The 144,179-nt window shown below is 41.2% G+C and overlaps 2 protein-coding genes across 2 annotated transcripts; one reads left to right on the top strand and one right to left on the bottom strand.

Moving 5' to 3' along the window:
- Positions 1-31,028: 31,028 nt before the first annotated feature.
- LOC126282523 (apoptosis-inducing factor 1, mitochondrial) lies at positions 31,029-126,479 on the bottom strand. Its single transcript, XM_049982190.1, has 12 exons — positions 125,846-126,479; positions 125,357-125,577; positions 125,203-125,266; positions 124,991-125,127; positions 86,531-86,837; positions 86,254-86,442; positions 85,985-86,181; positions 71,975-72,115; positions 71,717-71,828; positions 41,657-41,835; positions 41,380-41,532; positions 31,029-31,613 (listed from the first exon to the last, which is right to left on the bottom strand). The coding sequence occupies exons 1-12, from the start codon at positions 125,919-125,921 to the stop codon at positions 31,542-31,544; spliced, it is 1,848 nt and encodes a 615-aa protein (XP_049838147.1). The 5' UTR covers positions 125,922-126,479; the 3' UTR covers positions 31,029-31,541.
- LOC126282524 (uncharacterized) lies at positions 126,320-141,073 on the top strand. Its single transcript, XM_049982191.1, has 2 exons — positions 126,320-126,497; positions 138,776-141,073. Exons 1-2 carry the CDS (start codon positions 126,453-126,455, stop codon positions 139,295-139,297), a joined length of 567 nt encoding a protein of 188 aa, XP_049838148.1. The 5' UTR covers positions 126,320-126,452; the 3' UTR covers positions 139,298-141,073.
- The last annotated feature ends 3,106 nt before the right edge of the window (positions 141,074-144,179 follow it).

Genomic DNA, 144,179 nt, shown 5'->3' with positions numbered 1-144,179 from the left:
AGGTGAACTTTAACTGGTACTAATATCAACAGACCTTCAACATCGTAACATATAAGATCAGTGTTCATCATCTAAGAGTTATGTACTTCTTCACATTAATTCCACTGTGCATAGCACTGCTTATGACGATGCTACTGCTATAGAAACAAACAGGTGAGGATACAGAAATTAATCAACTATAGGGCGTATCTCTCCGTTTTTATTGTATAAAAACATTATCTCTGGCACAAAATAACTTTTACTTTACTGTCGGATAACATGTGTAAAAAGAAAAGAACAAAGAAAGAAATAATAATATGATCCATTATTGAACCCTTCACTGCCTGACATTCTTGTATATGCTGGCACTAAAGCAGTTGATGTGGGAATGGGCAAGTACTAATGGAGTCTCTGTCACAGTGTCAGGTGCTGAAATTATGACCACCTCATGGAAGGTAGGCACTACTCCTTCCTCTGTCAAAACTATTTCTCGATGTGCTGCCAAGAAATTGTAAATTTCCTTTCTAACTCACTTATAATAGTATTTTACTACCCACCCAATCTGTACAATATCCATGGCTGTCCCTATGCCACTATTAATCCTAAACTCTGAAATACAGGAGCATCCTTGTGTACAAAACCCAGACTCGGCATCTGCCCAGCACTTCCACATTCCATCTCTCTCTTAAAAATAACTAGTGTATTTCACTTAAACTATTTCATAGCGCTCTGGTGGGTCTTACTATGAATCACCAATGCAGCAATGCAAATGGCCATTGCCAAGATATGGCGAAGAAACAGTTGGAATGTCCAGCTAGGGAGCATGCTGCTCAAGTTAAATATCCTTGACTTACACAGTTGTCTATCAATTCAACTTATCTGGATCCTCCAGTACACACAATATTTTCTGAATTGCATAGGAGAGGACTCATTTTCCAGCATCTATTTCCCTCTTGCTGTCTCCTTTACCTCAACTCTTGCCTAGTGTTTAGAGTGATGCTGTCGAAACCATGTTCTATGTTTTTTTGTTTGGGGTTTAAAGGCGCTCAACTACTGAGGTCATTAGCGCCCAGTCACAATTGTAGGAGCACATAGAATCTAGTAAGACTCAAGGGGGGGGGGGGGGGGGGGACACCAGAAAGTTCTTACAAAGATGCAGATAAAATAAGTGAAAGAGATGTCTTTGGACAAGCCAGTCAAAGTAATAAGACGAAGAACACGAGGAGCTGCTCGAGCATCATCAGCTAAAATATCCTGTAAAGTAGATGGCAGGGCCAGGACAACATGCGATTGACTAAAACGGGGACATGACAATAAAACATAGTGCACTGTCAATGCATGACCACAAGGGCACTGCTGGGCTGGGTCACGGGAGAGCAGGTAGTGGTTGCTAAACCAGCAATGGCCAATCCGCAACCTGGTCAGAAGGACCTCTTCTCGCCGAGATGCTCGGGAGGAGGTTGTCCAAGCAGTTGGGAACAGTTTTACGGCCCTTGAAGTGATGACCAAGTATCCCACCACAATGACACAAGCCTCTTACAAACAACCCCACTAATGTCAGATGACGGGATAGAATGGGAGGCTGGCCGAGGCAAGAGGACTACAGCCTTGGCTGCCGCATCAGCAGCCTTATTCCCAGGCACTCCTGCATGCCCGGGAACCCACAGAAAGCTGACAGGAGAGCCATTATCAGCAAAAGAATGGAGGGACTGCTGGCCGTTGCACCAAGTGATGGACCAGATATGGAGCTCCAAGGCTCTGAAGAGCACCGAGTACATACGATGAATGGAGGTGGCAGCGGGCATACTGAACGGCCTGATGGAGAGCAAAAAGCTCGGCCATAAAGCTGGAACACTGGTCGCGGAGCCGGTATTTAAAGGTAACGGCCCCAACGACAAAGGCACAGCTGACACCATCGTCAGTTTTGGAGCCATCAGTGTAAATAAAGGTGTGACTGGCAAGTCGCGCACAAAGTTTGACAAACAGTGAGCAATACACTGCAGCCGGAGTACCCTCCTTCGGGAGCGAGCTGAGGTTGAGATGAATATGAACCGGAGCCTGGAGCCAAGGTGGTGTCGGGCTCTCACCCTCTCTGTAGGTGGTAGGCAGGGCAAAATCCAATTGTCGAAGCAGGCGACGAAAGCGGAGTCCAGGGGGCGGCAGGGCAGACACGTACAACCCATACTGACAGTCGAGAGAATTGGCGAAGGACTGATAAGAGGGGTGGTCGGGCAATGACAACAGCCGGCAGGCATACCGACAAAGCAGTACACCGCGCCGGTAGGTCAATGGTAATTCGGCAGCTTCAGCATGAAGACTCTCGACGGGACTAGTGTAGAATGCTCCGGTCGCAAGACGTAAACCCCGATGGTGGATGGAGTTGAGGCGGCGTAAGAGGGATGGCTGAGCAGACGAGGCTCCCATAATTCAGCTTTGATCAGACTATGAACCGATACAAGTGAAGCAGGACAGTGCGATCCGCTCTCCAAGATGAACCACTAAGAACTCTGAGGACATTAAGGGAAAGTGTACAAAGGGCAGCCAAATAAGAGACGTGCGGGGACCAACAAAGTTTCCTGTCCAGTGTGAACCCTAGAAACTTAGTTGTTTCCATGAATGGGAGAACAACGGGACCGAGATGTAAGGATGGCGGAAGGAACGCCTTATATCGCCAAAAGTTGATGCAAACCGTCTTCTCTTCAGAGAACCAGAAGCCATTAGCCACACTCCATGAGTATAGGCTGTCAAGACAACACTGAAGGCAGCACTCCAGGAGGCATGTTCTCTGGGCACGGCAGTAGATCGCGAAGTCATCGACAAAAAGAGAGCCTGAGACATTAGGTGGAATGCAATCCATAATTGGACTGATTGCTATGGCAAAAAGGGCTACGCTCAAGACGGAGCCCTGAGGCACTCCGCTCTCCCGGAGGAAGACATCTGACAATACGGAACCCACACGTACCCTAAACTTTCGATCTGTTAAAAAGGAACCAATAAAAAGGGGCAGGCAACTGCGTAGACCCCACCTGTGCATAGTGCAGAGGATACCTCCCCTCCAACAGGTATCATAAGCCTTCTCCAAATCGAAGAACACGGCTTCCGTTTGGCGCTTTCGCAAAAAGTTGGTCATGATGAATGTCGACAAGGTGACAAGGCGGTCAACAGCGAAGTGGCAGCGACGAAAGCCGCATTGAACACTGGTAAGTAGCCGTCGAGATTCAACAATCCAAACTAACCGAGCATTAACCATGCACTCCATCACCTTACAGACACAGCTTGTAAGAGAAATGGGGCGGTAACTAGACGGAAGGTGTCTATCCTTCCCGGGTTTGGGTATAGGAACAACGATGGCGTCACACCAATGCATGAGGACTTGACCTTCGGTCCAGCCACGATTGTAGGTACGAAGAAGAAAGCTTTTGCCTGCCGGAGAAAGATGTGTCAGCATCTGAACGTGAATGGCATCTGGCCCCAGAGCAGAGGACCGGGACAGTGCAAGTGCATGTTCGAGTTCCTGCATAGTAAAGGGGACATTATAATTTTCCAGATTCAGTGAGTGGAAGGAAGGTCGCCGAGCCTCTTCTGCCTCTTTCCTGGGAAGGAAGGCAGGGTGGTAATGGGCGGAGCTTGAAACCTCCGCGAAAAAGCGGCCGAAGGCATTGGAGACGTCCACAGGATCAACAAGTATCTCATTACCTGAAGTCAGGCCAGGTACCGAGGAGTGGGCCTTAATGCCCGACAGCCAGCGCAGGCCACCCCAAACGACAGAAGAGGGAGTAAAACTGTTAAAGGAGCTGGTGAAAGAGGCCCAAAAAGCTTTTTTGCTGTCTTTGATGACTGTACGGCATTGTGCTCGGAGTCATTTGTATCCAATACAATTCGCCAACGTATGATGGCAGCAAAAGGTGCGTAAAGCACATCGTCAAGCATGGATAGCGTCTCTACAAGCCTCATACCACCAGGAGACGGAAATGTGATGTGAAGAAGAGGTAGTATGAGGAATGGAACGTTCGGCAGCATTGATGATAACAGCCGCGAGGTATTCGACCTGACCGTCACAACTGAGAAAATCGTGGTCCGGAAAGGTCGCCAGGGAGGAGTGAAGTCCCCTGTCAGCTTTCGGTATGTTCCAGCTCGAAGAACGTGGGAATGGAGTGTGGTGCAGGAGACGAACGACACAGGGGAAATGGTCGCTCGAATATGTATCAGAAAGGACATATAACTCGAACTGACGGGCAAGAGTGGTAGAACAGATCGAGAGGTCCAATTGGGAGTAGGTATGAGTAGAGTCCGAGAGGAAAGTTAAGGCGCCAGTATTGAGGCAGACAAGATTGAGATGGTTGAAGACATCCGCCAAGAGGGAGCCTCTCTGACAGGATGCAGGAGAGCCCCAAAGGGGCTGATGGGCATTGAAGTCGCCAAACAATAAAAACGGCGGAGGAAGCTGAACATCAGGTGCATCATGTCAGCCCGACTAACTGCGGACGACGATGGAATGTAGACAGTACAAACAGAAAAAGTAAAGGCAGAAAGAGTAATACAGACAGCTATTGCTTGGAGTGGGGTGGTCAATGAGATGAGATGGTAATAGACATCGTCCGGAACTAGCTACATGACCCCACCATAAGCTGGAATACCGTCCACAGCAGTGAGGTCAGAACGTTCCGAAGTATAGTGTGTAAAAGCAATACGGTCAGTTGGGCGCAACTTGGTTTCCTGGAGACCAAGGGCGAGCAGACAGTGCAGGCGGAGGAGCAGTTGTATTTCCTCCCGATTAGATTGAATACCTCTTATGTTCCAATGTAACAAAGCCATCGCTAGTCAGAAAAAAGGGGGGAACGAAACGGGTGAATATCTGGTCACCTCGACGGCTGCTACAACCGGCAGGAGACAGATCCTGTTCCATCGAGTCGTCGCCAGCTACGGCCGCATTCCTGGGTTGCGTAGGAGGGGCAGCATCATTCGCCGACGACAGGCCAGCTGAGCGCCTGACAGCAGAGTGTCCCGGCGAAACTGAGGACGGCCGGGAGCAGCGACTCACGAATGGAGCGTCAGACGAAACGCGCCAGGGTGGAGAGGGGGATAAAGACTTCTTCTTGGAGGCCTTCTTGGAAGTCCGATGAGGCACGGGGATTGTGGGCTGGACCCGATGAAGGTCCGCACGCGCAGGGTCCGTTTTGGAATGACGGACCGCGGAAGCCTTGGTCCGGAATGTTTCCCTGATGACGCCTGAGAAGAGGATCACTTCTCAGGCAGCGGAGGGGGACGAGGAGGAAGGTTGGGCCCTGGGGCAGGGGCCATGAGGGAGGATGATTTGGAAGGGAGGGATTTGGGAGGCGGAGACATAGCCCCGGATGGGGTGAGGAGGTGGAGGGGGGACAGGATAGGGGTGAGGATACTGTGGAAGGAGTGGACACGACTGAGGCAAACAAAGTTGTCAACGTCATGGGATGGAGGCGGTCATACTTCTTCCTGGCCTCAGAATAAGAGAGACGGTCCAAGGTTTTTAATTCTTGAATCATCTCCTTCTGATATGCGGGGCAGTCTAAAGATCTAGATGACTGGATGCCAGGACAATTGACTCACCGAGGTGGTGGGGTGCCTGTATGTTCCTCACGATGAGGATGTCCACAATCGCCACGAAGGGGCTCAGCCTCACACCGTGATGACATGTGCCCGAAGTGCAAACACCGAAAGCAGCGCATAGGAGGCAGGATGTAAGGTCCCACTTCGCACATCACATTTACCTTCTCCGGGAGAACGTCCCCCTCGAAGGCGAGGATAAAGGCCCCGGTGTCGATGCGACAGTCTTTGGGGCCGCGCTGGACGAAATGCACGCCTTGGCACTCCAGGTTGGCCCTGAGCTCCTCATCAGATTGCAGCAGAAGGTCCCGATGAAAAATAACCCTCTGCGTCCTATTCAGTGCCAGATGCAGGACAATGGACACTAGGATGTCCCCTAGTCGCACTCCTGGTGCACCGCCAACTGTGTGGTGGAGGTGGTCTTTATAAGAACGGACCCCAAACGCATTTTACTGAGAGCCTCGATTTCCCCGAAGATGTCCTCAATGTGCTGGACAAAGAACATTGGCTTGGAGGTGGCAAACGTCCCCCCCCCCCCCCAGTCGGTCCGAGAACAGACTAAATAGCAGGGGAAGTACTTTGCTCCAAGCCGGTGGGCCTGTCCTTCCTCCCAGAGACTGGCCAAGGGGGAAAGGACAGGAGAAATAGAACCAGAGACAGTATCTTTCTTTTTAAAAGACTCGGCCGCAGATCGACCTGATACATGTTGACGTTTCATCTGTGAAACGTCCCCACGGGCGCCACCCACCCTCAGCAAGGGCCACCTGGCAGGATGACCGTTGCCCGGAGTCCTGATGCCCCAAGGAGACGGGCATCTACTCCTTGGCCAATGTGGGGAGGGTGCAGCTCAGGTATCGGCAGTACGATCCTTGTGTTGTCAGGGGGCTACAACCTAGAGGGTACATGACGACCCGACGCACAACGGGCTGGCTACCGTGCTGGATTTCGGGTGCCATGGGAAGTCCATCATGATCGTAGGTGCAGATGGGGATGCACTATGGGCATAACTTGTGCAACCCATCAGGCGTTTAGGCCCAATTTGTGGAATAGTGGGTGCGGTTACAACGCCGTTACAATGCTGAATGCCAAGGTCTTAGTGCACTGAGGACCAGTGATACACCACGTAAGGCGTCCTTCCCCAAAAGGCTCTTACTTCTGTAGAATTTTGAAAAATGGAGGTCAAACCCCAAGGGGGACCATCACATAGAAGGCCGAAACGGTTGAAACTCCTTTTTGTCGCCTCTTACGACAGGCAGGAATACCTCAGGCCTATTCTTACCCCGGACCCGCAGGGCGTCCATTACTAAATTGGTGATCCCTTGATGCCTCAGAATATGTCCTACCAATCGAACCCTTCTTCTAGTCAAGTTGTGCCACAAATTTCTCTTTCCCCAATTCTATACAATACCTCCTCATTAGTTATGTGATCTACCTATCTAATCTTCAGCATCCTTCTGTAGCACCTCATTTTGAACTATTTATCGTCCACATTTCACTTTCATACATGGCTATACGCCATACAAATACTTTCAGAAAAGACTTCCTGACACTTAAATGTATACTCGGTGTTAACAAATTTCTCTTCTTCAGAAACGCTTTCCCTGCCATTGCCAGTCTACATTTTATATCCTCTCTACTTCAACCATCATCGCTCCCCAAATAGCAAAACTCATTTACTACTTTAAGCATCTCATTTCCTCATCTAATACACTCAGCATTACCCGATTTAATTCAACTATATTCCATTATCCTCATTTTGCTTTTGTTGATGTTCATCTTACATCCTCCTTTCAAGACACTGTCCATTTCGTTCAGCTGCAGTTCCAAATCCTTTGCTGTCTCTGACAGAACAACGTCATTGGCAAACCTCAAAGTTTTAATTTCTTCTCCATGGATTTTAATTCCTACTCCAATTTTTTCTTTTGTTTCTTTTACTGCTTGCTCACTATACAGATTGAATAGCATCAGAGAGAGGCTACAACCCTGTCTCACTCCCTTCCCAACCACTGCCTCCCTTTCATGTCCCTCGACTCTTATAACTGCCATCTGGTTTCTGTACCAATTGTAAATAGCCTTTCGCTCCCTGTATTTTACCCCTGCCACCTTCAGAATTTGAAAGAGAGTATTCCAGTCAACATTGTCAAAAGCTTTCTGTAAGTCTACAAATGCTAGAAAAGTAGGTTTGCCTTTCCTTAACCTATTTTCTAAGGTAAGTCATAGGGTCAGTATTGCCTCATGCGTTCCAACATTTCTACGGAATCCAAACTGATCTTCCCAGAGGTCCGCTTCTACCAGTTTTTCCATTCATCTGCAAAAGAATTCGTATTAGTATTACGCAGCTGTGGCTTGCTGACGGTTCGGTGATTTTCACATCTGATTGTAATTATTATATTCGTCTTGAAGTCTGAGGGTATTTCGCCTGTCTCATACATCTTACTCACCATATGGTACAGTTTTGTCAGGGCTGGCTCTCCCAAGGCTATCATTTCTATATGCAACACATATACGATGCTTATAACAAAATTCTAAATTCTTTTCCAAATTGTGTTTTTCTGAACCTAATTGTTCAGTGTATACATCAAATGCTACTGATGCTAAAAGTTTACGGAGTTTGCGCAGAACCATTTTATATTTCTGATTTTCATAAATCACATGCACTTGACCCCACTAATAATTCTTCGATTTATTATTGAATACCCTGTTTGTAAGCCTTTATTTCATAGTAGTAGTAGTAGTAGTAGTAGTAGTAGAAGTTTTGTTCATTCGTCGATCTATTTTTAGAAGGATATAGGACATGTCAAATTATTTACAAGTTTGGAACAATTACAAATATGCTAATTCATATACAAATACATTTACACACTCCTAGTTAGAGTCAATTATTACATTTACTCCTGGTATACCTCTTTTACATATAACTTATTAAATAATGTAATGCCACACTATTCACTCAGGTCTCTATCAGTCACTGTGCACACTATACACATATTTTTCTGTACTGCACCTTCCCATTTGCTATCCTGAAAAACTGAGTCAGTATCCCCCTATGATGAGTGAGATGTTGAGCTCAGAAAGAGAGAGGTGTTGTATTGTGCTATGCATAGCTTGGGCTAAGTTTTTAGAAATGGAAAAAATAGTGTGAAGGTGCTATGCAGAATGTTGGGATGTTTTATAATCACTATTATTATGTATTTGCATATCTTTTTTTTTACCTCTACTCTGTTTTATCCAAGTAATCCTGCAATGTTTAAAATGTGTTGCATAAAACATACTTTTTAACTGCCTTTTCAAGTAAGTATATTTTTGCAATTTCTTTAGTCACTTTTGGTAATTTATTGTAGTTTTATTACTTGGTAGAAAATGCTGTTTTGAGTTTTCTGTTTATTTTTTCTTGGTAAATGTAAGTTGTATAGCTCTTGTTCCATGGCTATGGTCAGAGCTGTTTGTGCAGTAATTACCAATGTTATTTTTTTGTGTGTGCAAGTGACTGATAAATTTATTCACACGGAGTAGTTAAAATCCCCAGCATTTTAAACACACCTTTACAATGAGCTTGACTACTATTTTTGTTTATTATTCTTATGGCTCTTTTTGAAGATTGAAAACTGTGTTCGTATTTTGTGCACTTGTTCCCAAATAAAAAGAATGCAGTAGCTAAGAATTAAGTGTACATATGAATAGCATATAAATAAAAGACACTGCCTACTTTTAAAGAACATTAGTTTTTTCTTAAAATTATGTAATTTAAGAAATGTAGCCTAATTATTCAAAATTTTTATGATCGTAAGAATTCTACAATGTTTGAATCTTGAAAGTACAATGTGTAGTGTTACAGAACATATTTTTTATTTCCAGAAAGTATACTTTTACTAGAATACCTCATTAGCCAATAAAATATTTTAAGTGGAAAATTTGAGCTTCAGAAAATTTTTGGCAGGCTTTGCTGAATTGTGACATATTTTGTCAAAGTCTGGGAAGATCAGCATTTGTGAAGTTAGTCACCCACATGACCATGAACAGCCCTAGTTGAATTTTGTTTTTATGTAGTTCATTGAACTGTTGCATTACAAATATGAAATTCTGGTGTGTTATAAAATAACTAATCACTATCAGTTAGGACAGTTTCAAAAAATATGCATCAAATGAAAGATCTAGTTTCACAGGGTTATGTGAAGTTAGTTAAAATCTACTCAAAATGCATCATGATCATCAAATAAATACTGCAACAAGAATACTCTTGAGACAGTCATCCATCTGACAGGTGAGTGAACTTACAAGCCCGTGACTTACCCATCTATTCTACCTTCTCCTATTCAAAGGTACCTTCAGTTACATTACAGGAAGCAGTCTGCGAAGTGTTGAATGAACACTTTTTGTAGTATGACTAATTTTTCGCTTAGTGTCCTATTCTCAGTAATCTTGCTGTTGTTCGTGTGCTCTCTCAAAAGTCGCTCTTTTCATTGTCTACTTGCTGCTGATGAACTGTTGCTATTTGTATTTCTTGTGAACTTTACTATTGCAAACAGGTAAGCACAGGATACCAACAACTACATACATCCAAAGTCTGCAAAACCTGGCAGAAAATCAACATTAAAGTCTGCCCAACTAATGGCATTCCTATTACATCTGCTTAGCCTCCTATCTCTCAATGCAACTGTTATCGTATAAACTTTACAGACTAGTATTATGTAATACTCAGTTTTAAATAAGTACTGTAGTGACTCAGCATTCAAAGCACTTTGAAAACAATATATTTATTATGGCCTTTTATATTGATGTGTTTTACACATAATGAAATAAACAGAAGTTATTTCAGATTTCTGATATTTGAAATTATTTGGCACCTAATTATGGAAAACACAAATGTACTGGATTTGCATGGCATTTCAGTAAAAAGGTGCCAAACAAACCTCAATTACCAGTTGTTGTACTGAGCATTTTGCTAAGTATGAAACATCTGGCCTGCAGAGAAGAGTATAACAGTTATGAAACTTCCTGGCAGTCTTGCTTGGGTAGCTCAGTCAGTAGAGCACTTGCACACTGAAGGCAAAGGTCCTGAGTTTGAGTCTTTGGCTGTCACACAGTTTCAATCTGCCAGGAAGTTTCATGTCAGCACACACTCCACTGAAGAGTGAAATTCTCATTCTGGAAGTATAGCAGCTATTTACTGATCAAATACATACTCTGTTAGAGGTAGCACTGTTCAAAATACTATGCTTTTAATGAACCCCTATTATGTTTATGTACTGGCATTATCTCATGATATTATGGGCAATGTAATGGACTTGTGTACCATTTAGTATTCTTCTCACTGGCTACAGTCAGCTAAGTCTTTGTTCAATTATCATCATGCTTGTCATTTCTGAGTTTGAAGTAATGGGTTGGGTTGGGGTCACCCAGTCCATATACAACATAAATGCTGAGTCCCTGAAGGCATTAATCTGCTCCTGCAGACCATGAGCGAGTACAGGTAGAGGGCACTCTCTTGTTCTTGTGATGGGAAACTGTCCCTAAAGATGGATAAGCCACTACAAGGCCAACAGCATAAGATGGAGAAAGCGATGGGAAACCACTCCATTAAAGATCCATCTGGGTATCCTATGTACCAGCAGTTCATGATGCTAAATGCTTCAGAAAAATTATCTGCAGGTAACACAATCGCCCACTTGTATCTCCGAATGGAGGCAGCTTGAGAAGATACATCAGGAAAATAAGAAAATAAAACGAGAGAAGAAGTGATACTTGGAATTCGAGAACCTTACTCCAGACTTGGAAATTATGGGACTTCATAATTGAGATACGAGGATGAATTTAGATGTATTTGGTTTAGCAGAAGTGAGGTGACCACAGCCTGTAGTGGAAAGTATTGAGTAATCAATTCTGATACAGTAAACAAACCAGGATATTGTGGAGTGGCTATAATCTTACATGATAAATATGAAACAGAATCACAGGGCTTGTGCAATACAATGAATGAATGACTATAGTAAGAACTGAAGCTAAACCTGAGGAAACTGTGATAGTTCAAGCCTGTATGCCAACAACGGATGAGGAAGAAGTCATGGAAAACTGTTACAAGGAGCTAAGGGACTTGACAGAGAAAATAAAGGCTGAAAAATATCTGATGTTACTTTAAGATGAAATCCAACTGTAGGAGAAGCAACCAAAAGGAAATACAGTTGGTACATACAAATTGGAAGAAAGAAAAAAAGTTGATAAATCTGTAGTGATCTGCATAAAACGTAAGTTAGTCATAGCAAATACTATATCCCAGCACCATCCATGAAGGACATGTATGTGGAAAGCCCCAAGACACATACGAATGGCACAAACAGTCTACATACAGGCAAGACAAAGATTCAAGAATCAGGCAGACAGCAAAAGCTACTCAAACTGATATCAGCTGCTACTATAATCTAGTCATGATATGCCGTGAACTAAAGTTCAAAAGATTAAAGGTTAAAGAGAGGAAACAGTGGGAGGCATTTAAGCTTGAAGATGTGTCTACCCAAAATCAGTACGTGGCACAAACAAAGAACACCACTGAAGATACCAGAGAATGTATCAGCGAACACCAGAAATGCAGTAAAATAAAGAAGGGCATTTTAAACTCACCAGAAGTAGTGTTACAGAAAAATAAATAGGTAAATATGAAAGAATGAATGTGTCGGGAATCAAGAATATGATAAAGGAAAGAAGACAATGTAAAAACTCAGAAGATGAAGGAATGTAGAAATACAAGAGCTTAAGGAACAAGATTACCAAGGGGACAAAGCAAGATAAAGAACAGCATTTAAAGGAAATTTGTGAACACACAGACAATAGCATGAAGGCAGGAAAATTAACATGGCATAACAGGAATGTAAAGAAGTTCATCAAATCAAGAACGGCAAAAACACTGGAAATTATGGACAAACATGGATAATAATGATGAAATTACAGTGAACGATGGAAGGAATACTTACAACAGTTATACAGAGTCAACAACAATCTGACTATCGAAAAGGAAGAAGAAGTAGAGCTGTATAATGTAGGGGCTCATATCATGAAAGAAGAGTATGAGAAAGCACTATTGGACCTTAGAGAACTGAAGGCTCGATGAGCTGATGGCATACAAGGAGTGAAGATGGCACTTTATGACTTGGTATACGATATTTTCTCTCTCTCTCTCTCTCTCTCTCTCTCTCTCTTTCTCTCTCTCAAGAGTTCCCAGAAGACTTTCTCAAATGCATAATGCAAGACATGAGAACAACATCAAACATTGAGTCTGGTGTGTCGTGCATCAGAAACAGGCACCAAAATTATTCTCAAAAGAATGGAAAACAAATAGAGGGACAACTATTTGAAGACAAGTTTGGTTTAAAAAGAGTGTGGGAACAAGAAAGCAATTTGGCACTGAGGCAAGTGACACGAGTAGCTGAAAAAGGGCAAGAGTACATTCATAGCATTTGTAGATCTTGAGAAAGCATTCCCAGTGCCAACTGGAAAGCATTACACAGTATCCTTCGCCAACCAGGCATCAGCTTCAGAGTATATGCAAAGTCAGTAGTTCACTGTGGTAGTGAAGAGTAATCATCTAGTAGTCCAGTAAAGGTTACTTTTTGCTTCCAAAAAAGTGAGGTGTTTTATTTTTTTATCTTGGGCATATGTTGAATCCAAATTTTCAACCTGTAAAAGACTCGTTACAACTTTTGGGCCTTTTTTCCAGGTTTTTGGCTATTATTCAGAAACTATGAAACCCTACTGAAACTTTTACTATCCAAAATGCAAGATCATAAAATTTTGTGCCAAATGATCTATTTAAATGTCAAAATCAGTGCAGCCATTTGGTAGTCTAAGTTTGTTTATTTTAACCAAAGGGTTAAAAAGTCTCCTCCAATGTTTGTTGCTTAAAAACAGCTACACAAATGAAAAATGTCAAGTTACTGAAGTTGTAGAGCATGAAATTTAATGTTATAAAAGCATATAATTTTTCAGTTTTAAGCACTATTAAGTGTTCATACACTTTAAAGCCAAAAGTATTTTTCCTTGTCTTTTCTTTTTTCCTAGAAAGACAGCTCTGTAACTAGCATATATTCTGTATATATGTTATTAATTTTCTTCATACATGTGAATTTTTACTCATTTATATGCGTGCCTTAATTGGTAAGAGTGGTTACTTAAATGAAAACAAAGTATATGGTAATGGCCAAAATGTATTTACACACGAGTAATACTTCGGATACAAACTTGTACAAATGAACAAATAAAAGGGCATTAAGAAACACACTTTAAATATCAGATTCACATTTAAGTTCTATAGAGGTTGTCTGGTAGACTGCAGCAGGTCCCAGTCCAACATCTGATCTTCAGGCTCCATTGCAGCACCTTCACCAACTTCCTCATCCTGGAATACATATTCCAACTCTTCCTCATCCTTGACAAACTCAATTTCTGTGGCGTTCTCAGAAGATAAGCCACAATAGTGTTTGCAACATCCACATACTGTTGTGCATCCTGTTTTGCTTGCGCAGGAAACCATCTCCATCAGTCTGTGTGGTGCCGTGTCTTTCGTCATCATCACGTGAACCAGGCCTGATAATTTTTTTTTCCACCTCCACTTCAATGGATCAATTTCCTTCCACATGAACGGTTGCACTTGACAGTAGGATTGCAATGAGTGCTACCCTGCTGTGTCTGATATTGGCAGTAGTTTTTCAAGTTTGAAAGATTTTCTCAGGGTAGAATTTACAAAAAGCTCATACCTGAGCTCGTCCAAAGTCATGTAGTTGGAATTCCCATACAGTGCTACCATCAGCTGATCTCCTGCCTGTGCTATTAAAGCTTGAAAGCCAAAGTTTTTAACAATTTCAGCAGCTTGCACTTTTATGTATAGCTGTTGCTCCATAAGGTTTAGTAACTTCCCTTTTTCCTCGGCCATAAAAAAAGATGATGTGGTACCACATCCTGTGAATGCTTGGTTAAAAAGGGCAAATTTACAATGAAAATTGAAAGAATTACTGGAGTAACACACTCCTGCTGATTTGCCTGTTCCCAATTTATGGAAGCACAAGTAGTTGTTGCTTCCTCGAGCCATTAGGAGAAAATGTGCGTAAATGTCCTTGCTCATAACCACCACAGTCAGACCCAGCAACTTAGGAAATAGCTGTTTTCACAGTTAATGAACACACTTCTTCTGCTTGTACCACTTTAGTACCTCAGTCCACAAGTTTCCATATGAGCATCAAAATCGAGATGTTTTTCCTGCTGATGATGAACCTGATGTGTTTACACAATGAGGTATTTCAGAAGACGTGTTCCCTTTGCAGACCACCACTTGAGTAGAGATCAAATGTAACTGTCATTTTGGATCCGCAGTGCTTTCTCAAACAGGTTTCATGTTTCGTACAGATGGCTCCGAGCTTTTCTTTGATGTGCCAAACAATCTTATAGAGCAGGTGATCACCATCCACCACAAAGCTTTTTATTTTGGGTACTTCATTCTGTTGGAGAAGTGTGAATGCATCATACAGTGATGATTCTGTACCCTTAACAACATGGATTATGGGGAACTCAAATGAGAAACAAAGTCCTTTATCAGTCTGCTTGATAACACAGTCTGTGAAACAATGTTAATGGGTTTATGGTAGGAATCCTCCTCTACCCTATATTGAGAGCTGTAGTGCAGGAAGAAAATATGACCTTGAGGTTGCATTGAAATTAGACATTTTTAAAGTTCTGTAAGTCTGGTGATACCCTTAATTTCTTCTACTAATGCCTCATGGCAATTCACCAATTCATCGTCAATTACTCGACTGCTTATTGACAGTCACATTATCTTTCGGGAAAGGTGGATGTTTTAACAGCCCACCATCCAGACTGTCACTAACTGCTGCATACTTTGCTCTATTGTTACATCAGACCATAAACAACACCAAAATTTATCACTTCGCCTAATGATGAAGTAACCTACAGCTGCAAATTTACTGAATTCAGCAGTATCCATTCAGTCTTCCAGTGTGAGCACCTCTTGTTAAGGAAAGGTGAGTGCTTTCAGTGTATTGGAAATGACCAGCACCATAAAACTACAGAACCTTTCCTTAATGGTGTTTAAATGCAAATTCCACTACACTCAGCCTCAATGAACTGTTCAGCAAGTATAATCACAAGACAATATTGCACATATAATTTAGATTTTTTTCCGCTTGGTTCAATGTGGCAAATTGCCTTTCGAAATCTTTGTTTTCTGAGCATTTGAATACTGATGGTCTGTTATGGAGTAGCAACAATTTCTCAATTATTTTCATTTCATCTTTTTTGAATGCAGTCTCCTGAAAAATGTAATATTACAATACCACATGACCAGTGTATGAGCTCTACTCTTACTGCTCTATCAGATGCATGCTCACTCAAAACTTTATCCAAACTGTTTTTGGCAAATATTGTGGGCAGTAAGTCTCTCAAGGCATTTCCTTGCCATTATTACACTTAGGGGCATTAGAAGGTGCAACCCACCTAAATGTACAATGATATGTTCTAAATAACTGCCTTCTCTTCTTACAATACCCAAAGTCTTCAGATAAACTGGCTGATCAAAAGTGACAGACCACTACCTTTGACCATGTTTTATGCATTTTTTCCAATGCCGTTATATGAGATGTATATATTGTGTCGTACTAAGTTGGAGGATAATGAATCCATCCCACTCTGGCACATTGGTGACTTCTGACCACTTTCCATAAAGCCACAGAATTCCAGATCCGGAGAGTGGTACCTTCAAGCATTCAGGGTCTTTGAAATTTAGATCCTGTATAAAAATACTGTTTAAGCCAACCCCATCACTGAGCAAGGAATGACAGCCATCATTCTTCCAATGGAATGGAAATTGTGCAGATGTTAAAACTGGCATTATCAAAGATGAACTGAATGAATCCTTCACTGGTTATGTTATGATACTCAGGTCATGCAATCGAGGACGTTTCAAAAAGGGGAGCTTCCATATGTGGAGCTGCAAAGCCAGTTGAACTAAGAATGGCAACAATAAGTCTTGATCCAAATCTTTCTTACATGAATGTACTGGGCCCAGTCAATAGCAAAAATAAAAGTGACCATGGCCCTACTGCCAAAATCTACTTGTGGCAAAGCAACACTTTTTTTTCATTTACCTGGAGCTCGTTTATTTTTCAAAATCAGTTCCTCAAAGAAATGGAGCAATGATTCAGGAATCACTGATTGGACATCTAACAGGAAATCATAAGGTAGGGGTATTGTGATGTAACATAGACCTGTGTACTGATGTCCACACTAAGTTTATCTGTAGCCGCGCATACAATTCTCAGATGCTCCTCATGGATCTGATAGCTTGCTGTGACAGAAATTACCATAGTTTCTTATAGCATGTAATTTTGAAACACACTACTCTGTCAACAACCATTTCTTCACCATATTTCCAGAGGAGTTGGGTTTCTATGGTCCTTGTATCTGCCTTGGTCCTTTAAACCCTGCAAAGTAAACTGGACTCTTCCAATTGTTCAATGCAGGAAGATAACATTTCCATTGCTTCATGTATCTGTATGGATCCAGTACTTCCTTGTTTTCCTCCAACCCTGATTGGCTGGTAAAAATCCCTTTGACGAGACCTATAATACTGAGCATCTTTAGCACAAAGGTCATCACAGATATGTTCTAATACTTCACACCCCCACTCATCACCTCGTCTTTCAATCACCCCGATAATAGTATCTCTTTATTCAAGTTTCATTACTTTATGAACAAAATTCAGCCAGACCAGCTAATAACTTAGAATTTGCTGCAATTTTCCTAATGTATGTAAAACACACCTGCTTACGATCTGGAGTGCTATTTTTCGATGCACTGCCCACACAACAAAAGTAAACTCAAATGAGAAATTTGTAAGATACAAGGAGTTATGAACATGTCCCTCACACAACACAGGAAGACTGGTTGCAGCTAACAATGGCGACAATAACAAAGGAACGGAGGGGCTGGCAGCCTCGGCTGTTTATGACATGTCATTCGAAGAAGATCTAGAGATACCTCAAAACCAGCAGTTGGACACATTTATGTCTTCCTAGACGATATTTCTTTTCTTTGGCTTTAAAGCGTATGAATGATTAATAGTATTTAAAACTGAAAAATTTAGGCAAGTTGGTAAAAGCTAATGAACTTCGGCAACTGATTGCAACCAAATAGCTCCACCGATTCTGAGATTTAAGTAGGTCAGTCGATGCAAAATGCAATGCTCTTTCATTTTGCTAATAGTAAAATTTTCAGTAGTATACATAGTTTCTCAGCAGTCAAAAATCTGAAGAAAGTGCTAAAATGTCAGGTTTTCCCTCCTCACAAAAAGTTAGTGTTCTGAAGGTAAAAAACTTTGATTCCACATGGTCTCAACTAAATACAAGAGAGGAAAAAAAATTTTTCTACCTCATTTTTTGCAAGCAAAGGGCAGTTTCTGTGATGCCATTACTGGACTCCAACAACCTTAAGGTGGTACAGCAGGTTTGCTCCCTATCTTCATACTTATTTAATCTGTACATACAGGAAACTATCGACAGGGTGAAAGAAGTAGAGATACAAGTAACAATTCATGGAGATTAGGTAGACATGCTGAGAGTTGCCAATGACATACCTCTAATTGCAGAAAGTGAAGGAGACCTGCAAAAAATCCTGAACACAAGCTAGAAGGAGTGATATACAGAATTGTCCAGACCGAGAATGCTTTTATGAGAAGAAAAACATTCACCACAAAGAATATAAGCTTTGAAGTGGTGAAACACATGTTGAAGACCTACATGTGGAGCATTACAACATACCTCAGCAAGGCTTGGACAACAGGAGTGAGAGAGATGAGAGGAGACTCGCGGTGCTGCACCTTATCACTTGCCTCACCCACTGCTCTGCCACTTCAGTTATGAAGTGTGAAATCATTACTATGAACTGTGCACTTAAGTGGACTTGTATATTTAAAGAGAAAATATTGAAAAAAAACACTTTATTCAATAATATTCTTCATGTAGTAATCACAGCTAGACCTAATGAAATGGACTTACTTTATATGATAAGACTTATTTAACTGTTGCTTGACAGAACGTCATGCTGAGGAAACCTGCAAGGCAAATAATTTTAGTATTAGGAGTTAGACAATGCACCATTGCACCAGGAGGCATGCCACAGGTCCAAAGAAAAAAAAAATGGGACTCCAAAAATGACAATGTGACCAGAATGAGATTTTCACTCTGATGCAGAGTGTGCGCTGATATTAAACTTCCTGGCAGATTAAAACTGTGTGTCCGACCGAGACTCGAACTCGGGACCTTTGCCTTTTGCGGGCAAGTGCTCTACCATCTGAGCTACTGAAGCACGACTCACGCCCGGTACTCACAGCTTTACTTCTGCCAGTATCCGTCTCCTACCTTGCAAACTTTACAGAAGCTCTCCTGCGAACCTTGCAGAACTAGCACTCCTGAAAGAAAGGATATTGCGGAGACATGGCTTAGCCACAGCCTGGAGGATGTTTCCAGAATGAGATTTTCACTCTGCAGCGGAGTGTGCCCTGATATGAAACTTCCTGGCAGATTAAAACTGCGTGCCCGACCGAGACTCGAACTCAGGACCTTTGCCTTTCGCGGGCAAGTGCTCTACCAACTAATCTACCCAAGCACGAGTCAGACCCCGTTCTCCGCCAGTACCTTTACTTCCGCCAGTACCTCGTCTCCTACCTTCCAAACTTTACAGAAACTCTCCAGGAAGTTTCATATCAGCGCACACTCTGCTGCAGAGTGAAAATCTCATTCTGGAAACATCCTCCAGGCTGTGGCTAAGCCATGTCTCCGAAGTATCCTTTCTTTCAGGAATGCTAGTTCTGCAAGGTCCGCAGGAAAGCTTCTGTAAAGTTTGGAAGATAGGAGACGAGATACTGGCAGAAGCAAGGCTGTGAGTACCGGGCGTGAGTCGTGCTTCGGTGGCTCAAATGGTAGAGCACTTGTCCGGAAAGGCAAAGGTCCCGAGTTCGAGTCTCGGTCGGGCACACAGTTTTAATCTGCCAGGAAGTTTCAACGACAATGTGTATTGTAAGATAATTCGAATCACACCTTTATCTGATTGAAAGAATATACTGTGTTCATTTCTCAGTATGTACAAACAGTGATTTGTTTCATTTCAATGCTTTAATTAGACATTTTTTTCATATTAACATAAATATACAGGCAAAGCATGTGTTTCACATGTGTTGCAGGAGATCAATTGATAATGAGTACTGTTGCTCCTCGAGAAAACACCGACAGCAAACTGTGATGCATATATGTGCCGAGAGAGAGAGAGAGAGAGAGAGAGAGAGAGAGAGAGAGAGAGAGAGAGAGAGAGAGAGAGAGAGAGCAACAGGTGTAACAGAGATATTGAGTAAGACAGGAGAGGAAATGTATTTATCTTTTAATCCACAAAGAGTGAACAACAGTGTACTCCATCTGAATACAATAACGTGTGAATACTGAAAATATTAATTTTCAATCTACATAATTAGAAAGGCGCTACTCTAAAACATGACAGCTATGTTATCATCTTGACAACAGTCTATTCTGTTAAGGTCACATAAATTTTAAATTTATATTTTCTCCTGAACTACTATGTTAATTTTGTTCTTGTAGGAAAGACAGTTATTAAAATTTACTAAAACCTCATTAGAATTGCCATCAATAATGCATCAATATAGAAATTAAAGAATATACATACCTATGTGGCTAAATATTTGAGAAGAAAAAAAAAAAATCTGTAATATTTTCAGATGGTTTGCGAGTCTCTAAACCTTTGAAAAGGGAGACTACAGCATACCTATTTCATCATTAATGGCAATGTGATTCTCAGATTGAAAACTTAACCTTCATGTACACGAAGTGTACTCAGATTTGCTGATCATCACAGAATCACACACTATCATGACTCAATTACAAATTATGTTACAACTGAACTGTTCTCAGGCAGTCTTACGTATTTTTTTTTTTTTTAAGTATCAGGAAATTCAAATCAACAGAAATGTTTGAAGCACCAAATTGTTAGTAAAAGCATTCAAGTAGACAATAGACTGAAAGTGGTGACATTCAGCTATCTCTAGAACCTTCTGTACTTCAAAACATAAAACCATATATTAACTTTGTCATCCAGCATTCAACATCATCTTCCTCTCTCTCTCAGCCCAGAAATATTTCCTTCTAGATCTACGTTTATACTCCACAAACTTCTGTGGAATTCAACATGATACATCCCCTATTGTATCAATTGTTAAGGCTTTTTCTTTTACCATTCACATGTGGAGCACAGGAAGAATGGCTGCCTCATAGCCACTGTATGTGCTGTAATTAGTTTATTCCTGACTGTTATTCCTGAGGCCGATATGTAGAAGGTTGTAAATATTTCGAGGTTTAACACCTAATGCTGTTTCTGAAAACTTTCTAAGCAGATTTTCACAAGGTAGTTTGCATTTTTCTCTAAGTGTCCAGCAGTTCAGTTCCATCAGCATCTTCATAACAGTATCCCATGGGTCAAACAAATCACTATTTGTCACAGGCAATTTCTTCACACACATCATGGCCAAGATGTTTTCCTCATTATTGTTATTTCTGCTAGTTTTACATCCTTTCCTATTCTTACTTCTTCGTTTCCCGTATGTCAGTCAATCACTTTAAGCAAAATGTTTTCTCTGTAACACTGATTTACTGCCAAAACACACACCGACGAAACACCTGACCAAGCTCACTCTTCATTTTGTCCGAATTGTTTTTGCAGTCTAAAAATCTTTCACATTTTCAAAAGCTCTTTTAGCCATAAAACTATACTTCTTATTTCCTCGGCACAGCCTCCATTTTGCGATCAACTTCCTAAGTGGCTTAAACATTTTACTGGTTCTAAAGACCATCCTTCCAGTTTTTGTCAGTGTCTTAATGTTTCGCAATCCTGATTACTTTTGTCTATCCTAACATTTACCCTCATTCCATATTTACAATAATTTGCCATAAAACTATAGTTAAAATTTAGCTTATTAGAGAAATATCTGAAAAACGATATATAAACATGTAAAATTGGTATGGAATGCTTCTTCGTAAATCTTTCACCGTTATTGTTACTGACACAGACGCGTGCGCGCACACACCTGCAGTACAACAGCACCACCACATAACCAGAGGACCAATGTCAGGAGTCCTCGATAGTGAATCTTATCAATGGATAACATAACATATACACTATACCTTCCCCTCCCTCTGGAGAGTTAATGGTATGTCATCCATTGATAATATTCACTATCGAGGACTCCTGACACTGGTCATCTGGTTATATATTTTCCAAGTAGAATTTCAGCAAAAACCTTCACCTTTACTGATAAGATCACTTTTGCTAATTTGATCGCCAGCTCAGGAATACTTCCTTAATAACATGATCCAAACAGCTGAAAGTGAACACGAGAATCTCCGTGCTGTTATATTTCATAGGTTGGCCAGTACCAAAGCAATTTTCTGAAGTAGCCAGTTTACTCAGTTGTTTTAAGTGTGTAACAAACCTGCCCTCCACTGTTCTGATGCGATGACCAATGTATGACATGCCACAACTGCAAGGGACACAGTAGACACCTGCCTTATGTAACATAATATCATCCTTTTCTGAATATAGAAGGACCCTAGTCTCAGATGGTCATTGAAAAACAGAATATGACCAATCTTGTAGGAAATGCTGCCTGCATACGGCAAAAAGGCCGTAGACTTTGGTGTCGCCCCCTTTTTTTTATCATTCACATTGTGTGTGCGATTTGTTTTCCACTATAACCACTGTGATACAAGGTTGCTTCGAACTGGGCTAATTCAGATGAGAAACTTTCTGAGATGACACAGGCCCTATGGAAGAAGTTTCGAAGTACCCATTCACAAGAAGCTGGATGGTGAAAACTATCAGCATGAGACATATGAATCAGTATGAGGTGGCTTCCTATGAATGTCATCTCTCAATACACCACCAATCTTCCGCCTGACCAATACATTTTTTATGTCCATTGTGAAGCAAATATTCAAGTGGACTAAGTTCAGATGTTCCCACCAAAATAAATACAAGCTGTCAGTTGCACAAAATTTTTTTGATTACATTTTACCGATTTCAAGAGATTAATTTGTTATTATCTTAAGTTTGATACAAGCTCGAATCATAAGAAAGCAGGGATTAAATATGGATTTGATGATAACGACATCCTGTAATAATCAAGTAAAAAATATAGAAAGTTTGTGAAAAAGGTGGAGTAACTGAACATAAATAAAGTAAGTACAAAACGTTTGTTAAAAACTAATATACAACAGTGGAGCTCACGAATACTGAACTGTTATAAATCGCAGTAAGTGCACAGTATATGCAGTGAATCGCAACAATCAGCTCTTAATAAAACAGAATTCTTTTTCCATCTCCTAGTTAGCGCTGTTTCAATGTAATTTTGCCTTTATACTTTATTGGCTGTTTGATCTGAAGTACAACTGTCTAGCTTCTGTAAAACACTTCATATGGTTCCATAAGGGTGTGCATTGCCTCTATGGCTACACTGTGCCAGCTGGAAAGACCATGTCGTAATTACAGTTCGACCAGGATGAGGGGTTGTCTCAGGAGGAGTGGGTGCCAGGAGAAAAATGGCAGGGAACTGGTGGGAGGATTGGGGAAAGGTGTCTAGTGTCTGGGAGGGAGAGGCCGCAGATGCAAGGGATAATAATGTGATTCTGACATAGGCTCAGGTTATGCAGTGCATACTGAAGATTACATGGAGACATGGGGGAATGGGCTAAGAGGAGGAACAGAACCGAGAAAATGGAGGTTTGGGGGTGGGGGGGGGGGGGGGGGGGGAGATGAGGGTGGATGTAGGATGGGTTAAGGTAGGTTCCATAGCAAAGAATGGACATGGATGTAGAACAGGGGCCCAGCAAAGATTGAGACCAGGATCTAAGGATATGTTGTGACATTGTCAATGTTAATGAGTATGTTATCTCAGTGGTGTGTTCTACCAGTGAAGTAAGACATACCGTTTGGCTGTATCCAACAGATCTAGCACATGTGTATGACCCGTGTGGCAAGGAAATAAGAGGTGGTGTGGTCTAATGATGGACTAGCATACTGCACAGATTGGGTGGGTGATGGAACACCACACTGGGAGAGGTGAGAATTGTAGGAAGGATGCTCGTCATTTTCGAGCATGATAATAAATAGTCACAGTCCTGGTGAAGGATATGGTTCAGTGGTTTCAGTTTGGGATGGCACTGGGTGATGAGACGAATGCTCCTTTGGTGTTTGTTCCAGGGGACAGTCAGAGGATTAGGAGCTTGCAAGAGGATATAGTGCAAGAACCCTGTCTCTTGACTACATTAGGGGGATAGTGGCTGTCTGTGAAAGTCTTAGTAAGATCTTTAGCATATGGGGCAAGGGACTTCTCGTCACTGCAGATGCGGCGTCCACAGGTGTGCGGACCCAGGGGAGTGATTTTACCAAAAAATATAGACTGGCTAACTGTTGACTGTAAAGATGAGCATTAACTTGCTCGATTTGCTGAGTCTTAGTAATGTTCCACCAGGGCTTTCCATTATATGTTTATGAAATGTGTAACAGTTACATACCTCTGATAGAATGTGGTGAGGTAGCTGAGACTACAATGTTACAATTGAAATTTTACCATTATTACAAAGCAAGTACAGTATTTAGGTGAAATAGTTCTTGCCACCAATCTCTGAGATGGCTGCAAGCAGTGGCAGCAGCAGATAACTTTTAAATTATCACTGAAATACTACTAAAATTCTTTGAAAACAATTGATCACAAATGATCAAAGTACTCATATTTAATCTGAACTCATTAACTGGAATAACATGCTTCCTCAAATCTGTTTCGAAACATTTTTTGGCAATGGCAATTCATACAAAGTTGGGGAAAGTATAGAAGTACTTTGTTCCATTTTGAACATTTAACATGTTTTATTCACACTTTTCTTCCTTTCTCAATCTTAAATTGTTTGATCTTCTTCTTCTTCTTCTTCTTAATATGTGCCACACAGGCATTCTGAAACTTCAGATAGAGATGACAATGACAAAGAAAACAATACAGTATTGGAAGGACAGCAGTTTAAGGTAGGTGCAACAACTGGCATTATGAACTACTAAAAAAAAAGTATGGCAAATTTCACTTGAGAAATTGGAGGGAAATATCCCAGAGTGAACTAACTGTGTTTAAAAACATTAAATGAATTTGCAATTGGCAAGAAGGACTACCATCAGCTGTAGAATAGAATGACAATGACAATTTGTGCCGGACAGGGACTCGAACCCAGATTTCCCACTTATTGCAAGCGGTTGCCTTACCATTTGGCTATCCTTGCATGACTCACTGCCAGACCCAAACTTCCGTATGTTGTCAACCATGTGTCTACGACCTGTACTCTTACATCCATTATGTATATTCTCATAGACTCACACTTACTGTACGGGATGAGAAAGCATGTCTTTGCTTGTCTTCCTGATCTGTAAGTCTCCCCAACCCACGGCTGGGGTGACTTTTCTCTCACCATTTCCTAAACCTCACCACACCTTTCCCTTCACTCATCATCTTTCCCCTTCAACCCTTCTGCCAGGAACAGCAGCCATGGCTCTGAAAGCTTGCAAATTTAAATGTCTTTGTACGTTCTCTCCAGCCCTGGTTTTTTGAGTATTTTTTATCTACCTAATTAAATCAAATTTTCAAAAATTGATTATGTGCCTCGATATAATATTTTCATGAAAGCAACAGTTAGTCCAAATTTTTTTCCTGTTTGTTTGATGCTACACCATCAGAGCTGAAGAAGTCATCACTTTTTATTTCCATAACACTAGCCTTCTGTTTCTTGACTCTACATGTTTTGATTATGTTCTGAATCTCATGTATTGGTTAAATGATTTGGTTGCATCTCATCTAGCTCTCAATGTGTCACTAAGCATATAACTGTGGTCAGGAATTAAACATTTTTGGGTGATCTCTTTGATGCACTGGACAGACATTTTGCATTAAAATGATTACACATATGATATTTATATTTTGGCTACCACATGAGCCTGACCAAAGCACAACAATTTCTTTTGTAGGATCAGCATTCGAGTGTTTAATAAGACATGATCTTCTCTCATAAGATCCTTGACATTCTACCCCCTCATGCCAAAGATGCATAGTTGCTTTGGACATACCTTTGTCACGAATGCCCAAATTGAAGCAAGAAAGTTGATGTACATAATTGGTAGTACGCAACACCTGTGGGAACTTATGGGCCGAAATCATCTTTTGTACATCAAAAGAAAGTAATATCCATTTACTATTTTTTGCATTCTCTTTGTCTTTTCACATTATCCTTGCAATGTCAATCTGTTGGTGATCTAGCAGTCTTTCCAAGTTTACTTTTGCAAGAGCTTTACTAGCACACTTAGAGAGTAGGTTTTTATTTGAAGATATCATAGCTTTGCAGGTGTTTTTTTGTGGGTATTAAGGGCAAGATTGAACTGTTTCTAAAACTTTTTCACACAAATTGTGATACAATTTCTGATTCTGATTTTCTGCTGTCCATTGCTGTTATACAGCCTATATATCAAGCTTAAGTTGAGACTGCAAGACAGATACTTTCTACTGTGACTATTCTTTCAACACTAGTGGCCCCTGTAGCAAGGAAATTAAGTAACATGATTTCTGATGCACTGAATTCTTTCTTCTGTATATTTATTATGTGGCTCTTTTCCTCTTTTGTTTTGTAATCCAACAGACTTCATTTTCAGAAGATCCCCGAGAATCTTCCCAATGTTAATGTGTGTTTACAAGCACATCTTCACAAACCTTCACATCACCTCGTGTCTTAAGAGTGAAATAATGTCAGGTAAATGTTCTTGGGGAATCTTCAGCATTTGATCTTTTATACTTCACACAAAAAGCCTTTACAGCCCCTCCAATCAAAGCTGTTAGTGATTCATATTGCCCAGTGTTAAAACACACATCAAAAATTGATTGTCAGTCCTGCAGTGATACTTTTTCACAACAGCTCTATCAACATTTACTGCTGTACTCCTTCAATGTTTCCCCTTACTTTTCACCCTGTCCTGTCAAGGATGTGAATGCATTTCCACTATTTTGCAAGTCTCCTGAACATTCTTTTTCCATTTGGATGGATTGCTTGTCTTGCACTTCACCTCAATAGTTTCACTGGGTTCTGCCAAAGATAAAAATGTTCTTAATGCAAAGCTCCCCACTTACATTTTAATGAATCCAACTTAGCATGCAAAGAAAATAAATAAAACTTGACATCTCAAGTACAGTCAAAATTATTGTACGCATATATCGTGTGCCAAAGTGAACCAACAACAGTCCCTAAGTTGACAATGTTCTTGATGTGCAACAGTTTTAACAACTGATCAATAACATATCCCTACTGATGGTTGCAAGTGTTTCATTACATAGCTTACACTTAAGTTAATTCACTTTCGCATATGATTTTGGGCTTAAATAATTGCACACAGTAAGGGAACATTCCACACAATTTTTAATCAGTTTTATTTACTTTAAAGTATAAAACGTACCTTCACTACTTGACTAACCTGAGGACGGCACACATTTGTTGCTGTAACTACAATCAACATCTACATTGCTGTCATCTGACTCAACTGAACCCACTATCATGTCACTGGATTTTGTTCACTTTTTCACCAGAGAGAATTGTACATTTGAGATACTCCATAAGTGCCAACATGGCAAATATCACTCAGTCTCCCTCAAAAAGCTTGGTTTACTTTGCCCCATGATATTTACGATATTCTACATCATCTCCCATGCCAAACCCAAAAACTGTAGTTGATTCACTCTGGTATAGGACTACACCTCCCCCCCCTCAATTAAATACTTTGTTTTATTAAGGTGGTTCACTGCTGACCAACAACAAACTCGAAAAACTGGACACATGTTTAGAGTGTACCTACCATATGTATATTTCGAAATTTCCACAAAAAGAAATAGACCGGGGAGATTTCTCATGTTACAAGGGCCTCACCGATCTTGCACCTGGATTAACCCTACTGAGAAGTTTAAATCCGTATGAATAGCATATTTGGCAATAACAAATCTGCAGAGTGCTTTTTTTCGCAAGCGTGCATGCAGTCATACAACACACTGAACACGTATTCCCATTTTTCCAGAACACTTACTTTATATTACACTTTATATTGTAAATAAAATAGAAAGAAACTTCCACATGGGAAAAATATATTAAAAACAAAGATTCCAAGACTTACCAAGTGGGAAAGCGCCTGTGTACCGGCGCTTTCCCGCTTGGTAAGTCCTGGAATCTTTGTTTTTCATTTACTTTATATTGTGTTAGACAAACTGAAGGTATCAAACTGAAGGTATCAAAAAATGGCAAAACAGAGGAAGTATTTGACCTCCGGAATGAATTTTCACTCTGCAAGACAGTGTGCACTGATTTAAAACTTCTTTGAAGATTATCAGTGAGTTTGGATCAGAAAAGTAATCGAGAACCTTTGCCTTTTGCAGACAACTACCCTACTAACGTATCTAGCTGCATCTCTTGAACTGGCATCATAGCTCTACTTCTGCTAGTACCCTCTCACACTTTTCAAGCTTCACAGAAAATCTCTGCCATACATCACAGGACTAGACCTCGGGGAAAATAGGGTACTGACAATGAATTCCCCAGGGTATTGTATCCGTAATAAATTTTAATGTTGCAGCAGTCTGTGCACTAAATGGAAACTTCCTGGCAGATAAAAACTATTTGTTAGATTGGAAAACTAGAAGAAAACTACCAGCAGAAGTAAAGTTCCAAGGAAGGGTTGTGTGTCATGCCCGGATTGCTCTGTCAGTAGAGCAGTTGTGTACAGAAGACAGAGGTTTTGGGTTTGTGTCCTAGTCCAGCATCCTGTTTTGACATGCCAAGAAGTTTCAAATATTTAGCTTTTTTTACTGTGAACTCTGCCTAGCTGTGTTGTCATTATGCACAAAAACATAGGTACCATCACCTGTCGAAACCGAACCTGAAATTTTACATACAAGAAGAACACAGCAAAAGAATGCACTATCAAAATATTAGCTGCTAAGGCACTCTGCAAGTATTTTTTTAAAAAGATGCTAAAGTTATGCATTTTGACAAACAAATAACCACATATAAACAGCGGTTTGTACAGTTCTTCCTGCCTGGTGCACGAGTCAGTGAATACGCAGACACTACCATGTAGCTCGAAGTCCAACGTGCGAGCACATGAATTTTTAGCCATTCAATCATACCAAGAATGTCTCAAAGCATCACTTTCATGATGAAATTGCAGTTCATATTATTAGCTAAATTGTTGCAGATGTACTTCAGGGTGGCTGCTCAAATCTGGGACCGAGGGGATAAATAAATACATTCCCTGAGAATTCTAGGTGTGAGGAGTGTTAAGAAGCTCCTGGTAAATGAATGGTAAGTGGGTCAGATGAGTGGGGCCTGCGCAGAATATCACAATAATGACTTTTCTTTCCTCTCAGCATTTCAGCTGAACTATATACCAGCCATTATCAGCTGCTTGGACTCAGTTTTTAAACATAGATAACTTGTATGGAATAATATTCATATCATTAACACACATCAAGATCTTAGGTATTTATAACTTATGATTTATAAAACTCAAAAAATTCCCTAAGATTCAATTAAGTTCCCAAAAACTTTCCCGATTTTTCCAGGCAAAATTTAATTCCCAGGCTTACTCCTATTTCCTTTCTTGAATATTGGTGGAACCTGTGCTACTTTCCAGTCTTTAGGAACAGATCTTTTGTCAACTGAGCAGTTGTGTATGATTGCTAAGAAAGGCGCCATTGTGTCTCCAAACTCTGAAAGGAACCCGATTGGCCTACCACCTGGCGCGGAAGACTTGCCTTTCGTAAGTGTTTTGTTTTGCAACACCTGAGACATCTACTTTTATGTCACTCACAGTAACAGCTGTTCTGGTTCCGAATTCTGGAATATTTATTTCATCTTCTTTCGCGAAGGAATTATGGAAAACTGCATTTAGTAACTCCACTTTGGTGGCACCATCATTGGTAACATTTCCATCGCTATCGTGCAATGACGGTATTGACTGTCAAGCGAGGCAATGCATCCACTGTGTTTTGCAAGCACTGTTTGCTGCAGCTATAGCTGGGGTGTACATTCCTCCAGTCACCTGGCATGCTATGAATATTTGTGAATTTTGAGTATTTTTTTTAAATACTTGCACAGGGAGTCTCATCTGCCCAAATGTGTTTCTTTCAGTGTATTCTTCCTACATAAAAAATTTCAGGGTAGGTTTTGACATGTCGGGTTGGACAATCCACTTGTTAAGAGTCTTAGAAACTATTTTACGGAGGTGTATGTTACAATTTACAAATGCAGCTAGTTTATTTGTAATAGTGAATATAGATGAATACTGTTGAGCATTTCACAACAGTAATTTTGGACAACCTCTGCAAGAAAAACACTATCACAATCAATTCCACGAAAGATGAGATGTTCTCCATTTATGCAAAGATAAGAAACCCATTTCCAAAGAATCAGGTTGCAAACAGTGAAGGTAATGAAAAACAGTGAACTGTAAATTCAGCATTGTATAAGAACCCATTCAAATGTGATGTAGTCATCCATGGTTGTGTGTGTGTGTATTACATAAGGTTATCCGCATACATGAAGAAATGTACCCAGTAACACCACACACCAATACCTTAAAGGGAAATCAAACAAACACTGAATTAAAATGATAACAGACAGCTCCACAGCCTCTTAAAAATATCTTTGCACACACTTCATAAAATGCTCTTCATTTTATTTCATGGTGGATAACTGCATTCACTGATTACTCGTAATCACTTTGATTGGCAATTGTGATGCGCAAAATTTTATTTGCACCGTGTTCCAAGATGACTATTTAGTTACTGGTGCTAAGCTTATGAACAGTGCTGAAACAAACTGATCCTGATAGTAATGTAGTCCATTACAAAAAAAATTCTTTTATGCATTTCATTACGTCTGATACTCACACAGGTGGTAGCTATTACCATGCTCAGTTTTGTAGCACCGAATGTGTGGTGCTGCAGTTGGCACACGATGGAAAACAGCAGTGTGTCACTTTACATCACTTGAGAGCATCACTTGTGTCTACGGACACTGGTGGCATAGACGAGGAATAGGAGATTATGCTGCCACACCACCTCTGCATGCATTGCTTTATTTGGTAACAGGGTGGGTGACTTGATACAGCATAAGGTCAACACCTCAATCCAGCCAGAGTGCCTTATGCCTAACACACCCCTCCTCTTATACAATAATTTGTGAAAAATTATTATGTATAATTTTAGCTGTGGTATTTACAAAGAAGTTAACTGCTAAGTTTAATGGATAGGTTATCTTACAAACTTGTGGTGAAACAGATTTCTAACAATTTACAAATATTTTATTTGTTTACTTTCTATGAACTTTTGTTTTAACAAATACCTGATTTATAATACTGACACACTGAAAAACACATGATTAGAGAAGAGTGTGTACTTTTAAGCACTAAAAGCCATATCAAATAAATGCGTGGTTGCACCCATACTACCCAATACGTATACCAGTAGTAAAAATGTGCTACAATCTAATAGCACAGAAATGTGAGGCAACACAAGCCTGTACTTGATGATGTACAAATTGTTCTTTTAATTTTTTCAGTTCTGAGTATATTTATACAAAATACACTGCTTATTGGCTTACATTCTTCAGCAACACAACACAGGGGTTTAATGCTTCAATCATTCACACACAAATTATTTGTTTCTACATCCCACATACTATGAACTACTTCACTGCATTTTATCTGACGTTGGACAGTCACAAACACATACACATAAGTACGAACACAGTGTTTGTTGTTTGCCATGTATACTCAGTCTTACTAAATCAGTTCTAGTCTTCATGTATATTGAACAGTTTAGCAACTTCATTTAGATCATCATACTTGCTCTCATCCTTTAAAACCTGAAAAAGAACAAAGTTATGACTTCTTTCACTGCTTAAAAGCAAGCTAAATAATACAGTACATCTTCTACAAGATTTGTTGAGGTGGGGAAAAAAAAAGGTCGATAACACAATTGTTGCATTTTACTCTCTCTCCCCTTCAATAGTGAATGTTAACACTAAGTTGCAACAAGTGTGTACATTGTTGGGAAGATTGGGGACGGTGAAACATTAAAGTGAAGAAAGTAATAGTGCAAGGGAGAAAGCTCAGAAATAGGCTGACAGATGCTGAATATGGAGACTTGATGGTGCGAGTTGAAGGATGACTAGTGCTGAGAGGAGATCACAAGTGTACAGAGATCTGAGACAAAATTAACTTTATGGAGGGGGAATGCACAGATTCGAATCGTGGAAACTATGGGAGAGAGGCAGAAAGGGGTGGGAGTAAAATGATGGAAGATGTGAGGAAAATACCACTAAAGTTGACAAAACTAATCTTACACCAGTGATTGTTTCAAATGGCATGAGATATTTCATCCACTACTTTAGAAACTGTTCAGTCAGTGTGTCATGAATGATGTTCCCCAATTTAGAACTGTGGGCTTTTCTAGCTGCAGTCCACTTCAGTAAAACTCTAGGAAGTATGACTTCATGATGTGACTGAACTATCAACACTTCTCATCCTATTGCAAGCAGCCTTCATCAGGGTGACTCCCTTAGATTTTTAACATTACTCAATATTGATGCTCTATCCTTCAAGCTGAAAATTACTGGACATTCTGGCTACTGTGTGTTGAACGAATGGCCATCTAAAGAGAAGGATATCAAATACTTCACAGTAACTTTCACAGTTACAGTAAATGAATCCAGTTTTGTTTTGCTTTAAGGCAAAAAAAACAACTACGGTCATAGCCCATATCAAAACTGTAGAACACCAAGACAAAGAGAGGAGTGAAAAATGACTACACATCAATCCTAATCAACAGAAGAGAAGACAGCTAGAAACAGTGAGATGGAGAAAGGTCTATAAACCCTCAGTGAAGGCAGAGAGGCTTATGTGTTCGCGTAAAGCTGAGGGGTATGATTGCTGTGGGAAGCTACAGTCAGTAAGGTCTTGGCTGATGGAGCAGACTAAGTGTGTCCCACAATGACCTGTCATCCTACTTCCATTCCTTGTCCCTTCCCAATTCCTCAATACCCAACCCAAGGTGTGATGCCATCCATGCCAATGGGGGAGTGGCACATGGTAAGATGTGTCATGAATGGAGCCTCAGGGATACCGGGCGACCTCTCTAAGTAATTAGCCTTGCACCGCGTGGGGTTTCTGTGGTACGGACCAAGTGCATCCCCAAATCGCATGGGACCAAAATGGACAAGAAAGAAAATAGCAATACTGAGGGGCAAGTTGAGACAGACCCCCCCCCCCCCCCCCCCCCCCACACACACACACAGGCTGGAACTGATGGAAAACATCTCCTCAGCCGACCGGGAGAGGGGGGGGGGGCGGCGGCGGCGAGAGACCTGTTCAAGAAGTGGTATCGGTTACTAAGAAGTTGGACCAGATTAAGATCAAAGACTTGTCTGGGGCTCAGAGGAGATGCCATGATGATGAATAGTATTCAGATGGCATAATAGGGAGGAATATGCAGATGCATAAACAAAGCACCCATAGTCTAGTTTCTAAAGGACAATGGAAGGTACAAACAGAGGAGGGTGGTTCGATCTGTTCACCAGGAAGTGCCATTGAGGCCACACACGACATTGTGACACCACATACAGTGGGCTGCCAGGTAAGACACGTGAGAGGACCAAGAAAGATTCCCATTGAGCAGGAGCCCCAGGAATTTTATAGTTTCGACGAACAGATGAGCAACAGGCCCAAGATGTAAAGACAGTGGAAGAAACAAACTGTGCTGCCAGGAATTCATACAAAGGTTTTGCCTGTAGGGAAATAAAAGTCATTGTCAATGTTCCATAAGCCAAGACTATCGAGACATCGCTCTTAGACGCCCCTCAATGAGACAAATCCATGGAGAACTGCAACAGATGGCGAAATAGTCAATGAAAAGGGAGCCGAAGATTCCCAGCAAGAGACAGGTCATTAAGGGTTCATGGTGACAGTAAAGAGAACGAAGCTCAGGACGGAACATTGAGGCACACCTTTCTCCTGGATAAAGGTGTCTGATAAGGTAGAACCTACACATACCTTGAAAACTCTGCCTTTTAAAAATCCCTGTAGGAAACAGGGCACTCAGCCTCTGCAGCTGCACGAGTATGGAGGATACCAGTCCAATAGCAGGTGTCGTAGGCTTTTTCCAAATCTATAAACACGGCCACAGTCTGGGATTTCCACTGAAAACTATTCACGATATGGGTGGACAAAGTGATGAGATAGTCAACTCCAGAACAGCAGGTTCAAAATCCACACTGCGCATTGATTAGTAATTTGTGAGACTTGAGCCATCATACCAGCTGGACATGAATAATACACCCCAACACCTTGCAAATGCACAAGGTGAGAGCACTTCTCCACAAGGTGGGAGAAACGAGGCGGTAGCTGAAAGGAAGGTGTTTGTCCTTACCGGGCTTTGGTATGGATATGACAGTGGCTTCACACCTGCATTGGGAAACAAGCCCTCTGCCCAGATGCGGTTGCACGTACGAAGCAGAAAAGCTTGTCACCCAAGAGAAAAGTGCTGCAACATTTGAATGTGAACATCATCTGGCCCTGGGACAGAGGATCCAGATTAAGTGAGAGAATGATCTAGATCCCTCATAGTAAAGGCGGCATTGTAGCACTCACAATTCTGAGGAGGGAAGGTATGTCCAAGCCTCCTATACTCTTTTCCGATGGAGGGAGACAGGGTGATAGTGGGAACAGCTCGAAATCCCTGCAAAATGGCGGCCCAAGATATTGTGGATAGCAAGAAGTTCACAATGACTTCATGTGCTACTGTCAGGCCAGAAATTGGGAAATGGATCTTGGTCCCAGAGTGTCGTCAGAGGTTGGCCCACACGATGGAGTGGAACTATTAAAACATTTAGTGAATGAAATCCAGCTAGCTTTTTTGCTATCCCAAAGAAGCGATGACATTGTGAATGCAACTGTTTATAATGAATGCAGTTTGCCATTGTAGGATGATGATTAAAAGTGCAGAGAGCACTTCCCCATGTGCGAATTGCATCACGGCACACCTCAGTCTACCAAGGGACTGGGACACAGCATGGTAAGGAGGAAATGAGAGGAATGACACATTCTGGGCGCTAAGGATAGCGTTTGAAAGATGATATACCTGGTCATCAGAACTGGGGAAACAATGTTTGTCGAAGGTCACCAGGGAGGAGTAAAGCCTCCAATCGGCCTTAGTAAGCTACCATTTGGGTGTGCACATGGGTGGGGTAGGTGTCAGCAAACCGATAGCACACGGGAAATGGTCGCGCGAGTGTGTCAGAGAGAACGGACCACTCAGGACGATGGGTAAGCTGGACAGAGCAGAAGGATAGGTCCAAATGGAAATAGGTGAGCGTGGAGTCTGAAATGAATGTGGATGCTCCTGTCTTAAGACAGAACATGTTAAGTTGACTGAGTTCAGCTAAGAGGGCACCTCTCCCACAGGTTCTGGGAGAACCCTAAAGGGGATGGCGCACATTAAAGTCACCGAGCAGCAGAAAGTATTGAAGTAGCTGTGCAATAAGCAGAAGGAAGTCTGTCCTGGTAACTTTGAATGACGGAGGGATGTAAACGGTACAATGGGGAAAGGTCAAGTGAGGAAGGGAAAAGTGAACTGCAACAGCTTGAAGGCAATTAGTCACAGAGATGGGTTGACTATGAACATCATACTGTATGAGCAGCATGACTCCCCCACAAGAAGGGATGCCGTCCTCGGGGGAAGGTCAAAACGGACTGGTAAGAAATGTGAGAGCCCAAAGTGGTCATGAGGATGTAATTTTGTTTCCTAAACACAGAACAAGTGGATGCCGAAATTCTAAAAGCAGCCGTAAATCCTCTTTGCTGTATCGAAGGCTGCGAATGTTGCATTGGAGAAGAGTCATGACAAGGAAAAAATGTAGGACCAAGTGGCAACCTTCGAAGACACACTGTTACAGGGCAAAGAGGCAGGAGGACCCTGCTCCATGAGGTTTACAGAAGTGTCGGCATTCTTCTGTTGCTCTGCAGAGTCTAGGCTAGAACAATGGTTGGTGGTGTGCACATGTGACACAGACGTTGGCAGGGCGGGGGTCTCGTGTGGCGAGTTGGCGAAGAAGACCATCTGCTTTTGTTTGACTTCTTGGAGCCTTTCCAGTTGGCAGAGGAAGACCCTGATGCTGGTTAAGAGTCGTAAGAAGTCTTTGGGAGTATTCCTTCCGTCGTCCTTGGCCTGCCAATTGTGTAGCTGGTGACTTTGCCCCATGAGGGCAAAGTTTGATAGCGTGTTGCACAGCTGGAGGAGGAGATGAGGACACTACCATGATCCTGGGCAATTTCACAACCACACTGCTGCATTTGAGGTCATGTGTCTGCTAGGCCATGTCCTTTGTGGAGTGAGAGGTAGCAAGAACAGTAATATAGTTCCCAGATGGTAGGACACAGGGTTTCTGACTAGCCAACAACTTGCAAGCACTTTTTCCTTCATCCGAATGTCCTGGACAGCCAGCTCATCAAGATACATGGGACAATCACAGTAGGCGGCGGCACGGACACCATTGCAGTTGATGCAGCGAAGAGGAGGCGAACAGTTGCACTCATAAGCATACCTACCATAGGTTATCCATTTGGCTGGGTGTTCAAAATGGCTCTGAGCACAATCGGACTCAACTGCTGTGGTCATCAGTCCCCTAGAACTTAGAACTACTTAAACCTAACTAACCTAAGGACATCACACACATCCATGCCCGAGGCAGGATTCGAACCTGCGACCGTAGCGGTCGCACAGTTCCGGACTGCACACCTAGAACCGCGAGACCACCACGGCCGGCGGCTGGGTGTTGACAGGACTCGAGTGTGGTTGTAACGATGACACCGGTAGCAGTGCATCAGGTTCCAATTAAATGGTCTGACTGTGGTAACTTCATAACCTGCTTTGATCTTTGACAGAAGAATCACTATCAGAAGTGAGAAAGAGAGTGCATATGGTCACTAAGGAGGCATCTACTTTTTTCATCACCTGATGGACTGTAATGACATCCTGATCAGAGAGGTACGTTTTGATTTCTGCCTTGGTCGCACCATCGAGCAGCTTAGTGTAAATAACACCATGTGAAGAATTCAGCATTTGATACACCTCAATATGAACAGGATAGACAGGGAGGAGCAAAGCTGCAAGCAGTAGTTCTTGAGAATCAGAAGTAGTCTCCAAAAGCAAAGTGCCATTGTATAAACAAGAGTAGGATTTCACAGGGCCAGCAATGGCATCGACACCTTTCTGAATAAATGAATTTACCATAGCGAAGGACTCACTGTCCTTAGTACGTCAAACCACAACAAACTGTGGTGCAGCTGGGAGGGTCTTTGAATCATTAGCCTCACTCCACTGAAGTTTCATAGCCCTTGACTGCTGCTAAGATGATTGGCTCTCTGCGAGAAAATCCCCCACGATTTCCAGCATCGCCAATGGTGCGCTTCTTCCAACTGCAAACCCCCTTCAGAATGGGGCACACCCGCCTTACATGATTGTTCACACCTCAAGGTCACACTACCCAGACACCTGACAAGAGGGATCAATCGGCAATTTAGGAAGGCTGCAGCTTATTCATCATCCCTCCATGAGCCTGGCCTCTACCAGGGGGTTAGTGTGAACTGTGTGTGTCGATCCAGAGCTGGAAACTAGGCATTACCCAGTCACCTATTATGCGTCAGACGGGTGGGCCGGCCTTCAGGAGCACCAGGGAGGGAGAAGAAAAAGAGGAAATTCCAATGCCAAAACAGACGAAGGATAGGAGAAGGTGAATGAAGAAAGGAATGAAAAACAGTGGAAAGAACAGCAAGAGGATAGACATGCAGCATGGAAAGGGAAAAGACGCTGCAAAGGCTGGGATCCATCAAAGAGTGGAGAGGCCCTGCGGAAAAGGGGGGGGGGGGGGGTAGAATCTAGTGGAAACTGCTATGACACAGTGCTGTTTACATATTATATGATGGGACCTGGTATCTGTCAATACTTCATGTCACCTTCATATATGGTGTTTCGAGGACTCAACAGGGTATCTCTACAAGTAATGTAACTGGCAACCGTTCACAACCAAGATGACAGGAGCCCAGCATCCTGCTCTTAGTTTATGTTAGTTGGTCACTTTATTATTTCAATGGTCTCTATTATTTTTCTCTTACACGTTAAGTGGCTGCTTGGCTAAAACATGAGCCTGCTTAAATTTTATCACCCCACCACAAAAATTTTTTTCTTCATATTATGCCATTGCCTATGGATTGAGTTAAGGACAGTAGTGGAGGGGGGATTACAGTCGTTGAAAGAGTGTCAGCGGATAGTGGAGTGTGGTGAAGATGACAGAGGGAAGGATGGAGAGAAGGAAGGAGGATGTAAGAAAGTTAGATGGAGGGTCTTAGAAGGTGCTGGCTGTGAGAGAGACAATACGCAGTACAGCAGAGGGGGAAGGGGGGGGGGGGTTGGGGGGGGAGTAGAGAGGGACTGGTGGCAGAGAGGCTTAACAAGAGTTTGCTGTGGATTTAAGTATGACCCACTGACCTACGAGGCAGAAACTTCTAAATGGTCTAACTGACAGACTGCAGTGATCCGTCACATAGGTGACCAATCGCTTCTCGTATCACACATGTTTGGAGGGGGGGAAGCAAATTGCAGCGGTCTTCACTCATGCCTGGGACCCATAAGCATACATGTGCTAAGAGCCAAAATCTTGGTCTAGAACAATTTTGCAGTGTTTGTCGTGTACTTTAAGTACTGACAGCTAATTCAGCACATCAGTCATAGTTGGATCATGTCATAATCTTGGAAATATTACAAGAATTATTTCAAACAATCTCAATAGTTCCAATTAATGACGATGTAAATAAAACAGAAAGAAACTTCCACATGGGAAAAATATATTAAAAACAAAGATTCCAAGACTTACCAAGCGGGAAAGCGCCGGCAGACAGGCACATGAACAAAACACACAAACACACACACAGAATTACGAGCTTTCGCAACTGGCAGTTGCTTCGTCAGGAAAGAGGGAAGGAGAGGGAAAAATGAAAGGATGTGGGTTTTAAGGGAGAGGGTAAGGAGTCATTCCAATCCCGGGAGCGGAAAGACTTCCCTTAGGGGAAAAAAAGGACAGGTGTACACTCGCACACACACACACACACACACACACACACACACACACACACATATCCATCCGCACCATGTGCGGATGGATATGTGTGTGTGTGTGTGTGTGTGTGTGTGTGTGTGTGTGTGTGTGTGTGTGTGTGTGCGCGCGCGCGCGCGAGCGAGTGTACACCTGTCCTTTTTTTCCCCTAAGGGAAGTCTTTCCGCTCCCGGGATTGGAATGACTCCTTACCCTCTCCCTTAAAACCCACATCCTTTCATTTTTCCCTCTCCTTACCTCTTTCCTGACGAAGCAACTGCCAGTTGTGAAAGCTCGTAATTCTGTGTGTGTGTTTGTGTGTTTTGTTCATGTGCCTGTCTGCCGGCGCTTTCCCGCTTGGTAAGTCTTGGAATCTTTGTTTTTAATATAAATCTCAATAGTTCCTATGATTTACTGACAATGAAAAGAAACAATTCAAACATGAGAAAAATGCAAATCTTTGAAAAAAGGTAATGAGAACATCTTTTTGGAAATACTGAAAATATTCATTGTTAAACAAAATGGTGACTAAACATGTGTTATCACGCGAGTTAAGACAGTATCAAGGAATCACCGGACAGTCTCTTAAACTCATATGGTGTGTCTTACACTTGCCCTGTTCAACACACACGAGTATTTGTTGTAAAGGTAATCTGAATCGGAATGCAGCAAATCAGTGAAGTGGAGTAACAGTTTACTGGGCCAGTGGAGAGTCTTCCCTTTATATAAATCATACAACACTGATCCTGCCTTTCAGTCTCAGACACAGTCACATTGTGTTTGAGGACTGCTGCTGTGAATTCATCATCTACACCACTGTGTTCTGAACTTCTTTTTCCATTCATCACGCCTTCGAAATAGTAAGCAACTGTGTTTCCTTCAATCAGTTTTGCAGACAGTACTTCTTTAGGAGTGTTCCTCCAATTTACTCTCAGTGTCCCAGTGCAATGCATTTTCAGATTCAATAAGGTAAGGTTTTAGCTATCACTAAAATACTGAGTAATTGTTCATGTAATATGATGGTCAACATGCAGCTTCTCTTTCAACACATGCGACATGACCTTCTCCGCATAAGATTTTGCACCCTTATCAGCAAGCAACCCAATGTACACAAAGCACTTTTTTTTTCAAGACCATCCAGGTTGTTTAGCATGTATGTTTTGACACTATATTTATGCCTTTTATTTCATATATGTTGTCTGACGACCAATCTCCCCCTCAAAGAATCATTGTTTCATCTAAAGATAGGTCTCTTCCTGAATAATAAACTCCACACATTCTATTGTTGAAGTAATTTAGAATAGGTCATATTGTATATAATCGATCATCTACTATTGGGTGTTCTGGCTGTGAATTTTTAGCAAAAGTAATGAGTTTAAATCACGTATCTGCCCCTGCTCATGGTCATCATTATTTCTCTTTTTTGAAACAGATTTTCTTTTTTCCGATACTCTCGTGATGAAGGGTTTTCATATTGCCCATATGTAATGAAATACCAAAGAAAGACAAATATTTGGTATTTACTAAAAATCTTGTACCTGTCCTTTGTATTATTGCTCACATGTAGTCACAGCATTATTTGTTTCATGAACTAGATGCTGGAGAATAGCTTCTGTAAGTTGTAGCCTAAAGAAATTCATAGGAAAAATGCTGGTGGGATGAATGAGTACACATTCCTGTTTTGTAAATGGATGACAATGCCTGTCATGTGGTTCATCATGGCTTGTTTCACCTTATTAATGTGTGCCAGTGCACGTTCTTCATCATCTATGATTTCATCACAATTATTGATTCCACATATCCTTTATTCCACAGTATCATCATTAAGACATGTTTCCGTATTTTCAAGATTCTAGCCATCCTCCTCCAACTCATCTTCAAACTCAAAATCACTATCTTGTAATACATTCAGTACTTAATCAGCAGAGACTTTTTTAATTTTCCTATACTTTTTAGAGTTAGTAGGTTTGGGGGTCTGTTGACTAGTTGTCATTTCGAACAATCTACCCCACAGACAACTAAGCCCAAAGAAAAAAATTATATACATATGAAACGGTAGGCACAAAATTGTTCCCGGACACACTGCTGTTTGTACAAAAATGTATGGGCTAGTGGCTCATGTTTATTTTTACAAGCATCAGCAGCAGCAAATGTGTTAGGGTGGCAAGGTGAAGTGTATTTGGACACTAGAAGGAAAAATGGGGAAAGGAGAGGAGGAGACAAAAATATTTGGAAGGCGGGAAAGGAAAGTAATCTGTGGAAATGCAGGGCAACAATGTGGGTTACAGAGGAAAAGTATTAAGTGGGCACAGCAACAAAAATAAGAAAAGGGTGGTGCGAGGTGATGTGTAGTGTGAAGACAATAAGGTCATGTGGGGGGGGATGCAAATCAACACAACGGCTTAACTATATATAAACCAAAACAATTACAAGGTTTTGTAATTAATGATAAATAATGAGCCAGTATTCATCACAATGATATTACCTGTCGTGCTGTGGACATTCGGTTGAATACGTTCCATAAGACTATTCCCACAACTGTTTCATCTCTTAGGTAGAAGATGACACCTTTCTCATAATTTTCACCTTTCTTTGGTGCAGAAGGAGCAGACACAGTTGCTGGTACTGGCATCTTGTCCTATTCCGAAGAACAAACGGAAGGAATACTATTATTTATTAGATAAATTTTAACGTAACTAGATACCATAACTTATTTAAAAGGAGTCAAAAGTCAGTACACATTCTACGTAATCGCAACATACCTCTCCACCTTTATTTTTTGCATCTATGGCTGATATTTTGGCTTCAGAAGTACTATCATCACACGGCTTGGCATAGACTCCAACAGTTGGCAATTGTGAATCAACAATGCCTATAGCCTCAAAGCCAACATCAGGTCCCAGATCAGACCAAAACATAGACTGATGCCAGTAATGCTTTCCTGTGCATAATGGAAGAACTATTTAATTCTACGCATGGAAAATATTTAGACACCACTAATTACTAAATAACAAAAGAGGAAATTCATCTACCATCATGTTAGTAACATGAATGATCATTACACAATTTTGTAGTCACATCACATGGTAACACTAATTTCTTAGTAAAAACATCACGACAATGAATGTAATTTCTTAATAACTTTGTTTATGTTTGTATCCAAATGATGACAAAACTGCATGACCACCTCTTACAAAACTGAGTTATCTTTGTGATTCATCACTAAACAAAATCTCATACAGAACAAGTTCAGAGGAGTTCAGCCTGAAAGATAACTGAAGCAGACGAATGTGTATTACAAGAGAATCCATCATGATCACATTATCATTGATTCATACAAACTAAGGACTTTCCAAGGTCGCAAAGTTTCTCGAACAACCTAAATCATACAAGGTTTTAGATTATTTTCTGAACACAAGGGACTATACTTCGATCATACAATAATTATTTGTTCGAATGATACCACTGGAAAGTTAATCTATTAGCTCTGAGAAAACATGAAATGGTGTTAAAACTAACAGATATTGCAGAAAGTTACTCGCCGATATGGTGGCAGTAGACAATGGCGCGGCACGGTAGAAATAGTGAATACCGAACGAAGTCACTACCTTGCCGCTGAGTGTCACCAGCACGACACCAAATTTTATGAACATGAGCCATGGAATAAGAAAGTCTTGCAGCGTATACACCAATTTACAAACCAGGCTGCTTAGCATATGTAGAGATGGCGTAGTACGGGTGGATAATAAGCCTCTCACCACGAAGTGCTTCACCAGGCAGCAGGTCCGTTGCAGTGGGGGACAAACATGATGATGATGTGAGCAGAATACTAAGACAGACAGAGTGAGCACTAAGTTGGCGGGAGCCCACTAGAAACTGAGTTATTGTCCTGTACCAGTTGCCAATGGCTGTAGTAGGCATATATCCAGCTGCATGGCGGACTTGACAGCTTGGGGCGGAATTCAACATGTAAAGGAAGAAACTCGCTGCCTTAGCAGATGGCTGTAGAGAACTAGAAATTTATGACGCTGCTAAGAGACGTGCAGCAGAAGGCCACCACATGGTCATGCAATTCTCTCCTTCATATGTTCAAAAAATGTGTGCGAAATCTTATGGGACTTAACTGATAAGGTCATCAGTCCATAAGCTTACACACTACTTAACCTAAATTAACCTAAGGACAAACACACACACACACACACACACACACACACACACACACACACACGAGGGGGGACTCTAACCTCCGCCAGGACCAGCCGCACAGTCCATGACTGTAGCGCCTTAGACCACTCGTCTAATCCCGCGCGGCTCTCCTTCATAGGTCGCCAAAATGAAGAGTGAGAAGGCAATTCCCATTCTTTTTACTGCACTAGCTCACACAAAGCATCTACAGTGTGTTTCACAAAGCTACAACGACCCTTCCACAGCTCACCTTCTGAACCATTGGAGATGCAGTGATCAGACAAACCGGGGGTGTTTATTTCCCAAGAAAGTGTGATAATACTACATGAAATAATACATGAATCACAAAATTACTAAACATTAATGCAAGAAATGCATACGATCAAAATTTACGTAAACATTTGCACACTAATCTACAAGGCTACCAGACCAGGAAAATTGTCCAGATAAAGGACGCGCTGGCCAGCACATACAAACAGGAAATAATCAATGTTAGGCACCCCTAATAAGAATTAAGTAAGGTTGTGGCAGTTTCTGGTTTGTGCTAAATGTTTGAGGCGAAAAACTGGCATTTTTGGACTTCTTACAGTTGTCTGCTTATAATTCGAGAAGATACATCCTACATTCCCAAAAAACACCAAAATGAACATTCCCAAAAAACACCAAAATGAACATTCCCAAAAAACACCAAAATGAACATTCCCAAAAAACACCAAAATGAACATTCCCAAAAAACACCAAAATGAACATTACTGAATATTTCCAAAACACCAAAACAAAATTTATTCTGCCATTTAGCCACATGTATCACCAAAGATCTTCAATTTTTACCAATTTGATGGGAGAGTGAGTTAGGCTCATGTTCCAACGCCTGTAACTGGAAAACAGCTACTTTAAATGAAAAACTGTCATACAGAAAATTGTTGAGCACCGAATTCAGTGCAAAAGAGCTCTTAAATTTTAAAATTCATAAAACTACAGATGTAGAAGTATTTGCTGCTAAAACTTTATTGTGAAGTCTAATTAATTCTAAATGTCCAAATATCAAATATAAAGGCAATTTAGTTATGTACCTGCCTACCTATACAGGTAACTCCATTTATTAATTTAATTGTTCAAGTAGGTAATTTACAGTGATCTGTGTTACCTACTTGGGTTTATGATAATCACTGAAAGAGCATCCAACAGAGAGGGGGGAACATGGAAATTATTCAAGGGAAGAAACTTTAAGTAAGTGCAATTCCTGAGGAGGAGCCAAGCAGTGCCCCTGCAAGCCACGAAGTTGACGTCAAGTACCTGTCAGTCGAAGTGCTTTCCATGAGAAGTCAGCCCAATAGCTCTTGTCATACTTCGTCTTTCAGTTAGCCTCATATTCATTATCTCTGTTTGATGACAATGGAATAATGCACAAGACAAGAAAATCAGGCCTCTTTAAACTGTTCAACCAAGTCAATGTTAAGATCACAAGCATGAAAGACCTCCCCCTTGACAGTGGGTTCCTCTTACACTGGGTTGTGTAGGGTATTCATGAAGTGTTTTCCTCCAGCCTTGAAAAATACATGAACTATGTCAGGAAAGACTTTAGATCCAACTGCACTTAGTATCCAATGGATACCCTGAGGAGGAAACGAAGGAAAACGTAAAATCTGTTGAAAGTGCCTGAACAACCTGCACATCATCAGCTTCTGGGTATTTGATGAGACAATGTCACCAACTATGCCAAAAGAATGTTTCTTACTAAACAAACTTAATAGGGAATGTGCCCCTCAGTACTGACAGAAAAATTATATGATTAAGGGTACTAGGTCAAGTGGGCCACTGAAGATACAGACCCCTTGAAACATCACAACTTCTGTGACTGACACCGCCTATACATTTTTTTTTTGACATGACAAAATCAAATTTATAAACACATTTAAAAGGGACACAAACCTCCAACACATCATCTCAGATATCATAGATCCCAAAATCACTCGTGATAAGGTCGCTGGGGCAGGAGTTAAGTTCATTATGTGTTTGTACACAGGTGCCAGCTCCAAACCTTTGAACGAAATTTGTCAGCAACTATTCCAAAGGCCTTTATTGAAAAATAGTAATTTCAGTTTGGGTTCTCTGCCTACTACTGATGCTCACCAGCATTCCCTTGGGGTCTACTTGCATGTACAGATATGGAGAAACCATCAGATGGATCCACTGAAATGAGGATGGATGACTACAAAAAAAGGCCTGATCCCCACTGCAACCACCCAACCACCAACAGCCAGGAATCCTGCAGAAGAAAGAAGGAATGCCAAGCAGCTAATTCCTGCAGGAAAGTATCTATACAGTGCTTGGCTATATGCAGCAATTGCCAGGGGCTTTCATGTCTTAATACTAGCAGAAGAGAACATCTTCCTTGATTACATGCAAATGGACAATGTGATTGACACCACTGAGGAGAAAATCTATTTAGATCCCATGACAGAAGAGGATGAAGAATTATGAGACCATGTTTCCTACCCCAGACCACTTCCCCGAAATATAAAAAAACATCAAAAAATAAATTGTAAATGAATATAAATGTAGATTAATGATTGCTGAAAGAATGTCTGTAAAAAAAATCTCTGATCATTTTTATATTTTAATTTAAATACATTTCCATTAACAAAATCTTTCATTTGATTTTTTTAAAATTTTAAACCTGTTTATCATCATTTTGGATTGGCATGGTAATTAATTAATTTAATACTTACACATAGAACTAACTACCTAAGTAGGTAGGTGGCTCACTAAATTGCCCTTAGATCTGAGTATTTGGATGAATGTGGATGATTTGACATTCAAAAGTAACATGACTTCACAAAATAAATCTTAGTAAGAGTTTGATGCTGCAAATTCTTTCACATTTTTTATTTGTATTTTGCACAGGTGCGAGAGAAATTTAAATTTTAGGGGATTCTTGTGCAGAATTTGATGTTCTGCAACTTTAATGTAGTTCTGTTGGGTTCATATTGTAATGGTACAGTAGCAAATGTAAAAATGCATCATTTGTATGATGTGCTCGATGCTGTGAAAATGATTGATTTTTCATGTTTCTACCTCTGTGGTATAAAACGATGGACGTAGTCCAAATAAAGAGGATTTGGTTGTTCATTTTTGTCTTAAAAAATTAAATTATGTTCTCTCAAACAACTTTTATGAACAGTCTTTCATAAGACATCGATAATTAAGAACTTGTGTTTTAATTGGAAACAGGAATTTAGCGTCCAATATGTTACTAGAAAGACTACTTGCATTATTCACAAAAAAAGTCGTAATTTTTATAACTACGAGATGTAGGTATTTGAAACTGAATGAGGAACAAAAATTGATACTGGTAAGATTTGAACCTACGGACGAAACACTGTGTTATTCAAGCTACTATTACACTACTGACTGTGCTACCAATTTGATTCAAATCTACTAATCAACTGTGGTACATACAACTTCAAATCAGATTATTTCCGTAAATTTATGAGAAACATTAAGGACAGCCCATTTCTCGGCACTTTTTAACCACGTTACACATGCCTGTTTCACTACAACAGAAAGCAGCCTCTGCCATTTCCATATCATGCATTAACAGCACAACAAACCGAGCACAACACTGCAGAGGCTGTGGCTGTACACGATTTTTGAAATAAAAACTATGTAGCTGAAGCATGATTAAGAAAAACATTGATGGTTGTTAATACATTTGAATATCTTAAAGTTTCATTTAAAGTAACTTAGTAATAAGATTATGTAATACAGAAGTAGGACCTACTTCGAAGAGCATAACACCACCAGTGCATGAGCGGTACGGCTGCTGACCAATCATCGCATTTGCGTATGTTTACATCAGGTTTAGCATTAAGACGAACAGATTTATAGAGCTGTGAACTATCTACCAGATGGAAGAGCCCACCCTTCGTTTAACATGCTGTCAATATAATTTTGGCAATAACCATTTTATTGTTGGCTGGTTGGCTGATTTAAAGGCGGGAGAAGGGACCAAACTATGACATCGGTCCCTTGTTCCTAATAAAACAATGCCACAAGTGTGAGAAAAAAACAGATGAAACATATAACACAAAACGGAAAGAAAGGAAAAGCCACAAGACTGAAGGGAAGGCAACGAACACTAAAAGGAACAAAAGAGGACAAGAAAATAACAGAGAGACACTAGAAACAGAAGAGAGTAAAACATGAAAGCAGATTACAGTGGTTGGCCAACCACGAGAATAAAAGGGAAAGCCAGCCACTCTGCAACACATTAAAACCTCCACCCAAAAAGAACTACGGTGGAGGACACAGAGTGACGAAGGACATGCACTAAAACCTACATAGAAGTATAAAACCCACTCTCATGGATAAAACATAAAGCTAAAGCTGCTGTGGAGGCACTGTTGCCCAGCACCGAAGGCAGGGTGCTGGGAAAGTTAAAAGTATGCCGCAGAGCGGCTAAAAGTGGGCAGACCAGCAAGAGGTGAACGACTGTCATTTGGGAGCCACAGTGACACTGAGGTGGGTCCTCGCAACGGAGTAGGTAACCATGTGTTAGCCATGTATGGCCGATGTGGAGCCGGCAGAGGACAACTGATTCCCTGCAAGACGCCTGCATTGAAGACTTCCACACATTCATAGTCTCCTTAATGACACACAGTTTAATGTGTGTGCTGTTATGCCATTCCGTCTCTCAAAGCCGGAAAACCCTGCGGTGTAACACGGAATGCAGGTCAGCTTCAGTGATGCCTATCTCCAGAAGCAGTTTCCGCATCACCTGTTTGACCAGCCTGTCGGCAACTTCGTTGCTAGGGATTTCGATCTGTCCTGGGGTCCACACAAACACCACGGAACGGCAGGACTTTTCGAAGGCATATATGGACTCCTGATTGGACGCTACCAGAGGGTGGCGAGGGTAGCACTGGTTGATAGCTTCTAGGCTGCTCAACGAGTCGGTACACAGGAGAAATGACTCACTAGGGCTTGAGCAGATGTACTGAAGAGCACAAGATATGGCCACCAGTTCTGCAGTGAAAACACTGCAGCCAACTGGCAAGGAGGGCTGCTCAAAATGTCCTCCATGAACATATGCGAAGAATACGTGACCATCAGCCATTGAGCCGTCGGTGTAAACCACTTTAGAGAACCAGAACACGTCAAGAATCGAGAGGAAGTGACAGCGGAGAGCAGCGGGGTTAACGGAGTCCTTAGGGCCATGCAAAAGGTCCAGACAATGCTGCGGCTGAGAGGTACACCATGGAGGTGTACGTGAAAAGACCACAAGTAGAAGGGGTACAGGGAAGGACTCCAGTTCGGAGAGAATGGGTTCCATGCGAACTGCAATCATTAGCCCCGATCTGAATTCGGATGCTCGGGGGAACTATGAGTGTGTGATGCGTAATTGACGAGTAGTTGCGCACGTCTGATCTGCAGTGGAGGGACACCAGCCTCCACCAGTACGCTGGTCACCGGACTCGTCCTAAAAGATCCTGTTGCTAATCAAACCCCACAGTGGTGCACAGGGTCGAGTAAATGCAATGCTGAAGGCACTGCCGAACCATAAACCACACTCCCATAGTCAATTCGATATTGGACAAGGGCTCTGTAGAGCAGCAGCAGCAGCAGCAGCAGCGTAGAGCGATCTACACCCCAATTGGTGTCGCAACAGAGGGCATTGAGGTGCTCCCACCACTTCTGCTTAAGCTGACGAAGATGACAGAGCGAAGTCAATTGAGCATCGAGAACCAGTCCAAGGAATTGGTATTTCTCCACAGAAGTGAGTGGATCATCATTAAGGTAAAGTGCAGGTTCCAGATGAATGGCACGATGCCGACAGAAGTGCACGACACATGACTTTGCGACTGAAAACTAGAAGCCATGGGCTAGAGCCCATGACTGCACCTTGTGGACGGCTCTCTAGAGGCGCCGATCAGCAAAAACAGTACTAGAGCAGCAGTACAAAATGCAGAAGTCGTCTGCATACAGATAAGGTGAGACAGAAGGCCCGACAGCTGCTGCTAGACGGTTAATGGGCCCTAAAAATAGACACACACTCAATACAGAGCCCTGTGGGACTCAATTCTCCTGTATATGGATGGGACTATGGGAGCCAGCAACTTGGACATCAAGTACGTAGCGACAGGAAGTTTTGGATAAAAATCAGGAATGGTCCCTGGAGACCACACATACAATGTGGCAAGGATATGACGTTGCCAAGTATGCTTTACGTAAGTCAAAAAAGATGGCAATCAGTTGTTGCCATCTGGAAAAGGCTGTTCGGATGGCAGGCTCAATGGACACAAGATTATCAGTGGTAAAGCAACCCTGGCGGATACTACTCTGATATGGATCTAACAAGCCATGTGACTCCAGGACCAAACCGAACCGCCGGCATACCATACATTCCAGCAGCTTACAGTGTAGGTGAAACTGACGGGCTGATAGCAATCCGCATCAAGCGGGTTTCTGCCGGGTTTGAGCAGGAGCTGTGTTGGGAAAATGTGCAAGGGCACTGAGGAGCTCCCACTCTGTAAATGGAGCATTATAGGATTCACTGCAGCATGTAGTGGATGAGAGGATGTTCCTTCCAGCCACCGTTTGAATGTGCAAAAGGCTTGGGGGGGGGGGGGGGGGGGGGGGGTGTAATTCTCCGATGCAGAGGCTAGAGCGAAGTGCTTGGCAATCACATTTGCGTCAGTACATTACTCGCCATTTATGATAACACCAGCGACAGCTGTTAGGGCTTGGTACCCGAAAAGATGTTTGATCTATGCCCAGACTTGGGAAGGTGACGTGTGGCACCCAATGGTGGAGCTGTATCTTTCCCAACACTCCTCCTTCCATTGTTTGATAAGGTAGCGAACATGGGCACAGAGCCATTTAAAGGCTATGAGGTGCTCTAGGGAAGGGTGCTGCCACTTATGCCGCTATAGAGCTCACCGACGTTCCTTAACTGCTTCAGCGACTTCTGGCGACTACCAATGGACTGCCTTATGGCTCGGGCACCCTAAAGAGCGAGGGATCACATTTTCTGCTGCAGAAACAATTGTGCTAGTCTCCTGCACAACCATCGTTTCAGCGTTACCGTGTGGGGGACATTCAGGGGAGAGAGCAGAGGTGAAAGTTCCCCAAGTCCGCCTTGTTCAAAGCCCATCTGGGCAGGCGTCCGTGTGCCTGATGCTGAGGCAGTGAGAGGAAGATGGGGAAGTGGTCACTACCATACAGGTCGTCATGTGCTCTCCAGTGAACTCCCATGAGCCACACTGAAATGTGTGGCGGTCCCAGTATTTAAGAGGCAGAGGTCCAATTGCGACAGTAAAGTTTTGACATCTCTGCCTCAACCAGTAAGCATAGGAACACCCCACAAGGGGTTATGGGCATTAAAATCTCCCAGAAGCAGGAATGGTTTAGGGAGTTGATGAATCAGTTCAGCTAATACATTCAGGGGTACTGCACCATCTGGAGGAAGATATATACTGCAGACAGTAATTTCCTGCATCATCGTTATTCTGACATCCACAGCTTTAAGAGGGTTTGAAGGGGCACATATTCACTACAGACCGAGTTTAGGACATAAACGCAAAGTCAACCTGACACTCGATTATAGTCACTAAGGTTCCTGTAATATCCCTTACAGTCAGGGAGGGCAGGGGTCCGCATTGCTAGGAACCAGGTTTCCTGGAGGGCAATGCAGACAGCAGGTGTAAAGCTTAACAGTTGCGGTAGCTCAGCCAGGCAGCGGAAAAAACCACTGAAATTGTACTGGAGGATGACATCATGAGACTGAGAAGGCATGGAACATTCAATGAGGCAGTTTATGCCTCAGAGTCACCTGCTGCCACCAATTTAATGCCCGAGCAGTCTATATCCAGTGTGTCTGAGGACCTGGCAAGATCTAGGTCCTCAGCAGAAACCAAAATCTCCACCCCATCCTCAGCCGCAGCGCTTGTAGGTAGTGGTGGTGTGGGTGCCACCACAATTTTCTTGGTCTTAGAGGTTTTCTTTTTGGATTTCTCTCGCTGCTCCTTGGGTTTCCCTGGCTGGGAGGACTCCACTGGCTCAGTCTCCGGGACTGAGGATGAGTGTGAAGCCCTACAATGACCAGCTGATTTTCGGCTCTACAGCCACTGGTGGGTGTCTTCTTTCCCACTAGAAGAAATCTGGGAACAGAGTGACCAAAGTGACCCCCTCCTAGTGAGAGACGCCAAAGAACACTTCCGCTTCTCCAGCTTAGAAGTGGGGAATGTACTTCCCCGATGGTTGGAGAGCTGTTGCTCCTGAAGTGGGTGGTGCAGGAGCAACAGGGAGGGAAATGCCCCCAAACCATCAAGGGAGGCAGGTGTAGTCTTCCAGCTCTGAGAGGTGACCTGAGTTGGCAGAGCTGATGGTGCCAGAACTGTTGTAGCTGCAGCATAATACGATGTCATATGCAAAGGATGCAGGAGTTAAAATTTTCTCTTAGTCTCCGTGTAGGTCAGTCTGTCCAGGGTCTTTTACTCCATTATTTTCCTTTCTTTCTGGAGAATCAAGCAGTCAGGCGAGCAAGGCGAATTGTACTCTACACAGTTGACACAGATGGAAGGCGGGGCACATGGAGTATTGGGATGTGATGGGCGTTCGCTATCTCAGCATGTGACACTGGAAGTACAGCAGGAAGACATATGGCCAAACTTCCAGCACTTTAAGCACCGCATTGGGGGAGGGATATAGAGCTTTACATAACCCCAGTAGACTATCACCTTGACCTTCTCGGGCAATGAATCATCCTCAAAGATTAAGATGAAGGCACCGGTGGCAACCTGATTATCCTTCGGACCCCAATGGAAAAGCCGGACGAGATGTACACCTCACCGCTCTAAATTGACCGCGCAGCTCATCGTCGGACTGCAAAAGAAGGTCTCTGTGAAATATGATACCCTGGACCATATTTAAGCTATTATGAGGTGTGATGGTTACACAAACATCCTCCAGCTTGTCACTCCTGTGACTGGGCAGAGGATGCTATTTTGATGAAGACTGACCCAGATCTCATTTTGGACAAGCCCTCCACCTCCCCAAACTTGTCCTCTAAATGCTCAACAAAAAAAAACTGAGGCTTCATCGTCGTGAAATATTCCACATCAGCTCTCGAACATACAAGGTACCGGGGCGAATAAAATCTGCTGCCACCCTTAGTCTGATGTTCCTCCGATGGTGTGGCCAGGGAGGGGGGACAATTTGGGGTCGTACTTCTATGCTTTAAATTGAGCTTGTGATCGCTTTGAGACTGCTGGTGTTTCACTACCATGCTGGATATCTGGTGCAAAGAAGTTCACTGTCATCGTCAAACCAGAAATCGACACTGCATACCGCATGGTGGGAAATGCAACCAGGAAGGTGTCCTCGTCCAAGAGATGACTGCAATGCAACAACGAGAAAGTGGGCTAAGGATCTCAATGCACGATGGACACAATGCACCTTTTAAGGTGCCCTTCCCCAATTGGGAAAATTTTGAAGAATGGAGGTCAAACCCTAAAGGGGACCATCACATAAAGGCTGAAACATGTGAAACTCCTTTTAGTCGCCTCGTACGACAGGCAGAAATACCTTGGGCCTATCCTAACCCACCGGACCCGCAGGGGGACATTTTATTGTCTGCACTGTTAAGGGCGGAATACTTTTTGCAGCTTGATGGTATCCAATGCACAACACCAAACTCTGCTCTCTTAACATCTCAAGAGGCCCAAAGGCTTAAATTGACTCTCTCTGTAACAGAAGTACATTACTTAGGTGCCATGGACAGATGGCAAGCAATGCATTACATGATATGACTGTTCTAGATTTAAACATGATTAGTTCTGAAACTTCCTGGAAGATTAAAACTGTGTGCCGGACCGAGGCTCTAATTCGGGACCAACAGGGTCCTGAGTTCGATTCTCGATCCAGCACACAGTTTTAATCTTCCAGGAAGTTTCATATCAGCGCACACTCTGCTGTAGAGTGAAAATTTCATTCATGATTAATGCTATTCCGCAAGACATATCGACTACCACCTTGCAGATGTGTAGTAAGTGGCCCCACTCCGTGCAGATCACTCTACAAACACCAGTAATTTCTGAATGGAAGACATTTATGTAGTCTAGCAGGAACACAATTAATAGTGAGAGAAATGCTACAACTTTATGGTTATTCATTAATTCACCACCAAATGACTACAACATGGTTTCACAACTTTACATTATGCTGTGAACGAAAGTAGCAAGGTGCCACATTTGCCAATCCAATCCCTTTCTCATCAACACTGTATGGATCACTGACATCAGATTTATGAATTACCTTATTTAGCTGAATACAAGATGATCATGCCTATAAGATGACCACCTTTTTTTAAGAGGCTCCTTGAAGAAAATTTAGTTTTCAACATTTTCTGACTAACAAAAAACAAAACTTTTTATTTATGTAAGGTATCTGTCTAAAAAGTTACCAATGCATCTATTCTTAACTTACACCATTTATTCGCTGTCTACATTTTGGCAATACAAGTAGAAATACAATGGACAAAAGGGAAGGGTTTAGATATCTTCATTGCCCTTTTTGTTTACTATTGTCTGTGGTTTCACCATTTTTAATCACCATCGACATGATAGCAACAGGACTTCTGTAAAACTGTATCTTCATCGTCACAAATATTTGGCTCTTTCTTCCGAATATGTTGCAGTTTCTGAGGATATGATTACAGTGAGACCTGAGAACAGAGCTTTTTTCTTAACACACCGTGAATTCCATTTTTATACTGACATGAGAAAGTCACAATGTCCCTTACAGCCTGCTGCTGTCTCATTAGCTGTGTAGAACCAGTAGCTGACACACCCTCTATTGCTCCCGTCATACCTCACACTGAGCACTGACAGCATTGCTGCATGAAGTATGTAAGTATGCCACTGGACCCAAGCTACACTTTTATCATCTCCTGCAGAAATGTACGCTGTTGTTGACTACCAGTTGAATTTCGAAGTTAATGTAATTCTGAGTACAAACAGATTCAGGCAAACTGAAGTTTAAACATGGTAGATGTCCATAAAAAGCCAAACTATGCAGTATGCGAAGTATGCAGTATACATTCCCATGGTTGCCAGCACGACAAACTTTGCTGCCCACTCACCACTCTCCTTCCCCCACTGATCTTAGACCTCAGCAAAGCTATTGTCTTTGTTCCCCTCCAACCCTTACGCAGTGCTGTGGTTGTGCAACAGTGAACCACAGATGGCAACAACTTCTAGGATGCAGGTCATATGCAAAAATAGCAACTAGTACATGAATAAAAGATCACAATCACAATTCAGTCCAATTCTTGAACTTCTGCCATCCTGGGAGCTAATGACAGCTGTTGGTATTGCAGGTCTTCCCGCTGCAATTTATTCTTGCGATAACAATTTCTGTCAGTTTAATGTGATGCATTTCATTTATTGGACATTCAGTTCTGGATTAATTGTCTTTCTCGTTTCATCTGGATGTCACCATCTTGTTCTAAGGCTGATTAAAAGCTGGTGCCATTTTTCCCTGGTGTCATAATATGTGAATAGGGATGGAATTATTTATTTGATACCCATCTGATGAATCAATTGTGTCTCATAACCAAATAAAATGTTGATTTGGGTTCAGCATTAAGTAATGGTCTTATAAGAACAAGATTTTCTTCTCTGAATGTTAACTTTGCTTAAAAAACCAAACTTTTATTGCAAACCTGTTCAAATACAACAAAAGTTTGTACGTCGGTAGAATTTAATGCTGCTTCATCCTGTGCTTCACAAAATTGTCAATTTTTTAAGCAGAGCATTAGGTTGTTGTGGTTAGTTCATGGTTTCTCAAGTATCCCTTGCCCTAGTGGAATGAGTCAAATGTAATGTGACTAAGTTTAGATGCAAGCACTTTGGCGTATCTGAAAATCTCGAGCCTATTCGAATGAAAGCACCGTTTACTAAGCGCAACCTTTACAAATTCTTCAAAATAAATTTGTGGAAAGTCTCAGTATCCAAAGACACCTCAATATTAATCTATTACAGCCCTGTATTTTTGGAATGTTTTTGGGAAAAAAAGACTGTATCTTACAGTCGGGTAAATTTGATAAGCACATCCATTGTTTATGGGAATGTACTTTATGTCACTTAACAACTGCAAGTAAGTACCCAATGAACTGAAACTAACTCCACTATATCAGCACAAGCTCAATCAAGTTATTTTGTCTATTTAAGGAAGATAATTGGACAGGAAATGCTGGGGAGATATAGTCTGTCTTAAACTGAAAAGTGAGCAGCATTCACAGGAGAGAAAGTCCTCCGAGCATTACAGAACAGTATGCACAAATTTACATAGATTCTGTCCATATACGGTTCTAGTGATACTATTGTGGAAAATAAACGCAGTGTGTCACCAGTTATTCGTAAGCCAAGCTACAAAAGCGTCTATGTAACTTTGTGAAACACCCTGTAGCTGCTTTTTTTGTGTGCTAGAGGGAATGGCAAATTCCTTCTCACTCTTCATTTTGCAGAACTATGATGACTACAATCTGGCAAACTACCTTCCTCCATGTTTCTAACTGCCACCTCCTCCTTTCCACCCTGTTACATCCCCAGAACACAATCTATACCTTAATTTGATTCTACTTGCTCTTAGGTGTGATACAAAAATTTAAAATCTGTTTTTAACACATGCTGTTTAACAGTGTACATTAATTCTGCACCATTAAAACACTATTTTGAATAATCTGCAGTTTTTCATTCACTATAACGAGGAAACCGTTAATTGTAAAGAAAATATGAATTTGACCTTTTCTGGAGAAAATTTGTAGTAGTTCAATTTCGTACTAGGAAACATTTATCCTTGTAATTTACATGAAAAATCTAAACAAACAACTTTTTACCCCCCAACCCCACTGGTCAGGACTTAGTATTTATTCAGGACACCCCCCCCCCCCCCTCACCCACCAATGTACAAAAATCTACAACTGCAACATTTTTTGGTCTTTGCTCACTGAGCTATAAATTAATTTAATTTGGCCTTTTCTTAAAACAGAGCGACCTTCTGCAAAACTGACATCTAGCTCTGTAATACTGTCTTCAAACAATGAAAACTCCAGGTGAAACTGGCAACAATGTTGGAAAATTTGTGAGTGACTTAATTCTGCCTTTCTGCATCTCAATGTGTCTTCTTCACGGCAAGTAGCAGTCTATCTTTTCCTACATTGGTAATATTATCCTCAAAATTTGATACTTGTCAAATCCACAAATAATTTGACAGATGCTGTCTACTCCAAACAAACTTCTCCCTCAATTCTTGGCATTTGTGGTAAATATACTTGCTATCATACTGATTAAGTACATCATATGCTAACTCTGACAGTTACTTTCACTTTTTTCAATTGTATCATTAGCTTGGTTCACAAGTGGATGTTCTATGCCATCTTAACTGGAATCAATACTCTTGATCTTCAGAAACAGTAAATGGCTTTACTTTTCATTATACAGTAGAATGCATCAAGTAACTTTAACTACTACTCTTTCTGAAATAATTCTCTGAAGTGAGAGCCAACTTAAACAATTCTCTCTAAATAGCATTCACAATAGCTTTTGCATAACCTTCTCAAACTCATCTATGTTTTGTCCACATCCCACACCCCAATTTCAGTCAGTTTCCTTGCCACACAATTTATGTGCTGTGACACCACTACTGCGAAATGTCAGATCCATCTTCTTACAACTATTTACTCCAATCTCATCACACATGCAAGATCTATTTCATCCGAGAAAAAGTAGCTTGTCATAACATGTGTACAGTTATTAGCTTGTCATAACACATGTTAAGTATCAGCTGATAATACCATTTTTGAAGTTTTCTAGGTCAACACGATGGCTAAATTGACATTCAGGTAAGGTGTTTCCATTTTATGACACACACTTTCACAAGTGAAAAAGAAAGGCGAATTTATCAGTTTGAAGTAAGGAACCAGGCTTGAAAAGATACGAGTCGAAAGTTACAAAGTCAGACATGATGTGGCTTATCAACCAACAGCAGAATACAAAAAATTCTAGATATTTCCTCAACGTAGTAAAACTGATGTACTACATACACAATAGCCATCACTGCCGAGTAGGCAAATCTGACCAACATCCTGATGTACATTATGGAGGGTGGGTACAAAAAACTTTACTACTGCACTGCTGATGGTGTGGTATGTTTACTCACATGGACAGTTCAGATGTGGAGGCCCATAGGAGTAGTCTTTCTGACAACTGCTATGAATGGGTCACAAAAGTTGGTGGAAAAATGTAAGAATTACAGATGTACTTGTTCTTTAATTTGTATCCTCATCAGCAGACCAAGCATTAATGTGGAACTTTTCTAATTTTTGCTTATAGTGCAAACAAACCAAATTCATTGTCATCTGAAATACAAATTTTCATAGTCACCAAATATCAGAACTTTATCTCACAAAGCAGCAATGAAAGTGGTGAAAGAGCTTTATAGGTCACAAGATCCACATAAGGTGGCAATTGATCTTCTACTCAACGACCTTCGCTATTCAACTAGTGAGACAACACAATGACTACTATGCCTTATTCAGCCCTACTTGAATTAATGGATTTATGTTATTTCTTTATATGAAGCATCACGTCTTTCACTTAAGTTATACATGTTGGTGCTCCCTGTTAAGTATCACATTGTGCCATACTGAATTTCATCATGAACTGTATGTCACATGTATAATGTTATACACAGTTCTCACTCCAAAATAATAGCAGCTACAAATTTCATCGCAGATGGAATCAAAATCCCAACTGATACTTTCAATTTTAGCTTTTGGATGGCAGAGAGCTGGATCACACCATTAGCGAAGATAATTTCAATAGGGTTGTCCTCCATGGTCCAGGCATTATATCTCATTTTTCTGGAATCTCATACTTAATCATAACATTCAAGTGACACATATACTGGACACCATTTTGATGCCTTCTCACACAACAGAAAACTCAGTGATATTTTTTATTGTGAGTATGAAATCCTGCCATTGACTTTTAGTTCTCCTTACTACAATCTCATTCAGCAATTGAAACCTGAAACAATGCAATTTTCTCTGTATTCCATTTTTTAAATGCCACAATGCATGAAGTCTACTCTTGTTTCAAGAACAGCTCTACTCACTCACCAGGACAAATAATTTCGATAGTGGTGACAATGATTCCATTCTTAAATTTACATGCAGCTAATCTGGCTTTAATAACTTAATATTTAGAATGTAATCAAACAATGGAAAATCCAGGATGGAAGACAACAATATTAGAGAAGGAAAGTTGCTACTCACCATATAGAGGAGATGCCAAGTCATGATAGGCACAACAAAAAGATTCACAGATCCCAGTCCCACATACTGTTCCTGCGTTGTTGCTTGGCTCACGAAATCCTCCCCTAATGGCCTTACCATCAAATTACCAACCTCTGGTTGCCACCATTCCTTCCACAATGACCTCCTCCTGTTCACATTCAGACAATCTTTAGCCCTCACCCACGTAGCCCTGCAAAACCATATCAACCAAGCCCAATCCTCCTTGCAGAACCCTTCTCTCCCTCTGCAACATTCTCCTATGTAATCTCATATTCCTGGAACCCATAACACACTTTGAATCTCTTGCCCTGCAGGAACTTGTGCAAAATGCACAATGCCACCTCAAAAAGCTCCCCATCCTGCTTACTTTCTATTCCCGCCTCGGGGTACTACTGTCCACCACCTCTACAACCCCCAAACTTCCCTCACATCCCCCCCCCCCCCCCCCCCCCCATAGCTGACAAACCCTGTGTTGCAATTCTACTACACTTACCCAAAACTCCCTTCCACCACCACACAGAACCCAGAACATAAACAGACCCGCAACACAGTCGTGAACATTTCCTCCAGAAGCTTCAGTCCTACAGAAATATCAGTCCTTTCCAACGGCCTCACCTTTTGCCCCGCTCCCAAATTCAATCATGCAAGTCTAGTTAAAGACCTCCTCTTCTTCTCCTGGTCCCTACAGTGGAAACACATTTTCGCCACCAACCCGACCAATCAGACTCAACCAAAGACCAATATTGAACCTTTCCTAACTCAGTTCACTCCTCTATCCAACCATGATCCACTCCCACTGTCTCCAAACCACCCCCTGTTAACTTTCCAGAATTTCCTAACCTCGAACCTTGCCTCACCATCATTTCCAAAATCCCTCAGCATGCAAACTAATGTTGCATCCACAGAAAGAATTGCAGTCCACCATCTAAAAACTGATCCCAACCTTATAATCCTACCTGTGAGCAAAGGCTCCACCACTGTTGTTTTTAATCGCAAGGATTACGTGGCAGAAGGACTCCGTCAGCTGTCAGATACTTCCACCTACAAACCTTGCCACAGTGATCCCATATTCCAGTAATCCAGCAGGATCTCCAGTCACTACTCAGATCCTTAGGCCCATCCCAGAACCTCTCCCCAGAGTCCATCTCTCTACTTACCCCTACCACTCCCCGCACTCCCACTTTCTACAGCCTTCCGAATGTCCATAAATCCAACTACTCAGTATGCCCCATTGTGGCTATACTCCTATATAAAAGATACCAAGCAGTTCCTCACCAACTCTCCACAGTTCCTGTCCCTTTAACACACAGTGCCCTGCTTGTCACTACTGATGCCACCTCCCTGTACACTAATATTCCTAATGCCCGTGGTCTTACTGCTATCGAACACTACCTTTCCAGATGCCCTATGGATTCCAAACTAACAACTTCCTTCCTAGTCGCCATGACCAACTATATCCTCACCTACAGTTACTTCTCCTTTGAAGGCATTACCTACAAACAAATCCAGGGTACAGCTATGGGCACCCACGTGCACCATCCATCCTAAAAACCCAGAATCCTAAACCCCTCACCTGATTCAGAGTCATTGATGACATCTTTGCTATCTGGATTGAACGTTAGGACACCCTATTCACATTCCTCCCTAGAACCTCAACAACAACTCTCTTATTTGCTTCACCTGGTCCTACTCGTTCAACAAGACATCTTCCTAGATGTTTACCTCCACCTAAGAGATGGCTACATTAGTACTTCCATCCATATCAAACCACTAACCACCAGCAATACCTCTACTTCAACAGCTGCCACCCTTTCCATACCAAGAAGTCCCTTCTGTACAGTCTAGCCACCTGTGGTAATCGCATCTGCAGTGACGAGCAGTCCCTCTCAAAATATAGCAAGGGTCTCACTGAAGCCTTCACTGACCATAATTAACCTCCCAACCTTGTACAAAAACAAATCTCTCATGCCAGTCTCCCACCATCTCCAAATGTCCCACAGACCGGCCACAAAGGAACATTCCCCTCGTAACTCAGTACCACCTGGGACTGGAGTAACTGAATTAGATCCTTTTACCAGGGTTTCGATTACCTCTTGCCGTGCCCTGAAATGAGAGATGTCCTGCCCACTATCCTTCCCTCCTACTACAGTGGTATTCTGCCATCCACCAAACTTACACAATACACTCGTTCATCTTTACACAACCCCTGTTGCCAAACCCCGTACCTCATGGCTCATACCCTTGAAATAGACCTAGATGCAAGACCTGTCCCATACATCCTCCTACCACCACCTACTCCAGTCCGGTCACTAACACCACCTATACCACCAAAGGCAGGGCTACCTGTGAAATCAGTCATTTTCTTTACAAGCTAAGCTGCAACCACTGTGCTGCATTCTATGTAGTCATGCGAACTGTGGCCATAAAACAAGTGGACCACCCTGTTGCTGAACAGGCTGCCAAACTTGATATCCCTCATCTCAATGACTGCTTCACAGCCTGTGCCATATGGATTCTTCCCACCAACACCATGCTTTACTGAATTGCCCAAGTGGTAAATTTCCCTGAAATACATCCCACATTCCTGTAACCCTCCTGGCCTCAACCTTCGTTAATCAGTGTCCTCACTCATCCAGCCCCCTTCCTGTTCCCATTCCAGCACCACACAGCTGTCATTTCACTGCAACACTCAGTCTTTTAATTTCTTTTTATTTCTCTCCTTTCCACAGCTTAACCCCCCTCCTCCTCCCCACCTTATCTCCTGCCCTCCATCTAAACTGGACCACTTCACTGTCTGCCACCCTCCACCATACTATTCCCACCCCTTCCTGCTTTGTTTTTGTGTGTGTGTGTGTGTGTGTGTGTGTGTGTGTGTGTGTGTGTGTGTGTGTGTATTGCTGACAAAGGCCTTAAGGCCAAAAGCTATAATTGTGTGAATTTTTTTGTTGTGCCTATCGCTACTCAGCATCACTGCTATATATTGAGTAGCAACTTTCCTTCTCTAATATTATTCTTTAGAATGCAAAAATCATTATGAAAAACTTGATACATTCTCCACCCAGTGCCATAAATTTCTTTTTCCCCAGATCGATTCACAACCTCATCATTTGTTATTTGATCTATCCATCTACTCTTCAGCATTCTCCTATAACATCACATTTCAAAAGCTGCTTTTCTCTTCTTGTCTGAATTTCCCTTCTTTCCTGTAAGATTACACTCCACAGAAGTATCTTCACGAGAAAGATCCCAACAAATTTATTTTTTATGTTAACAAATTCTTCTTTTCAAAAATGTTTTCTTATTATTGGCAGTCTGCATTTCATATCTGTTGTATTCTCGCTACTTCAACCATCATCAGTTATTTTGCTGCCCAAATGGAAAACACATTTATTTTAGTGTCTCATTCCCTAATCTCCTTACCTAAGCATCAACTGATCCACTTCAACTTATTTCCATTATCTTATTTTTACTTTTAATGACATTTGTCTTATAATCTCTTTTCAAAAGATTATCCATTCCATTCAACTGCTCTTCTATGTCCTGAGTCTCCTTTGACAGAATTGTCTCATATCAGCAAACTCAAAATTTTTCCTTTGGTTTCCTTCACACACAGTTTAATAAGAACTGGAAGGTCCTGTTGTGACAACATTAAATTTTGTCATTTAACTCCCCTGTATTTCAGAAACCAGTGAACCAACTTACATGAAACCTTTACAGAACATGTTCATCTTTTGAATCTGCAGTTCCTGTCTTTTCTTTCCACATTTGCTGTTGCTGTTAAATTATAGGATAGGGGTTACACTTTTTTGCAAGCACACTGTTTTTTCTTTTTACCCAAAAATGTTTCAGCACCTCTGTGCCATCATCAGCGGGTTTTTATTTATTGAAAACGTGATTTTGCGTTAATGTATTCAGATTCTGTTATGGGGGTCTTCTATTGCTTTATGTGATGTGTGTGTATGTTTTGTTTTGGTCCTTTTTTCCAGTAGGTTTTCTTCATGTTTGGTGAGATTGATGTCAGTTATATTGATGACTGTCATGGAGTTGATGTTTTTGATAGTGGTGACTAGTTGTAGTGGGTATGCTTGTGCTGTTTATGATTCTCTTTAGCTTTTTGGTTTTGTTTATTCTGTTTTTCTTGCATTATTTTCTGTATGTGTGCCTTCTCCCTTTCTCGTATTTGTTCAAACTGGGCTGATATTGCAAATTTATTGGCCACTTCTATATATGTTTTTTACAGTTTGTTGATGAGTAACTAGTTTTTTTTTAGTGTGTAGTTCCCTAATTTCATGTTTTATCCACATAATCTTCGCTTGGTGCAGATGACATGCTATTTAGAGAGTTTCTTTTATATAGTCTGAAATTACATTACGAGTTAGACAATTTTTATTAAACTAAATGTTAAGGGTTGTCTTCTGAAGTTTCATTATGGTGTTCCAATATTTATTGCAGAGCTTGCTGGAGAATGCCTCCCTGGGTGACAAAATATTTATCTTTTGAATCCGCAGCTCTTGTCCTTTCTTTCTGCATTTGGGTTAAATTATAGGAAAAAAGGACTGAAACAACATTGAAACAGACGTATCACATAAAACAATAGAAGCTCTTATAACAGAATCTGAACACATCAATGTAAAATCACGTTTTTAATAAACAAAAACCCACTGACAATGGAACAGAGGTGTTGAAACATGTTTGGGTAGAAAGAAACTGCAATGCGTTTGAAAAATGGTGGAACCCATATCCTGTAAATTACAAGTTGTGTTCTGACTCTACAGAACTAATATCAATGCATTTTAGCCACCACTCACAGAAATAAAATTTTTTAATCACATGGTTAAAATGGTGTAATTGTTTGTACTTTCTTCTAAATAATTTTAATTACACTTAACATTATGTTTTCCTTTTAGTTCAGTGACTCAGGATACGTATGTTGCTACTCCCTGAAAATCTGAACAGTTTACTCTAAGTGGTTTCCCAGATTTAGGGAAAAATGTGACAAAATGTAAATTTTGAGGGACAGCTTGTAAAGTTTCAAAAGCCTTAAACTTAGAAAATATGGGCTTTATTTTTGTTTTACTCACTCAGAAGTACTCTTATATCATGCAGTGTATCATCCTGTTGACCTTTCTCCATGGTGGTTGTTTTTTTCTTCTTTCTGGACTCCTTAGTGGCCAGTTGTGCTGCATATTCTGCTTTATCAATGCAATCATTGTCCATCTGTTCAATTTCTCTGATGCAAGATTAATTACCATATGCTGCAGCACTTTCACCCTACGAATGTTGCAATCACTAAAAACAGTAACAGCACCACTGATCCCCAAATTTAATGTCTTCATACTAAAAAAAAACTTTTTTGTTTTCGCTGAGTCCACTTGAGATTATTGAAAGACCCATTTGCATTTTAGTTCTGACCACGCATACGCTTCTTCAGTAATTCAGGATACGCTTCTTCAGTAATTCTGGATTTGCAAGGTCTCTGTAAATAAGTTTCATGACATCCATGACTGTTGCTGGCATGGAAAGTTTATGGACGTGTGAACTGTTTGAGTACTGGGCATTGCAACAATTGCACCACGAGTCTGATCTGGCAGGGCAAAGTTAGTGTACTGGTTTTTCGTCTGCTGACGAGTCTTTGTAAGAAGGTAGCCCATATTGACTGCTCATTTTTAACAAATCACCAGTATTATTTCTAATGGCCATTTCTTGGTTTGTAAATAATTTTTTTTTTGTCAGCATACCTCTTATAGTTTTGCCATAAGAAATTTTCTTGTCTCTCAAAACTTTGTTTCAGCTCCCTTAACCTTCTGCCCATCCTCTTCTGAAATGACCAACACGTTCCAGTTCTGTGATAAGATTATGACAGATTATCTACTACAATGTTATATGCTTTTGTGCGCCCATCTCCTAAGAACTTAGTTTAACAGTTTCAGCAGCCTCAATACCACCACTTGTTCCTTCATAATTTCTGTCAGAAGCATGTTGTCATTCATTCAACAAACGTTTTGTTACAATCTGGAAGTCTATTACCTCTCCAGTATCAACACTGGTCACTTTAGCAAAAGAATTCTTAGAAATGTAGCTGCACTTCTGCTAAGTGCCATCAAAAGCTGCTGGTTTGTCAGTCATATCCTTATTTATTTCAACATATTTGTTTGCACCACCCTTCACCGACCCGCATGCAACAGATCCCACAGCAGCTTCAATAAATCGTGTATACTTGTTAATTTTACATGGGTGTGGCATATTCATCATAGCACACATCGTTTCTCTTGCAGTATATCTTTGCGAGTAGCCTATAAGGCCACCTTATATGATGTTGTTGTTGTTGTTGTTGTTGTTGTTGTTGTGGTCTTCAGTCCTGAGACTGGTTTGATGCAGCTCTCCATGCTAGTCTATCCTGTGCAAGCTGCTTCATCTTCCTGTACCTACTGCAACCTACATCCTTCTGAATCTGCTTAGTGTATTCATCTCTTGGTCTCCCTCTACGATTTTTACCATCCACGCTGCCCTCCAATACCAAATTGGTGATCCCTTCATGCCTCAGGACATGTCCTACCAACTGATCCCTTCTTATAGTCTAGTTGTGCCACAAACTTCTCTTCTCCCTATTCAGTACTTCCTTATCAGTTACGTGATTACCCACCTAATCTTCAACATTCTTCTGTAGCACCACATTTCGAAAGCTTCTATTATCTTCTTGTCCAAACTAGTTATCTCCATGTTTCACTTCCATACATGGCTACACTCTGTACAAATACTTTCAGAAATGACTTCCTGACACTTTATACTTGATGTTAACAAATTTCTCTTCTTCAGAAACGCTTTCCTTACCATTGCCAGTCTACATTTTATATCCTCTCTACTTCGACCATCATCAGTTATTTTGCTCCCCAAATAGCAAAACTCCTTTACTACTTTAAGTGTCTCATTTCCTAATCTAATTCCCTCAGCATCACCCGATTTAATTCGACTACATTCCGTTATCAACGTTTTGCTTTTGTTGATGTTCATCTTATATCCTCCTTTCAAGACACTGTCCTTTCCGTTCAACTGCTCTTCCAAGTCCTTTGCTGTCTCTGACAAAATTAAAATGTCATTGGGGAACCTCCAAGTTTTGTTTTTTTTCCCTTCTCCCTGGATTTTAATACCTACTCCAAATTTTTCTTTTGTTTCATTTACTGCTTGCTCAATATACAGATTGATTAACATTGGGGAGAGGCTGCAACCCTGTCTCACTCCCTTCCCAACCACTGCTTCCCTTTCATGTCCCTCGATTCTTATAACTGCCATCTGGTTTCCGTACAAATTGTTAATAGCCTTTCGCTTCTTGTATTTTACCCCTGCCACCTTTAGAATTTGAAAGAGAGTATTCCAGTCAACATTGTCAAAAGCTTTCTCTAAGTCTACAAATGCTAGAAACATAGGTTTGCCTTTCCTTAATCTTTCTTTAAGGTAAGTCGTAAGGTCAGTATCGCCTCACGAGTTCCAACATTTCTACGTTATCCAAACTGATCTTCCCAGAGGTCGGCTTCTACCAGTTTTTCCATTCGTCTGTAAATAATTCATGTTAGTATTTTGCAGCTGTGGCTTATTAAACTGATAGTTCGGTAATTGTCCCATCTGTCAACACCTGCTTTCTTTGGGATTGGAATTATTACATTCTTCTTGAAGTCTGAGGTTATTTCGCCTGTATCATACATCTTGTTCACCAGATGTTAGAGTTTTGTCAGGACTGGCTCTCCCAAGGTCGTCAGTAGTTCTAATGGAATGTTATCTATTCCCGGGGCCTTGTTTCGACTCAGGTCTTTCAGTGCTCTGTCAAACTCTACACGCAGTATTGCATCTCCCATTTCATCTTCATCTACATCTGCTTCCATTTCCATAATATTGTCCTCGAGAACATCGCCCTTGTATAGACCCTCTATATACTCCTTCCACCTTTCTGCTTTCACCTCTTTGCTTAGAACTGGGTTTCCATCTGAGCCCTTGATATTCATACAAGTGGCTCTCTTTTCTCCAAAGGTCTCTTTAATTTTCCTGTAGGCTGTATCTATTTTACCCCTAGTGAGATAAGCCTCTACATCCTTACATTTGTCCTCTAGCCATGCCTGCTTGGCCATTTTGCACTTCCTCTCTATCTCATTTTTGAGACGTTTGTATTCCTTTTAGCCTGCTTCACTATTTACTGCATTTTTGTATTTTCTCCTTTTATCAATTAAATTCAATATTTGTTCTGTTACCCAAGGATTTCTAATAGCCCTCGACTTTTTACCTACTTGATCCTCTGCTGCCTTCACTATTTCATCCCTCAGAGCTACCCATTCGTCTTCTACTGTATTTCTTTCCCCCATTGCTGTTAATTGTTCCCTTATGCTGTCCCTGAAACTCTGTACAACCTCTAGTTTAGTCAGTTTATCCAAGTCCCATCTCCTTAAATTCCCATCTTTTTGCAGTTTCTTCAGTTTTAATCTACAATTCATAACCAATAGATTGTGGTCAGAGTCCACATCTGCCCCTGGAAATGTCCTAGAATTTAAAACCTTGTTCCTAAATCTCTGTCTTATCATTATATAATCTATCTGATACCTTTTAGTATCTCCAGGATTCTTCCATCTATACAACCTTCTTTTATGATTCTTGAACCAAGTGTTAGCTAAGATTAAGTTATGCTCTGTGCTAAATTCTAACAGACGGCTTCCTCTCATTTCTCTCCGCCAATCCATATTCACCCACTATGTTTCCTTCTCTCCCTTTTCCTTCTCTCGAATTCCAGTCACCCATGACTATTAAATTTTCGTCTCCCTTCACTACCTAAATAATTTCTTTTATCTCATCATACATTTGTTCAATTTCTTCATCATCTGCAGAGCTAATTGGCATATAAACTTGTACTACTATAGTAGGCATGGGGTCGTGTCTGTCTTAGCCACTATGCGTTCACTATGCTGTTTGTAGTAGCTTACCCGAATTCCTATTTTTTTATTCATTAATTAAACCTACTCCTGCATTACCCCTATTGTATTTGTAACCCTGTATTCACCTAACCAGAAGTCTTGTTCCTCCTGAGACCGAACTTCACGAATTCCCACTATATCGAACTTTAACCTAGCCATTTCCCTTTTTAAATTTTCTAACCTACCTGCCGATTAAGGGATCTGACATTCCATGCTCCAATCCGTAGAACGCCAGTTTTCTTTCTCCTGATAACGACGTCCTCTTGAATAGTCCTCGCCCGGAGATGGGGGACTATTTTACCTCCGGAATATTTTACCCAAGAGGACGCCATCATCATTGAATCATACAGTAAAGCTGCATGCCCTCGGGAAAAATTATGGCTGTAGTTTCCCCTTGCTTTCAGCCGTTCGCAGTACCAGCACAGCAAGGCCGTTTTGGTTAATGTTACAAGGCCAGATCAGTCAATCATCCAGACTGTTGCCCCTGCAACTACTGAAAAGGCTGCTGCCCCTCTTCAGGAACCACACGTTTGTCTGGCCTCTCAACAGATACCCCTCCGTTGTGGTTGCACCTACGGTACAGCTATCTATATGATTGAGGAAAGGTCCATGGTTCACGGAGGGAGGCCACCTTATGTGTCCTTCAAAAAATTGTCTTTACATTTAACAGAATTCCAAAATAAATGAGTATATTGACAACTGGCACAATCATGATAAATTTTCTGGCTAGTCCATTTGATACATCCTTGTCTTCATGTAAACTAACTGGTCGTCCCACTACTTTACAACACAAACATTCACCTAACAGCTTTGTTAAGATGTTTTAATCTATAACAATATAACCTAGCCTACCTTCCGTATCGCTTTCTTTTTCAGAAAACTGAAATTTAATTGGGAGAATGTATTCAGAAATTCAAAAGTTCAGCACGTTAACCTTGCCCTCTCTCTGTGCCAAATGACTTCCTATCACACCAGCAGCTGAACACAAAAACAAATTGGTGCAGCCCTGTGAACTTACACAGAATGTTAACCCGTATTACGCACATCTCTTTTTGACACACATTTACAATGTAATTTCAGTTTCTTATGTCCAATATCACAACAAACACCAATGGAAAACATTAAAATTAGATGTATCAAGATACACCTTTAGTAATTAAGAAAACAAAAAACAACACACCATGAAAGAATTATCTGAATGGGATGGAAAGCAGTAGGTGTGATGTATATGCAGAAAAAACAAATGATTATGGTTTTTGAAAAATTAGATGATTCATGCTAGAGAAACAGCTTCACAAATTTAAAAAGTCGGGAATGCGTAGATCCATCTCTGGTTCTTACACAAGCAGTTATTTGGCTTGTCACTGATTGATAAGAGTATCTGGATGTCATCCTGAGGAATATCGTGCCAAATTCTGTCCAAGTGGCATGTGAGATCGTCGGAATCCTGAATTGGTTTGCCGGCTTTGCCCATTATTCTCCAAACATTCTTAACTAGGGAGAGATCTGTTGACACTGCTGGCAGAGGCAGAGTTTGGCAAGCAAGAAGAAACATGATAAAAACCTCTTGCCATGTGGATGCGGGCATTATTTTGATGAAATGTAAGCCCGGCATGACTTCCTATGAAGGGCAACAAAATAGGCAAACAATACCTTTGACGTACTACTGTGCTGTGTCCTGCTATAAAAGATGTGGTACCCCAGACTGTCAGCCCTGGTTGTCAGGCCCTATGAGGGGTGACTGACAGGTTGGTATCCCACCTCTGTCTGAGATGTGACTAGAAACGTCTTCACTGGTCACCAGAGCTCAGTCCGAAGTAGAACTTATCACTGAAGACAATGGTCAAAGAGATTCCAGTCTCATCTGGATATGCCCCAGACAGTGTTGGGATACCCACCTGACTGTCACCCAACACACGGCCCAACAACCAGTTACTTTTTGGCCCATTTCTTTTCACAGTAGAACACCTTTGGTTCTCTTACACGGCATACTTACAGCACAGCTGTTATGTCTATGACATTCTGCTGCCTATTTTGTTGCCCTTCATGGCAAGCCATTCGGAGCTTACTTTTCAGCAATATAATGCCTGCCGCACACAGTTCGAGTTTCTATTGTTTACCTTCGTACTTTGCAAACAATATCTTGGCCAGTAACTAAAGCATATGGCACATTATGAGCAGGGTCCTCCAACCACCTTGCGATTTTGATGACTTAATGTGCCGACTGAACAGAATTTGGCACAATATCACTCAGGAGGAAATCCAACAACTTTTATCAATCAATGCCAAGCTAAATAACTGCTTGCGTAAGGGCTACAGATAGACCATCACATCACTGACTTGCTCATTTCTTGAAGCTGTTTCTCTTGAATAAATCATCCAATTTTGCTGAAATTTTAATCATTTGTTTGTCTGCCTATTTACATATTTCGAGAGGGTGTGTTTCTGGATGAGGTATCTATCATATTGCTTCCCCCTGCTTATACATCTGAGGATATCACGAATGTAAAATTAGAGAGATTCGAGAACGCACAGAGGCTTTCCAGTAGTCGTCCTTCCCGTGAACCATACGCGACTGGAACAGGAAAGGGAGGTAATGACAGTGGCACTCTAAGTACCCTCCGCCACACACAGTTGGGTGGCTTGCGAAGTATAAATGTAGATGTAGATACCTATCAATTTCTGTTCTATTCAGATAATTACTTCGGACAAATATGGTCCACCATGTCCCGTGAGACAAAAATAAAGCCAATGCATACTATAAAATGTGGGATAAAAGCTGGCAGACAACTGCAGATCAATGGAAAGATTTGTTTCTCCACGACAATGATGACTATTTCTTGGCTACTTAGGATCTGACAAAGCACACACTGGCTGGAATTTTTTTTCGACCAGAAACTGTGTTTCACATCAGTATGCATCTTACTGATACCTATTTACAAACTATGAAGCTGTTGTAGAATGAAAATAGGAAGAGAGAGAGAAAAATTAGAGCTGACAATGTATCAGGTTGGTGTATAAGTTCGTATCATTTTTGTTTTGCATGTATGTATTCCAGTTGCTACTGGTTTATTTATCAATTATCATTTCTTATTTGTAGTTCACCGTTACTGTTTGAGTTTACACATTGTCGTTTTGCCATTCGGAGGCAGAAAGCGTAGCTGTGGACACTAGAAAATGGAGTGTCAAGTGGAGAAACTGGAATACTTCAGACTATTTTTCTATCCGAGCTCACAGAAGTGGGGGCAACCAGAAATGTTTTTGCCACGTATGGGGTTATGCCACTGGATAGAGCATGGCAAGAAAATTGTTTTCTTGTTTTAAGGAGCATCATTTTGACATTAGTGACTCTCCACATTCAGAAAGATCTCCATGGTTTGGTGAAGATCAAATATCGTCTACTCTCATTAATCCACTATGCGTAAGTCAGTGTATTCGAGACCTGGCAAATGTGCTGAACTGTAATCATTCCACATTATTTGCATGCAATGGAGAAGGTTTAAAAATCAGGTGTACAGGTACTGCATGCTCTTAGCCGAAATCACAAAAATCCGCAGGTGCCCATATGTGCATATCTCCCTCAACTAGCTAATGAACAACACTGACCATTCCTATCCTGTACCATTACAGAAGGGATGGTATTTTTATGCAAACAGAACAGAAAGAAAGCAATGGTTGAGCCCAAACAAAGAAGCAACTCCTTGGAAAAAGACCTGCACACATATTCACAAAAGATAATGTTAAGCATATAGTGGCACAGCGACAGTGTGGTGTACTGCAAATTGCTTTCCTGAGTCGTAACCATCAATGCTATCATTCATTGTTGACAACAGAGATGTTTTGCAGGTGCAATCCAAGAACAGTGAACAGGAAGACGACGACGACGTGCAGTGTAACACCTGCCTGCTAGATTTTAAGAACACTTTACAGTAGTTGGGTTGCACAGTCATTCTGCACCCACCTTTTCTGTTCATTGTTGAACAACCTTCAAGCAACTTTCTTTCTGGATGAAAATGCACTCCAAACATAGCTTGACAGGTTCCTCGTATCGAAACCAAGACTTCTACAGTTGTAGTATTAAAAAGTTGCCTCAGTATTGGTAGACTGTTGTGAACAGTGAAGGAGAATATATTATTTATGACTGAAGTCTCTGTTATGAGTTATCTTTCGAGTTTATTGAACTTGTGGAAAAATACTATGAACGTATGGACCAACCCGATATGTAGAGACAAATATGAAGAGTCACTGATATTTTCAGGAAAATAAACCACATAGTGCATATCAAAAATTTTCACTCATATTATATATAAAGTCGATCTAACCTGCACCAGTCATGTTTTCACCAGCCAGACGTCCTGAGACAACAGCGTGGTCATGATGCTCAACTCGACGGCGTCCAAATTTCACGTCATAAAAGCATGTGCAGTCACCTGCCTACCACAAGAAACACAGTTACAACATAATTGAATTAAAAAATACATATTTATCACATCCAATCACAGGCACATTAAAAAACCATTTACTGTACATTTGAGGCTAATAACACAACTGCTAAAAAGTTAATTATTAATAATACTCACAGCCCAGACATTAGATCTTGCCACCAGTTCGGCATTAACAAGGAAACCACCTAATTTTTCATCCACCTCCAGTCCTGAGGGACCCGCAAGCTCTGTATTTGGTTTCACTCCAACAGCAACAACAATATGATCAGCTTGCACCTATTTAAGACAAACAAAATATTGCAAGTTTTAACTATGGACTTATTAGTCCCTGGTCATTCTATTTGACTCTCATACTTTTTAACACTATTATAACCATAGACACTTGGTGGTTTTCAGAACATTTCTGAATGTGTTGTGAAAGCAATCTTAGGCAAAATGACTGAAGCTCCCGAAACATAACGTTTTCCAGAATGGAGAAAATGTTTACGAAGTAAACAGTGTATCCTACACTTATCCTACACGTAAGTACTTACAGCTATTTACTGTTAACAAGGCATTTCTTCTATTTTTGTAACACCTACATTTACTTCTAAATGTGTTCAAGTACATTAAGCCTGTGCATCATATAGTTGTTTGGCTCTGTTTGTGGATTGGTTTAGAGGATGCTGTCAACTGTACCAGTGCACTGTTCTCAAATAAGTAATAAATTGTTCCTGATGTGTGAATCAGATTAATCAATGATATGTTAAATTAAGGTGGAGTAATCTAAGTAATGTTCCTCAGCTACAATTTCTTAAGCTCAATAATAATAGTTTATTCTGCTTTGAGGCACACATTGAATGCAAACTGGTGACTGATCTCATCAGCAAAGTTACACCGAGTTAAATCACTTGAGCTCCCAATATTGTGGATAATTAATTAAATTTATGATTAAAATAATTGATAACACAGTATGTGTTCACAGTTGAAAGTGATTCGGAACACACATAAATACGAGTCTGATAACTGCACGAAGGAATGAGTGCCAATCAGCACTGATATGAATAAACCCCACTCAACAGGCAGAGTTATAGTTGAACTCAGTACATCTTCAACCTCTTAGGTCCCAATAGGTTTAACATGGGAAAAATGCTTTACTATGTTAGGCAATAGCCAGAGAAGTTGCAGATGATCGGCATGACGTTTTGATAGAAGCATATAACAAGCAGCAATGTCCTTCAAACCAACTGCTGTCTCTTGAGTTTGAGTTGATTGCGAAGCCTGGTTCAGGCGTTGTTTATGACAGAGTGCAGAAACTACTTAAATATTTAGAGAGTTCACTACAAAATGGAGACTGCTATTCAGTGCCAAGAACAACGGATCCAATATCAAACACAGCACTATCACTGTTATTTACTAAAAAGAAATGTACCTTGTAATGGGATGTTGTTTATCTGGGGCAATAGTTAAGAAACTTTAACCCACATAGATAAGAATAGAATGAGCTTGTGAAACTGTTTTGGCAAGATAAGTGATGCATGCAAAGAAGTTTGCTAAGAAACCATTCTAAAAAGCTTTGTGAACGACAGCCACCAGATAGTGTGTACACACAGTCACTGTGTAAACAGAATTTTGGATGACAAATAGGTCTTAATTTTCTGAGGTTTATCATTAAACTGATGCCATTCATTATAATACAATCTATACAGCAGCAGCATGCATGCATCAAAATAAATGTCAAGACATCATATTCAATCAAGAATAGTTTCCTTTTTCATTAACCAGATTACCAAATATTTAAAGGACCGTTTTATTTGGACCATTCCACCTATCAGATACAAAAGAGGCAGTCAAATGAAAATGAGACAGATGGAAAAAGAAAGTTAACTGTTTATTATTACAAAAGTAGTTGCTGTAACTGTTAATATATTTATCGCACTGTCACCCTAGGTGGTCAATGCCGCTAGGGAGAAATATTTGCCGTTACCTACAAAACCAAGATTGTACCCAGGCCTGTACCTCTTCTCCAAAGGAAGTCTACAGTCACAATTGTCTTTCTTCTGGGCTTGAAAAATGTGGAAGTCACATGGGGAAGGCTGCTCAATCTAACTTCTATATATATACCTTTGCAACGTGGGAAGGAACTTGTGGTGCCATGGTTGTTTCGACTACGTTGAAGTTTCACTGAGAAGCCCTTACACGTCTTCCACACAATCCCATCTTCATCCAGCAATTTCCATATTTTTCAGCACTGCAGAAAGACATTTGCTGCTGTTTATTTGCTTCAGACAAGGTCCATACCTGGGTCCAATCATGGTTCTGTAGGCAACTGCAAACATTTTTCCACGGGCCACTGACCGTCTTTTGGGGTAAATGTTACCAGTTATGGTGATTGCTTTTGAAATAATGAGAAGTTTACTTACTTTTTCGATCTGTCTCACTTTCATTTGACTTTCCGTTACAGCTTAACATAGCAGAGATACCTCAAACCACAATGGCATAAAAACAATCCTCTGCAGCTTCTCAAAGGACACCAATATAAACTAAGTGAAATGAGAATTGCATGCTGCTCTACAGATAAACCAACATACACAGATCTCAATTACTATCATTCCAAAATTCCATAGCAGGTTACACTCAAAAAAATTGCCCTAGTTTGAGGCTGCTGACATTAGGAAAGTTAGTGGTCTGATTCTTTACAATGCACATTCTGAAATAGAAATCAATATGAAAAACAAGCATTCCTTTGGAAAGGAAAATTAGGAATATTTTATCATTCAATTACTGTATCACTTCTAAAAAAAATAATGATGCAGCCTTCAGTGTAAATAGTAGGGTTTAAATTGATGTTCCATTACACACATTTCCAGTCATGTTCTATATGGGAGTGACAAATGAATTATTTTCATTTTACATTATAATTTACTGTCCAATAAGAAAACTATTCCAAATTACTAATGGAAGATACAAGTTAAACACACTTTTGTTTAGGAAAAGGTAAAAACAATACTGATATAATTAACGTAACAAAACTTTAATACTCAGCAATGCTGAACTACCACTCACTCACAACATAACCTCTAATGTGCAGATACATTCCCACAAGCTGAAACATTAAGTAAGGGAAATCAAGTAACTATTGGGTGGAGAGGGGGGAGTGCAGGTTCTACATGATACAAAAGACACAGTTTTTATGCAGGTGTAAATACGTTACTATATTCACCACATTAGAAGACAAGATTTTTCCCACATTCATCATTTGCAAAAGACAAGGTCACATTACATTTACAAACTAAACCATTTTTGCTGAGGTCAACATTATTAAATTGTGTGATACATTAATGCAGGGGTTGTCTTACATTTACAGATAACGATTAGGCAAGTGGGTCCATGCACAGATTTTTTCGAAACATTCACAGATATTTTCGAAAAATTCGGTAGGGTTGGAAGCACAGCAGTGGCACCAGGCTGGTTGAGCACTAAGAAAAATGTGTGGGTGGGGAGGGGGGGGGGGGGAGTTGTGAGCACAACACAAATTTTATCATGCTGCCCACTGTGGAAATCCATTTGCAGTATGAACTGAACTGGCCAAGAATTGGTCCTATACTCATTATAGCCATAAACTTCTGCAGGAGATGGAAAGAGTCTATATAGGGGCGAGCGGCGTGTTTACACGTTACATTCAGCCATGTAGACAGTCACCAGTCACCATGAGGCCTAATGGAAGTGAAAGTGCATCAGCTGCTGATTCTCCATAACCAATGAGAGATGAGAAGGCAGACAGTATGTTCAGAAGCAAAAAACAAAGGAATATTGTCACAATTACACTTCAATATACGTGCAAAATACACTATACATTCAGAAAAAATAGTTTTCTCCGGTCCCAACATACCCATAACCACAGTCTCAGGAATCGCAACATATTCATAACAAGCACCTAAGTATTTGTGACAGCCAAGACTTCAAATTTCATTACTGCTGGTTTCACTTGCAGCAACTGCAGCTGCTTTATTAGGTGCCACACTAGTAATACCTTAGGCTGGCTAAAATTGTAAGCAGAGATGGAAGTGAAGATAATTTACATAAACAATTTGTGTATTTTGTTTCTCCTCGTATTAATAATATGTAGACAATCAATAAATGGTATAAGTTTAGAATAGATGCAATGTTAATTAATTAATTTTTTGGTTTTTGTTTTTGCAGAATATCAATAATGTACTGGTAAGTCTCAAACAATATCACTTTAGACCTCATACAAAGTGGAGAATCATCCTTCGAAGACCAAAATCATTGCCCTGATCCATTTAACAACGGAACTCAAACTGTACCAACTGACACATGAACTAGACACCAGTTGTTTTTTTAAGTGACTGCAGTAACCACATGCAATGCAGCATATATCTGTTCTACACAACAAGAAAAATCTTTGCTACAATTTTGACAAATAGGCTTTTCACTGTTTCTGAGAAAACACCCACTGAATCTCTGTGTAGCCTTCGTGCCTCCATAAATTACAGTGCATATTGTCCTGGATCTGACGGCAGCAAGAGAAATGCAGATAATAATGTGCGCCTTCATTCTTAAGAGGCTCTCACACGTTCAATTGTCAGTCTGTCAATACGACTGTCCGGGGACACACATTGACATACTATCAATAGAAGAAATATAGAGGCAGTACTGATGGTCCCAAAACATTCTCAACGCTTTCAATATGTGATGAGAGTTTGAAGTTCAGTTTTGACAGTTTGGCAATATTCTCTGCAGATATGTTGACAGGGCTTCATGAACCAGCCACGTGGCATTAGTGTGCGCTGTTTATGTTTTCAGCTCATTTTCGTATCTATCATACATCAGATTCAATTTCTGAAGTAGTCTTAGAACAGAACTAAAATAATAGGTCAATGCAGGGACAGTCACTCAATGTGCCTCTTCCGGACAGTCTACATAGAATTCACTGGGGCACTGCTTTGTTCGCTGATATGAAAATTTAATACTTGCTTGTTGAACTATAGACGTGTAGAAAAACACTTCTACTTCAAAAAGTATGTAATATATATGCAATGACTACTAAGAGGTCTGGTAAATACATGTCAGTCTCCTCATTTTTTTTTTTTATGTTGAAATTCCGAACACATCCTTCCATGGCAGACAACTGCTCCACAGAGGTTTCCGTAACAACTTTCTAATTGTGTTTGCTGATAATACACCGATAAACTTAAAGCATTCCACTGACCTGCCTGTCGCCATAAATCTCACAGTTTCTCCTAATCCGTTATGTACAAAACAGCAGGTAGATGTATACCGCAACTTGTATTTGGTGTCAGACTGCTGGGGACTATGTTCTAACATGTCACAACTGAATGTTTTAGACTGTGTTTCAACACCACACAATGTTTGGCAACGACCGTGTGCCGACATTGCAGTCGCAATAAATAATATTTTTAATGACCAAATGCGGAATGATTTCACTGGATGATTACACTAAGGCTGGAGACTGAAGTCAATCTCACATTTTCATCAATTGTAGACACTGTATTTTAATCTGCCTTTAGCACTTTTTCAGTAATAAAATGAATATTAATATCATTTAAATACAAATTAATCTCTAAGAGTACTAAGTAAAGGGACAAAAGAATGTTATTTCGTAGACTGTTTCGGTCTACGTAAGCTACTGCACGACATTGTTAGCTGACTTCTTTTCCTCACTTATTACAGTTACTACTCACTCTTGATATGAATAGGTCACTAACTTTATTTCTGTTGGTTTAATTGAGACTGCAGTAATAAGTTTTTTTTATCTGCACTGAGGGAAGAACATACTAAAAATTCTACAAAATATTCTTTAACCAGAGACATCCTTGTTCCAAGTCAGCACCGATTTCATCCCACAAATCTCTAAGGTGAAAATGTGTGGGGAGGGGGGGAGAGAGATTAATTCATTAAGAATTGACTTTCAACTAAATAGGCTGTGAGAGTATAAATTTTGATCAGAATTTTTTTAGTGCAAACAGTTTGCCATTAACCACAAAAACATTTAACTGTGACAGTTTTATGTCAACTTCAAACTTCAATACAACACAGATAATAAAATCTCTGGTGAAATGTTACATGAGCTAGCTGTAACTTTTCCTGATTATTATTAAATCATATTTATGGGCCGTGCTTGTTAGGAAAGAATGAAATTATTTAACTGAATCTTAATGCAGGCCATCTTAAATAATAGACTCAGACCATTATATAATGGTTGAATGAACAGTGCATTAGCAACACGTCACACCCAATGCATATTAAAAACTATTAAAATAATATACAATAATGAACTGTATTGCTTGGGGCCAGGTTGTGTACCTCGTCAATGTCTAAATAAGAGCAGAGTAAATATTAAGAAAATAGCACTGTCATTACAAAGTGAAGCAATAGCAAGATCTTTTCTATAAAAGTGACCCATCAAGATTGCTGTACCTGGCAAAAAACACACAACAACAACAACAACTACTTTATTTCAGAGCACATCAGCATTAGGAAGTTTTAATACAAACAGAGGACTCGTACGAAAAACTTTCGGGGTCTCTGGTTTCAATTTCAGATAGTAAAATAACATGCGACAAATCATTATTTTCAGCAAACTCTGACCCTTTTCCTCTTTCTTGTTGTTGTTGTCTATTGTTTATTGCTAGCTATTGCCAAGAACATTTGAGCATACCCATTCTTGTGTGTGTTTGAGATCATTCTTAACCTTCTTACGACATATTGCTAGCTGATGCCAGATGACAGTAACGATATTATTGATAGTGTGAGAAACGTTTCAGTATATTAAAAGTCTGACAAATTAGTGTTGTCAAATACTGAATATCTGCTGATTGTTTCTGTGTCTAACACTGTGCCTAAGCCACACTTCACCTGCCCTACAGATTTTCTTAAGACTGATCAAAGCCCTCCACAGTGGTCTCATCTTCCAGTCTTTTTCCAGTGACATCTCCATGTAACTGCCTTAAACAAGGCATGTGCCTGCATTCATTCTCTTTGATCTGTCTGTGGCAGCTATGCTGCAAGACACATCATTTGAAAATAACAAGTGTGAAAATTACGTCTACTGAGCTACTCACTTTAAAACAAACTTGAGAGCACTACTTGCAAACAATGGTTTACTTTGCTCTAGATCATAGTGTACGATTCATTCTGTCACTTACACATATCAGCAAGGGAACAGCAAAATCACTCCCATTTTTTATTTTATGCTTATGACAGCTTCCCAACATTTTGGAAACTTCTTTAATCCAGACAGGACACCTTCATTGTTGAGTTGTCTGATTACTTAAGTCACCTCACTGGAAGCTTAATTAATTTTATCAAAATGCTTTCCACTGGGATAAATGAGATTCAGTTAGAGCTTAAAATCTCACATCCAGGTTTCATCAAATGCAAAAATCCTTTTCATAAACTGTTCTCCTCTTGTTCGGTAACACTGAAGCAATTCTTTTACAACCTGCTTTCTGCTCTTCACACAGATCATACAGAAAGGATCTTGCAGCTGGTTGGTTGGTAGTGAAAGGGACTAAACTGCAAGGTCATCAGTCCCTTCATCCGTTAAGTAGCAAACAAGGAGCGGCCGAAGAATGGAGGTGAAAGACAAATCCTAGAAAGCTGAAGTGTAACTAACGCAAGAAAAAAAAAAAAGAGGGATAAAAGCTAAGAAAAGAAGAAAGAGGCAAGGCATTAAAAGATCAGTCAAGAAAAGACATTAAACCAAGAAATGAAAAAGAATAAAGAAAATTAAAGGGTGACCAGGCTGCACCAAAAACAAGGGCTGATAAGGGACAACTGAGAATGAAAAGGTGAGCGGTGGCAGGGTGGGGGAGGGTTGAGCAGGAGAGGGATGCCCGACAACCATCCAGGCAGTCAACAAATCAAAAAAGTCCTTCCTTACACGGATGAGTGGAAACCACCTTCGCAGGCAAAACATAACACCTATCAGCCACCTTGGTGTCATCTGCTAGCACCAATGGTAACTTGTCACGAAGATTCAGATGCCACATCAAAGCAGCCAAATTAGGACAGTCTATGAGTAAGTGGGCCACCATCAGGTGGGCTCCTCATCGGGAATGAGGAAGATGCTCATGTCGGAGAATGTGACCACAGGTCAGCTTAGTGTGGCCAATGTGGAATCGACAAGACGGTGAATCTCCGGCAAGAAGCGCACAAGGAAAACTGCCATGGGGTTATGGTCTCCGTAATAGTCCTCAGTTTGTATGGGGATATCAGAGCAGACCATTCTGAGTTCCAGACATCCAGCAATCAATGGCATATGAATGACCGAAGGTCTGGTTCTGGGACTCCCATTTCCAGAAGCGGCATCCTGATGGCCAGCTTGGCCAATCGGTCAGCTATTTCATATCCCGAAGTCCCATCATGATCAGGAGTCCAAATGAAACCAGCTGGCAGTCCAGCTTGATGGAGGTCAGAGACACAATCCTGGATGCCCGTAATCAGTGAGTGAGGAGACCAGCACTGGTCTATAGCCTGAAGGCTGCTAAGGAGTCACTATAGATTAGGATACTCTTACCAGTCTAAGAATGAATGTAGCTAAGTGCTAATTTAATGGCCATTAATTCAGCAATGAAGACACTGCATCCGTCTGGCAAAGAGTGGAGTTCACTGCACAATGCATGTGTGTATGCAAAGCCTGTTCGTCTCTCGACTGTTGAACCTCTGTGAATAACAATCCCGAACCGGGATACGTCTCAAAAGTCAGTCAAGAACAGGCGACATAAAATTGTAGGGCTATGGAATCTTTTGGACCAAAGGAGACTTATGGCCAAATCCAGGGTCAGGGCACAAGCCATGGGGTCAGATGCGATGTCTCCCTAACCAAAGGTGACAGTGAAGGAAGTTGCAGTTCCGAACAGAGACACAGCAAGCATTCAGCAGATGTAAACTCAGTTCTGTTATTGGCAACTAATAGGTAATGAAGGAACTCCACCCTTGAATAGTAGGCTGTTCAAGTGGGCCAGTTTGGAAGGCTCCTGTGACAAGCCGGACCCCAAAATTAAAACGGGGTCCAGTAAAGTGAAGTGTATTTAAGTGTCACCAGCACTTTCACTTAAGTTGGCAAAGATGAGGAAGCAACATCAGCTGGGAATCTAAGATCAGTCCCAAAAAGCAGTGCGTCTCAACTACAAGAAATAACTGATTGTCCAGGTAAAGCTCTGGGTGTGGGTGGGCAGTACAAGGGCAAAAGAAGTGCATGACAAGTCTTGGCAGCTGAAAACAAAGCCATTGGTGAGAGCCCATGACTGCCCCTTTTGTATGGTGCCATGCAGGCAATGCTCAGCAACACTCATACTAGAGCAATAATAAAAGGAAAAAATTGTCAGCATATTCAGAGTGTGATATCAAAGACCTCACAACTGCCATTAGACTACGGATGACAACCAAAACGAGGGGGACACTCAGTACAGAGTCCTGCAGGGCTCCACTCTCTTGGGAAGGGGGGGGGGGGGGGGGGGGGGTACTTAGTGAAGTACCCACTTGAATCACGAATGTGCAGTAGAACAGGAAGTTCTTGGCAAAAATCAGGAGTGGACCCCAGACACCATTCCTGTAATGTAGTAAGGATGTGGTAATCCCAAGTCATGCCCTAAATAAGCCTTCTGTAGATCGAAAGAGACAGCAATGAGATGCTGACAACATGCAAAGGCCATTTAGATGATGGACTCTAGCAGCGGAGTTGCCTTTGGGAAGACTTAAATACAGCCAAAAGGCCCCCAAGACTCCAAAGAGCCAACACAGCCACTTGCTCACCATGTGTTCGAGCAACTTACAGAGAATGTTGGTAAGCCTGACTGAGCAGTAACTGCCAATTTTCAGGCGGTTCTTACCCAGTTTCAGTACCGAAACTATAGCGCTTTCTCGCCACCGTGATAGGAACTCACCTTCATTGCAAATTTGATTAAAGAGGGCAAGGCTGCAACACTGACAATCCTCTGCAAGATGTTTCAGCATCTGACTGTGGATGCGGCTAGGCTCTGGCGCCGTCAGGACAGTGGACTAGGGCACTAAAGAGTTCCCATTCACTGAACAGAGAGAGCATTATATGGCACCACGTGGTGGATAGTAGAAGACAAGCGCATTTTTTCCCCCACTTTTTAATGAATCGAAAGGACACAGATACGCAATCATAATGCTCAGCAAAATGTTCGGTGACAGTGTCTGGATGAATGGCACTTTTGGATCAGTATAAACGGCACCATCAAAGGAAATATTTGAAATATCTGCAAGGGACTGGAAGCTACAGAAGTATCTGACCTTTGCCCATAAGTGTGATGGAGAGGTACATGATCCAATGATGGAAACATACCATTTCCAGGATTCTAGCTTTTGTCATTTTGTGAGGTACTAAACATGAGTACAGAGATGTTTAAAGGCAATGAGGTACTCCAGTGAAAGATGCCGCTTATGGTGTTGGAGAGCCCACCCATGATCTCCAGTGGCAGCAGCGATCTTTGGGGTCCAGCAGGATACTGTTTCCCCATGGATATGAGAAGTTTTGATTGGCTGCCTAAAGAATGGCTGCCATTCTATGCTGATTGGCCACATTGATACTATCTTGCAGGGGGGGGGGGGGGGGGGGCTAAGGATGACAGCAGAGGTGAATTCATCTCAGTCAGTGTTACAGAGAAACCATCTGGGTGGGCGTATAGGGGAGCAATGCTGAGGGAGAGACAGGAAGATCAGCAAGTGGTCACACCATACAGGTCATCATGGACCCTCCAGTGGATAGATGGTAGAAGACCAAGGCTGCAAAAGAGAGATCAGTGGCCGAATAAGTTCTAGTACCACACTGAAATGTGTGGGTGCACCAAACAAAGATGCAAAGATTGAGCTGTGCTACTATAGATGTCTCTCTACTGTGGCCAGTGGTCATTGCACCTCCATGCAAAGAGTTATGGGCATTGAAGTGCCCAACAGTAGGAAAGGTTGGGAGAGCCGAGAGAGTAATGCAGACATACATCCTGGGACAAAAAATCGTCAGGAGGAAGATAAACATTACAGATGGAAAAATCCTGATGTGCCCTTACCCGAACAGCCACAGCCTCTAAGGGGTATCAAGAGGCACTAGTTAACTATATACAGAGTTCACACACATGTGCAAACTCTGCATGATTCTCTCTTACAGTTGGTACAATTCTTAAAAATAACCTCAGCAGCCTTGAAGGGCAGGGGTCTGATTTGCTGGACACCACATTTCCTGCATGGCAATACAGAATGCAAAGTACTTAAAAGCTGCCGTAGCTCAGCCAGGTAGTGGAAAAATCCATTGCAATTCCACTGGAGGGTCAGACTGTCTAAATATTCTGGGGGCATGTAGCGACTGGAGGTGGGGACAAATTATGAACCACGGTCATGTGCTGCCACCAACAGACACCAGGGGATATAATGACATAGGCTCTGCGGCAAATTGCCTGGGGAGATCTGGTGCCTTAGGAGCCACCAGGATTTCCATCTTGGGCAAAGGAGGACATGCAGGGTCCAGTGGCATGGGGACCACCAGAGTTTCCTTTGCGCCTTAGACAACTTCTTTTTGTCCTCTTCCTCCTTAGAAGACAAGGACTGAGGTTTTCCCAAACTGGTTTAGGGACAGGGGAAGAACAAGAGTCCAATGGTAAGCAGGCTGTCATTCCTTCAGTCACTGGTTGGTGTCTGGCTGTGGACTAGCTGGAACCATGCTAGGAAGAGTTCCAAGGAACCTCTTCCCAGCTAGAGAAGTTACAGGAAGATGAGGCATCTCCAGTTTGGGATGGGAACCGATGTCTCCGGCAAGTGAGAGTCAATGGCCTGATGTGCGACCCTAACTACCTGGAGGGGCATGTATTATCAGACAACTCAGAGTTCACTGTAAGAAAAGCAACAGAGGAAAGCACCATTGCTAGAGAAGGTGAGAATGTTGTGACTGTAGTGAAGACTGAGTAATTTCTATGGGATTAAGATGCTCAAACTTTTTGCTGGCCTCTTTGTATGGGAACTTGTCTGGGGTCTTTTAGCCTTATTTTCCTTTTATGCTTAAAAATGGAGCAATCTGGAGAGCATGGAGAGGAGATCGCCACAGTTTACACATGTGGAAGGAGCAGCACATGGAACATTTGCAACAGAGGACGCCCACAATCCCTGCAGATGGTAGGCAAGGGACCGGTAAGACACATCCAAACTTGAAAGTTCAGACAACTGAAGCTTCTCACTTCATACAACTGAAGCTTCTCTTAGGAGAAGCAACATAGGGTCTCACGTCACACTGGTAGCCCATCACCTTGACCTTCCCAGGTGATGTATCACCCTCTAAAGCCATGACGATAACCCGTTTAGCAACTCCATTTTCCTTTGATTCCCTATGGACACGATGGATGAAGTGCACACTCTGTCGCTCTAAGTTGGGCCACAGCTCATCAGACTGCAAAAGAAGACCACAGGGTCACTTCATATGTGAACTATCTGCCATGGTGCCCCCTACTCCGAATGGTTTCTCCTCATGCACACCATAGCCACAGCTACTTGGCCAGTAATCTGTTTCTTGGAGTCCCCATGCCCCAGTCATGATGGGCACATGCTCTACAGCATACTTGGGGAGTGTGCAGCGCAGGCACCAACAGTGTGATCCTAGCACAGTAAGTGGGCTGAAACTCCAGTTTACATTATTATAACTGAAGTTGCTTCCAGATGTCCCCCACTGTGGCTCACTGTTCTTCAGTGAGTATGTGTATGGCTGTCACAGGGCCCCAACTACCACCATGCAGGTAGTTGACACTTTCCCTCGTCCCCCCCCCCCCCACCCCCACCCCCCAATCCTCCCACTCACCATCATGGGATGGCTACCTTGCTGGGGTTTGGATGCACAACAAAAGGAAAGGAAAGGAAGCACTGGTGGAAGGGCACAGGGACAGAGCATACACCTCCGTAAGTGACCTTCCCTGAACGACACTCACTCCTATAAAATTTGGGAAGACAGCAGGTCAAGCCCAATAATGGGGACCATAAATTGTTAATGGAATGTGAAGACAGCACCAGCAGTGAAACTGGAAATCAAGTAACAACACTTAACTAAATCAAGGCAGGTTCTGCCCCAAAAGGACCAACCGATGGAAAGTCAGATGAGGTAAGAGATGTCAAAGTGTAGGTTTGCAGCACAGAAAGAGGAAGTAGTGCTGCAAAGGCTGGGACCCTGTGGCAGCCATGCACATACTCACCGAAGAGCAGTGAGCCCTGTTGGGGGACATCTAGCAACAACTTCAGTTATGATACTGTAAACTGGAGTGACAGACTTTACAGCCTCACATGCAATTTCCTAGCAAGCTTTTTGTCGATCTTCTCTCAAACTGCCATTAATGATAAAATTAGGATGTGTAGTCTGTTGCAACTGATGGCCTTCCACTTCTTGGGTTGTCCTCAGTGTTTGCCAGATCTTCATGGAAACTAACAGGTCTCTGTGATACTGTGCTTTAGACACACTACACTATTCCCGAACTCCTGAAGTGCTGTAAATTTCCATTTGATTCTTTTCATGTAGGGATTTGATTTTGATATATAAATGCTAGCCACAATGTGTAATCTGACCTGACTAGGTTTCAGCTTCCATTTTAAAACTGAATTACTCATGACACCAAGTCTCTCACAGCTAACATGAATTTCAACTTGATCATGCTACCATAATGGTAGCACATGTGCCGTGTGCAGGACTTTTGGAATTACACTTGTACAATACCCGTAAGTCATGTAGCTACTGCATTAGTCACATTTCCACCCCTTCGCGACAGAGCACGTCAAGGTATAGAAACCTATTAGTAACATACGTGAACACACGATGCCACCTTTGAGCTGTAAATAGCACATAAAAGCTCCACTTCGGACAAACGGACAAATGACAGACAAAGCTTTCTCAGGAAATGAAAACTACGCATCAAAATACCATCAAGCAAGGCGTGTGTGTGTGTGTGTGTGTGTGTGTGTGTGTGTGTGTGAGAGAGAGAGAGAGAGAGAGAGAGAGAGAGAGAGAGAGAGACTGCAGGACCAGTAATCAAATTATGTGTAACATTTCCTTAATCAGTGCTTTGTCTCAATGTTTTGAAAAAGCCCCATACACATGTTTCACTTTACACAAACAATCTTGAAACTAACCGACTGTCCATTGCTGAGTTTTAATACAACTTGCCCCTTGTCCGCATCAACTTCTTTGACTTCAGCATTAGGAATCACATTCACTCCTTCAGCTTTCACTTTGTTCATGGTCCACTGACTTAAATATTCAGGTAAAATTTTTCCCAAAGTACCACTTTCTGGAAATATCTGCTGCACCTTCACGCCTTCCTTGCACCCTGGAAAAAATAACTATAAAATGTTGGCACTTATAATGAAACTAGTCAATATAATTTGTTACGACAACATACCATGGCGAGCTAGAGCACACGCTAGTTCAGTTCCAAGAAATCCACCACCAATAACTGCAATATTTTTAACACCTTTATGAACTATTGCATGGAGTTCTTCAAAATCATAAACATCCCTAAATAATGTAACTTTTTCTTGAATCAGATCATTTGCTTTCTCAAAGACTGGCAAGTTTTTTGGGCTGGCTCCTGCAATAACAAAAAATCTATGAAATGTAATAAGACTACCTAAAAAAAAATTGTATAGTATGTAACAATAAGATTATTTTCTACTCACCAGTAGCTATAAGGCACTTCTTAAACCTAATTTCATGTCCATCTTCAAGATATGCTATTTTCTCAGTAACATCTACCTTTTTAACATTCCAACCTCGTGCTACAGCAACACCTCCATTGGCCTGTTCCATTAAACATTTGCAATCAACATAAAAGTCTTCTGGTTCATAAAAAAGACTTCTCTCTGTACCATTCCACTGCTTGAAAAGTAGCTTTTTGGAAGCTTCATCATCTTCATTAAACCACAGTTCCTTTGATAATGGAGGTCTCATGTAAGGATAACAACTCTCATTTGAAACTATAAGCACCTGTAAAAAACCAACTAAACTTAAAATATTAATTTTATAGTTGTCTAAAAGGTTCAACAAAAGTGAAAAGTTACAATTATTTACACTGCAATCAAGGATATTTTTATACAAAAAGAGAATAGAAGTCAACACTCCCAACTTTAGTGCATCCATTTCCAGAAACTATGAACAACTATTTTTCAGATAATATAATGTCGACAGCAGAAAGGTGCATACTGAAGTTAATTGTGTTGTTTGCATACAATTCACATATAATACCATCTGTGTTAATAAATAACTTCTGTTGTAATTTGACATCTGCATGCAACACTTCAGATGTACTGCGGTATTTTGTTGTTATAAAGGAATGTATCACCCAAGCGACAGCAATAGAAATTGCAAGAAGCAAGAACGTATCTACTACTGAATGAATGAAGCAAACACAGCCACACTAAATGCCACATTTGCCCCATCATAAGACAAGGTTTTTTCTCCAAATTCATCATTTGAAAAATACAATCATCCTACATCTGGAGAAAATACTGCTGCAGCAGATGTCAACGTTTTTACATTGTGTAACAAATCACTATAGGGATCACTTTACATTTAAAGGTGAAGCTTTGAAGTGTTGGCAATTGAATTCATGTGACCTTTTACGAATTCTGGAGGGTTAGAGGGGGAACAGTGACACCGGTTTGGCTGAGAAAGAGGATTAATATGGGGAGGAAGAATTATGAGCAGACATACCACATACTTTGGTTTATTATGAGCATCTACTATAGTTTGTCAATACCCATTTAGTGCCAGAATTTAACTGACTTTAAAATTGGACAAATATTCAGCAACAATATATGTTTCTGCAGGAAACAGTAAAAGTCTACATAGGGGCCAGTGGCATACCTACTGAATTTACCCCAGTATAGGATGAGGTTTTCCCCCAAATTAGTCATTCAAAAAACACACAATCATCTTATATTCGCAGATTAAACTATTGCTATTGAGGTCAACATTTTATGTTGTTCAGTGGAGTACAAAGGGTCCGTCTTACATTTATAGCAGTCATATTTATGCATGCAGCTTTGGCTACCGAGGTCACGTGCAGATGTATTTTGAAGAATGTTGAAAGGTGATACTTGCGTTCCAACAGGCTCAAGATTTCCTGATACGCCAAAGTTCTCAATACAATATCGACGTCATACGAGCAATGACGTGACACTGACTTGTGAGGTACTAGTGCAAGAGATAAGCAAGAAACTATGAACTAGTCACTACAACAGTCTAGTGCTCTGCTTGAAATAAGACGTTTTTGTGAAACACAGGAGAAAATGGCATTAAATTACATAGTATTAGAAACATTAATTCTGCTTTTTTTAGTAAAGATAACATCCAAATGTGAAAATATTGTCCTTCAAAAACATTACTCGATTCTGAAACCAGATCAATATTTTATTGGAATACGAGGGACTAAAGATTTACTAAGTGGGCTGCAAATGAGAAAATTGGTTGCTGTTCACGTATCAGACTGCTGGGTGAAAACGTTACCACATTTTACTCAGCATCAGAACATGATGGTGACACTCAGATAATAAAAGAAGGAAAATTAATTCAGAATGAAATTCTAACAAACAAAATAAATAATATTTAACTAATTGTTGTCACGAGAATAAATTATAGTGGCAGGACCTGCAGTGGTGATACCATCAACAGATATCACTAGATCACAGGACGAGTAAAAGTTTGAGAATGGGACTGAACTGTGATCTTTTATTTAGGCACAGTGGAACCTTGCTAATTGAAGTCGCCTCATAACACACAATTTACATAAAGAGCAAAACATACTGTAAAAAAATGACTTGCTTAGCGAGTGATGTTTCACGTAGTGAGTGACTATGATTTAGTGAGACATCAACAGCCACACCAGCCATTCCTGTGTGGAAAGGGAAACATTCAACAATATGAACACCTTTCACTGTCAGCAGCAGCACATGAACAATGTCTTTAGTATGTACTGCTGTTTGGGTGTAGCACTCTTTCTGCTACCATCTTAGTGCAGGTTTTAATCACATATTTTTTCTTAACTTGTGTTCACACAGTGTTTTGTGTGTGTGAATTTTAATAGCCTTCATAGAAACATCTCCGAAGACAAATCTGGAAGAAGATGACTGTAGGAGAACGAAGATGAGCTTAGAAATAAAACATAAAATCACTGAAAATCTTGAACGTGTCGTGAGCATTACTGATTTAGCAGGCACATGCAACTGGCCTAAATCAACTATTTGCATTCTCCTCAAGAACAGGGACAAGACCAATGAGACAGATGCTTCATAGGAAGTGACAAGAGTATCTAAACAACAGTTTCGTATTGTGGACAATGTCGAAAGGTTGCTCCTTATATAGATAAATGGAAGGTAATCGCAAGGCGACACTATTAAGAAGAACATCATTTGTGAGAAGAAGGTGAGAATGAATGAAGACACTAGGATCATCAGCAACCGAGGAAGTGTTTAAGGGAAGCCATGGGTTGTTCTAGAAGTTTAAGAGAAGAACTGGCATCCACAGCATTGTGAGGCATGGCGAAGCAGCCAGCTCAGACACAAAGGCAGCAGAGAACTTATTCAGCAACTACAAGATGCTCATAGGTTCTGAGGGTTATCTGCCACAATAGGTTTTTAATTGTGATGAGACAGTTTTTTCTGGAAAAGATGTCGACGCGGACCTTCATAACAGCGTAGGAGAATGGATAACAGCGTAGGAGAATGGATTGCCTGGTCACAAGCCAATGAAATACTGCTTCACACAGTTATTCTGTGCAATGAAAGTGGTAGTTCGAAAATTAACTGCTGCCTGTGCACCATTCAGAAACTCCATGAGCCTTCAAGAAGTGTGAAGCACAGAAGAGCAAGTTAAATGTGATGTGGAGGTGCAACAACAAGGCTTGGGTGACACATGATCTATTTTGTGATTGTATCAAGCCAGTGTTTGGTCCTTTACTCTGGAAAAGTATTTTCTTGAGATGAATCTGCCACTTCATGTCTTTCTTGTTATGGATAATGCTCCATTCCATTCTCCAAGACCACCTGCTTGAAGAATTTCAATTCATCAAGATCCAATTTCTGCTTCCAAACACCACACTGCTACTCCAGCCTATGGACCAGCAAATTATTTCTACCTTTAAGAAGTTCTACAATGTAGCACTCTTCGAGCATTGCTCTGAGTTGACTTAAGCTACCAATCTCACTCTCAGAGAGTTTTGGGAAACATCACTTCAACATTGTTGCCTGCACCAAGATGATCGAAAAGGTGTGAGAAGGGATTACCAAGAGAATCCTCATTTCTGCTTGGAAGAAGCTTTGGCTGGAATATGTTGAATGTCTTGTGGAAGATCACAGCCAAGGAATGACCAATGAAGAGCTTATGGAGTTGTGTGTTTCAGAGCAGGAATTTTTTGAGGTTTTGGGCGCACGACTACAATGGTCATTAGAGCCAAGACTAAGTTATGAATGCACAGCGAGGCACAAGGTTAAAGCAGCAACTAAAAGGGACAACACTATAAAAGACGTATTAACAGGCATAGGATTTAAAAAAAACAACCTGCATAATCAAATGTCCTTAGACAGGTTTGTCAAGTTGATAAAACGAAGAACACGAGCAGCAGCTCCTGGGTCATCCGCTAAAATGACATCCAGAGTACATGGCAGACCAAGATCAAGACACAGTGTAGTAAAATCCGGACAGGACGTTGAAATGTGGCGGATCGTCAGCAATTGCCCACATGGGCAGAACGGCACCGGCGCAGTCGTCAGCAGATGGCGATGGCTGAACCGGCAGTGTCCAATTCGTAGCCGGGCCAATATGACCTCCTCCCGCCGAGAAGGGCATGAGGACGACGTCCAAGCCGCAGGAAGAGGTTTCAAGGCCCTAAGCTTGTTGTCCCTAAGTGCAGCCCAATTGGCATGCCACAGCGATAAAATGCGCCGACAATTACCCCTGCTACAATACGATGAAGGGACACAACAAGAAGCCGTCCAAGGCTGGAGAACCGCAGCCTTGGCTGTGGCATCTGCAGCTTCGTTTCCAGGGATACCGACATGGCCAGTTACCCACATAAAGCTAACCGGAGAACCGTCGTCCATCAGCTGCTGAAGAGAGCGCTGGATCCGGTGCACGAAAGGGTGAACCGGATACAGATCACTGAGGCTCTGGATGGTGCTCAGAGAATCGGAGCAGATGACATAAGCAGAATGTCGGTGGCAGCAGATGTAAAAAACAGCCTGGTACAGGGCAAAGAGCTCAGCTGTGAAGACCGAACAATGGCCATGTAGCTGGTATTTGAAACTTTGTGCCCCGACAATAGAAGAACACCTGACCCCGTTATTGGTCTTAGAGCCATCTGTATAAATGAAGTTCATATTAATGAACTTCGAAGTTCGACGAAACGGGAGTGGTATACCAAAACAGGGGTAACCTCCTTTGGGAGCGAGCTGAGGTCAAGGTGAACACAAACCTGAGCCTGGAGCCAAGGCGGCGTGTGGCTCTCATCCACTCTAAAGGTTGCAGGGAGTGAAAAATCAAGGTGTTGGAGGCGACAGAAGCGAACTCCAGGGGGTAGCAGGGCAGAGACATACAACTCGTATTGACGGTTGAGAGAGTTGTCAAAAAAGGAACGATATGATGGGTGGTCGGGCATTGACAGTAGCCGACAGGCATAACGACAAAGCAGTATATCACGCCGGTAGGTGAGTGGCAATTCACCGGCTTCAGCATGAAGACTCTCAACGAGACTAGTATAAAATGCTCCGACCGCAAGACGTAAACCCCGATGTTGTATGGAGTTGAGGTGGCGTAAGATGGACGCCCATGCAGAGGACTATACGAAGCTCCCATAATCCAGCTTGGAGCGGATGACTGACCGATATAGGCGAAGTAGGATGGTTCGATCCGCTCCCCATGACATACCACTGAGAGCACGGAGTGCATTTAGAGAACGGGTACAACGGGCAGCCAAATATGACGCATGTGGAGACCAGCTACGTTTCCTGTCAAATGTAGGACCTAAAAATTTTGTTGTCTTCACGAATGGGAGAGCAACGGGACCGAGTCGTAAAGACGGTGGGAGAAACTCTTCGTAGTGCCAGAAGTTAATACAGACCATCTTCTCGGCAGAAAAACTGAAGCCATTGGCGACACTCCAGGAGTAAAGATGGTTAAGAGAACGCTGAAGACAGCACTCCAGGAAAGATGTATGCTGCGTGCTGCAATAGCTGATAAAATCGTCCACAAAAAGGGAGCCTGATACATCAGCTGGGAGGCAATCCATTATTGGATTAGTCGCTATGGCGAAGAGAGCGACGCTCAAAACTGAGCCCTGTGGCACCCCATTCTCCTGGCGAAAGATGTCTGACAGGACAGAAACCACACGTACCCTGAACCGTTGATCCATTAAAAAGGAACGAATAAAGAGAGGGAGGTGACCGCGAAGGCCCCATGTATGTATGGTGCAGAGAATGCCCGCCCTCCAACAGGTGTCGTAAGCCTTCTCCAAATCAAAGAACACAGCCGCGGTCGGGTGCTTCCGCAAGAAGTTATTCATAATGAAGGTTGACAAGGTAACCAGATGGTCAACAGCAGAGCGGCGCCCACGAAATCCACATTGTACATTGGTAAGTAGGCGTCGAGATTTAACAGCCAAACCAAACGAGAGTTAACCATTCACTCCATCACCTTACAGACACAGCTGGTAAGCGAGATGGGTCGTTAACTGGAAAGCAAGTGCTTGTCCTTTCCCGGCTTAGGAATCGGTACAACAATAGACTCGCGCCAGCATGCGGGAACATGTCCCTCAATCCAGATGCGATTATAAGTATGAAGAAGGAAACCTTTACCCGCAGGAGAAGGGTTCTTCAGCATCTGAATATGAATAGAATCAGGCCCTGGAGCAGAGGACAGTGACCGGGAAAGTGCATTTTCGAGTTCCCGCATGGTGAATGGGGCATTATAACTTTCACGATTCGAGGAGCAGAAGTTAGGTGGCCTAGCCTCCTCTGCCTGTTTTCGGAGGAGGAAGGCAGGGTGGTAATGAGCGGAACTCGAAACCTCTGCGAAAAAGTGGCCGAAGGCATTGGAGACATCCTCAGGGGCCACAAGGACGTCATTCGTGACCGTCAAGCCAGAAACTGGTGAGTGTACCTTAGTGCCAGATAGCCGGCGCAGGCTATCCCAGACAACAGAAGAAGGAGTAAAACTGTTGAAGGTGCCGGTGAAAGCAGCCCAGCTGGCTTTCTTGCTTTCTTTAATAATACGACAACACTGCGCACGTAATCGTTAATAATTGACACAATTTGCCCCTGTAGGGTGGCGTTTATAGGTGCATAAAGCACGTCGACGAGCACGTAAAGCGTCTCTACATGCTGCGGTCCACCAAGGGACAGGTACGCAATGTGGAGAAGAAGTAGAGTGCGGGATGGAATATTAAGCAGCAGTGAAAATGACTTCTGTGAGGTGTGCGACCTGACTATCGCAGCTTGTGAAGGTTTGATCCTGAAAGGTTGCCCTGGAAGGGAAAAGCCCCCAGCCTGCTTTGGAGATGTTCCAACTAGTTGAGCACGGAGAGGGGGTATGATGCACGAGATGGATAACACACGGGAAGTGGTCGCTCAAATGTGTATCAGTAAGTGCATACCACTCACACCGGCGTGCAACTTCGGTAGTACATATAGAGAGGTCTAAATGGGAATAGGTGTGAGATGTGTCCAAAAAGTAGGGGTGCCAGTATTGAGGCAGACAAGATTGAGCTGGTTGAAAAGGTCTGCTAACAGGGAGCCCCTTGGACAGGATGCTGGAGCCCCAAAGAGGATGGTGGGCATTGAAGTCTCCAGTTAACAAAAATGGTGCAGGTAGCTGAGCAATAATTTGCATCATGTATGCCCTGGTAACGGCAGACGATGATGGAGAGTAAATAGTACAAATGGAAAATGGAAAAGTGGGGAGAGTAATGCGGACGGCAACTGGCTGCAGGCCCGTGTGCAATGTGATGGGAACGTAGTAAATATCATCCCGGACCAGCAACATAACTCCTCCACGAGCCGGAATACCTGCCACAGGAGGTAGGTCAAAACGCACAGAGGTGTAGAGCGCCAAGGCAATTTGACCGCATGGGCGTAGCTTAGTTTCCTGGAGGGCTACGGCGAGCGGACGGTGCAAGCGGAGCAGCAGCTTGAAGTCCTCTCGGTTGGAGCGAATGCTGCGAACATTACAGTGGATAAGTGCCATCGTGAGAAGAAGAAGATGCAAGAAGGGGTCACCTCCAAGGCCGCTGAGGGCCTGGCTTCGAGCGAGCATTGCCACCGCTAGCAGTAGGTGGACAGTCATCGTCCATTTGTTCTATAGGTTCATCGGCCATCTTGTTAAGATGGCCGGGAGGGGGATCTTCCTCTGCTGGTGAACGGCCAGATGTTTGGCTACCAGCAGTGTGGCCAGGTGAAACGGATGACGGTCTGGGGCGGCAACCGCTGGGTGGCGCAGGAGAAGAAATGTGCCGTGGCGGAGAAGGAGAACCGTGCTTCCTATGAGCCTTCTTGGAAGGTCGTTTTGTATCGGTCGATGGCTGGAAGTTACATCTACATCTACATCCATACTCCGCAAGCCACCTGACAGTGTGTGGCGGAGGGTACCCTGAGTACCTCTATCGGTTCTCCCTTCTATTCCAGTCTCGTATTGTTCGTGGAAAGAAGGATTGTCGGTATGCTTCTGTGTGGGCTCTTAATCTCTCTGATTTTATCCTCATGGTCTCTTCGCCAGATATACGTAGGAGGGAGCAATATACTGCTTGACTCTTCGGTGAAGGTATGTTGTCGAAACTTTAACAAAAGCCTGTACCGAGCTACTGAGCGTCTCTCCTGCAGAGTCTTCCACTGGAGTTTATCTGTCATCTCCATAACGCTTTCGCAATTACTAAATGATCCTGTAACAAAGCGCGCTGCTCTCCGTTGGATCTTCTCTATCTCTTCTATCAACCCTATCCAGTACGGATCCCACTCTGCTGAGCAGTCTTCAAGCAGTGGGCGAACAAGCGTTCTGTAACCTACTTCCTTTGTTTTCGGATTGCATTTCCTTAAGATTCTTCCAATGAATCTCAGTCTGGCATCTGCTTTACCGACGATCAACTTAATATGATATTATCATTCCATTTTAAATCACTCCTAATGCCTACTCCCAGATAATTTATGGAATTAACTGCTTCCAGTTGCTGACCTGCTATTTTGTAGCTAAATGATAAGGGATCTATCTTTCTATATGTTCACAGCACATTACACTTGTCTACATTGAGATTCAACTGCCATTCCCTGCACCATGCGAAAATTTGCTGCAGATCCTCCTGCATTTCAGTACAATTTTCCATTGTTGCAACCTCTCGATACACCACAGCATCATCTGCAAAAAGCCTCAGTGAACTTCCGATGTCATCCACCAGGTCATTTATGTATATTGTGAATAGCAACGGTCCTATGACACTCCCCTGGGGCACACCTGAAATCACTCTTACTTCGGAAGACTTCTCTCCATTGCGAATGACATGCTGCGTTCTGTTATCTAGGAACTCCTCAATCCAATCACACAATTGATCTGATAGTCCGTATGCTCTTACTTTGGTCATTAAACGACTGTGGGGAACTGTGTCAAACGCCTTGCGGAAGTCAAGAAACATGGCATCTACCTGTGAACCCGTGTCTAAGGCCCTCTGAGTGTCGTGGACGAATAGCGCGAGCTGGGTTTCACACGGCAGTCTTTTTCGAAACCCATGCTGATTCCTACAGAGTAGATTTCTAGTCTCCAGAATAGACATTATACTCGAACATAATACGTGTTCCAAAATTCTACAACTGATCGACGTTAGAGACATAGGTCTATAGTTCTGCACATCTGTTCGACGTCCCTTCTTGAAAACGGGGATGACCTGTGCCCTTTTCCAATCCTTCGGAACGCTTCGCTCTTCTAGAGACCTAAGGTACACCGCTGCAAGAAGGGGGGCAAGTTCCTTCGCGTACTCTGTGTAAAATCGAACTAGTATCCCATCAGGACCAGCGGACTTTCCCCTTTTGAGCGATTTTAATTGTTTCTCTATCCCTCTGTCGTCTATTTCAATATCTACCATTTTGTCATCTGTGCGACAATCTAGAGAAGGAACTACAGTTCAGTCTTCCTCTGTGAAACAGCTTTGGCAGAAAACATTTAGTATTTCGGCCTTTAGTCTGTCATCCTCTGTTTCAGTACCATTTTGGTCACAGAGTGTCTGGACATTTTGTTTTAATCCACCTACCGCTTTGACATAGGACCAAAATTTCTTAGGATTTTCTGCCAAGTCAGTACATAGAACTTTACTTTCGAATTCATTGAACGCCTCTCGCATAGCCCTCCTCACACTACATTTCGCTTCGCGTAATTTTTGGCTATGTTTATGTTTGCTGTGAAGTTCCCTTTGCTTCTGCACCAGTTTTTTAACTCGGTTGTTGTACCACGGTGGCTCTTTTCCATCTCTCACAATCTTGCTTGGCACATACTCATAAAACGCATATTGTACGATGGTTTTGAACTTTGTCCACTGATCCTCAACACTATCTGTACTTGAAACCAAACTTTTGTGTTGAGTCGTCAGGTATTCTGTAATCTGCTTTTTGTCACTTTTGCTAAACAGAAAAAATCTTCCTACCTTTTTTAACATTTCTATTTACAGCTGAAATCATCGATGCAATAACCGGTTTATGATCGCTGATTCTCTGTTCTGCATTAATTGATTCAAATAGTTCGGGTCTGTTTGTCACCAGAAGGTCTAATATGTTATCGCCAAGAGTCGGTTCTCTGTTTAGCTGCTCAAGGTAGTTTTCAGATAAAGCACTTAAAATAATTTCACTGGAATCTTTTTCCCTGCCACCTGTTATGAACGTTTGAGTCTCCCAGTCTATATTCGGCAAATTAAAATCTCCACCCAGAACTATAACATGGTGGGGAAATCTACTCGAAATATTTTCCAAATTGTTCTTCAGGTGCTCAGTTACAACAGCTGCTGAGCCCGGGGGCCTATAGAGACATCCAATTACCATGTCTGAGCCTGCTTTAACTGTGATCTTCACCCAAATCCTTTCACAATTCGGATCTCAGTCAATTTCCTTTGATACTATTGCACTTCTTATCGCTATGAACACGCCTCCCCCTTCACTGTCCAGCCTATCTCTGCCGTATACATTCCAATCTGAGTTTAGAATTTCATTACTGTTTACGTCTGGTTTCAGCCAACTTTCTGTCCCTAGTACTATATGGGCGTTGTGACCGTTTATTAATGAGAGCAGTTCTGGGACCTTTCTGTAGACGCTCCTGCAGTTTACTATTAGCACATTAATATTGTTATTCCCTGTTGCATTTTGCCTACTCCTACCTTGCCGCGTTCAGGAGGCATCTTGTCGGACCTATGGAGGGAATTCTCTAACCTAAAAAACCCCCATGTGCACTCCACACGTACTCGGCTACCCTTGTAGCCACTTTCGGCATGTAGTGCACGCCTGACCTATTCAGGGGGACCCTACATTTCTCCACCCGATAGGGAAGGTCGAGAAATTTGCACCCCAGCTCTCCGCGGAATCGTCTGAGCCTCTGGTTTAAGCCTTCCACTCTGCTCCAAACAAGAGGACCGCGATCGGTTCTGGGAACGGTACTACAAACAGTTAGCTCTGATTCCACCCCGCGACCGAGGCTTTCCGCCGTCACCAATTCCGCCAACCGCCTGTACGAACTGAGGATGACCTCTGAACACAGACGGCCGGAGTCATTGGTGCCGACATGAGTTAGAGGTTCGTAGGAAGTCTGCACGGGACGGTTCCTTCTTGAAGGCCCGTGCATCTGCCTTCTGGGTCTTCGTCTTGGCAGAAGCTGATGAAGGAGCTTGTGTCTGAGGGGTGACGGGAGGAAGAGGAGACTACGACCGGGCGATCTTAGCACTGGCCGAACGGACGACCGTAGTGCTGAAGGTCAGATCACATGTCTGCATCGCCACCTCCCTGGCAGTCCGAGGAAAAGCGAGGAGAGTACTGTATTTCCCCGCTGTGAGCAGTGTGGGCTTCCTACTTGCAAACAGCTTGCAAGCAGCCGAGGTGGGCACTTTCTCTTTGACCCGAATTTCCTGTATACATCGTTCTTCCTTGTAGATGGGACAGTCACGGGAGGTTGCTGCATGGTCACCCTGACAGTTCACACGAGGAGACGGAGGTGGACAGTCACCCTCATGGGCATCCCTGCCACAAGTGACACATTTAGCCGCATTGGAACAAGACTGGCGAGTGTGATTAAAATGCTGACACTGGTAGCAGCGCGTAGGTGTCTGGACATAGGGGCGAACAGAAATAATCTCTTAGCCTGCTTTCATGCGCGACGGCAGCTGAACACTATCATATGTCAAGAGAAGTGTCCTGGTCAGTACAATGTCATTGTTGACCTTTTTCATGACCCCATGGACAGCCGTCACACCCTGCTCAGCGAGGAAAGACTGAATCTCCTCGTCAATCCGTCAAGTGATCTAGTATATACCACACCACGAGACGAATTCAAAGTGCAGTGAGCCTCCACCCAGACAGGGAATGTGTACAGGAGTGTGGCCCAAAGCAGTTTTTGTGCCTGAAAGGCACTCTCAGTTTCTAGTAACAAGGTACCATTACGCAACCTGGTACAAGACTTGACCGATCTGGCTATGGCATCTAAGCCCTTCTGGATAACGAAAGGGTTGACAGAGGAAAAATCCTTTCCGTCCTCAGATTGAGAAACTACAAGGAACTGTGGGGCAGGCGGTAGTACTTTTGTCACTGGTGGCTGGTCAAGTTTCTGTTTGTGGACAGAAGACGAGAGAGGAGAAGAAGAAGAAGAAGAAGAGAAATCCATTGCTGAGGAATCCCCCATGATTCCCACCGTCTCCGATGGCGTGCTCCTTCGTTGTGGGGACCCTCTCATAGGGCACTCCCGCCTTAGGTGATTGTTCACACCTCAGGTCACACCTCCCGAGAAACAGATGGAGGGACCAATCGGCATGGTCGGAAGGTGTCAGCTCAGGCAATCACCCCTCCCTGGGCCTGCCCTTTACCAGGGGGTACGTGGGTGCCTTACTTGTCTACCCAGGGTGGGGAATTACGCGTTACCCCGTCACCAGCTACACGTGCGAACGCATGGGTTGGCCTTCAGGCACGCACAGGGAGGAAGGAAGAAGAGGAAAAAGAAGGGGAGAGAAAGGACAGACTGTCTCAAAATCCGAAGGGGAGACCAGAGAAGGCAAGGAGAAGAAGGCAAGGGAGAGAGTAAGTAAGACAGTGAGATGGAGAAGAACAAAAAGGAACCAACCAAAGGAAGGAAGAAACCAAAAGAAGTGATAAACCAAAATGACCGCAAATATAGGTCGTGGAACCGTCCGTCTCTGGACGCAGGCGCTAACTACCCCCTTGAGGGGGAAGGACTCCTTTTAGTCGCCTCTTGCGACAGGCAGGAATACCTCGGGCCTATTCTAACCCCCGGACCCGCAGGGGGGTCAGAGCAGGAAGGTGTGTAGAGGAGTTTTTCAGAGGAGGAGGAGGAGGAGGAGGAGGAGGAGGAGGAAGAGGAGGAAGAGGAGGTTGGTTGGTTTGTTGGTTGGATTGGAAAAGGGACCAAACTACGGGGTCATCAGTCCCTCCGACCTTGGAATAACTAAAACCGATAAACCTCACACTCTAAGAGAGAACTACAATGGCCATAAAATTACAAATTATTGACACAGTAGGAAGGAAGAAGGTAGAAGGTGGAAGAAGAGAGAAGGAAAAGAAAGTGACTAATGACAGGGGCATGCAGGAAGAAGCACAGGTAGATAAGATAGACACCCAAGCAGGTTGTATACGCAGACATGGGGGGGAGGGGGGGGGGGGGGAAGAAAGAAAGAATTCCGGATTTTCCCAGTTTCCTGGTTAAAAACACACTTTCTCCCAGATGAAAAAACACTTTTTTCAATGTTATTAAGCGACAGTATATTTTCCCTAAGAACAGTGAAACTTATCAATCCTTTGGAATGGTTATGTTACGAGCGTAGAATTTCCTGGCACTTTAGAAAATGAAACTCAGGTAAGAAAACCTCTTTTGGAAAGATTTTTGATGTGCAGCAACATGTACGCTGCATATTTTCACATTACAAAAGTATAAATTCGAATTCCACCAAACACTGCATGTTACTTTCCGAACCATTGTAATCAGGACTGCGATGTGCTTTTGTAAGCCAGACATAGCTCATGTCACGTGATCTCGCCAGCCGATATTCAGACCCCAGGACATGTGATGCAGTCAGCTAATAGCAAAATCAATGTTAAGTAGTGCAGATACACAAATGGGAAAAGTTAATGTTTTAAATTAATATACATAGTGTTGCTACAAGAAAGCTTTCACATATAACATTGATCTTTTCTTCCGCTTTACCCTGTAAGATATATCACACAAATGTGCCCCTCAAATTTTTAGCAGAGCCCAGTGGCTTGTCCTCAAAGTTTTCCACAAATAAATTGGCTACCGCAGAGGAGAGAAAGCTTCCCGTAGCGCCACATCAATTTGGTTATAGTAACGACATGATTGTCAGATCATCTGGCCTCAAAATACTTTTAAATGACTCGTCATCAAACACTCTGCGATTTAAGAAATTCATTGCGCATTCTCGCACATAGTTCAACTTGCGTAAAAGAAAATTTACTTTGAAAGTAACACAGTATTTTCCTGCGACCTGTTAGAAATAGGTTCGTTTCAGTAGTTATCAGACAGTGCCAGATAACAGGCACCAACGCGCGGGACGGAGAAGATAACAGTGACTCAGCCAAGTATGGCCGATGTGGAGGTGGCAAAGGATAAAAGACGCTTTGCGAGTGGCCCATAAGGAAGACCGACACATAGTTGTAGAATCCTTTATTGCCCTGAGCTTGTTCGGCGAAGAAAGAGTGTGCCATTCTTCATTCCAAAGTCCAAAAACCTGACAACGTAATGCCAATAGCAAGAGATGGACCGTAAGGAGCCAATTTAGCCAGGCGATCGGCAAGTTCATTGCCAGGGACCCCAACATGGCCTAGTGTCCAAATTGAAAACCACTGAGCATCTACGTTGATCAATGAGAGACGGAGTCCTGAATAGCTACGGCCAATGGGTGGTGAGGGAAGCACTGGCCAATAGCTTGCAAACTGCTCAAGGAGTCACTACAGATAGTGAAAGACAGTCCAAAACTGAAGCAGACATGGTCCAGTGTGCGCAAGATGGCTACCAATTCTGCAGTAAAAACACTGCAACCATCTGGCAAGGAACGAAGATCCACGTATCTCGCAGAGGCGTAAGCATAACTAGTGTGACCAGCAACCATGGAGTCCTCAGTATAAATCACTTCCGAACTCTGGAATGAACTGAGGAGACAGTAGAATTGGTGGCAAAGGGCCTCCAGAAGGACAGAATCCTATGAATTGATGGAGAGATAAAGACAGAGCTGTGGCCGAGAGACGCACCACGGAGGTGTACGTGCCTGAGTGGAGAAAAGAGGTGGTAAAGGGAAGTGCTGGAGCTCATAAAAGAGCGACTGAATGCAGGCAGCCAAGGTAAGCGCACATCGTGGCTGCCACTGCAGGAGGTTGATCTCCGTGTCTGGATAAAGAGAGACCATAATTAGGGTGCTTTGCAGTGCAGCAAATGCGGAGCATGTAAGATATCAGCTGTTGTTGGCGCGAAACTCCCAGTGGTGGAAGCCCCGCCTCTGCGAGAAGGCTAATCACAGAGCTGGTCTGGAAGGCACCAGTCACAAGTAGTACCCCACAATGGTGGATGGGGTCTAGATCTGCAATGTCGAAGGTGACGCAGAACCATAGACAGGACTCAAGTAGTCTAAACGAGACTGGACCAGCCCTTTGTACAATCGCAGGAGAATAGAGCAGTCTGCATCCCAGGTGGTATTGCACAGACATCCACTAACATTGAGATGTAACCAGCATGTCGTCTTCAGGGAGCAATGTCAATGGGCATCAAAGACCAGACCCAAGAAGCGATGGGTGTCCACCACCTCGAGGGATTGGCCACCGAGGAACAGGTTCGGATGGGGATAAACTGTATGGCAATGGCAGAAATACATGACACACGACTTGACCACCAAAAACTGAAAGCCATGGGAAAGACCTCAGTATTGCGCCTGGTAGATTGCCCCCTGTAGACAGCATTCTGCAGTGTCCATGACAGAGGAAGCGACGTAGATACAAAAATCATCAACATACGAAGAGGGGGGACACTTCGGCCCAGCAGCCACCACCAGTCCATTAATGGGGCCGAGACAGAGAGGGACACTCAGACGGAACCCTGTGGAACCCCATTTTCTTGCCAATGGGAAATGCTGTACGAGGAACCTACTTGGATGTGGAAATAGCAACAAGAAAGAAAGTTATGGATAAAAATGGGCAGAGCGCCATGAAGGCCGCATTCGTGAAGGGTGGTGAGGATGTGGTGGTGCCAGGTGGTGTCGTAGGCTTTATGCAGGTCATAGAAGACTGCAATGAGGTGTTGCCGATGGGCGAAAGCTGACTGGGAAGCAGACTCCAGGTGGACCAAGTTATCCACAGTAAAGCGACCACAGCAAAAACTACCTCGAGTTGGTGACAAAAGGTCACCAGATTCAAGGATCCAAAACAACCGCCGACTCACCAGGTGTTCTAGGAGCTTGCAGAGGGTGTTGGTAAGGCTAATTGGATGACAGCTATCCGACTGAAGAGGTGGCTTCTCAGGCTTCAACACCAGAATAACAATGCTTTCCTGCCACTGGGTAGGAAATACCCCCTCACTCCACAGACGGTTGAAAAGAGTAAGTATACGACGGTGGCCAGCCACTGGTAAGTGCTGGAGCATTTGGTTATATATCTGATTCGGTCAGGAACCGTATAAGGCCCCAAGCAGCGAGAAACGAAAGACAAAGGGGAGGAGAGAGACAGAGAGAGAGACAGAGAGAGAGACAGAGAGAGAGACAGAGAGAGAGACAGAGAGAGAGACAGAGAGAGAGACAGAGAGAGAGACAGAGAGAGAGACAGAGAGAGAGACAGAGAGAGAGACAGAGAGAGAGACAGAGAGAGAGACAGAGAGAGAGACAGAGAGAGAGACAGCTTCCGTGAATAATAAAGTACATAATACAACATATAATTTTCCTTGAGTAAATGGCATGAATACGATCAAACTAAGCATGTTTTTTCTGCATTAACGCCTTATCGTATTTTACATTAATTTATGTGGGATAAATCGTTTCACTTAATGAGCATTTTACACTACAAGTAAGATTCTGGAACAAATTATACTCACTAAGCAACATTTCACTGTACCTTTATCTATTCAAAATTGTGATTTTGACCTTTCCAGCCATAATCAAGTTACAGCTGTAACTTGAAACTGCTGACTGACCAGCTAAGAATACATTACCACCTCATTTTTTTAAAAAAATAAAAACAAAATTGCTCTTTTTCAAATTTCAGTTGATATGGAATGGGTGGCAGATGTCAAAATGGAAAGACTGTTGCTTGTTCGTGGGTTTGTTCCATATTAAACGGTCACTTCCCTACAGCTTAGGTCTTCGTGGCAAACGAATCTGCTCCAGTCCTGAATCCCTGAACCATTACACCAATAACCTGAAAACAGGTTTCGCATCCCGCAACTACCCTCCCGATCTGGTACAGAAGCAAATAGCTAGAACCACTTCCTCATTCCCTCAAACCCAGAACCTCTCACAGAAGAACCCCAGAAGTACCCCACTTGTGACAGGATACTTTCCGGGACAGGATCAGACTCTGAATGTGGCTCTCCAGCAGGGATACAACTTCCTCAAATCCTGCCCTGAAATGAGATCCATCTTTCATGAAATTGTCCCCACTCCACCAAGAGTGCCTTTCTGCCGTCCACCTAACCTTCGTAACCTCTTGGTTCATCCCTATGAAATCCCCAAACCACCTTCCCTACCCTCTAGCTCCTATCCTTGTAACTGCCCCCGGTGTAAAACCTGTCCCATGCACCCTCCCACCACCACCTACTCCAGTCCTGTAACCCGGAAGTTGTACACGATCAAAGGCAAACCCACATGTGAAAGCACGAACGTGATTTACCAACTGACATGCCTACACTGAGAAGCGTTCTATGTGGGAATGACCAGCAACAAACTGTCCATTCGCATGAACGGACGCAGGCAGACAGTGTTTGTTGGTAATGAGGAACACCTTGCGGCTAAACATGCCTTGGTGCATGGCCAGCACATCTTGGCAGTGTTACACTGTCCGGGTTATCTGGATACTTCCCACCAACAGCAACCTATCAGAACTCAGGAGATGGGAACTTGCCCTTCAATATATTCTCTCCTCCCATTACCCATCAGGCCTCAACCTCCGCTAATTTCAAGTTGCCGCTCCTCGTACCTCACCTGTCTCAACAACATCTTTGCCTCTTACATCCGTCTCGACTGACATCTCTGCCCAACCTCTTTGCATTTACATGTCTGCCTGCGGATGGATATGTGCGGATGGATATGTGCAGGCGAGTGCGAGTTTATATCTGAGATTTTCCCCCCCAAGTTAAGTCTTTTCACTCCCGAGATTGAAATGACTCCTTACCCTCTCCCTTAAAACCCATATCCTTTCGTCTTCCCCTCTTTCCTGATGAAGCAACCTTTGGTTGTGAAAGCTTGATATGTGTGTGTGTTTTTTATTGTCTTCTATCAACATACCAACGCTTTCGTTTGGTAAGTTACAGAATCTTTGTTTTTAGATATATTAGAACTACTAAATTAAGAATTAGCTATAAAAGCACATGTATAAAGATAATACGGAAGTTGCTACTACTCTTCTGGCGTTTCAAAGACGACAGCTACTTTGCAACATTTCTACTCATTCCCTTTCCTGTTCTGTTCTCAGCCACCTCTTGGTTCTTTCACAAAATAACTTTAATTCTAAGATTTTTACCATTCCACACATCAAGTGCTGTTGATATTACTCTGACAATTATCAGTCTTACTGGGTGAGGAGCACTGAGGGGAACGACAACACATTTGCAGGCGATTGTTTTTTGAAACTAAATACATTATTCATGCATTGAAAGGTAAACTACACCAAAGCAAACCAGGTAAGTATTTTGATGATGCATGTGTGTACAGCAGTTATGTTATGCACTTAGTATAACACTGACTGAATTTTGTACTTGATAATGGTAGCAAATCTAGCGACTTGTAGTAAGTGATAGCATTAAAATATGACATGTACTTCAGATAATGTCTGCACACACACACACACACACACACACACACACACACACACACACACACACACACACACACACAAAGGAAAAAAATCAAAGGGATGTATACAATACCACAATTTTAGAAAGCACAAAGAATGACACATGGAACCAAACAAGCCATTAAATAGTTTTAACACAAATATGAAGTTCACTGCACAAAACAAGCAGGCATCAATATAAATTTCTTAGGTCTGACCACCAAAATAAATAGTCGGTGGAAAACCTCCCATAACATACATCAACATTCAAGACTTCTCATCACCGCAACTGCCATAAAATGCAAAACAAATGGCAGCTTTTCAACCTTGGTAAAGACAACAGTCTACATATCATTAGTCAAAGGAAGGCAAATTTAAACACGAGATGGAAATCGTATAAGAAAGAGAAATTGAAAGCTGATTTGCCATCTCTGTAAATTCACTGCCAAGTTCAAAGATGTTCAGTGCTAAAGTAAAGAATACACAGACAGAATAAAATCTTTTTCACTGTCCGCTTTCTTAAAAACCTTCCAAAATTTCAGTCCCCAAGTGATTTTGAAACCTATATATGCATTAAATGGGCACATGACTAAAATTTAGCTAAAAAGTGCACAGAGTACTTGAAATGACACTTAACTATACTTTTGCAATAAAATTGATTACTTTAAATAGGAAAGTATCAAAACTATGGGAAGGCAATGGAGCACAGAATAAGCTGTCTCTCTACATAATTTATAGGGACTGGTGACAGAAGTGCATTCAGCTCTGTGACAAGTGTGATTTTTTTTGCTTGTCACAATGTAAGTTTTGAACTTACATATTTCTTTACTTTATTTTGCGTTTTTTATACTTTTTGCAGCATATATATTGAAGGTTTCTCTGTACGCTGAATTTCCATGAGTCATTATCTAGGTCCGACCTTCATTTACACGTGCACATCCGTACATATTTTTATTCATATCTTTTGCTGTTAATAGTAACACAAGTGACTTTTTCTTGTCAGAAGTGAAGCTTTAGCATCTCATAATTAGTTTTAGGAAATATCTGATGTTTGGAATTTCTGTTAAGAGTGTGTTTTGACAAATGTCTACATATCAGACATTACATTCTTTTAGAGTGAAAGATATGTATTACATCTGAGAATTTTCTTTTAGTTCCACATATGGTTTTTCTCCTTTGCTATTGGGTTTTTACCATTGAACTGTGGGAGTTGCTGTAGGGAAGTAGTGGGAGCTGTAGCAAATGATCTCACCTAGGGGGAGAGGGGAACTGTGCTGAAGCCACTAAAGCGCTCTCTTGCAACTACAAAATATGCAGCAAGAATGGCTTAACAGTGGAGCAGGAAAGGAAGATCTGAGCCTTTCAAGCACATCTGGATGACACTACAAGAAAGAGCTACTGAGGATGACAAAAATCAGCAGTGGGGAAGATGGCTGGGAACTTGCAGTTGGTCAGAGGGCTCGCAGGATGAGGATGGTGTCTAACAGTTTTCTTTTGTCTACCAGTAAGAGGTTCGAGATGCTGGAATTGAGGGGGGAGACCCCTCAAGCTGGGGCAGAAGTAAGAAATGTGCAGAAAACTGACTGAGTAGTGAGGATAGGAAAAGCACAAATGTTTGTGCGGAGAGACTACGAGGTGTATAGGTGGATGAGGAAAAAAATTCCCCAGATTTCCTGGTTAAAAACACACTCTGTCCCTGATGAAAATACACTTTTTTCCATTTTAAGTGACAGTATACTTCTCCTCGGAACTGTAAAACTTATCAATCCTTTGAATGGTTATGGTTTTATACACTGGCGTAGAATTTCCCAGCACTTTAGAAAACAAAACTCGGGGGGAGGGGGGGGGGGGGCGGAATAACCACACATTTTATTTTGGAACGACGTCTGATGTGCAGCAACATGTATATCACATATTTTTTTAACTACGTAAAAATAAATTCAAATTCCACCAAACACCACTTTTTACTTTCCGAAGCATTGAGATCGAGATTGCAATGTGCTTTTGTAAGCCCGTCATAGCTCATGTCACTTGATCTCGCCAACCGATGACAGTGGATATTCAGAGCATAGGACACGTGATTTAGTCAGCCAATAGCAACATCATTGTTACTCTGTAAGTAGCGCGAACACACAGATAGGAAAAGTTAACTGTTTAAATTAATATGAATAATGTTGCTACAAGAAAAGAAAAGCTTTTACATATAACATTGGTCTCTAAGATTAATAAGTTGCAAGAGAAGCTAAGCTAAGCTTTCACATATACTACTGATCTTTTTTGCATGTTTTACGTTTTAAGACACAACACACCAATGTGCCAGTAAAATTTTTAACAATGACATAAATGTCCGATCTGTACTCGAAATTATTCTAAATAGTCATCCTCTGAGAGCTGATTTTTAAATGGGAGTCAAATGCCCTGTGATTCAAAAAATTCTCTTACATTCTCGCATGTAGTTCATCTTGTGCAAAAGGAAATTTACTTTGAAACAACCATTTGCAATATTATCCCATGACCTGTTGGAAATAGGTTCGTTTCAGCAGTTGTCAGGAGCGCCAATTAACTGGCGTCACCGCACTTGCGCAGCTACGATGGCACAGAAAGCGTGTATGTTCGTACGTGTAGAACATTAAAAGATCTTACATTATTTCATAAAAGAAACAATACATTAGAGGCTACTCCAAGAGCATCGGAATTTCGTGGAGCATACTAAAATGACTAATTCAGCTTAAAGTGCACATGGATACGTCCAGATACGGATGCAAAGTTTCTTTGAGTACAAGTACTGCATTACCTCATGTTTGGTTCTTTATTATAGAGTAATGCAATTTGTGCTACAAAATGAAAATGTGCACTTGAAATGCAACGAACAGTTGAAACTAGCCAATAGTGTGGAATTAAACACTTCGTTTCAAATAAGTTGACTGACTCAGCAGAAAAATTACTAAAAGCCAAATTTCTTTAGCAAACCGACAAAAATAACTTAATTGTTCTGCAAGGAGGGTAACGCTTGACTGTCAAAAAGTGGAAATAAAATAAAATCTGAAACTAATAAAATATTTTAGCCTTCTGTAGTTATGTGACTGTATTTTGATTCATTTGATAGCTCCCAGCCACAGAAATCAGTTTTGTTTTCATTAGACGTGAGAGCAGTAAATGAGGAGGAAACAGCAAAATCACTAAACGTGAACAGGGGTCATGTGGAGACCACCCACCTCCCCACTACAATTCAAACTGCTCTGTGCATCAGCTATGGATTTACGTTATTTCTGAACTGGGGCAGTACTACATAGTGGTGCCCCCTCCCTCAAGCATTTGAGATGACTGACTGACTGACTCCATGACACTATGGTCCTCTGAGGACCTTGGCCTCCTCAATCACAGAATTCCAATTGTGTATGTCTTCAGCACACCTATGCCACCTCCTCACTCCCACTGCTCTCAGGTCGGCTTCCATACCTTACAGCAATCTCACACACAGTCGTTCTCTCCTCCTCCTCCTCTCACCAGGATGTTCCATCATCTTCTTCGGGAGCCTTTCTTCTGTCATACGCCAGACATGTCTTTACCATCTTAGCCTTCCCATTTTGATTGAGGTTATCACATCAGGTTCTTTGTACAGAGCCCTTATTTCTTCATTAGTCCTAATTCTCCATATCTCCCCTCCTTTTACAGGACCAAAAATCTTCTTCACCACTTTCCTTTCCCATATATTTAGCTTCTTCTCCAAAGCCTCCATCAGTACTCATGTCTCGCAGCCATACATAAGAACTGGTTTGATCACTGTTTAGTACAGTGTAAGCTTTAGTTTCCTACTTAGATTCTTACTTTTGAGCATGGTATATAGTGCTGTATATTATCTGTCGGCAGCAGTAATTCGATCTGTTATATCTACCTTCACTTAGTTTTCTGGTATTATTACTGAGCCAAGTTAAATAAAGCTATCTACTCTTCCAAAGTTGTACGCTTATAATCTCTCTCAGTTACCATATACTTAGTTTTTGTCTCATTAATTTCTAAACCAAACTCTTTGAAGGCCAATGTGAGTGCCTCCATACTTCTATCACTTATTACTACATCATCTGCATAGGCTAAGATTTGCAAAAGTCTATTGTAAATATTGCCTCCTGGGTTTGTGGTTACTGATCTTACTGCATTCTGTAATACCAGGTTGAATAGTAATGGGGATAGTGGGTTTCCCTGTCTTAGTCCTCCTTCCACTGGGAACAATCTCGACAGACATCCCTGAACTTTAACCTGGCTTTTACTGTTTTCCAAGGTCATCTTAATTTTATTAGCTTCTTAGGAAATTTGAATACCTGCATGGTTTTCATCAGTGTTCATCTTTTAACTCTGTCACAGGCCTGTTTAAAGTATATCAAGAGATATTCTAATCTTACATTATATTCCTAAGTCTTCTCCAGCATCATTCGTATTGTCAGCTGCAGACCTCCCAGCTGTAAAACTTGCATGGTACTTGCCTAGAATCTTTTCTGCTCTTCTACTGACTTTCGCCGTTATAGCTGTACAAAGGATTTTGTAGGCGATACTAAGCAGAGATATTCCTCAGTAGGTCTTACACTGCATGCGTGAGCCTTTCTTATGTATAGGGCAGACGGTTGCTAAAGTACAGTCCTATGGCATTTTCTCTGTTTTCCAGGCCATTGTAATTATTTTATGTACCCTCCATACTAATATTTCACCTCTGTGTTTTATCATTTCTGCCGTTACCAGGAGCTTTGTTATTCCCAAGTTGCTTTATAATTACTCTTAGCCCTTTTATCGATGGTGGTTCTGTGTTCACTGCTTCATCATCTCCAACCACCTCTTGTTGTTCTTCAGTTTCTTCTCTAGCCCCTCCATTTCTTTCTCCACTAATTATATGTCTGTCTGACAGTAACACTTCAAAATGTTGTGCCCATGTTTCTATTATTTTTTCTGAAACCTGGAAGTCAAGGAAGGCAGGATTCGGTTACGATTGTGGATGGGGCCATAATCAGTTACAACACATTTATTTTAAAACGCTAATTCCAGACTCAGCAATAAATATATCACATGTTATTAATGAAGGAATAAACAACTTTATAGTTAATAGTGCTTTCAGTGTGTTACAATTTACCAAATTAGCATAAAATACAGACACAGCAAATAATGTTTTAAAAACAAGCCAATGTGATCCCAATTAGAATTTTAAGGCAAGTAATCACAGTCACGGCTGAAGGCATTTAACACCAAGAACGGCAATTATATAAAAAAAATGTAACTAACATATTGTAAAACAATAGCAAAGGTTAATTTAAAAAGACAGGCAACTGATCACCAAACAGGTGAGACAGAATTGGTATCACAACCATTTAAACCTACTGTAACATCAAGAATGGCAATTATATAAAAAAATTTAGAAACATACAATAAAACAGCAAATACAATAATAAAACTCAAGGGCCAGTCACAGACGGTGCACCAGGAATCTACCCGCAAGTAGGTCCAGCAAAAAAACACTTTTGCGAGCGCTGAGACAGGCAGCCAATACTTGCATTCATGTCACAAGATGGTAACTCAGACAAGTAGCAGTCTAACAAATTACCAATGATAATCTTGCTTAGGCAACCTGACATCCAATAAACCAAATGCAAAGATGTAAAATTACGCAAAAGCTGGAACCGGCGTTCTAGAACCCGCCCCCAAAATACTGTCCAGGACTAGAAAGCAATCACTACCACCGAGGTAGAAGAATCGCCAGCCAACCTACAATCAAGAAAACTGTTAAAACTACATGCCTCACCTGACAGCAGTGGTAAGGCGAGGAAACATACACTGTTGTTACATACACTAACCCCTAGGGCAGGTAAATGGGACGTTAGTGGCCACGAGGCAGGAAAAATAGTAACAAACTGACGCAGTAAAGTAGTAATTAGAAGTCCAGGAAAGCTAATCAGATCCGCCTTCCCAAAGCACTGCACTCACTGCTCTCACTGCTCTTAGCCTCAGAAACTCTACAAGCAGCAACACGAACCCAAGTCACTGGAGAATCGCAAGATCTCACAATGGTGGAGGTTTCTCTGCTTGAGTCCCAATGCACTCAACTTAAAGCTTGCACGATCCAGTTTATGACAAGGTCGTGCACTTTTGTGACCACAGCCCTTCCATGAGGCAGGCCGTGTATGCTGCCACCAGTCCCAACATGTTCTTGCACTGCGTGGACCTGGCTCCTCCTGAGTCCCCAACCGAACTCCACTGACACGAGCCAGAAGAGTAACCATGTCACCCCAAAGATAGGACCACAATTACTACATATTGATAACCACTGCTGCTCCCACTAGCCGACAGGCAACACATGCGAAACCAAATGGTGCCAGTCAACATGAGAAGAAGACAAACAACTGCAACCATGTCAACTAAACAATATGGTCTGGCCTCCAACAGAGGATGGAAACCGACAAACAGCACCAACATGATCCGCAACACGGCTCATTTTCCTTTCCAACTATCAAACTGCCTGTCTCATCTTTCAGCATGTCCATCCTTGGCTGATATCCTCTCTATTTATTCCACCCCATAAAAGAATTTCCTCCCCTGCTTATTTCCAAAGTTCTGTATTTCATCCATCCATTCCCTTTCCTCTACTCTCTTTTCAATCCACACTAAATTTTTAGCTTTCTTTGTCGAGCTTGATTTCTATCATCTAGCACCTTTGACATCTCATCAAACCATCCGTTTCTTTTCTGTTTTCCTTTTTCTCCAAGTACGCCTTGAGCTGTTGTATTTAAAGTTATTTTAGTTTCCTCCCATAGTACATTGATATCCTTTCTCTCCATCCTGCTGATCTTTTGCAACTCTCTTGCACCTTGTTCCTATACTCTTCCTTTTCCTTCTGACCTTTGAGCATCTCCACATTGTAGAACTTACTTTGCCCCAACCCTTTAACTGCAATCCTTTCTAAGGTTTTGATTCTTACCAAAATATGGCCCAAGTCAATATCCGCTCCTCGGTGGCTAATCGCATCCAAAATATCTGAGGCTTGCCGGCCATCTATCAGTACATGATTATCTGATTTGTCGTCAACCCATATGGCAATATCCAAGTCTCTTTATGAATGCCTTTGTTTCTGTGAGAAACATGTGCTTTTAATCACTAGTCCTTTGGTAAAAGCAAATTCAATCAGTTTCCAACCATTGTTATTTGATTCCAGGTGTTTACTATGAAGACCTGCCACCAGTTGGTTCTCTTCTCTTTACCTAGTTCAGCATTACAATCCCCCAGAATAATTTTGACATCATACTTTGGCAGCTTATCAACATTTGAGGTAGGACACCAAAAATTTAAAAAATCGACTTTTCAAAAATACATTCATTTTGTAGCACACATCTTTATGTCTTACATGTTATTTGGTCGTAAGTGTGCCAAAGTGCAGTGCACGCCTCTTCTCACAGCATTCTTCTATAGCACGTCACTGTATTTCACTCTGTGGAATTCAAACGTGTAATAGTTTGTAATAGGTGCCATCAAACTATATTCAGGACAGTGAAAATTACAACGTTGGCTAATATTGCAGCAATTGTAACATAACCAAATAAATTTTTTTGGCACAAATGGTCATTTTTATAACATGACAGAATATAATTCACCAATAGCAATGTCAAATGCCTATTAGGCTTAATGCAAGCAAAAAGTTTTATGAGGAAATAGTTCCACATTTCATTAATGCGCTCTAGCTTCTGAAGCACGAGATCAGAAAGGAAAGAAATTTTTATATAAATATGGAATAGGCGTATTCTTCCATAATTTGTGTGACTTCTCTGTTTCTTCTCCTTCCTCGTTCTAACAAACGATCTTGTCATCACTAATTCTGTAACTATTCCTACCAGTGTCAAAAATTACTCTCCAGTTAACTTCACTAACCCTGCCACAATAACCAGTTTAGTTAAACCATTTTTCTTCTCCAGTTAGGCATTATTACATGTTCATAAAACACATTTTCACACTACTCGCAAAATAGAACTTTAGTGGCTGCTAGCAGGAAATGAAACAGGCCCTTACCAGTGTGCAGTCTGGCCAAAAATTTTCTGTCAAAATTTCAATTTCTTGGATACATCTAGAAGGAAATTCCTGTTAGCCATTTATTTCCACTCTGGTAGTATGAATCTATTGATTTCGCTAGGTATTATAACAACGCTGATCATTCGCAAACCCAGTCAACCACATAAACAGCAATTGGCATTTACCCATTCGGCTGTTTTCCACTCAGCTTGTATAGCCCCCTCCTCTTTTGTCTGCAGTCAAGTTTATTTCTAGATGCAACAGGGGTTCCCGTGACAGAGACATCATGTACACTATGCACACATTCAAAAATCAACTTATAATTCATTCAGAAATCAACTTATAATTTGTTCAAAAATCAACAGGGATGTGTTTCAAAATCGTATGAATGATCGATAGACCACCGTGCACTGGATGCTAAGTGCTTTGTGAGACAAGGTCTTTTTCCTCAAGAATATGAATTTGGCACTCTTCCCCCCCCCCCCCCCCCTGAAATTGCCATCCAGGGCAGATACCTTGGTTTGCTCCCCTCCCCCCCCCCCCCCCCCAGATCCGGGCCTACTGCACATGCATGAATCTGGCAACTTATGTGTGTCAGTAATTTTTCTGGGTAGTATCTGGCTGCTTGCTGCTACTGCTCGTACAGCTAACTGCCACAATTCTGCAGCCAGAAGTAGGAGAAGGCATTATTCATATGCAACTCAACAGCACATGCACATGAGCTCACTTGCAACTGCTCAAACGAATCTAATTAAGCAATTGTGATGTCACATGCACCAGAGGCAATTTTTTGTTGTGAAGCACTGCATGGTCTTCTTAAAGCCTTTGACATGTTTTGCTGTTGGCATATGGTTGTATGAGCACTGTGCTTTTGTTGTTGTATATGGAACGTTACCCCAGAACATTATGCCGTATGACATTATTAAATGGAAATATGCAAAATATGTCAAGTTGCTGATCTCTCTCTCTCACACTGATTCTAAGTGCAAATGGGGCCGAACTAAGTTGTTTCAGGAGTTCCAAAATGCACTTTTTCCAGATCCATTCCTTATCAATATGGACACCTCAAATTTTTGAAGTATCCACACCACTAATTATTTTATCACGATGTGTTACGCTTAACCTTCATGTAGTTCCTCTGGATATACAGAACTGAATATGTTGTCTTTTTTTAAAAAAACATAGTATTTTATCAGAAAACCAATGGCGCTGTTCACATCATTGCTCAGTTTCCTGTGTTACTGTATATATACTCTGATTATAATACTATTTTCATGTGCAAAAAGAATTAATTATGCTTGTGTCTTAGAAGGAAGATCATTTACATATGAGAAGAACAATGACAGGCCTAAGATTGAGCCTTGGGGAGCTCCATTTGTGATTTCTTCGAAGTCAGAGGAATCTCCTCTGATTGCGTTGGCTTAATTATTAAGGGAGGGCATGACATTAAGATTATGGATTTACTTCAAACTTTGTACACCTTTAGTGGTCCATTAGGACAACATAATGTAAGGTGTACTACTTAGCCCATCTCTCTCTTTCATGTATATTTTTTCGAAAGTGGTTCTATTACTCACATTTACAAGAGACCGAGAAGGTATTGTAATGAAGAAACAAGTGTATTTGCATGAATGTTTGTTTAATCTGCAATGTCATTTAGCTGTTCACTAACTAATTATTTCAACAAACATATTTGAACTGTTGACAAGTAAACGACAAAACAAAGTTATCCTGAAAATGGATGACTGTTCTGATTTCAAAGTAAAGTCTGCTTCTTGCAGAAGACTCTCACAGTACACAAATACATCTTTGAACTGACATTTTTTATAGCTACATTATGCTTTAAATCTGAATGCATTCGTCATTTGCAGTAGTAAAAGAATCTGAAATCTCCATTTTTGCAGTAAATTATGCGATTTTCAAAAAACTTGCACATACACTATTTGTTCTCTAAAGATCACCTGACAATTATTTGTACATTACCCTTGTATTCTGGCATACTGTAACATTGTGTTATTGAATTAAGTTATTTACACCTCTATTTACTGATGTCTGACTTAGGCTTTCCAAGCCCGTCCCTCATCCTCAAAACCACTGCAGGTCGAAGTGTCCAGGTGCGAAGCAGTTCCATGTACCTCCACCAATTGCAGATATAAGGGATTTTAAAATCATGACAGGTATAAATTTTCAGGAAAACTTTATGCGTTTAGGTGTTTACTTGTCAATAAGTATAAATATAAAACTTGTAATTAATTAATATTAAGAATACCGCAAAATACCACAGGAAATTCAATAAAAGTTCAAGTAAATACATTGTTTTTTTTTTCATTATCTGTGGAATGTCACATATACATGAAGAGGTCAGAATGATTCAAGACTACACCAAAAGAAGTAAATTTTACAGGAGAGCAAAAGGCAGATTTGGAAAAATTTATAAATCAAATTAATAAGGCTTAATGACTTAAAAAAAAAAGTTATATTACTGCACCGTCCGTTGAAAAATCAACAAACCACTTAAACAATAGTAGCTATATTCAGTCAATACATAGTGAAATCTCATTTTTTTAGAGACGCTTAGGTTTGAATCTTTCAGACCTTGGAATACAATGGTCCATGTTCAACACACAGGTATTCAACGCATAGAAGTTCAAAAAATTAAAAATGTATAGCCATCACAAGTTGCATGTAACGTTTTCTTTATTTGACATGCTTTATTCAACCAGAACTAGCATCCTCAGAACTATGGAACTACAATTTGTTACCCTACCACATAAATACTAAGCACTATGCTCATGAAACAGACAACCTAATTAAAAATTTTCAACATGGTGGAGTAAATGAAGACTGGAATCAGATTAAATCTGGTATATACAAAGCGGCAGAAAAGATAGTTGGAAGAACTGAACCCAAAAACAAGAGGAAATGGATTACAGCAGATATTATTGAGCTTATAGAAAACAGAAGATTACACAAAAATGCAACTGAGGAACAAGGAAAAGCTGAATACAGAAGACTAAGGAATTTAGTTAATAGAGAAGCTAGGAAAGCAAAAGAAAATTTTCTTGGAGAAATGTGCAGGAAAGTAGAAGAAAATATGCAAAACGGAAGAACTGATTTAGCCTACAGAACAGCAAATCAATTTTTTTTAACAAACGTAAAACAGTACTCTCAGGCACAATAGAAAATAAAGAGGGGAAAATGCTGTTTGGTGAAGACATGCTGAAGAGATGGAAAGAATACATAGAGGAGTTGTATGCTGGAACACCTCTTTCGGAGGAAGTAATAGGAAGAGAAGAGGAAGTAGACGAAGATGACAAGGGAGATGACATTCTGCAAGAAGAATTTGACAGAGCTCTAAAAGAACTACAGGACAACAAAGCAACGGGTATTGATGACATCCCTGCAGAACTAATTAAGAATGCTGGTGACGGCATGAAAATGATGCTGCTTAAACTTATTAGGTCCATCTATAACACAGGAGAGATACCGACAGACTTCCAGAAATGTATCATTGTTCCTATACCAAAGAAGGCAGCAGCTACAAAATGTGAACAGCACCGAACTCTTAGCCTAATATCACATGCATCAAAAATTCTCATAAAAATAGTTCTGAAGAGAATTGAAGAGAAGGTGGAGGATATGCTGAGTGAAGATCAGTTTCATTTCAGAAGGGGATTGGGAACAAGAGAGGCGATTCTGGCACTAAGACTCATTATCGAAAAGCAATTACAGAAAAATAAACCAACTTATATTGCCTTTATAGACATGGAAAAGGCATTTGATAACGTTATCTGGCAAGAGATGTTCAGAGTGCTGAGGAAAATTGGAATAAAGTACAAAGACATCCGCGTGATACTCAGTTTCTATAAGAATGAGGTGGCAGTGATTAGGAACTGTCACCAGGAACAACAAGCAAATATTAGAAAAGGTGTAAGACAAGGATGTGCTCTCTCTCGTCTTATATTCAATGCTTACATCCAGGAAGCTATAGACCAAGTTCGAGAAACTACTGAGGTGGGGATCAAAATTAATGGGCAGAAGATAGACATGGTACGTTATGCAGATGATATTGCTATAGTCACGGAGACAGAAGAAGATCTAGAGGAAGTCCTCAGAACAACGGAAAAAATTCTATACAATCAGTATGGAATGAGAATAAACAAGAAAAAGACTAAAGTGATGGTATGCAGTACAGGAGCAGAATATGAACCTCCGAGAATTAGAATTGGAAGAGAGGAGCTGGAAGTGATACAGGAATTTACTTACCTGGGAAGCAAAATCACAAGGGATGGTAGAAGCCGGAAAGAAATTGCGACCAGAATACAAAAGGCCAAAATTGCATTTAATTGGAGAAGGAACTTACTCACCAGCAACAACATCAGTCTGAAAATAAGGAAACGCATCATGAAAGGTTTCGTTTGGAGTGTGGCCCTATATGGATGTGAAACTTGGACAGTTGGAAGAGCAGAGAGAAGACGGCTAGAGGCCCTGGAGATGTGGTGCTATAGAAGGATGATGAAGATCAGCTGGACAGACAAAGTAACAAATGAAGAGGTGCTTAGAAGAGTACAGGAAACCAGATCTCTGTGGAGGCACATCCAAACAAGAAGAGACAAACTTGTAGGGCACATCCTACGACACAACAATATCATTGGAACAATAGCAGAAGGAGTTATTGAGGGAAGGAATCGGCGGGGGCGACCAAGGATATCATACATGCAACAGATCATGAATGACGTTGGATGTAACACATATGTGGAAATGAAGAGGAAAGCAGACAGAAGAGAGGAATGGCGCTCTGCTGCAAACCAACCTCAGGGTTGAACACTAAAAGAAGAAAAGACCACATACATTAACAAATTTAACTTACAACTTTGTGACTTTTACTGCATGGCTAAGGGCAACTCATTACAGATATCAGGCCAACATACACATAACGGACTAGGTTGGCTGTGTACATTTAACATACACTCTCTGGTTAGGTGCATTCCAAGATTAAACAGCAAGACATACCAGTTCTTGTTGAGAGAGTCAAAGCCCTATCAATATGAACTTTCATTGACGGCTACCTCTTTAAGTCTTGCATAAAACGACATAATACAAAAAACAGTAATACCAATAAACTATGGCAAACATTCACTGCTTTTTTGGGCATTCACACATACAAGTCTAAAAAACATACCCGGTTACTAGAATAATTTTAAAGGGACACAGTAAAATTACAGATGCCACTTTTACAGGCGTAATGCACATGTCATGTATATGGCACTAAAACTAACCTGTATTAGCATAGATTAAACTTATCATTCATAGATGGTGGCACAATTCCTCTTACATCTACAACTATTAAGTGTGTGACATACAGAAGGAAGGTGTTTACAACACACATAACAAGTAACGAGTGGCCCTCAGCCGTGTAATGTAAGTTATGTTGAAAGTTGAACTCGTTAATTTATCTTAGTGTATGGTGGTGTAACACTGTTTATTTCCACAGTTCTGAAGATTCTTGCGTTGGTCGTGGGAAATGTAACACAAAAAAAAGTTGTATGTGACTTGTGGCGAATCTACAGTTTTAATTTCTAAAAAATGGTTCAACTGGCTCTGAGCACTATGGGACTCAACTGCTGTGGTCATCAGTCCCCTAGAACTTAGAACTACTTAAACCTAACTAACCTAAGGACATCACACACATCCATGCCCGAGGCAGGATTCAAACCTGCAACCGTAGCAGTCGCACGGTTCTGGACTGCGCGCCTAGAACCTCGAGACCACCGCGGCCGGCTTTAATTTCTAATGCATGCTGTTCCCCTGCAGGTAAATGCCTGCTCTTGCATAAAAGTTCTCTGGTGATTTTCTTGAATTTTCCTAAGGAGCACATCTTACTATTTGCACTTTATGTTATCCTAATGGACAGCTAGAAAGAGTACGAAATTTAACGCGAATCTGTAATTAGAACTTCGTGATCTATTGTAAGTACAACTTTCTGCATTCTTTTGTTTAGACATGACATTATCCATTGGTTAGCTATACCAACAATTCCATGAAACCTCACTTTATCTAGAAGAAGGATATAATGACAATTGTATAGACAAAAAAATCTACTCATCAAGTGGCAACATGAGAAAACATACATCAAGGTTAAATAAATGTCCAAGTTTTTGGGGCCAGTGACTTAGTCTTCTGGCAGAAGGGTTGAAGGAGATGGAAAAGGACTGGCAAGGTTTAGGAAATGAGGAGAATTTGGAAAAGTCACCCAGAACCTCACGTAAGTGGAGATTTACCTTACGGGATGACAAGCAAAGACCGATTGTTGGGGATTGTATTTGGCAAAATTAGAAAATCTGAGAACTTAAAGGTGTAAGATAGGGTAATAAGAAAGACAGAGATTACTGGCTAAACATCATGCAAGAGTTAATAAGAACAGAAAGCTACATACATTGGATGTCGTAGAGGTGAAGAGCGGGGAAAAATAAACAGGTTAGAAATAAAAAAAAGGGACAGAAAAAAAGAAATAGCAACTGAAAAAAAAAAAAAATGCTGGGACCAAAGAAGTTAAATGTAATGGGTGACAAGAACCAAGGATATCTTAACACCAGTTCCCATCTGTTGACTTCCTTGTTCCCATCTGTGGAGTTCTAAGGAACTGGTGTCTGGGATCACGGATCTAGATGGCAAGTGGGTGAAACAGACAGCGAGGTCAAAAAAGTCATGTTGTATAGCAAGCTTTGCAACAGTTTATTGTGTGTTACTAGTATGTACCATCTGTCTACGCCCATTCATCCGAACTGATAATTTGGTGGTAATTATACCAATGTAAAAGACAAACAGTGTCACCCTAACAGCTGATATCTAATGTTTCACAGATGGTGGCAAAAAAGCAGAGGGGGAAGAAATGAGAAAAGAAAGGACAAGCAAGGGGGAAAGAAGCTGTAGACTGAGAAAAAGCTCTCATATTTCAAGTTATTGGTTCTCACCACACACCTGGCATTAATTTATTTGGTCTCAGAAGTTGTTCTCAGTAACAATTCTTTTTTTTCACTCCCTTTTAGTTTTATGCATCTTTTATTTCTGACCTATCTATTTTCCCCCACTCTCCACCTATATCACATACAGTGCACTTAGCTTTCCACTCTTATTAACACTTGCACAATGTTCAGCCAGTAATCTCTGTCTTCTTTATTACTCTTTCTTCCACCTTTAAACTCTCACATTATCAAATCTTGTCCAGTGCAGACCCAAACAATCAGTCTTTCTTTCTCATCCCATCCTCTAAAGGTCTCCTCTGAAAAGGATTCTGAGCAACTTTTCCAAATTCTCTCAATTTCCTAAACCTTCCCCATCCGTTTCCTTAATCTGCTTTCTTTCGCATTCAATCCTTATAGCTGAAGGAACCACTGGCGCAAAAAGCTTGTACATTTACTTAACATATATGTAGGTTTTTCTCCTGCCAACGCTTGGCGAGTAGATTTTCAAAGTATCCAATTACATTATATTTGCAAAAAAATTGATTGTTTTCACTGATACAAAAGGATACTGTGCTACAGAGAGTCATAGAATATAGCAACATGTGGTATTTTGTTATTTAATGCTTGTAAAATTTGGTGAGTGAAAGTTTAAGTGCCATTCTCAGTTATGCCACCCTTCTGAAATCAAAAGTGAATAGCGCAGCTGTATGTATTACAGAGCGCTGGTCTGGAGACAATGAAATACAGCGTGTAGTGCTATTGTGATAAGAATGTTCAAGCTACTACTGTAGAACTACCTAAAAGGGTGTGGGATCATGTATTTGTATTAGGGGTGCCACATATTTTAAAGCCAGAAAAAGATCAGAACACTATTAATTTAGATAAACATTTTGAATTGTTAGCTGTTTAGCTATCTAAGCTAGACATCTAATAGGAGTTAATTTTACTGTGTGTGTACTGTTCACCTAGAGGCAATGTGGATTCTTTCTTCGACAAAGTAACTAGTCCTGGAAAGACTCTCACCACCCAAAACTAAACATAATATGTGGAAACAATATTAATACAGGGGTTGAGTGTGAAATTAGTAATGACCTTCTAAACGTTCTGGGCTATCAGCAGTGCACAAATTGTAAACAATGCTACTAGAGTATCCATAGGTTCAGCAATAGTCTAAGATCACATTCTTACAAACATAGAGAACGGAAACTGAAAAGTGTTTGTAAGGCATTTTGGCCTTTCTGATTATTGCTTAAAATAATAATGCTAAAGACGCGATTGGGAAAACCCACAAAACTGCAGGTGTACAAAAGGAACTACATAGTCTTTTTAGGCATTTGTCAGTTGCACTTGCAGTGAAGAGTGCATCCTGCAAATAGCTTAAATTAATTTTTGAGGGCGCATTTCCACAAGTAGCTACTTCAACAACAGCATCTGGGGAAAATAGATGCATAACTATGTGTATTGGAAAGCCCTACCACATACTCACATTGCTACATTCTTCACAAAGGCACTACACCAATCCACAGCACCTACATTACTGTCACAAGTGAAAACAACAATAATAAAAATCTAGAAGGACACTACTAGTTGCAGAATATCACTAAATGACAAAATGATATATAATGTGAAAATATAAGGAAATTATTGTGGTATGTCATAAAACAAGAAACATTCAGGGGAAGAGACAAGTATACCAACAGGGAGATCTAAGATGGTGGTAGAACAATAGAAAATCCTCGGGAATTGGCAAATTTTATACATGACTCTCTTTGGAAAAGTAGCAACAAAATCTACCTAAACCACATGTATCACCCAGAACAACTTTACACAAACACAATGATGAGGTTTTGTGCACAAAGGAGCCTGAAGTTAGCAGGAAAATGCAGAAATTAAAAATAAGATGTCAGCAGGTATGAATGAGACTTCAGTCTCTGTTCTAGGCATGAATGAAGAGCACACAAACCCCATTAACAAATGTAATAAATGAGTCCTTTAATTCATGTATTTTTCCAGAGCACCTAAAGTGTGCACGAATGGTGCCTTTACTAAAGAAAAGTAATAAGGAGAGCACTGAAAACTGCGCACCAGTTTCAATACCATCTGCATTTATAAAAACAACTAATCAGTCATGAAAGGTAGATCAATGAGTTTCATGATCCAATACAATTTTCCCAAGTGGAATAAGTACAAAATTGGCTGCTATCAAGTTCACAAAAGTGGTACTCGAATAACTTGACAAGGATGATGGTCTTACAGAGGTATTCTTAGACTTGTCCTAGGATTCTGACATTGATGACCATAAAACATCACAGAGCAAGATACAACCACTAGATTAATTATGTCTCTAGTCTGAGCTGCGAAACAGGATGAAAATGGTAGGCATAATTCACATCTGCTAATGATCTTAACTCCTATTAGAGAAGGCACATGACACCCTGAAAGATGTTTACAAATGGGCAGTAAGTAACAGCATGCATTTCAGCAAAAAGGGGGAAACCAGTTCTGTCACATTAGGCATAGGTAATGAATCTGTAGATAGAGTAACATACCAAACAAAGGGATGAATATCGACTGATGAGGTGAACACACAAAGATGCTGGCAAAAACAGTGTCATCACTATGTTTTCTGTTACACTTCTGTTTATCAAACTCTTTATGTCCGGTTCATAAGTTCATCACACAAGTGTACAAGCATACAATAAAAAGTTTGTCAATGTGTCATGCTCATCAAATTTAACTTCAATTTTGAAGCAATGGTCGTGCTGCTTGTATTGTGCTATGAAATAATTTGATGATACTAGGAATGACTATCGAAGCAAAGCAGTGTTTGCACCAACTTCAGTACTACTTTTAAAGATGGAAAAGAAACAAGATGCTCAACTAGGACAGGGTTGAAATTGAGATAAACATGCCTCTGAAAATCTGTTAAAGGAAATATTACAGTCAGAACCTGATGATTACAGTAACTTTTTTTCCATTTTATTGCACTCCTACTTGTATACTGTGCATAGTACATTTGTTTTCTTCTTTACATCTTCATGCACAATTTATGGCTGAGAAACATTTCACTGCAGATTGCGAAGTCATCAACAAACATGTCAAAAAGTAGTGAATATTATGTAACTTTAAGTTATCAACCAACATGCTAACTATATTGTCATGCATGTTTTAAATATCGTAGTATCCGGACCATCATGGAAAAAAAATTTTTTTTTTTTTTTGGGGGGGGGGGGGGGGGGGGAGGGATGTTATCCATACCTTGAAATGCAGTAAAACATGAAAATCTTACACAGTGGGGGAACACAGTTGTTAAACAAGCACACAAAAAAAGCTATGGGAAGTGAAGAAGAAAGAAAAACAGTAGAACATTTCACTGGCTTTTCCAGCTCACAATCAATCTTATGTAAAACCTTGGACTACACTACAAATTAGTCATTCTACAAAAATGACTCCCTTCAAAAGTTGCAAATGACTAAATCAGTTACAATGTCAGCAGTAACCAAACAAGGTTTTCGCACATTTCACCTATGTCAGAATCACAGTAAAAGAGGAGGTAACTGCTATCGTACTCAAATAGTGCATCTGAAAATACACTCAAATAGTGCATCTGAAAATACACACACACACACACACACACACACACACACACACACACACACACACACCTACGTAAACAAAGATTTAAGTGGATTTTCATATTTGATTTGAGTATGGAAAAAAAAGGAATTTAAATCCCAAAAGTCTTTTGTGGCCAGGAGACTAGACACATGGTAATGAAGAAAATTACAAAAGTTATTTCTAAACCCTTTCCACGCATGATGTGGGCATCAGATTGGAGTCAAAAAGTCAGAAATAAAATCAAACCAATTCTGAGAATCATACAGGCAGTTTATAATTTTATTCTGACAGCACATTCCATACACTGGTAACCATTTCAAAACTTACCAGCATCAGTAAGTAATATGTATTATCATTATCTGCCATCAGTCCTATCACATAGGTGAATACTGATAAAATCCGAAAATACCATGTACCTCCTCCTTTACTACCTGGTGTATATGCATGTTATCACTAGAGAAATTTCAAACCTGTCTTTATGTACAATATAACTAGCTCCTACAAATCAATGTTGAACTTAGTATGTTCTTTAAGCATATTATAAGCCTATATACTATGGACTTGTGGAACATACTGTCAATTCATATGCAAACTAAATGTTCTGAAAGGCCATTAAAATTTACTTTTTTTCACATTATCCTAAGCTCTTCCTTCACTTAAAGGTGGCAGTTATCTAAGCAGCCAACTAGCTTAGTCACTATTTCAAAACGAATGTCCAATTTGTATGTTGAAAGTATTATCTCTATGGACAGTTTGAAGCAGTGTGAGTAATATACAAAATTCTAATCACATGTAGGCACCTAGCAAACAGTAAATAAAATTGAAGAACTACACATAAATACCTAGACATAAATAAGGCAAGAGCTATAGCTTAAACATTAAACAGTATAATGTACTCACAGAAAAAACAACACACAATTAACATATTGAGGTATAACAGTGATTTTCCTCACTGATGGTAGTAAGGAGTATACAGAATGTGTTTCTTAATTCCTTACAAACAAATACATACTTTGAGTGCTTAAATTGTTGTTCAATTGTGTGTGAATTCCTAAGGGACCAAACTGCAGAGGTCATTGCACCCTGGACTTGAACATATGCTAAGGGTTACAACAGAGGGGGAAGATATGAGTGGGACAGTTTTTATTCTTCTAGTATAAATTACCATACACCTGTTAGCTAGAATAACATCAATTTTTTTTTTCTTTTGCCAATAAAAATAACAGTAAGTTCATACCTTAGCAGTAGGATCGGATGACTTTATTGACCGGAACGCAGAAAAAGCAGCAGTGCCGCCTCCAATCAACAAATATGGTACACACTTTGGTATATCTTTAGAGTCAGCAGGGGACTTAACAATTGGCTTTGTTTTGCCTGCAAATCAAAAGTTCTGTACATAGTAAAACTAAAGTAATGCATGTAGACCAGGCTGTAAGTAAAATTACTTACGTTTCTTTCCTTTGCGTACTACATCTCCTTTATCCTGCTGTTTCTGCTGAAGGAAGTGGTACAACTGAAACAGCAAATCAATAACTGTTTACAAATTTTAAAGATATTGTCCATCTACATAGGACAAAATAGCAATGTAAAATGATTATCTTACAGTGAACAACGAAATGGCTGCAAAGAGCAGTCCACCAATCAACTGCCGGGTGTATTTCTTTTTCGAGCCATCATCCTTTGGACAGACTTCCTTGGGAGGAACTGGCTTTTTCGTATCGCGACATTCCACTGGTTTCTGTGGGGGACACTTCGGCGTCTGCTTGCACGGGTCAGTAGAGTTACTTCTGAATGTTGTGAGACACAACCGGTATTTCTGAAAGTCTGGAACAGGGAACTCCAGCTAATAAGAACATTATTTTCAAACTATGTGGATGCGCCCGCAATTAGCCTGCCAATATACGAAAGCATAAACATCATGAGATTACTCCCTTACTAAAACACTGCTTGGTGTTAACCGCAAATTGGTATGACATTTGAGGTGTAATACGTAAAAATCAGCATATACGCCATTGATCATAAGCAGATACTATATTTCACGCAGCAGTCCCTTACATAAAACTGAATTATAAAGTATATACCATTTACGTACCGTGAGTGGGACACCTCTGCAGTTTCCAAGGCCCAATCCCAGCAATGTGAGCAACGTATCTTATATTCCTTAACATTTTATTTTGCACAAATACCAGTAAAAGTCCTGTAATCTAGACACTTAAAAGACAATTTTGTTAAAAGCGACCTATTGATCCATCAGGGAATTCAACACTACTCCCCTACATTTCTAGTAATTACAGCACCAATAAGTGTCAACAATACCGTCGGTTTACCACGTTTATTTCAAATGCTCTTTGAGCAGCGTTGTATCTTTGACATTTTTATTATTCTCTGTAAGAATTTTGAACCTATTAGTTTCAAACGCACAGTTAGAGATTCGCTAATTAATTCAGCTAGTATGGTCTATCATAAACCTTTTACAAAATGGTATCAATGTCTACGCCCATTACTTGAATTCACTAAACGAAGCTACAGCTTCAGTCTCAGATATTATAAGCGGTGTCGTTCTCAGGACGGGCTGCCTAGTGAAAGTACGTGGTCGGTTTTATCAGGGACGAAGCTTGTGTCGATTTTTTTTATGTCCTGCATGGAAATACATATAGCATTCATTTCAAAAACAAAGCAATTACTTTCTTCTTCGCACAATGAAAGTTATAACTACATCAATGACTCAAATGAAAAGGCCAAAGGTAAGATTTAACTTACGTACGATATAACAATATAAATATTGTAGTTTTGTACAGGCTAGAGATACATTTCGTAGGTATCAGGTGACTGCTACGACGTACATTATTACTTTGCTTACTGTGAGATAAATATTTTCCGACAGTTTCAATATCGAGACTTGGAAAACTGAACAGTCATTAAAGGCCAACTCACACTTGCCATCACGTCACTTCGTTCTGCGGCCTCATTCAATGAAAATAATAGCATAAAACTTTTTAAATACCTTCCTAAAGCACTTGTATGTATAACGTCATAACAGTCTATCCTGAAATTAGCGATTGTATTTGTTGTTTGACCAGTAAGAGATCTGTCTAAATTTACGAACAAAGTATGGGAAAGAATACGCACCAGTTTCTAGTTACAACAATTTCACATAGATCGAGAGAGCATCTACATAAAAATGTTTTCCAAGAAAGAAACACGTAAATATTGTGCCCAGAGAAGGCAGCACAGGCTATAAATTTGTGACGCCCCATACATGGAATGTACGTTCCAAGTTGTGTACACTGAAATACACGATTTGATAAAGTTGTCAACGGAAGGATGCCACAGTCAGTTCGATTGAGATGCAACCTTTCTAGACACGAGAATATTCCACCAACTGTGTCTATATGGTAGCTAATGAATTTTAAATATGCATCTAATATAGAAGCAACTGTGAGGTGTGGTCTGTTTTGTGAAATAGCAGCCTTTTTTTTCAGAGTCTCCAACAAACTAGGACAACACAGACATCATGGAGACTGATTTGACCGACAATTCTGAGAAGTTTTACTGGCTAGCCCGCTGTTAAATTTACTTATTATAATGAGTAATTCATTATAGTAGCAATGAAAGTTCTATAGAACTGAATTATTGAACACTCTTTCTATATTCACTTTTGCAGTTCTTGGGCGTATATAAATCCAGTATCTATGATGGGATGATTATTAATAATTTTATTGAGAGTATATAAGAAAAATAAGAGGCCAGCATTTACAGTGGACAGCCATAACCTTTGTTTTTTTTTAATCCTGGGATAGAAATGTACCTATGGAACATATCCAAACTGGAAGCTGTTATTGTAGCTCGCCCTAAATGTCTGAGGAACACTAACTATTTAATAGATAATTTTGGCTTGTGCGATCATCTCTAGCAGCTATATGTAATTTGGGAAGAAAGGGGAAGTAATGGGAGATGTGACACAGTCACTGTGTAGTTTCTTCTATTTTGCAATCATCTCAGCTTAAAACTGTCAATTTAGTTTTCAAACTAAAAAATAACTACCCTCATGTGTGAAAGAATTAGCAGAGTTGCAATGGTGCTGCTTCACTAGCAACATGACAAGAGACAGAGAAGGAAGGAAGAACTGTATTTTTACCAAAAAAATGAATAAAAGTCAAAATGGAGATGATGACCAAAAATAAAAATTATGACAAATGATTTCAGAGTAAAATATATTAATCCATATATATTTGTTTATTTTATTTTCATTTAATTACAGCAGAGAACTGAACTTATTAACAAAATTGTTCATGTCCATGTTGTCCAGTGTCTACACATACTTTTAGTACTCCTGCTGGCCATTTCCTTAACAGTATCAATGAAATCAGAAGGAAACCACCAAAGGTTGGCAGCAGTAGCTGATTTGTTGGCAGAACCAAGTCATTTCTGTAAAAAGGAAAAGAATTACATTAGACAATTGGTGTGACAATTCAAGAAAAATTGAAAACATGTAGATTAAGTAACTATATATTCCTGTTACCTCAATGAGAAGTACCTATGTTCTTATAAAACAGAAATAATTATTTTATGCTAAATGTGGATATGGTTATGTGGATAATATTAATAACTGAGAAACACATCAGCTGTAACCTACAGCTTTTTTTAAGTTACTGACTTTCCTGCTAATTTTGTGTGTTAAAATTAGCATAAGTAAGCACAAATAATTTACATGTTTATGGGAATAATGATAGGTGGGAGACAAGTTTGTTGCTGTGGAGCATTCACTAAGAGATGGAAAGTTGTTGTCTCAATGTGGCTGAGTGAACTCGGGTTGTTAGTGTACTATAAAACTTTTTGTTACATTAAAAATCGTAAACTGGTTGTCGAACACTGAAAAAAGTGTTAATAAAATCAGTGTTCAAGACCAGCGTTCTTTTCGATTTGAATGGGTCTGTTTTGGCAATATCTGCTAAATGAAACGAAGTAGTTTTTCTAATGCTGCAGCAGTTGTAACACATGTCAGGTAAAAGAGGCTATTTTTGCATGAAATGTCGTTCTTTGCACCTAGTGTATATAAATAACATGGGAGTAGATCATTCACAAAGTAGAGATATCAAATTCATGTTACTACAAATAAGCAATATGTGCTAGGATACACAGAAATATTCTCAACTGTCAGTCATATGCTCCAGTTTCTTACATACGAGATCAAAAAAACGAATTAGTTTTTGCTTCAATAGACGAAACACAGATATAAATTATGATTTGTGATATTCTTCAAAGTAATTGGGGTGACGTCTCACTTTCGTCTCCTTCCTCATTCTGACAAATAATTTGGCCAAAATCTTGTCATCACTGTCTGATTCTGTCGCTGTTTCTGCCGTCATCAGAAGTTATACTGCAGTTCAACTTGTTAACCCAGCCCAAAATCGCTGCTCAAGCTATCCTGAGTGTGTGCCCCTGTTAGGCATTCTTCCAGGTTGGTACAACGCGTTTTCCTTACTACACTGAGAATAGAGCTTAACAGACTGATTAGATTAGTTTTTCGTTCTATAGATCCGTGCTGAGGGGATCCTCATGGATGTGGAACATGTCAATTTTTTTAAGCTGCATCATTTGTTTCTATTAAAAAATTCGTCAATGGAGTAGAAGGAGTTGGCCACGAAAAAGTCTTTCAGGCTCCTTTTAAACAATCTTTATTTGTAACATTTTTTTTTTTGTTTGCTGGTAAATGATTGAAGATGAGTGTTCCTGAGTAGTGGACCCCTTTTTGAACTAAAGTAAGTGCTTTTAAATCCTTGTGCAGATCATTTTTGTTCCTGGTATTGTTTGTATGAACTCAGCTGTTTGTTGGAAAAAGAGATATGTTATTTAGGACAAATTTCATTAAGGAATAAATATACCGAGAGGCAGTAGTTAGTATACCTAGTTCTTTGAAGAAGTTTCTACAGGACGTCCGTGAATTTACTCCAAAAATAACACATATTACACGCTTTTGGACTCTGAAAACTTTTGTTTGACTTGAAGAGTTACCCCAAAATATTATACCTTATGACATTATGGAATGAAAGTAGGCAAAGTATGCAAGCTTTTTCATTTTTATGTCGCCTATGTCTGCTAAAACTCGAACTCCAAATACAGATTTGTTAAGGCGTTTCTGCAGTTCTGTGGTGTGCTCCTCCCAACTGAATTTATTGTAATCCCAGGAATTTAAGACTGTCAACTTTTTATATCGGCTCTTCTTCATACTTAATGCGTATGCTGGGTGGAAACCTCTTACAGGTTCTGAATTGCATATAGTGAGTCTTTTCGAAGTTTAATGTGTGAGTTGGCTTTAAACCATTTATTAATATCCATGAAAATATCATTAGCAGAGCATTATAGAACTACACTCGACATACTATTTATTGCAATACTTGTGTCATCTGCAGACAAAACGAACTCTGTTTCTGGCAGTGTAACTGATGAGAGATCATTAATGTACATAAGAAAAAGCAATGGCCCTAATATAGATCCTTGTGGGACACCACATGTAATAACTTCCCATTCTGATGATGACTGATCTCTTAATTCACTAGTCCCTTGCACTGACACCCTTTGTTTTCTGTTAGTGAGGTATGACTTGAACTATTTTGCAGCACTGCCCGTGACACCATAGAATTCTAATTTATTTAAAAGGATGTTGTGGTTCACACAATCGAATGCCTTTGACAAATCACAGAAAATACCTGCTGCTTGTAACTTGTTATTTAATGCAGTAAGTACATTTTCACTGTAGGTGTAAATAGCCTTCTCGATATCAGAACCCTTCATAAATCCAAACTGTGTACTTGAAAAAATGTTATTTGTGGTCAGATCGTTGAGAAGCTGCCTGTAAATTACCTTTTCTGAAGTTTTTGAGAATGCTGGCAAAAGTGAAATCGGTCTGTAGTTTGATGGTATCTCTTTATCCCCTTTCTTGAATAGAGTCTTAACATCTACATATTTTAGCCAGTCAGGAAATGTCCCAGTTATAGCTGACTGGTTACACAAGTAACTTAGAATTGTACTAAACTCACAAGAACATGCCTTAATTAACTTTGCTGATATTTCATCATAACCACTAGCATGCTTTATTTTAAAAGATTTTATTATGGAAGTTATTTCTTTTGGTGAAGTGAGTGACATATTCATGTACCTGAAGCTATGTGTAAAGGCTAGTTTCAGATATTCAAGGACATTATTTACTGATCCTGCCAATCCCATTTTATCAGTAACGGATATAAAGTACTTGTTAAATAGATTTACCACACTATGCCCATCAGTTACTAATGTGTCATCTCCCATTAGTGCTATTTGCTCCTGTTCCTTTCTGGTTCTACCAGTCTTCTCTTTCACCATATCCCATAATGTTTTTATTTTGTTCTCTGACATTGCTATCTTCTTCTCGTAGTGCATTTGTCTAGATGTCTGAATTACTTTTTTAATATTCTACAGTTTTCTTTCTATTTAGCTAAATCATCAGCATTGGAGCTATTCGGGAATCCAGCCGGATGTTCGCGTCGTTCTCGCACGATATTTCAACAGCGTGCCTCGCTGTCTTCTTCAGGTGCTACCTGAGACTGGTCCTTGGGTCGATCGAGTCCAGTATTTATGCCTGGGAGGAGCTGGGCGTTCCCTAATCGGTCCAGTCCTTCAAACCTTCCAAGAGGAAGCACTCTCTTCAGCCACAAATCAACCCAAGTGCTTTTTTAGGTATGTGGATGATACCTTTGTCATCTGGCCCCATGGTAGAGGGAAGTTAGATGAGTTCCTGCTACATCTGAACTCTTTCCATCCGAACATTAAGTTCACAATGGAAATGGAGAAGGATGGAATACTTCCATTCTTGGATGTCCTGGTGAAGAGAAAGGGAGATGGCACATTTGGACACAGTGTGTACCGCAAACCTACACACACTGACTTATACCTTCAAGCCAGCAGTTGCCACCATCCGGCACAGAAGAATGGAGTGCTCAAAACACTGGTCCACAGAGCACAAACTCTGTCAGATCCTGATAGTCTGGCCATAGAAATAGAACACTTACAATCAGTGTTCAGCAGGAATGGGTACTCCTCTAGAGATATCCAGAAGGCACTTCAACCTGCCAACCGGCCAAAGGATCCAGAAGAAGAACCAGAAGAGGCCAAGAAGATGGCATACTTGCCATATGCCGGACCTATCTCTACCAAGATCAGCAGGATTCTCCAGAAATATGACATCAAGAGCATATTTTGCCCACCCACCAAAATTGGGGCTATGCTGGGGAATGTAAAAGATGACCTGGGGCTACGCAAGCCAGGTATTTACAACATACCATGCCAATGTGGGATGTCATACATTGGCCAGACCACCAGAACTGTGGACATCAGGTGTAAAGAACACCAGAGACATACCAGACTCAGGCAGGCAACTAAATCAGCCATAGCAGAGCATTGTCTGGAACTTGGTCATTCAATGGATTACAATGACACCAAGATTGTGACACAGACCTCAACATTTTGGGACAGTGTCATTAAAGAAGCAATTGAGATTAAGGTCACAGACAATCTAATCAACCGTGACTCGGGATACCAAATCAGCACTGCCTGGAATCCTGCGCTTTAAGTGAAGAAGCCAGCTGTAATGAAAGAGAAAAACACAGTTTTCTCACGTTATTAGCTATGCAAGGAAAATTTCGATGTTTTAAATGTTGTTGCACTTCTCAGTATTTTAACACCCAAACTTGATCGGAGATACACATTACGACGTCTTCTTTGGCCATTACTAATCGTTATTGTTGTTACACTAAAGTGGCAAGGAAACTGGTATAGGCATGCATATTTAAATACAGGGATATGTAAAAAAAATCAGAGTACGGCCCTTCAGTTGGCAATACCAATATAAGGCAAGTGTCTGGTGCAGTTGTTAGATCAATTACAATGGCAGCTTATCAAGATTTAAGTGAGTTTAACGTGGTGTTATAGTCGGCGCAGGATCGAAGAGACAGAGCATCTCTAAGGTAGTGATAAGTGGGGGTTTTCATGTACGACCATTTCATTGGTGTACCGTGAATGTCAGGAAGCTGGCAAAACATCATATCCAAACTTGTGAGCGGTCGGTTGTTACCCTTACTATTGCGACATGATAGAAAAACGTCAAATTTTGCTCGCTGGGCTCCATTATTAAATATAACTGTGATGGTAGTTCAGTTCTGCACCTTGCATAACCCCCGTAAATATTGGTCTGGCGTTAACAATTCAATACTTATCTGGCCTTGCCATGCGTGATGCAGCGTTTCTTGCAGATTCGTTATTACTCCTTGCACATCCCACACACTGCAGCTACTCCTTGCAAAAGTCTGATTAACACCACCCTACTATCTAGTACTTATAGATGCCCCTGTAGGGATCCCAAGTTGCGATTTATTACGTCTTCCGACGACTTAGCGTATTCCACTACCTGCCCTGCTAATGCGTGGAGCGACCGTGTATTATTCAGGACTTCCCCTTCCAATGTGCCTATCTGAGTTGCATGCCAAGCTTCTGTTGCCCTACTCTCCTCTGCAAGTTGCCTCTCTGCTTCCACCATTCCACCGTGTTGTTTAGCTCTTTTATATTGCTTTATTCTGCAGCTCCAAAAACTTTTCTTCCTGGGTTCAGCCATCCTCGTTTCTATCTTACTCGTGGCACTGCTTCCTCCATCTGTCCTACCTGATTTGATAGCGTCTTATAAGCCTCATGCAATTTCTTATACTCCCCTGCAACTTCCTTCAGCATTCCCTTGCCCTCTGCACATTGCCTAAGCTCTTCGAACACTTCCTCAAGCCTCCTTACTTCATTCCGCATTTCCCATATGTTCCATACCAACCTTAGTCTCCAAAGGTGACTCGACACCACCATATCTTCCTGTCTTGAGTCCAGCACATCCCCATCCAGGTGCTGCACCTGTAAGGCGTTCACCCTGATGATGAAGCCAACGCTCCCCCTTTCAATGACTTTAGGAAAGGGATCACCATCACCGTTCCTCCCTCTTCAAAAGGACTGCTGTCCGCACCAGGCTATGTTTGAAAATACATACAACAAATGGAAATACCATGCCTAATTACTATATGCAAACCCAATTATACATGACATGAAAACAAACAAAAAAAACCTACAAATACTCTACTACTTTCCGGATCGCAAAGCATACTGTAATTCATGCTGAACTCTATCTTCCTGGTTTTCTCTGTGCTTAGAACTTCTCTTCACTCTCTCTTTCTTGCTCTTTCCTTCCTGTGACATGCCTGGAATCACATCTGGGCAACCATTAAATGGCCGTAAGTTCCCAATGTGTACTATTGTTGTTCTAGTTGGCAGCTGAAGCTTAACATTAACGGGGGATGTGGTTTCAACAACTTGGTATGGCCCTTGATACCTTGTGAGGAACTTTTTCGTTTTCCCTTTCTGCTTATAGGGGCTGGACAGCATTACCCATTACCCCTCACTATACTGCAGTAAACTTCCTTTCCACTTTACTGCGTCTTCCTGCCTTTTCAAAGCCTTTGTATTCGCCTTTTGTACCAATTTCCAAACATACCGAATTGTTCTTGTGAATTGACGTACAGTTCCATCAGTCCTTCCTTTTTATAGCCTTACCAAATCAAATGGTGACGGCATTTTTCGCCCGTACAATACCTCATATTGAGATAAACCGGTATTTGTATGGACTTTTGCATTGTACGTACATACAATATGTTTAAAATACTCGTCCCACTGATGGTGATGAGAATCCACATTTAAAAAAATCAGCATTTTCCCAATTGTTGTGTACCCGTTCTGTCCTTCCATTGGCCTGTGGATGAAATACGCTCATCCTCAACTTTTTTACGTTCAACAATTCACACAGTTCCTTCATTAAATCCGACATGAAGTTGGTCCTTTGGTCAGTAATTATTGTCTCAGGTACACCATTGTTGCCTGTTGATTTGGCATAGCCACCATCTCCACATACCTCGAAAACTGGTCTGTTATTGTCAGAATGAATCTGTTCCCCGATGGCGTTCACCTGAAAGGTCCTAAGACATCGATCCCCAGCATAGAGAATGAACATGTCGCTTCTGGCAATCGTTGTAGCTGTATTCTGGTTCAAATCTGCTCTCTGCGTAGTTGGTATACAATTCTTGACATACTGATCAACATCTACTTTCCTACCTCTCCACCAAACCTCTCTGCCACTTTCCTATTCGCCACTCTACACCCTCCACCACCAGATATAACATGATCATGTTCTTCCTTTAGAACCTCATCGCCTCAACTTAGCTGGCACTATTACCCTTGGCCCTAACTTCGTTTCCCTGCACAGAAAACCATTGCACATATTAAATTGTGGCTGTGTCTGATACAATTTACAATCGTTGTCCGTGACCTGTAATTCTTGCCGTACTGCTATGTCATAACCTATGACTTCTACTTTTGCCACCATCCTACTTAGTTCATCTGCATTACCGTGCTTCTACCCTGGCTTGTGCACCACCTTGTAGTCCAAATTCACTTAGCCTCACGGCCCATCTAGCGAGCCTAGTGGACGGATCCTTCAAACCCAACAACTACTTCAATGCAGCATGATCTGACAATACCCTAAATCTTCTCTTGTATAAATAACATTTAAAATATGTGATTCCATAGATTACACTAAGCATCTCCCTCTCCGTTGTTGAGTAATTCCTCTCTGCTGCATTCAACTGCCTAAACGCAAAGGCTACAGGATGCTCTTTCCAATCAATTTCCTGACTAAGAACACACCCTAATGCTTGATTCGATGGATCGCATGATAGTATAAACTCCTTTCCAAAATCTGGAAACACAAGAACCAGACTTGATGTTAACACTTCTTTCAGTTTGTCAAATGCTTTCTGACACTCTTCTGACCGATCAAATTTCACACCCTTCTGTAACAATAGCATCAACGACTGTGCTAAATCTGCCAAACCCTTCACGAACTTTCGACAGAAATTGCAAATTCCGATGAATGACTGCACTTCCATAACTGGTTTCGGTCCTTGAAAATCCCTTACAGCCTGTACCAACCTCGGATCAGTTCACACTACATCCTTACGGATAATATGACCCAAATATTTTACTTCTCCTGATGCAAAATGACACTTCTCCAGGCTCAACGTCAAACAATCTGATCTTAACCTCATAAAGACTTCCCTTAACCGCTGTCTATGTTGCTCCATACTATTTGAAAACACTGTAAAGTCATCCAAATAGACAAGACACTGCCATGTTTTCAAACCCCTCAATACACTGTCTAGCAATCTCTGAAACGTTGCTGGAGCGTTTTTCAAACCGAATGGCATTCTAATGTAAAGGTAATGGCCTCCAGGAGTAGAGAAAGCAGTTTTTCAACGATCCTCTGGAGCCACCTCTAACTGATGATAACCACTTGTCAAATCCGTCGTACTGTCACTGTCCTAAATGATCCAAAGTCTCTGATATGTTTCGAATGGGGTGTGCGCCAGTTACTGTCTTGTTATTGAGGTATCGGTAGTAAGAACAGAACCCATATTTCTTAGTTCGATCCATAGAAGTTTTAGGCACAATGACAATGCCAACTCCCCAGCAACTGTTACTATGCTCTGTAATTCTGTCCCCAAGCTGCTGATCAATGTAATCCTCCACAATCGGCTGCAAATACCTCGGTATTCTGTATGGTTTACGGTAAACAGGTGCTTCATTCCCTGTTGTTATCCTATGTTGAACTAATGGAGTTGCTGGTAACGGCCCTTGTGGAAAAAACAAATCCTTAAATTCCCACAATAGTTCTTCCATACTCTCTCTTTCCCCTTTCAAATTCTTAATTTTGTCATGCAATGCAGTTAGTGGTTGATCGCTTTGCCTATCTCTTGAACACTAGTCTTAGTCATGTAGCACATCCAAATTTGCTACTAAAACTCCTTTTCTCAAATTTGCGTCTACAGTGCTAAAATTATCCACATTCACAGGAACTACTCGCCCGTTGTTGCCCTCCTGGACGCGTACAACACTACGTTTCAGAAAACAACCAAATAGACTCAAAACTTCATTATCCTGCAATGGTTCAATGACACGTACTGTACCCACAGGTAGATTTGACTCCACACTTACCCAAAGCGACTTCCCAATGCCACCAGACACATACTCATGGGAATTAAGCCTTAGTGCTAAAGTATGCAGTTCAATTGGTTTGTTCATTATGTTGAACGCCGCTCGTGACAGCTCTGCATTGACAGCTGTTTCCCCTAGCTGAAATAACATTCCACCAAGTTCCACAGTTCATTGTCCAAGGTCTACTTAGGCATGATGTCGATGCAAGAAATCTACTCCTAGGATCATGTCGTAGCCCTCCCTTACCCATGGTACTACCTCCATGTGTGCATTAAATCGGACTTTCTCTATTCGAAAGTCAACTGTTACCGACCCCAAAGGTGTGACCTCCTTATCCCCCACTCCACACAACCGACAACGTAGTGCCTCTAGCTTCCTTCATCCCATTATATTCCTAGTAGCCACTGACACTTGCGCCCCTTTGTCCAACAATATCTTAAACTTTTTAGCTCCTATGGATCCTAACACTGAACATTCCACCTGTGCATACGTATTTGTAGCATTGAAATTAAACGGGAGCTCCCTTAGGTGGGTCTGGGGCCCCCTCTACCATTTAACTCTTGTCCACCTCTCCTATCTCCACTTCTCCATCCTCCCCGCTGCCGATTTCTACCCCTTCCTTTAATCCGTGATGACTGGGTGCATTGCCTCTGCACATGTCCTGTATGACCACACTTAAAACATTTCACACCTGCTGTAACAGAGTTTGCCTCTCGCGTACCCCTGTTGCTACATATGTTTCCTCACATTGAATTGCTAGCCAAATGGTCAAATACAAATCTTCACGCACTTTCCGTGACATGTGCGCCGGTAACCCTCTCAAAAATACATCAAGTGCCCTTTGCTCAGCCTCCTCCAACAGAACAGTATTTGTGTCATCGCTCTGACCCACCTCGTAAGTATAATCATTAATTTCCCTTATCCTGTCCGCAAATTTTTCCATCGTCTCCCCTGTATCTTTGACATTGTTTTTAAACTCTGTGTAAAGTACTGAGTGCTATTGTGTTTTTTGTACCTTTGTGAAAGCCCTTCCTTTAACTGCTTAAACTGTCCTGCCTTCCTTAAGGCCTCAGAATACCTTACACATGTTTTCACTTCACCCATTAATCTAATCTTGGCAATATGTAACAACTGTTCATCAAACCAACCATTCATCACCGCTGAAGTCTCCAAGTCCTCCACAAACAAACGCACATCCTCAGATGCCTTTCCAGAAAACGCAATAATCAGACTTGTGGCAGCTGGATCAATCTCCTGCACCCTAGGCAACAACGACTGATGAGATGCGGTTTCCCACTCACATCTAGATGTTAATTAACTTCTTAACTGTGTATTGTCTGCTTTCAATTGTGCTACTTTATCCAACTAAATCCGTACCACTTCTGGTTCCAACACACCTCAAATGCCTGACTCTGCTATTGTGTTGCTTTTGTTCCCAGTTAGTTCTGAAACAAAACATTTAAGTACAAGAATAACCCAAATCCCTACATCTCAGTATCATCATACTCGGTAACATCATACTCAAACCAAAGCAAAAGTAATTAAATATCACGAAAAAATAACTCTCAGTGCCCCAAATACACTAACACTTATTCTGTCAAAAACATAGTGTGCCCACGCAAAACATCCAAAATTGGCTGCCAGGATCCATACTCAAAACACAAACAAATAAAGAAAGGAAACTTCCAACACTGAAAAGAAACCTGGTCAAAACTCACCACATCTTGTGACTGTAATGCAGGTGGTGGGCTCAAACGTAGTACTGCACTGACGACATCCACTATTCTGACACCAAATTTAGTGGCAACTTCTGCCACCAAATGTAACACAACACCAAATGTAGTGGGAAGAGGCAGAAGGCACCATATTAAGACTCGTCCGAGCTTTCCAAGTGATTTATTGTTTCCAGTTACAGTGCCGCTGTTCCTCTCGATCTGCATCACTGTGTCCTGCAATGCTGAGGACACCACTTCGCTGTCTGCAAAATGGCTTGGCGCCGAATGGCTGCCTCAGCGACCCATGCACGCAATGTGTGCTGGCCTTGTGCGCCAGCGGAGTTGCGGCGTCATCAGGGTGCTGGCAGTCGACTCAGCAGTCTGCATCCCTGCTTACTCAGCGCGAGTTGCAGGCGGCCAACTGCGTGCCTGTCGCCGAAGTGACTGAGATCGCAGCGACCATAGTGCCCGCGATCCGGTGTCTTAATCTGTGGCCCTCGCATTGGGATGCCTTCAGCGTGTGTTGGAACCCAGGATGCCTGCCTACAGTAGCAAGTCGTGAAGTGGCCCACTGCTGGCTGGCTACGGACCTTGCGTCAACCTCAGAGTGTCGAACCAGTGACCCACTGTGGACTGGAACGCTGCTGCCCCATCTGCTGCTGCATGTAACTGGTGATGTGACACGTCCTGGCACCCAGGAGAGCTGCCACACTTGAATGAATCTCGTTAGAAACCGCACCTATTTATACATGGCTGTATGGCTCTGTTTTGCCATAAGAGCCACTTCTCGTCACATACTCATAACATGCTATGTTGGCCAGTGGGCCCCTTCTGCCTGTGATTTGCGACAAGCAAAGGTGCTATGTATATTCTTTCAGCAATTTGACTGCCCTGTGGCCTCTATTCTACTTCGCAACTGTTGGTATGCGTAACTCACTGCAATCCGGCCTGCACCTGCCTGTAACTTGTGCTCAGAATATTTGCACAGAACTAACTTTCCCTGTCCTAAACGGTGGTGGTGCTACAGTCATGACAGAAGTGCAACCCTTCCACAGATTGCTGCAGATTTCAGTGCTGAGTCATTAACAAATTTCATCATACAAATCATTCAGTGAAGCATCATTGATGTGGGCTTTCGGAGCTGCAGGCCTACTCATGTACCCTTGATGACTGCATGACCCAAAGCTTTATCCCCTGTCTGGGATACTGACACTGGACTGTTGATGATTGGAAACATGTTGCTTGGTTGGATGAGTCTCATTTCAAATTGTGTCAAGCAGAAGGACCTGCACGGGTATGGAGACAACCTCATGAATCCACGGACCCTGCCTGTCAGCAGGGGACAGTTCAAGCTGGTGCAGCCTCTGTAACGGTGTGGAGCATGTGCAGATGAAGTTATATGGGACACCTGATACGTCTAGGTCCGACCCAGACACATATGTAAGCATCCTGTCTACCTGCATCCGTTCATGTCCATTGTGCATTCCAACGGACTCGGGCAATTCCAGTAGGAGAGTGTGACACCCCACACGTCCAGAATTGCTACAGAGTGGCCCAATGAACACACTTCTGAGTTTAAACACTTCTGCTGGCCACCTAACTCCCGAGACATGAACATTATTCAGCATATTTGGGATGCCTCGCTACATGCTGTTCAGAAGGGATCTCCAACCCCTTGTACTCTTACAGATTTATAGACAGCTTTGCAGGTTTCATGGTGTCAATTCCCTCTAGTACTTCTTCAGACAATAGTCGAGTCCATGCCATGTTGTGTTGCAGCAGTCCTGCCTGCTCTTGGGGTCCCTACACGGTATTAGTCAGGTGTACCAGTTTCTTTGGCTCATCAGTGTAGTTCCGCAATGCCAGTACTATACTCTCACTTTTTGTATCCCAGATGGTTTACTCAGAACATCTCATTCACCGTTTACTACTCGGCTAAGCAAATTGATGTGATGTTACCTGATCCACAGTGTCAACACAGCATGATGTGATGGTGTGATGACATGACATAATGGTCATTGTGAATTTGCCTTTAACCTAGGTATTTTTTGTGCACTGACTCATATTGTAGTAGTGTATTGTGCTTTTGTGTCGACTTAAACTTTATTTTATTATCATGTTTTGTTTTTGTTAACTGCTTAGTTTTTGTAGTAACAGATCAGAACTGATGCTTGCATTGTATGTAAATAAGAACATAAACTGATGAATCGATTTTCATTAAATAACCATTCATCATTTGGAAAAGTCTGCTCTATTGAAAAACAGTGGTGTAGTCGGTTATGACATGAACTGCTATGTACGCTAAATAGATAAGCTAAATTGGCTACATGTATTTCCTTATAAGTATTACTTGATATTTGGCTGTACACATTTTCGCTAGGAACCAAATACTGATGTTTGGAAATGTTTTGCTTCTCAGAAATTTAATATATTAACTTGATCAAAAATATCAATTATGAAGTTTACTTTGAACATTAATAAACTTTACCGTTACTATACTTTGACATTTTCTGTCATGCATGGTATCTCGTAACCTCCCTATCACAATCTGGTACTAGGCTAAGTGAACCAGCATGACGTGACATCCAGTTTGATTACAACCTGACATTGACCTGGCATGTCAGGTGAAACAGCAGCATATAAAAATGTGTGTTTGCAAATTCATTCTTGAAATGTATCACTTATTTCTTCTAAAGTGATGCTTCAACTTGCAACTGATGTGACAGCAGCCACATTCCAGTGGTGTTATCTTTTACAATGATACTATTGTTATCAGTATTTTATTAGTCTTATAATACATATTTTACAGATAATCTGATCATATTGCATAGGAGATATGCCAAATTAGCTGCAGTTTTTATGTTTAACACAATTTTGTACTACTGATAGCCTTGGGAGAGCCAGCCTCAACAAAACTCTACCATTTGGCAAGCAAGATATATGAGATAGGCGAAATACCCTCAGACTTCAAGAAGGATACAATACTTCCAATCCCAAAGAAAGCAAGTGTTGATAGATTTCAAAATTACCAAACTATCAGTTTAATAAGTCACGGCTGCAAAATACTAACACAAATTCCTTACAGACAGATGGAAAAATTAATAGAAGCTGACCTCAGGGAAGATCAGTTCGGATTCCATAGAAATGTTTGAACACATGAGGCAATACTAAGCCTATAACTTATCTTAGAAGATAGCTTAAGGAAAGGCAAACCTACATTTCTAGCATTTGTAGACTTACAGAAGGTTTATCACAATGTTGATTGGAATATTCTCTTTCAAGTTCTGAATGTGGCAGGGGTAAAATACAGGGAGCAGAAGGCCATTTACAATTTGTACAGAAACCAGATGGCAGTTATACGAGTCGAGAGGCATGGAAGAGAAGCAATGGTTGATAAGGGAGCGATACAGGGTTGCAGCTTGTCCCCGATGTTGTTCAGTGTACATTGAGCAAGCAGCAAAGGAAATAAAGGAAAAATTTGTAGTAGGAATTAAAATCTATGGAGAAGAAATAAAAATTTTGAGGTTTGCCAACGACATTGGAGTTCTGTCAGAACAGCAAAGGACCTGGAAGAGCAGCTGAACGGAACTGTACAGTGTCTTGAAAGGAGGATATAAGATGAAAATCAACAAAAGCAAAATGAGGATAATGGCATATAGTCTAATTAAAGCAGGTAATGCTGAGGATATTAGATTAGAAAATGAGACACTTAAAGCAGAAGATAAGTTTTGCAATTTGGGGAGCAAAACAACTGGTGATGATCGAAGTAGAGAGGATATAAAATGTGGACCGCCAATGGGAAGAAGAGAAATTTGTTAACATCGAGTGTACATGTAAGTCTCAGGAAGTCTTTTCTTGAAAGTTTGTGTGGAGAGTCGCCATATGAACGATAAATAGTTTAGACAAGAAGAGAATTGAAGATTTCAAAATATGGCGCTACAGAAGAATTCTGAAGATTAGATGGGTAGATCACGTAACTAATGAGGCGGTACTGAATGGAGTTGGGGAGAAGAGGAATTTGCAGCACAAATTGACTAGAAGAAGGGATCGATTAGTAGGACATGTTCAGAGTCGTCAGGGGATCATCCATTGAGTACTGGAGGGAAGTACAAAGGGTAAAAATCGTAGAGGGAGACCAAGAGATGAATGCACTAAGCAGATTCAGTACAATGTAGGTTTCAGTAGTTACTCGGAGATAAAGCTTGCACAAGATAGAGTAGCATGGAGAGATGCATCAAACCAATCTCAGGACTGAAGACCACAACAACAACAACATTTAAAGAACAACAATATTATGAAACTGTTTTTCTTGCAATGCACATATTTTCTAAATTTTCTAAACATTATTTTATAAACACAGTGTTAATTTGACATTGCAGTATTGTTGAAGATAGATCAATCACCATGTTCAATTGATCATGTCATCATTCATGGTTTCGTCCTTGAGGAACAGCATTTTTCTACTAGTTGATGTACTTATCTCTTCAGTGAATGTATTTGCATGCTCAGTGTGTCTGTACTTGTCAATTTTCGTAAATTTTCATTCCCCTATAGTAGAAAGTTATTTCTTCAATTTAAGGGCTATTTTAAAAGCATGACTTTTATTGCACATACATATGTTCGAAATGAGCTTCATCAGTTAGCTCAACTTTATGGCACAAAACGGTTATAATTACAAAGAGGTGCAGTTCAGGAGAAAGTAATAAGTTTGAGCTCTGGAATAATGGAAAAGACTGTTTTCTTTGAGGTACTGCACATATTTTCCTAATGATTACTTTTTATAGTAGCATGAATCATGACATATGTCTTAAATTTACGCCAAAACCTAAATCATATCTAATTGCAGATTCAAAGAAACTATGGTATACAGTTATCTAGCTGTTCATATCTGTTACCTCTAAAAATATTACATTCAATGCAAATGTAAGACTTCTTAGTTTAGTGACTGAATAAGAAATGTGTATCTGATGGCTTACACTTTTGTCCAAATTCGACTCCAAGAATCACGATTTTTCTGTTTGATAACAGAGTTGTTAGTTTTGACTGCTCACTTATGCTATGTAAGCAGCAGTCATTGGAGCCGTGCTTCTAGATTATTTAGTGTGTTTGTGGTATCACAAAAACTATCTTCATAGTTTATTTTTCACTACTGATAACGAGAGGTAGATAAAAAGCCTTGAGGGAATCGTTTTGCATAATTAATAGCATTAGATGTTGTGATTACTCTTTGGTAACGTTTTCTCAGGTAAGGCGTTAGCCACTTCAGTGCACTACATATATGAACAGTCTGTAGGGGAGTATAGAATGTTTCATTGAATGCAACGCTTACATATGATCACAGAAGTTGCTATCAATTTTATTGATTTTGTCCACTGAGGAGTTGAATTTTTTTTTTTCAATGAATTGGTTAGACACACTCCAGGTGATTTTTCCCATTTTGAAATCCATGTTGGTTTTTGAAAACATCGTACTTCCTAATAGTTTTTTACTTTTACTTTCAAATGCATCAGGCAAGTATGAGAGGATAGAGACTGGGTCATAATTTGCCACATCCTCTTTTGATCATTTTTTTTGCATGATGGTTTCACCTCTGCATAG

Source organism: Schistocerca gregaria, chromosome 7 (genome assembly GCF_023897955.1).
Source record: "Schistocerca gregaria isolate iqSchGreg1 chromosome 7, iqSchGreg1.2, whole genome shotgun sequence".
In the NCBI taxonomy this organism is placed as follows: Eukaryota; Metazoa; Arthropoda; class Insecta; order Orthoptera; family Acrididae; genus Schistocerca; species Schistocerca gregaria.
Note: the sequence above shows the minus strand (reverse complement) of the source record. Positions and strands in the feature narration are given on the sequence as shown.

Coding starts and splice junctions, on each gene's coding strand:
- LOC126282523 (XM_049982190.1), bottom strand. CDS start 125,921: ATGTTAAGGAATATAAGATACGTTGCTCACATTGCTGGGATTGGGCCT. Junction 86,838..124,990: donor CATCCGATCCTACTGCTAAG/GTATGAACTTAC, acceptor GGTTTTTTACAG/GTGCTTATAGTTTCAAATGA. Junction 86,182..86,253: donor GTGTGCTCTAGCTCGCCATG/GTATGTTGTCGT, acceptor TATTTTTTCCAG/GGTGCAAGGAAGGCGTGAAG.
- LOC126282524 (XM_049982191.1), top strand. CDS start 126,453: ATGAAAGTTATAACTACATCAATGACTCAAATGAAAAGGCCAAAG. Junction 126,498..138,775: donor CTCAAATGAAAAGGCCAAAG/GTAAGATTTAAC, acceptor TATTGTTTCCAG/TTACAGTGCCGCTGTTCCTC.